This window comes from Ostrinia furnacalis, unplaced genomic scaffold (assembly GCF_004193835.3).
Source record: "Ostrinia furnacalis isolate ACB-3 unplaced genomic scaffold, ASM419383v2 OfSCF0197, whole genome shotgun sequence".
Classification (NCBI taxonomy): Eukaryota; Metazoa; Arthropoda; class Insecta; order Lepidoptera; family Crambidae; genus Ostrinia; species Ostrinia furnacalis.
In genome coordinates this window covers 9,796-153,974 of record NW_021130436.1, presented here as the reverse complement: position 1 = coordinate 153,974, position 144,179 = coordinate 9,796, and the positions used below count along the sequence as shown (strand labels likewise).

Here is a 144,179-nt window from a genome sequence, read left to right as displayed (position 1 = left end):
TAAAAACATCCGATAACGCGCGCAATATACATAACGCGTGTTGAAAGCCCGACTTATAGAGCTACAAACTATTAACGGTTCTTCTGTCACTCAGCTGACATTCAACCGGGTGTTTATTGCCTGTAAATATCTCCAATATCGCTTAAAACTTGAGCTGATGTAATCAATATTGTTTTAAATCGATACTCATCACACTCAAGATTTAGCTCCAGTGTGTAGTTCAAATATTGAAACTCGCTGAAATAGGTTTGTTTTTTTATACAAAGATAGTGTTAATAAAATGTACTTGGAATTGGAGCTAGTGGATATTCCAATTTCAGGGCGGTGATTTGACACTAAAGTGAGATTAGAATATATTAAAGTTTGTCTTAAAATAATAGGTACAATAGTTTGCCTTAGGTTAAATCCATGAGTTACAAGTTTAGTTATATTCGAACACGTTTATCGTTACGACTGTTGTAGCAAAGAGGAAGCGCTGCAAATTAAAAAGACTTAGTACGACAGCTGATTGTGATATCGAATGATTGATCTCGCAGAACTAATCAATGGACCGACAGTTGCTCTACAACAAAGAAAAAAGTCCATTCATTGTAATCAAGGATGAGTTTTTTATTAGCACTTCACGGGATTTTTGCAAAAAAATCTTATTTTGATCTTATTTATCTTATCGGGTTTTTTGTTGTTTTCATTTCGTTAATATTTTTTTTATCCACAACGAGGAAGCTCTTGGCCTGTGTCTCACCTTTTTAATAAAGTACTTAACCGCAGTTTAAAATATTTCGAGCCAGTGTAACGGTATATTTTACGCTGTGATGATGCTCTACCGACAACACACTTGAAACAAAAACAAAAAGCTCATTACCAACAAAACATATTTTAACATTTATATGAGTTCCAGCATTAACTCTTGCAATGAAGCCCAAGTGCCGATGACTCACCAACAAAAACATTGCCGATAGTACATAAACTATTATTAGTGCAAGTAAACCGCGGGCTATTTCGGCGACATTCTAACCGCTGCCAAAATAGACCGACACTGGCTAAGGGGGAAGGCACACTAGGCAGAAATGACACCAATTCATCTTATATTACCAGAAAAGGCCACTTGCGGTAAAGAAATCTTTACGAAAGATTTTATTCTGGTTACGCCAAAGTTTAACTGAGAAATACTTAATAGTTAATGCCTTGAATCAGCCTTATGTATATTAAAGTGACATTTTACACATACATAAATATAATTTGTTGTCTGTCTATGTACAAACAGATGGAAATGACTTCAACTGCCTGCCTCCAAATAGGAATCAGAATGTATGTGTGAGCTTTCTTATTGCTTCTGGTCTTACTGGAGGAGACTCTTATAGGTATACAAAAAGCTCGCTTAGAATTTAAAAAAATAAGCTCATTTCTTTGTTGGGAGCTGGACTCTCGAAACCTGAAGAGGTCTCCTTTTGATTCCCAGATAGGAAATCACTTTGAGTAGGTATTTTTATTTTATTTTATTCGGAAAACCAACAGCAATACAATACAAATAATGGGACCTTAAATTATGTATCTGCTTAGCCATTTATAGGTAATCGCAAATGGAATGGTATATGTTTAGATTGTAGAGTCTCTCTTTTATGCCCTGTCATAAACATTATAGTCCAGTCAATGAATGATTTAACGACGGTGTAGAGAGAAATCCCTGGAACACAATTTCTGACCTCGGGACTTTATTTAGACTAGTTAGGAGGTGAACACAGTAAAAGTCCCCGCCCTTAGCCCTTAAGCCGGCGGGGAGAGGGGGGTTTAAACGTACCACTTTTCGGTTTTTCGCTTAATCCTCGGAAACTATGCGTCCTAGTGACATGGCTACTATGAACAAAAAATAGCTTATTCAATTTGCTACAAGTGAGACAGTCAAGTTTTTCTATATCTTGTATAGTTTTCGCGGCATTTGCTCTAGAAGGTCTGTAATATTGGAAATTTTAATTTTGTCTTACATGTTCCCATCAGGAGAAAATCGACTAAATCAATATTAAGCAAATATTATAGACATGCGGAAGCATGTTAAGCCTAGTTCCAGGGAGGGGACTGCATCGTGCGTATATTTAGATGAACTAATTGGAGCCACTTTTGACTCCTCATCACTCAAAAACCACTGTGCATTAACACTTCAAATTAGGCTCATGTGTTGAGACTTCAAACGGTTATGTAGGCATTGACGTTCAAAAATCGACATTTAGGACACTAAAATCTATCTATCCCCTGTGAAATGTTAAAATTTACTGGATTTTTATTTGTTCCTTTGTATTTACACAACTAACTATCTGGATGCCAAATTTGAACCTTCAAGGTCATCTGGAAGTGGTTAGAATTTGGTCTTATAGGTCAGATATGTAGATTTTTGGACGTCAATACCTAAAGAACCGTTTGAGGTATGTTTATGAAATTTGAAGCTGATGTTTATCTTGCAAGTCTGAACACATGAGCCAAATTTGAAGTGTTAATGCACAGTAGTTTTTGAGTGATGAGGAGTCAAAAGTGGCTCCAATTGGTTCGTCTAAATATACGCACGGTGCAGTCCCCTCCCTGGAACTAGGCTTAACATGCTCCCGCATGTCTAGAATATTAGCTCAATGTTGATTTAGTCGATTTTCTCCTGATGGAAACATGTAAGCCAAAAATCAAATTTCCAATATTACAGACCTTCTAGAGCAGATGCCGCGAAAACTGTACAAGATATAGAAAAACTTGACTATCTCACCTGTAGCAAATTGAATAAGCTTTTTTTTCTTCATAGTAGTCATGTCACTAGGACGCATAGTTTCCGAGGATTAAGCGAAAAACCGAAAAGTGGTACCTTTAAACCCCCCTCTCCCCGGTGGCTCAAGGGCTAAGGGCGGGGACTTTTGCTATGTTCACCACCTAACTAGTCTAAATAAAGTCCCGAAGTCAAAAATTGTGTTCCACGGATTTCCATCTATAATGCTTTATTGACTGGACTATTAAGAAAACACAAGAAGAAAAAAGATTATTCATCTGTCATTTCCTTTGCATTGGAGGGAAGTCGATTCTAACGTCGAACAGCCATTCTGATGAATTTCGTTGCGGGTTCACAAACTTGGCCTTCATATCTTAGATGTTGATCCTGGATACTCAGGAGTTGCAGCAGTGGAAATTCACTGGTTTATTGTTTGTCCACAGTGCAGCAGCTGAACAGGCGAGTGCGATGGCGTGAGTGGGCGCGCTCACGCATGGCGCGCGCTCGCCGCGAGCCATGAGGCGATGCCTGCTTCAGCGGGCCCGCGGGCGCTGGTCTACTGCCTGCTGCTGCTCTGCGTCAGGTGAGCTGGCCCCAGTACAGGCAGCTGTGTCTGATGCCGCGAGCCATGAGGCGATGCCTCGCGCTGTCTGCCTCACGCGGCGCTGGTCTACGGCCTGCTGCTGCTCTGCGTCAGGTAAGCTGGCCCAAGACAGGCAGCAGCTGTGTCTGATGCCGCGAGACATAAGGCGATGCCTCGTGCCGCCTGCCTCGCGCAGCGCTGGTCTACTGCCTGCTGCTGCTTTGCGTCAGGTGAGCTGGCCCCAGGACAGGCAGCAGCTGTGCTCTGATGCCGCGAGCCATGAGGCGATGCCTGCTTCAGCGGGCCCGCGGGCGCTGGTCTACTGCCTGCTGCTGCTCTGCGTCAGGTAAGCTGGCCCCAGGTCAGGCAGCAGCTGTGGTCTGATGCTGCGAGCCATGAGGCGATGCCCTCACGCCACCGGCCTCGCGCGGCGCTGGTCTACTGCCTGCTGCTGCTCTGCGTCAGGTGAGCTGGCCCCAGGACAGGAAGCAGCTATGGTCTGATGCCGCGAACCATGAGGCGATGCCTCACGCCGCCTGACTCGCGCGGGCCGCGGGCGCTGGTCTACTGCCTTCTGCTGCTCTGCATCAGGTAAGCGTGCCCCAGGACAGGCAGCAGCTGTGGTCTGATGCTGCGAGCCATGAGGCGATGCCTCGCGTAGGCCCGCGGTACCATTTGCTGCTCTGCATCAGACTAGGCTGGCTCTTGTCCACCAGGCCGCAGCTGTGGATGCCATGGTGTGAGTGGGCGTCGTCTAAGATAACTTAGCGAATTCCAATTTTCTTTCGAACTCGCACTCTAAGATACAAAACCCATACACGAGTAATAAGGCTGCCTTTTTTGTTGGTGGATATTTAATGTCCTCATCGTTCTAAATAATCTACTATAAATAATTACCACTACTAGATGTTATCGAAAATATTATATTAATACATTTTTCACATTATTAAAACCCAAGCCTAAGTAAATATCTTTCTTAAAATACTTTCGATTAAAAGCTTTAAAAACTCAACACGTTATAATCGTAAGTTATTTGTCTTATCAAACCAAATACTTTCGTTACTGCCAACCACTTTCTTTTTAAGAAATGTTCGAGTCAAAGTAAAACAACGTTTTAATAATGTTTTCGTCGCTGGGAGCGCTCGCCGGAGCTTAATTGTAAAAGCTCCGCCCGCTGCGCCGCGCGGGACATTACTTACATCCAAGTAAACACGCTTGAAGCATGCTTCAAAATTAATACAATGTTTATTGGATTGGTAGCGAGCAATGCTCTATCTCGGAATTCGTTCTGTACCTTTTAGTGAAATGAGTCAGATTACATTTTGAATGCATAATCATTAGAATGGATTGGAGTTTGTACAGATATGTTTTGTACAAACAAATCTTAGTACACGCAAGATTTAAATTAATCGTAATAAGCTTGATAAATGTATAATAAACTTTATTAGATATGGTTGTTTTGGTTATGATGGAGTGGTGAATAATACTCAGTCTGACACACAGCCAGCTGAATTACAGTGCGACGTGAGAGCGTTACGTTTCGATTCCGTACAGCACACTCGCTTTCTTAAGGCCTTGTTAGACAGTCACAAGAAGTGTAGCTGGATTTGAAATTCAGATTCAATTTCGTTCATTTTCCATCCGATTCTCTACGCTCTCTGTTTGACGAGGTCTTTACAGATAATTTGTATGAAATTTTTCACACAGTGATTATGCGGCATGCATTGACATTCCCTGTTTGTCATTATTATCATTTCTGTAGAGCATACTTTGTAAGCGACAGACAAAATTGACAAGAAGTTTCGTCTTAATAAATTTTTTTACTTACTCTAAATTACTTTTCCAGTTGGTTCTACCCTGAATTCGTTATTTTAACTTAATTTTAAATTAATCATGTCACAAAAAACTGAAATTGCTTAATACAAAATAAGCATAGTGGGTGGCGAGCAATAACTCGCTGGACGGAATAGCTTAAAAAATTGAAGATCACCTTACGGACATGTAAATCTAAATTGGCATCCATAATATTATCATCGGCTACCAAAAATTGATCATCAAAAAGTGGTCAAGCCTGTACTTGGCTCGGAATTGGGTTCCTTTGGTAGTTAGGAGCACGTTAATGTGTTTTTTTGCATTCTTTTATTTTCTTTTGGAGAACATCTTGAAATTAGTTGTAACTGTTGTTTTGATAGAATAACACCTTAATAATAAGTCTATGCAAATACATTATTTTGTACGTTATAGTGACGTTTTTTATTAATTTTGATCTTAATTTAACCCAGCAAGGGATGTAGGTGTAAAATATTTTTACACACATAATGAAATGCTCTATAAGGCGTTGTTTAGCTACTGAACTAAGATTGTGACCGCGTTACATTTCCTACATTCTTACACAAGAATTTTCAAATACTAAGTACAACCACGCCATTCCATTTATGAATATAACTAAACTGCCACTCATGTTCTTCCAAAGGCTTGAACATCAACAAAATTAAAACATGCCTTCCGAAGATGCTCTGACAAAAAAACGGATCCCGAAACTGCCAAAAAACGGGCACAAATATGCCCAAATTGTTCTCCGTCCGTATTGATACCGCAAAAAACGCAAAAAGGGAGCGATTCACAAAGCACCCTATAATTACGCTCGATAACTCGCCGCGACTCGCGAACAATATTACAGCGAGCACACAACAAACACACGGGAACATTTCAACCTATTAAGTCGGGACATGCACCTAAATAGAGTTATGTAGGGTTGCCACTCAATTTATTATTTAAGGCGATTAGAGTCCTCAATGACCTTGGGCGTTTGACCTTAACGCCGCGCGAAACACCCGCGCACCCCGCACGAAAACTCCGATTTGACACCGATCAAAATTACACGGGCATAGGTAGATACAGAATAGAAGCTCTTTTTTCATGACATTACTGCCTTTTATTTTAAACTTGAATTGATGAACCTTGATGTCGGTGTCATTTAACTCAGGCGTAAAGGTATTTAATAATAAGTAAAATTTTACAAAAAAAATAAAACCGACTCCAAAAAACCTACACTAAAACGTAGAAAAATAATTACTAATTACCTACTTATTTATTAGGACGAATTATTAATATTTATGTAGGTATACCATGATTGATACTTCTGGAGTCGGTGCAGGCAAACTTTACATGTTTCATAATCTTGGCACCGACTCCAGAAGTATCAATCATGGTATACCTACATAAATATTAATGATTCGTCCTAATAAATAAGTAGGTAATTAGTAATTAGTAATTAATAAATAAGTAGGTAATTAGTAATTAGTAATTACCTACTTATTTATTAGGACGAATTTAGTAATTACCTACTTATTTATTAGGACGAATTTAGTAATTACCTACTTATTTATTAATTAAAAATTAAATTAAAAANTTAATGTGTTTTTTGCATCAATTCATATTCTTTTGGTGCACAGCTTGAAATTAGTTGTTACTGTTGTTTTGATAGAGTAACGCCTTAATATTAGGTTTAAAAAAATACATTATTTGTACATTATATTGAAGTTTTTTGTTCATCTTCGTCTAAATTAACTCAGCAGGGGATGCGCAGGTGTTAAATATTTTTACACTCATAATGATGCTCTTGGCGTTTCTTAGCTACTGAACTAAGTTTGTGACCGCCTCACATTTCGTAAATTTCTCACACAAGAATTTGCGAATACTATAACCACGCCATTCCTTTTATGAATAGCACTAAACTGCCACTCACGTTCTTCCAAAGGCTTGAACTTCAACAAAATTAAAATATGCCTTCCGAAGATGCTCTGACAAAAAAACGGATCCCAAAACTGCCAAAAAACGGGCACAAATATGCCCAAATTGTTCTGCGTCCGTATTGATACCGCAAAAAACGCAAAAAGGGAGCGATTCACAAAGCACCCTATAATTACGCTCGATAACTCGCCGCGACTCGCGAACAATATTACAGCGAGCACACAACAAACACACGGGAACATTTCAACCTATTAAGTCGGGACATGCACCTAAATAGCGATATATAGGGTTGACACTCAATTTATTATTAAACCATGATTTCGTGCTGCGGATAGCGCGTTAAGCCATGGGTCCGATTGAAGCTATGTCTAATACATAAAGTTTGACATTAGTGTTATGACAATAATTGATAGCAAAAAAATAAGTTTTCATAAATTGTAAGATTTGGAAAGGCATCTATGATAATAACAATACTATTAAATTCATACTTAAAGATTGCCTAAATACACACCTAGTTTATTTATTTATTTATTTAGGACAACCAACAAGACAGACACAAATACAAGCAGAGGGGTTTACATACATATTTTTCTTAGGACTAGGTGCTATCTTAATTACAGGCTGCCACGGCATGCAAAAGTGGACTTTTACTTAACTTTACGTAGTTTACTTTACTTTAAGTAGTAGACTTCCAAAAAACTTTTAAATATATAAAAGTTATTTCAGGCATGGCCCATAAAAGTATAACTTTTAATTTATACTCACGGCATGTTTTAATAATAAAATAAACAATGGAAATCCTGCTACTAACCCTAGATACAGGTATCGCGAACGATCTGCGAACGTGACGCGAGCATACATACAGTACGTAGCGTGTAGCGAGCGTCGTGATATCGTTTGCGAGCCCTCCAAACGACCAGTGGTGCGATTGTCTAAGGCAATCGTATTCATTTGACAGTTCATAACGTATGTTATGATGTGTCAAACGGCTAATTCTAATTGTGTAAGGAGTTCATAAAACGATAACGATATGATAACGATTTGATCGTAATTTTATACGATGAGTGATTAATAAAACGCAAATCCATGAAACGATTATATACGACCGGTCACTTTTCGGTCTTCATGGAATGGACAAAATTACACAATTCGAATTTAGATATACGATCGATGATCAATTGTATTCATTGTCCATCCATGAACAACTTTACACAATCGCACTTCAGATGTACAGTCAATGCTGTAACAAATTAATACATAGTCCACCAAAGGGCAGAACCAAATACATTAGTGACTCTTGGAAAAATAAACGAGTGTCCCAGCTTTTTAATGCCAAAAAAAATGCTTTTAGTATCGAATATTAGCGCGCTCGCTATCTGAATGTATCTTGTGTTATTTGACATTTCTTAGAATTATGACGAATTCTTGTCCATTGTAAAATAGTAGGGCTTCAAATTACCTACTTGAAATAACAGTTTGAACTGTGTGTGTGTATATCTATAACTTNGAAATTATTCAAACTTTTCTCGCTGTAAAAACCATCCTTGGACTTCAACAAACATTTTAAAAAAAGAATTGGTAAAATTGGTCCAGGCGTTGTTGAGTTATGCGCTTACCAACACATTTTGCGATTCATTTTTATATTATAGATTTCATTTTGAGACAAACAAAATCATCACTTTAACTAATTAATTATCATCACATTCTTTGAAGCAAACTAAAGTCTGCGCTAGTGGAAAAAAAGTACGTAACCTCGATAGAGCCGATCAAGCTTTAATGATAGAGAAGTGACTAACATCGAAAATATCAATTTATTGATTGACAGCCGCAACAACCTCACGAACGAGCATTGAACCTTTTTTGCGTTTACGTTACGTTTCCTTACAAAAATGTACAGAGGGATTGCGTAAACCTTCGTGTGAAATAGAATACACTTTGTGGTATTGCGTCTCGGTGGGCGGAGCCGTTAAGTTCTAAATTTGAAATGATCAGCTGTCATAAAGACGTTCTACAATACTGAATTTGAACTCAAAAGCTAATGTCTCTAGGAATATTTTCGAATGAAACAGGAAATCTTAAGGTGATTTCACACTGTCATTTATGGTCTGTAAGGATTGGCGTAATGATGGGTTGTCTTCGTTCGGAAATCAAGCAAAGTGATGTTTTGACCATAGACCACGTATGCCATAGGATAAAAGCCAGTTTATCACTCTTTAATTCGGTGTTTTTGTTTGTTGTGTGTGTGTTGTGAACAGCAAATTCTACAATCTTGTAGAGTGGCAGTTGTCCACTTTCAAATTTTTTCAGCATCAATTCTCAGTAGTTTATTTTATTTCATTTTATTTATTAGGACAACCAACAAGACAAACACGCATACATGGAATTACTATAACTAAAAGTGCTTATAAATGTAATACAATAATTTATGGTAGAAGATTTATAAAATAATTTAGTTTGAAACTAGACCTTATCTTCTGAAATTATCGAAAGACTGACAATTTTATGAAAGTCTAAAGTTATTGACAATTAAGGTCTTAACTTAGTAAAAGCTATTCATAAAACTACTTACTGTGAAACACGTCTTATAATTATTATGAATTGTCTTTGCCTTTCTTCAAAATGAGCTGGCTGTTCTGTTTAACCTGTGATGTCCAGACATAGGCGCGGTTTCTCGGTCGGCTATTGACAGGGGAAATTACCTAATGCGTGTGCAACGAACAGTACCGACACGCACTTTGTCTCGATCTCTGGCGATTGTTATTGCCATTTTAGTATTTACTAGCGGCCACCCGCGACTTCGTACGGTACCTGCATGCCAAATTTCAAGCGTGTAACTTAAGCGGTTTAGATTTTTCTTACAAAAGGATTTTCCCGCTAATTCCCGTTCCCGTGGAAATTTCGGGAATTCCTTTCTTAGTGCTACGGTACCTAAGCTACGTCCCTTGCAAATTTCAAGTGCCTACGTTTAGCCGTTTAGGCTGTGCGTTGATATGTCAGTCAGTCAGTCAGTTTCTCCTTTTATATATTATATTTAAATAAAGATAATTTCAGTTAGTAATAGACTCATTAATTGTAAAAAATATAAAATATACTTATTAAGCATTTTTAAAATATTGTATTTTCACATTCCTCTATTCTAGACTCAACCCCCTTGAAATATACGAGTAGCTCGTACTTTTGTTTAAACCCGGTATTAATATTGCTTGACTGTCTGCGTATTGAAAGAAAAAAAGAGAGAAAAATAATTATGTATTGCCTATATGTATTTAGTACAGGAAATGAAGGTAAAATCTGATTTTAAATTAGCCAGGGCACTTTGATGAAAAGCTTCCCAAATCAGTTTTACAATCCACAGTTTTGAATGCAACCGCAGCAGCTAAACGTAATTTTCGCAGGTAATCGTATCTCCGACTTTACTAGCTCTTCCCAACGAAACAATCCGTGGAATCTTTCCTAACTCAGTGTTAGCTTGTTGGACTAAATTGACAGCCGTCTGGGCTCCCGGGCCGGTTACAGCGAGGCGCGTTAACAGCCACTAATCACTGAGTTTATTTTACTTGTAAATTACGTGCGAGGCAGTTGGCGGTCGTTACAGCAAAGGTATGTGCAGTTGTTAAAAGTTTAGGTCCATTTTTAATTTACTCTTCGATTGTTAAATACATTAATAGGTGCCAAGACGGTTGGGTTCTAAAATAATAAGTAAACAGTTTCAAGATTAAACAAGAAAATAATTTAGAAAATAATAATAAGCTACTGAAATCATGGTAACTTCAATTAAGTACTATGTCATGTTTCACTGATACGTAACATGATTACGAATCACTGAATTATTCAATCAATGAATGAATATCCACTTCAGTTTTCACCCCCTTCACAGACTTGTCTGTTTGCAAAACACTAGTCCCGCCCGCGACCCGGCTTATTTACCCTCGTCCTAGTCTGGGTACTTTTCAAATGTTTGCGTTACAACTTCTTTGCTTACTAAAAGTTTATCAATTAAGAGGGACCAGGCTTAAACTGTAGATTTCGTTTACACATCTTCGGCGCACGCGCATGCGACGTTTACGACACGATACGATACGTGTGCGCTAAAACCCGCCATTGCTTTATAAGGCGCGGAAACGTTCAGATTCACTGTTTTTACAGCTCAGCTGGCATTTAACCTGTTCGAGCCGTGTACTCACTTGGAGGTCTACTTTGGGAAATGACTTGGATTAATGGACACTATAACGGCTCTTTCGGTCATGCCGATATCCGAGGGTTAAAAAGGAATGTACTGAAAGCTTTTCCTTACATATTTTGATAATCTAAACTTTAATTGATTGTTCTGTCATCTTGAATCTTGAATCCGCCTGTCAGAAAAAAGGTTTTAGACAAGTTTTGTTACCTCGACGTGACACGTATTTCTTGCCTCCTGTTGCCACTTCTATTATGTCACATGTTTGCGGTCTAAAAGAGAATGATTTCGAAATACACTACGTTCTCGTTTATTTCATAATAATTGAAAACCATTTGTTACATACAGTTGATACAGTTTCCATGTAAAAACGTTGCAGTACCTACGGGACTACACGTATTACCATCTCTCGTTCCCACTGCTGCAACTCCTATGTGTGTAGCCAGGATCTACAGCTTTACAGTTTTGCAGTATCTACCTTGGAAATTATGTTTCATTGATAAAAACTTCGAATTTCAAGATAAACTGTGATGTCTGGCATACAACACTGATGCCACACAACGAGGATAATGCCTCCAAGGCCTAAATGATTTCCAGATGTTTCAACTTGCAAAGTGAATGATTGGGTCCACCGTCCATGCCTTCTCGATGTACCACTTGCGATTAATTACACTTTAAATGTCTCTTGCTCAAAATAATGACATCAACGCCGCCAAGAACGCGGCACTTGCGACTACACGTTGCATCATTCACAAAGCGGTGTACCTTTGCATTGAAACATTGAACATGTTGCTTACTCCTGTGTGCCTACCATGAGTTTACGTTAGGTGTGCTCGCTAGCGACTGCGTAAAAAAATGACATTTAAATGTATGACATAATTGTGCAGCGCCCCTAGCGGCTACTTTCAAGAAATAAAATCTTCATAGAATTTTTTGACGTATTCGCTAGCGAGCTCACCTAACGTAAACTCATGGTAGGCACACTGACCTTTAGAAGTCGTGTTTCAGTTCATGAAAGTTATTGTTTTGAAGTGCACTTTCTAGAGGCTTCGAAAGTCGGTGAATGTTAAATATTATAGCGGTCATGCAAACAGAGATAGGTATGAGAGATATAAGTAACGTAAGGTGAATGATATTTATTATCATCTCTATCGTCCACCCACAAGGTGGACCGACAACATCATAAAGGTAGCAGGAAAGCGCTGGACGCAGGCCGCTCCCAACCGGGTAACATGGAAAGCATTAGGGGAGGCCTATGTTCAGCAGTGGACGTCCTATGGCTGATATGATGATGATGACGATGATCATCTCTATTATCTTGTATCGAACATAATATACTACTGCAGCGGAATCCGTCCAACAGCAGTAGTTTCTTTTTCTTTCCGTTAACATGAATTGCTAGCCGAGATCATTCAATTAACCACCACTTACTTAACCACACCCGTACCGTCGCTTCCTCATCATTTGCTTGCTAAATCGCTAGTAACAAAAAAAACTGACTTTTAAGTGACCCAAACCCCACTTAACCCTCACAATATAAAAACTCTTTAATTCTTCTGTGGAACACAGGTTTTGTTTTCCTTCTCATTAATCATCTCATAACCAAGCTAATCAACCACCGTGTTTAGCGCATCATAAAAACATAACCGCCGATACTTACTCAAGCAATCTCAAGCACCTCCGTAAGATTGCTCCGACTTAATAACATTCATCGAGCCCACATCCTACTCGGCGGAATATGAAGTTATTAACTGTAATACCATAAATTAGAGATGCCACAGATTACGACGCTACGCTATGGGCTATGGTTTGGGAGGCAATGACATGGACGATCGTAAAGAATGGGAAGCGATAAGTATATTCTAAGCTTATAGGTTCTTTCTTTGTCTTCAGTAGTTTAGTTAGTAGTATTTCCGTTAAAATTTTAACTGCTAACAAATTATCTGAATTTATTGTAAACATGCTTTCCGCCCGCGGCTTCTCCCGGGGGTTTTCCGGAAATTATTCGAATTTTTCTCGCCATAAAAACCCATCCTTGGACTTCAACACAAAAAAAAGAATTGGTGAAATTGGTCCGGGTGTTGTTGAGTTATCAACACATTTTGCAATTCATTTTTTAGGGTTCCGTAGCCAAAATGGCAAAAACGGAACCCTTATAGTTTCGTCATGTCCGTCTGTCCGTCTGTCCGTCTGTCCGTCTGTCCGTCTGTCCGTCTGTCCGTCTGTCCGTCTGTCCGTCTGTCACAGCCGATTTACTCGGAAACTATAAGTACTACAGTGATGAAATTTGATGGGAATATGTGTTGTATGAACCGCNTCACAGTGCGCGTGGACGCACAGGGTACTGGGTAACACACGAACCAATCACAGAGCTTTATTCAACGCTGTGGGTTCGATTTGCTGCTTCACTTAAGCAAGCATCGTTTGTGAATACGGGCGTAAGAGTAGGTACAGCTCCTTACTTGAAGATCATAACCCTAAAGATCTATCTGGATTAGAAACAATCTTATTAAAACTCGAAATACTCATACCTAGTTAGAGTTTCATTTCAAAATAAAACTGTGCCCTCATCTTAGCGGATAAAATCGAAGTAACCATCAGTTACCTATGTAGTTTGTCCAGGTCAGTGTAGCTTGAACATGCCCTTAGCGTGTGTAGCAACATGCGGTGCAATCGCGTCGTGTTAGGCTAATGCTCAGTTAGAATTATGGCCTTAGTGGAGTTTACATGAAACGACTTAAAATGTAGGAAATACCAAACAAAATGATTTTGTTACTAAGAAAAAGTTAGTTATTAAAATTAATATTTATAAAATATTCTTAAATCTATATAAATAAAAATGAATTGTTGTTCGTTAGTCTGATTAAAACTCGAGAACGGCTAGGCCGATTGAGCTGATTTTGGTTTTAAAGTGTTTGTCGTAGTCCAGAGTTTAGACCTAACGGTGAGCAAATACGCGCGCGATATTGTTTTTCTGTGACAGACAAAATTCCACGCGGGCGAAGCCGCGGGCGGAAAGCTAGTTAGTAATATTAATATTCGCTCAAAGAAAATCGGCAAGACTTGGCGAAGCTCAAGACCGAACGCGATGGAGGACTGTTGTGAACTCCCTCTGTCCCATCTAGGGGACATATAGTAAGTCAAAATAAATGAAACAAGCAAAAATAAATTAAATCATATATGATTTACTGTGCGTCAGTGTTTAAATGGCTCTTTCTCTTTATCTCCATATAATACATATACATGGGTATACATAGGGTTACATGGGTATGTAGATTGTGTAGGTATGGATAGTGTGTAGAAGGGGTGATGAACTAGTATTATCTAACTAGGTTAATCTTCATAACTTTGTCACTTCAGCTTTTCAGCTACAGTCTAGATGTATATTGCTATCAACCAATGCCAAATGCCAATGCCAAAGTGTATTTTAATAAGGTTTTAGATTAATGCGTTACTTGCTTTGTCCTAGCAAAAATATCTAGTTTTAACGGTACGTAACATAATCGGGTGCTGTAAACGTGCCTAGGCCGACGGCGATCGGTCTAGATTACCACGAGTTGATCGATGGAGCTCTGTTCCAGCGGAGTTGGACTACAAATGGCTGTAGGAAATTAATATTTTTGACTCGGGCACTCGGTGTTTTGACTCGAGCGAAATTTGATTGGAAACGATAATCGGAATTATTGATCTGTTGTAGTAAGATAGAACTTCCAAGAGACAAGGTCTAAGCTTATTCAGTAAGAGTTCAATAAATAATTATAATAAACTTAGTTCGATTTGTTTATGGCACATGTTGAACTCTGAAACAGCAATGTAAGATATCTGTGATGATAAATTGCATTTAATTATAATATTTTGTATATCAGAAAAACAAAACATGTCATATTTTTTATTTTAAAATATTTCGAATGAAGTTAAAGTTTTCGTTATTAGCGATATTAATTTTGCGACAGAAACAAATGAGCTACCATACTTCAACGGACACTATTTTGTAATTTGTAATTCTCACGTTAAGAAACGTCACAACTAACAATTTATTAATTTGGTTGCTCAATACACGAACTCTACTAAACGCCAGGAACAGCTTATCTTTACAAAATCAAATAATAATATATTGCCTTAAGCACTCACAAAGATTACAATTTGTTTGGACATTAGTTGGAGTCAAGTGGTCACTTAGGAGATTATTCCAAATGAACGCATTCAATCTTTCTTTGTACGGAACCTGTTCAGCGTCAAATTAAAGTGTTTAAGCCTGAGGAACGATAGTGCGGTAAGAAAAGATAATGTTTTGTTGAGCAGAAATGCGAAACGGTTAATGTCCAGTTACTGTTTCATATGTTGCAACAATAAACACACTAATATAGCAATAGTACCTATTTGTTTTTAAATGCTTTATCTAATCAAATCTAAAATATTTATGAAAGGTGGTAATATTTTTCCAGCTTTATTTGTATTTTTCCGGGATAAACCACAAGAAAAGGAAAGTCCTCGCTCCGTCGTAATACAATCGTCTTCTGCTTCTGTCTTCTTCCAAAATCACGTCTTTCTTACTCACTTACTCTTTCATTCCTTCTCACTCACTTCCGTTTCACACTCCCACATTAAAATTCAATTTTGACCAGTATTTTGGCGCTTATGAACGTCAAAAATAGTAAAAAGATAACCCATAAAGGGGCACTTAATGCAGCACTATCTACATGAAATAAAAGCTTCTACTTAATAAATATAATCATTTCAAAAAGTTATCTAAACCAGTATTCCCCTTAAGCTATCTTCAAATCAAAAATAAACGCCTATAAAATATTAATTAACTCTAATACAAAATGAATAATCATCGATATCTTTGCAAATTTATTTTTACACGCACCTTAATCCGTATTTCAAGAGAGATAGAGTTGTAAATGTTGTGTATTAAAGTAAATAGATTAAAACAAGTTTGTTGGTTATTGGATTTATCAATATTTAAACAGAGTGCACGTTTAGAATTATAATTATAATAATCAGTTATTAGTGAGTCGGATGTTGTTGAAAATTAATATGACTGACGGTGGTCTCTATATTTTACGCATGGATATTTAAAAACTTCCACTCAAAGTTTTGTTTGTATAATTTAAATAGTACCTACTCAAATTTTATGGCATTTGAAATATCTTTGTTTAATTTATTTACTTTAACTTAGTAACGAGGCGATTTCTTTATGAAGAAAACGATACGGTAAACGTAAAGTATACTCGTACCATGTTAGACCTACATTTTATTTATCATCATCTACAATATTGACATTTCATTAATGTAGTTAGTGTAGAAAATTACGAATAGAAGACAGTTACAGTTAAAGCGCTTGGAGTCAAAGACTTTACGTTAATCTCATTGAGATTTTGTCAATGGTCACTTGTAGCGGGAAAGCTATTATTATAGCAAAGATAATAAACGAAGCCGGTTCACGCTGAATGTAGAATTAGACGATACAAAATGTCACGCGCGTCGTAAAGGGCTGTCGCGGACTAACAAATAAGTAATTTCTATGATATAATTTCGCAATTTTTCGCTCCATCATAGAGCGCATCTGCTATATCCCTGAAAAACTTTACTTTTGAAATTAATGAAGTTTTTTTAACCGACCGTTTTTCAATGCGTACTCGCAAGCACAAGTTTTCGTCTAGCAAAAACACTAAATACAAATTTGATAATAAATAAGTATGGTTTAAATAGTTTTGTTGTTAGCTGATTGTTTAATGATGATTATGATTTATTTTCTCCCGATAAGGTCTGCATCCTGAAAAAAAAACTTAATAATTTCCTAAACCACAAGAATGCTTCGTGCCACCCCTTTGTTATTACATGATTTAATGCATGTTTGTTTCACCAGACGTAATATATTGGGTCTCGTGCATTCGTCCTCCAACTCTTACGCCTTATCACCCGTAAGTTTTACTCACTAAAGTTTAAAATCGCATAAAACACGCGTTCTCATTTGTAAGATTTTCAATCGTGGTCATTTTAGTCCAATGAAAGTTTTGTGGCAAAGTCATAAAGTGCACTATCGTATAATTCAATTTCATCTCTTCGTGCAGTCGTCGCAAAATCTATGATACTATTTTCACCTTAATATTAAGGGCATAAGGAACATTTAAACAGGTTAATATAGTTGCAATTGTATGTAGTGGTTAGTTAGACGCCAATTCTGGTTACCAGTGCGTTCAATCAAATGATAATCCACTGGAAGCACCTGCGCCGCCATGTTGGCATTTAGATGAAAAGTTGTGCTTCGGACGGGACAGATTCAGTTTGTAGTTATTCATTAAATACTTGTAAGTAAGTGCCTATATTTAGATTAGTAATTGAACCAATACTAATCGACGCTCTTAATTTTAAAATGATGGAGAAATAAAGTTATTTTGACCGGGATAGAGCAAAAGGATCTGGTAGAGAATATAGTCCAGAATTTACATTGAACAATGTTACTTTAATGCTTCCTCGTTGTGGATAAAAAAAAACGGTAAAAAATTCTAAAAACAATCGAATCACAAAGCATTTAGAAGCCAGAGTTGAACATAACAGTTTTAACTCAAAGATATAAATACAAAACCATCATCATTTAACTCATAAGATCGTCTCACCTTTAAGATCGAAAACAGTATCACTTGCATACATTAAGCACACATCACATCAGCACAAAACGACGACAAAAGAGCATAAAGGCAGATCATTACTGCGTGAGAACATCGCCGTAATGTGCGCGGGCGCCGCGACCGGCCTAAGTTGTTGTACTACCTACTTCATGATACTAGTGCATAATTGTATTTTACTGTTTTTTTCTTTAAAGTATACCTAAGTAATGGTGTGCAATAAAAATACCTTTCTGAGTATCTGATGCTTAAACAGCTGATAGAGCTTTAAGTATTATTCTGAAATATGTAGATTTGAACGTGCAATGCATATTGGTGCTTAATGAAGGTACTACTATTTTTTGTTGAAATAAGAGCTGGATCCACACAAATTATTTCTGGAAAACAATTCGCTGCAGTTTAATTTGTAAATTAGGTTCATTGAAAAAAATATTTTACGATCCTGTGTCAAAAATTAATACTGTGGCATTAAGTCCGCCACTGTCCATCAGTATTATGTGCAAATGTATAAATAAATAAATAATAATAATTTGAAATTCTCCATCACTTGTGAATAAAAATTATTTCAGTGAATTTACAATAACGTTAACAAATAAAATAAATACAATACTTCTTGGCCCGAGTGCTGGATAATAGCATTCTCATGTAAAATCGATTAAACGGCGTCGTCGCTCGCGCACCTCTCGCTCACATATCCACATAAAAACTCCCGATAACGCGCGCAATATACATAATGCGTGTTGAAAGCCCGACTTATAGAGCTACAAACTATTAACGGTTCTTCTGTCACTCAGCTGACATTCAACCGGGTGTTTATTGCCTGTAAATATCTCCAATATCGCTTAAAAGTTGAGCTGATGTAATCAATATTGTTTTAAAACGATACTCGATTACAAATCACACTCAAGATTTATCTCTAGTTTGTAATTCTGATATTGAAACTCGCTCGATATTGAATGTGCTTAAGGCTTGATTTTGATTATTTTTTTTTCACTAAAAGCACTAAAAATTACATTAAAATAGCTTATTTTATGTGTTACAAGTTGAGTGATGTTCGAACACGTTTATCGTTAAGACTGTTGTAGCAAAGAGGAAACGCTGCAAATTAAAAAGTCGTAGTACGAGGTACGACAGCTGATTGTGATATCGAATAATTGATCTCGCAGAACTAATCAATGTCTGACAACAAAGTAAAAAGTCCATTCATTATAATCAAGGATGAGTTTTTTATTGTTTTCATTTCGATATTTTGGGCCTCTATAACATTTTTTGTAATAAAGTACTTAAACGCCAGTTTCAAATATTTCAAGCCAGTGAAATTTCACGCATTACCGACAACACACAAACAAAAACAAAAAGCTCATTACAAACAAAACATATTTTAACATTTATATGAGTTCCAGCATTAACTCTTGCAATGAAGCCCAAGTGCCGATGACTCACCAACAAAAACATTGCCGATAGTACATAAACTATTATTAGTGCAAGTAAACCGCGGGCTATTTCGGTGACATTCTAACCGCTGCCAAAATAGACCTACACTGGCTAAGGGGGAGGGCACACTAGGCAGAACTGATACCATTTCATCTTCGTTCGTTCGTTTCAGCCGAAAGACGTCCACTGCTGGACAAAGGTCTCCCCCAAGGATTTCCACAAAGACCGGTCCTGCGCCACTCGCATCCAGGCACCTCCCGAGACCAGATCGTCGGTCCACCTAGTGGGAGGCCTGCCCACGCTACGTCTTCCGGCTCGTTGTCACCACTCAAGAACTTTCCTGCCCCAGCGGCCATCAGCTCTAAATTAATGCTATGTGCCCCGCCCACTGCCACTTGATTTTAGCGATTCTGCGGGCTATGTTAGTCACTCTGGTTTTCCTACGGATCTCCTTATTTCTCATTTCATCTTACGTTACTAGAAAATGTCACCTACGATAGCGAAATCTTTACGAAGATTTTTTTTTGCTTAGCAAAGGCTAACTTAGTAATGATGGTGAAATAGATAAATGCCTTGAATTGTAGTTCTAGGTACCTTATTATCGTGACATTATAGACTTATAAATATACCCATCATTGTTGTCTGACTCTGCACAAACAGTTATTCATTTCAACTGCTTGTCTCCAAATAGGAATCAAAATGTCTGTGTAAGCTTTCTTACTGCTTCTGGTCTCACTGCAGGAGAACCTTAATAAGGTTATTATAGGTTTGGTTAAGTATTAATTAATATCCTGTCCCAGAACTGTGTGGCCTCAGCCTAAACAATACTAATGGACACGGACAGTCCAGTGAATGGACAGGACACATGAGTTATGGTTCTGTGTTCTAAAGATAAGGTTAGATGTGACATAAGCCATTTAACTTACGACTGAATACAAAGCATCGTCTTTGAAATCTAACTGTGCGATTATTATTAGATTTTACTCTTTCAATTCCTTGGAAAATCCTAGCAACCTTCTGTTGAGCGTGTCAAGTGTTAAGCGAAAACTAGGTATACAAAAAGCTCGATTAAAATATCTAAATCCAAAAATGAAGATCATTTATAACAGTACTGTTTTTGCGCCAAACGGCGTAAACGCTCTTAATATTTGTTTTATGATTTTATTGTTTGTATTTATGTTAGGTATAATCTGTGTGTTTCTTTGTTTTTTTTTTATTTTTACGGCGACCCCAGTGCCCCAAAGGTCCTTGCTGAAAATCAGTGTCGTGGCATCTTTGTCACGACTAATGCTGAGTCAGGGACCTTTTTGGCACAGGGCACTTAAATCTATTTTATTTTTATTTTTTGTTTTTTCTATGTTTTAACCTTGTATTATGCCTATATCATGTATTGTGTATTATGCCAAATAAATAATATTCTATTCTATTCTATTCTATTCTATTCATTTCTTTATTGGGAACTGGACTCTCGCAACCTGAAGAGGTCTCCTTTTGATTCCCAGATAGGATATCACTTTGAATAGTTATTTGTTTGGATTATATGAGAATAGATAGAAGAGTCTCTCATTATACTATGTCACATTAAGAAAACACAAGAAAAAAAGTTTTAAATTCATTTGTCATTCACTCCCATTACTTCTGATGAATTTCGTTGCGGGTCCACAAACTTGGCCTTCATATCTTGAATTTTGATCGTGGATACTCAGAAGTTGCAGCAGTGGAAATTCACTGGTTTATTGTTTGTCCACAGTGCAGCAGCTGAACAGGCGAGTGCGATGGCGTGAGTGGGCGCGCTCACGCATGGCGCGCGCTCGCCGCGAGCCATGAGGCGATGCCTGCTTCAGCGGGCCCGCGGGCGCTGGTCTACTGCCTGCTGCTGCTCTGCGTCAGGTGAGCTGGCCCCAGGACAGGCAGCTGTGGTCTGATGCCGCGAGCTATGAGGCGATGCCCACGCGCCGCTTGCCTCGCGCGGGTCGCGGGAGCTGGTCTATTGCCTGCGTCAGGTGAGCTGGCCCAGGACAGGCAGCAGCTGTGTTTGATGCCGCGAGCCATGAGGCGATGCCTCGCGACGCCTGCTTCAGCGGGCCCGCGGTGCTATTTGCTGCTCTTCATCAGACTAGGCTGGCTCTTGTCCACCAGACCGCAGCTGTGGATGTTATGGTGTGAGTGGGCGTCGTTTGAGATAACTTAGGGAATTCCAATTTTCTCTCGAACTCGCACTCTAAGATACATATGTTATATTTGATGTCCTCATCAGTTGCTCTAAATTATCTACTGTCAATATTGCCACTGCTAGATGTTATCGAAAATATTAATAAATTTTTCACATTATTGAAATGCCCAAGTAAGTATCTTTCTTAAAATACTTTAGATTAAAAGCTTTAAAAACTCAACACGTTATAATCGTAAGTTATTTATCATATCAAACCAAATACTTTCGTTACTGCCAACCACTTTCTTTTTAAGAAATGTTCGAGTCAAAGTAAAACAACGTTTTAATAATGTTTTCGCCGCTGGGAGCGCTCGCCGAGCTTAATTGTAAAAGCTCCGCCCGCTGCGCCGCGCGGCACATTACTTACATCCAAGTAAACACGGTTGAAGCATGCTTCAAAATTAATACAATGTTTATTGGATTGGTAGCGAGCAATATGTAAGATGTTCTATCTCGGAATTCGTTGTACCTTTTAGTAAAATGAGTCAGATTACATTTTGAATGCATAATCATCAGAATGGATTGGAGTTTGTACAGATATCTTTTGTACAAACAAATGTTAATACACGCAAGATTTAAATTAAGCGTAATAAGCTTGATAAATGTATAATAAACTTTATTAGATATGGTTATTTTGGTTATGATGGAGTGGTGAATAATACTCAGTCTGACACACAGCCAGCTGAATTACAGTGCGACGTGAGAGCGTTACGTTTCGATTCCGTTCAGCACACTCGCTTTCTTAAGGCCTTGTTAGACAGTCACAAGAAGTGTAGCTGGATTTGAAATTCAGATTCAATTTCGTTAATTTTCCATCCGATTCTCTACGCTCTCTGTTTGACGAGGTCTTTACAGATAATTTGTATGAAGCGAGTGACACAACCTCCCCGTCTGAAGGCCAGCGGCCGACTGCCGCCCGCACCCCGCGAAGGCCCCCTCAACAGCAAAACGTTCGGAATTTATCAAAAGTAAAATTTATGAATGAAAGTAATGTTCGATTGAAAAACCCAACGTGTCATTTAAAGATTAAAGAATTCCTAATCTATTCGTGCAAAAATCTTTTAAATTAACATAGCCGTTTTGGAGGAGTAGGGAATTTAAGTAAAAAATCGATGTCCCGTATTTATTTTTTTAATCCAAAACAAAGAGACGTAGCGAAAATTCAAACGTCACAAATGTAGTCCTTGAACTATTGTATAACATATATTTTTTTCAACTATTTCTGTCCAGCAATAAAAGAGGAGTAGGCTTTACAAAATGCCCATTTGACGCGGATTGAGGACTCTAATCGCCTTAATAAACCACGATTTCGTGCTGCGGATAGCGCGTTAAGCCATGGGTCCGATGGAAGCTATGTCAGATACATAAAGTCTGACATTAGGGTTATGACCTTAAATTATAGCAAAAAATTAAGTTGTCATAAATTGTAAGATTTGGAAAAGCATCTGTGATAGTTAATTAAAATATAAATATTATTAAATTCATACTTAAAGATTGCCTAAATACACATCTAGTTACTTACATTAGACTTCCAAAAAACTTTTAAATGGATAAAAGTTATTTCAAGCATGGCCCATAAAAGTATAACTTTTAATTTATACTCACGACATGTTTTAATAATAAAATAAACAATGGAAATCCTGCTACCAACCCTAGATACAGGTATCGCGAACGATCTGCGAACGTGACGCGAGCATACATACAGTACGTAGCGCGTAGCGAGCGTCGTCGTGATATCGTTTGCGAGCCCTCCAAACGACCAGCTGTAGGCACAGTCTTTGCTGAAACAAGACTTACATAGTCCAGAAAAGGGTGGAGCCAAATGCATAACGGCTTTTAAAGCTCTACGTTACTAGCTTACTCTTGGAAAAGTTTAGGAGTTTCCCAACTTTTTAATGGCGAAAAAAAAATACTTTTAACACATTACGAGTATTAGCGCGTTTGTTATCTGAACGTATGTTGTGTTATTTGTATTTCTTTGAAGATGAATATAACGAATTCTCGCTTAAGGTCCTGGAAATCCTTGTCCACTGAAAAATAGTTAACTTCAAATTTCTTGAAATCATAGTTCAAGCTGTGTGTGCCAAAAATATCAAGGACAGAAAGTTGGGTCTCGAGCGCGTGTTTTGCCTTACACACGGTCATCAAAAATATGTCAACATTCATCATTTTTGTAGGCAATTTGTTGAATTTTGACATGATTTTGTTGATTAAGCTATAAATAGTTGTATGATGCAAACAGACCTTAGCTAAATCATTCGTATACCAAACATATAAGTATTTGCAAGAATTGACATTACCTACTAACACAGGCCTTGTCAGTCGCGAGTTTACAATGCATTCGAAATTAAAAGCTAATGTATGGAGTCCCTGCGCAGATCATTTCGGATTCTTATTGCCTGGTGACGTCGTTGAGCCTTCATTGTTGATTGTGCGCAACAAATTGATGGCTTTATTTAATGTTAGTAGAAACTGGAAGTCATAGGTCACTTGGTCTGATGGTTTGAGGACTAGCCAGATACATTGCGAATACGAATCCTGCCGAGGCCGGGGGCAAATGTTAGTGATGACGATAGGCATTCATACCTATTTTATCATTTACATTTTTCTAACTACGAAGATTCAAGTTCTTTTACAAGCACTGTTTAATGTAGAGTTTGACAGTTATACATGGCATTTGGTAGTCCTTTTACTTGGAAGATAAATCAAAATCCTCTGTTTAAATTATTTATTCTACCATCACATTATTTAAAGCAAACGCTTGTGGGAAAAAGTACGTACCTACTCGTACCTAGATAGAGGCCTTCTATTGCTTCGTAAATATAGAGAAGTGACTAACATCGAAAATATAAATTTATTGATTGACAGCCGCAACAACCTCACGAACGAGTATAGAACCTTTTTTGCGTTTACGTTACGTTTCCTCACAAAAATGTACTGAGGGATTGCGTAAACCCTCGTGTGAAATAGAATACACTTTGTGGTATTGCGTCTCGGTGGGCGGAGCAGTTAAGTTCTAAATTTGAAATGATCAGCTGTCATAAAGACGTTCTACAATACTGAATTTGAACTCAAAAGCTAATGTCTCTAGGTATATTTTCGAATGAAACAGGAAATCTAAGGTGATTTCACACTGTCATTTATGGTCTGTAAGGATTGGCGTAATGATGGGTTGTCTTCGTTCGGAAATCAAGTAAAGTGATGTTTTGACCATAGACCACGTAGGCCATCGGATAAAAGCCAGTTCATCACTCTTCAATTCGGTGTTTTTGTTTGTTGTGTGTGTGTTGTGTACCGCAAATTCTACAATCTTGCTGTGTGGCAGTTGTCCACTTTCACATTTTTTCAGAATAAATTCTCAGTAGTTAGTATATTATGGTAAAAGATTTATAAAATAATTTAGTTTTGAAACTAGACCTGATCTTCAGATATTGTCGAAGAAAAGTCTGTCAATTATTGAAAATCAAAAGTTATTGAGAACTTGAGACTTAGTAAAAGCTCTGTATAAAATTACCTACTGTGAAACATGTTTTATTTTCATGAATAACCTTTGCCTGTCTTCAAAATGAGCTGGCTGTTCTGTTCAACCTATGATGTCCAGAAATAGGCGCAGTTTCTCGGTCGGCTATTGACAGGGGAAATTACCTAATGCGTGTGCAACGTGCACAGTACCAGTACCGACACGCACTTTGTCTCAATCTCTGGCGTTTTAATACATATTTATTGGGATTTTCGCATTTTAAGGTAAACATTTCACAAGCTGGTTAAAAAATTGGAATTAAAAACATTTTTCGAGCCATATGTAGCACGGATCCGGACTTTCGCAGCGTGTTTGGAATCGTGCCATGTTTTTTATTATTATGGGACAGGATACAAACGAGCAGACCGATCACAATACATGATGGTAAAGTGATTACCGCCACCCAAAGACACCCCTAGTCCATGTTAATGGAATTTTGCATCATTGTCATTATAATTTATTATTTCACGGACTACATACCACTTTTATTCCAGGTAGTATAAATAGAGCGTATTTTATTTTCCAATAGCCCTAGGCCAAAACGCAATATAATACAAAACTGCCCTAAAGTATTTCTCAAACCTCAGTTACCAACGCAACCACCCATAGCAGCACTCACTGAACGTTATTTTCGCAGGTAATCGCATCTTCAACTTTACTGGCTCCTCCTAACGAAACAATCCTTGGAATCTTTCCTAACTCAGTGTTAGCTTGTTGAGCTAAATTGACAGCCGTCTGGGCTCCCGGGCCGGTTACAGCGAGGCGCGTTAACAACCACTAATCACTGAGTTTATTTTACTTGTAAATTACGTGCGAGGCAGTTGGCGGTCGTTACGCCAAAGGTATGTGCAGTTGTTAAAAGTTTAGGTCCATTTTTAATTTAGTCTTCAATTGTTAAATATGCATAAATAGGTACCAATGTAGACGTTTGGGTTCCGAAATAATAATAAAATAGTTTCAAATATGAAAATAAATAAATAATAAATAACATCTTTATTGAATAACTCATTTGGCAGTTTAAACTCTAGCTAGACTAATCATGTGCTAAAAAGGTAAAATTATACATGTGCCTGAACTAGGAAAAAATATTATTTAAATAAAAATAAACTACTGAAATCATGGTAACTTCATGTAGATTCTCCAATTAAGTATTTAGATAATAATTATGTGATATGATTACGAATTACTAAATTTTTCATACAATCGCATGAATGAATATCTACTTCAATTTTCACCCCTCCATGGGACTTCCCCTTCACAGACTTGTCTGTTTGCAAAACACTAGTCGCGCCCGCGACACGGCCTATTTGCCTTCGTCTTTGTCAGGGTACTTTGTAAATATTTGCGTCAATTTCTTACTAAAAGTTTATCAATCAAGAGTGAATAGCCTTAAACTGTAGTTTTCGTCTACACATCTTCGGCGCACGCGCATGCGGCGTTTACGACACGACACGATACGTCCGCGCTAAAACCAGCCATTGCTTTATAAGGCGCGGAAACGTTCAGATTCACTGTTTTTACAGCTCAGCTGGCATTTAACCTGTTCGAGCCGTGTACTCACTTGGAGGTCTACTTTGGGAAATGACTTGGATTAATGGATACTATAACGGCTCTTTCGGTTATGCCAGTATCCGAGGGTTAGAAAAGAATGTACTGAAAGCTTTTCCTTACATATTTTAATAATCTAAACTTTTGATTATTCTGTCCTTACATCCTGAATCCGCCTGTCAGAAAAAAGGTTATAGACAAGTTTTGTTACCTCGACGTCACACGTATTTCTTGCCTCCTGTTGCCACTTCTATTATGTCACATGTTTGCGGTCTAAAAGAGAATGATTTAGAAATATACTATGTACGTACACGTTTATTTCATAATAATAGAAAACCATTTGTTACATACAGTTTCCATGTAAAAACGTTGCAGTACCTACCTACGGGACTACACGTATTCCCACCTCTCGTTCCCACCGCTGCAACTCTTATGTGTGTAGCCAGGATCTACAGCTTTACAGTTTTGCAGTATCTACCTGGGAAATTATGTTTCATTGATAAAAACTTCGAATTTCAAGATAAACTGTGATGTCTGGAATACAACACTGATGCCACACAACGAGGATAATGCCTCCAAGGCCTAAATGATTTCCAGATGTTTCAACTTGCAAAGTGAATGATTGGGTCCACCGTCCATGCCTTCTCGATGTACCACTTGCGATTAATTACACTTTAAATGTCTCTTGCTCAAAATAATGACATCAACGCCGCCAAGAACGCGGCACTTGCGACTACACGTTGCATCATTCACAAAGCGGTGTACCTTTGCATTGAAACATTGAACATGTTGCTTACTCCTGACCTTTAGAAGTCGTGTTTCAGTTCATGAAAGTTATTGTTTTGAAGTGCACTTTCTAGTGCCTTCGAAAGTCGGTGAAATGCTAAAGATTATAGCGGTCATGCAAACAGAGATAGGTAGGACAGACATAAGTAGAGTAAAGTGAATAATATTTATTGTCATCACTATTATTCTGTGCTAACACATTACTGCAACATAATTATTGCTATTGAATCCAACAGCAGTGGTTTCTTTTTATTTCCGTTACATGGTTTGCCTCCCAAGAACATTTAATTAGTCACCACTCATTAACCATATTCGTCCCGTCTCCTTGTCATTATTTGCTTGCTAAATCGCCATCAATAAAAACATTCTGAATCTTAAAAAATATTAAGTTTAACCCAAACCCAATTATAACCCTTGCAATATAAAAAACCCTTTAATTCTTCTGTGGAACACAGGTTTTGTTTTCCTTCTCATTATCATCTCATAACCAAGCTAATCAACCACTGTGCTTAGCGCATCATAAAACATAACCGCCGATACTTACTCAAGCAATCTCAAGCACCTCCGTAAGATTGCTCCGACTTAATAACATTCATCGAGCCCACATCCTACTCGGCGGAATATGAAGTTATTAACTGTAATACCATAAATTAGAGATGCCACAGATTACGACGCTACGCTATGGGCTATGGTTTGGGAGGCAATGACATGGATGATCGTAAAGAATGGGAAACGATAAGTACCTATATTCTAAGCTTGAAGGTTCTTTCTTTGTCTTTTGTAGTTTTAGTTAGTAGTATTTCCGTTAAAAATCTAGCTACTAACAAATTATCAGAATTTATTGAAAACTAGCTTTCCGCCCGCGGCGTCTCCCGGGGTTTTTCCGGAAATTATTCGAATTTTTCTCGCCGTAAAAACCATCATTGGACTTTAACAAACATTTAAAAAAAAGAATTGGTAAAATAATAATTAGACCAGGCGTTGTTGAGTTATGCGCTTACCAATACATTTTGCGATTCATTTTTATATTATAGAATAAAACACCATAATATTATTTTACAATAGAAACGGGCGCTCACGTGAATATCTACTGCTTCGATAGGCAATGTTAAAGTGTTGATTTTGTCATTATCACAAAAATATGACCAACTAACTGACCTCATTTTGCCAAAATCAAACCCTGTTAATTAGTTTGAAGGACAAGGTTTCTATCAAGGTTCCCAAATACTTCTCGTTTGCTATACAATTACGGAACCCTAAAAGAGGTTAAGTCTATTTTACACCTTAATAAGCACGTACAAACCAATAATTTGGTGTGATTTGTTTTTAATAGTTCTCACTAGAAGCCATAACTATTGGTAACATCTTTCTTATTAAGCAATATTCGATGATCTGAAATGTTTATTATCCGATGTTGATTAACTATATAATGAAGCAATCACAGCACGTTAACTTAGATTAAGATAACTCCAAATTATGTAATAAGTAGGTACTCTTCTTTTAAACTTGTACCTAATTGAAAAAAAGTTTAATTTTTGTGAATTTGGGAAATGAAATTGAGTAATTGGACTGAAAATAAGACTGACTAACAAAACATTGTATCTGTAGTTTATTTTATTACCCATGCAAATCTCAATAAAATAATTATTACAATTTCTTAGCGATAGCGAGTCGCTTCTCAAACTAAATTATTCGAACTGCCATAGCTAATATTTTGTGGCAAATAATTCCCCATCCAACTCAATTTCATTTTGAAGTCCAATTCAATGAATGTACAAGATCACAGTCATACGCTGTCCTTGGTCCCCTTTCCTGGTCTCATAACGTTGCAAATTACTCAGCAACTCCTTCATCAGACTGACAGGAGAGGCACGGTCCGCCGCACAAATTGGCGCATTGTCTCTGGGACAGAACGGCCCTGATGTACGGTTGGAGATCAACAAAGCCTATTGACAATGTGTTTGTGATCATTTGAGTTATGTTAATGTGCACGATCTTTGCATGACCTTAAATTAGTTATGGTTTTCCGGATGATATAAAACAGATTGAAAGATTGAATTGAAAGATAAACCTGGTTTTAGGCCATACTTCAGCTTCATACTTTTAGCTTTGCGAGCTGGGGCTCGTACTATGACTTACTATGTCCAACATCTAAGATCCTAAAAATCTCCTTTAAATTCGACATCATAATTATTAAACTTCTCCACGTATAATACCTATTGTAAATACGGTAGGTACAGTGTTATAGGAATGCTAATTCGAGGCTTCCGGCGACTGGGACCGCAATTAACTGGGACCGCGGTCCCAGTCGCCGGATCCGTAAAAAATAAATAATTTTCTTCCGGCAACTGGGACCACTCATAGATAACTTAGAAAAATATTATTATTCAGGCCAAAATCGGTACAGTCATACGAAAAAAAATTCTAAATTATTTATATGATTATCATTGACTCGTTCTAGACACGATTTATACTATGCGCTTAGCAATAAGTAGTTTAAGCTAGGCCATTTTTACATACTTTAATACAAATACTAATATTGGACTGAATACTGTAAAGCATTTTCTACCAGTAAATTATTATTTACTGAATTTCATTAATGTAGTACCGTAGTACCTACAATACAACATATTTTAATGCTTATTATTTTCCCCTTAGAATCTACTATAAATCCACTATAAATCTACTATAAGTACTATAAATCAAACGAATGATTTTTTATTAAATCAGCTATGGCGTATATTTTTTTCCCCAGACACTTTTATTCATGAATATTTCAAATAACACAATGTATTTTATTTTTTCTTTCAACCGGTATGAGATGACAAAAGAAAAATAATAAAAGTACCTATTCATGTGGACAATTAATTCCGCGGCATAAGTTTTGAGCAGTATGAGTTTGAGCCGTTTTTAAATAAATATTTTATATTAATAAATGATGTTTTTAAATTAAAAAGGATTTTCTTCAATTATTACACCTAATAAAATTTCGTTTGACTGTACATTTTTTGATTTCAGTTATCATTTACGAGTGGTCCCAGTTGCCGGAAGAAAATTATTTTATTTTTACGGATCCGGCGACTGGGACCGCGGTCCCAGTTAATTGCGGTCCCAGTCGCCGGAAGCCTCGCCAAACAGCAAAAATCAATCTAAAGTGAATTTCCAGTTAGGACAATATTTGGAATCAAAAATGTCTTATTTCCTGTCTGACTTCAAATTAAATTTATTCTTATTACAGGGGTTGAAAATATACTTCACTATTTATCTTCAAAAGAAGGCTGACTGCTCAATCGAACTCCCACGCGTGATGTGTCGTCTCATAATATAGAAGTTGTTGAATATAATGTGCTGATGTTAATATGAAGATTAATACAAATTGGTTACTTATTATACACAATAATAATAAATAAAGTAGCTTGTCATCAGCCCGCAGCCAGCATTCAATTCTAAAGACTGTTGTTTTTGCTATCACTATAGACATAGACTCAGTAGGGTCACTTCACTATGGCAGCCTGACCTGACTATGAGCTCTAGCAGAAACATTACGTTTTCTATGATGCGTAGCATGCGCAGATATGTACCTAGTCCTACAAATATATTGTTTCCTTAAAAATTAGATATATCTATTTAAAGCCACTGTAACTTTTAATTTGTGTATCAAAAAAAAAAAAAAAAAAGTATATAAGTAGTATATCCGTTAAGCTAGCACCCATAACACAAGCATTAAGTTGCTTACTTTGGGGCTAGCTGGCGCTGTGTGAAATTGTCCAAAGATTTATTATTATTATTTTCGGTTTACACTTTTGTGTCTCAGCTCATGGCTGGTATCAGAGGAANCGATCTTTGCATGAACTGAAATTAGTTATGGTTTTCCGGACGATATAAAACAAATTTAAAGATTGAATTGAAAGATAAACCTGGTTTTAGGCCATACTTCAGATTCATACTTTTAGCTTTGCGAGCTAGGGCTCGTACTATGACTTACTATGTCCAACATCTAAGATCCTAAAAATCTCCTTTAAAGTAGACATCATAATTATTAAACTTCTCCACGTATTACGGGAATATTCCCACCTCTCGTTCCCACCACTGCAACTCCTGTGTAGCCAGGATCTACAGCTTGACCGCCACAAAAACCCAACCAATGAAAGTCAAGTTTGTCCCGGGGGAAAGTTAAACTGTCATTGGACCCGCAACGAAATTAATCAGAAGAACATAGGAGGAGTTCGAAATTAAGGTTCGACTTCCCTTCAACAAACAAAGGTTTAAAACCTTTAAGAAAAATCTTCTCCACAATAATACTTATTGTAAACACGGTAGGCACAGTGTTATAGGAATGCTAATTCACCCAAACAGCAAAAATCAATCTAAAGTGAACTTCCAGTTAGGACGATATTTAGAATCAAAAATGTCTTATTTCCTGTCTGACTTCAAATTAAATTTATTATTATTATAGGGGTTGAAAATATACTTAACTATTTATCTTCAAAAGAAGGCTGACTGCTCATTCAAACTCCCACGCGTGATGTGTCGTCTCATAATATAGAAGTTGTTGAATATAATGTGCTGATGTTAATATGAAGATTAATACAAATTGGTTACTTATTATCCATAATAATAATAAATAAAGTAGCTTGTCATCAGCCCGCAGCCAGCATTCAATTCTAAAGACTGTTGTTTTTGCTATTTCTATAGACATAGACTCAGTAGGGTCACTTCACTATGGCAGCCTGACTATGAGCTCTAGCATAAAAACTACGTTTTCTATGATGCGTAGCATGCGCAGATATGTAGGTACCTAGTCGTACAATATTGTTTCCTTAAAAAATAGATCTATCTATTTAAAGCTACTGTAACTTTTAAGTTGTGTATGGAGAATGGGACTAGTGAAGTGACAACATACGAATCCTGTAGTTTCATATTTGGGAATTGCATAACTCCAGATAAAAAATGTAACCTAAGGCACACCTAGAAACTGAGTTTATCAATCAGTTCTCTGAAAAAAGTTTGGGAAAATGTGCACATTTTCCTGTCTTTTTCATAACGCGCATAAGCACGAAGTGCATGGTGTCATGTTTTTTGCGAAGTAAACTCACTGTGTTCTCGCAGCCTGTGACTATGCACTCAAAATGGTAATATGCCGATTGGATCGGACATTCATTTAAATTAAATATTTATTGTGACTACTTTATTGCCGATCTGCCCACTCGAGTCAATTCGATTATATTTCACATTATTTAATTGACTGTCGACGCGCAATAATTGATAATGTGAACATAATTTACTATTGCGATATCGTCGAAGAGATCTTTTATCTGAAAGAAAATTATGGATATTTAATACGCGTGTTTGAAGTAAAGTGCAGACCACACTGACAAAAGTTAACTTTTCCTGGCAAGTTACTTTTTTTAAATAAAACTTACGACTCAAGATCCAGATTCGTCGCGTTGCTGTTCGTAAGTTTCGTAGCTACGAGTAGCTAGTCGATTTCGATTCCAAAACGATTCCAGTAAAGTCAGAAGCTAAAATCTCTGAAATATTGCCAAATATTTGACTTAGCTCATTATAAAAAAACATAATAATACTTTTCAGGTCGTTGTAAATGTAAAAAAACTGAAATATAATATTTTCAACATACTTGAATGTCAAAGATATTTTCTTACAATCGCGTAATCGGTAATAATAGACACACGCATTTAGGCAAAGTGCATGTAAGGCGATCTGACTCGATAACATTCAATAATGAATAAACATTTTACTTAGTCGATCGTTTATGCGATGCTTCTAATGATATTTATCTATCGTACGTAAAAGCACTCGCAAAGCTCGCGCAATCGTAGTCATTGGCGACGTCGCTAATCGCTCCAAAGCTCTTCAGCTATCGCTTTGGGCACGCAGCGTTCTTTACAAGGACAGACTTTGTCTACACGGAAATACATACATAAATCAAACGATTGCTTGTACATTATGCTCACATAGCCTGGATTAGTGTTTAAATGATTCTAGAGCAACATGAAAAAAAATTAAAAATAATGAGTTTTAGTTAGAATACATATATAATTTGACTTCTTCGTATCTTAGCAAATATAATTTCCAAGAAAGGAACAATTAATTTCAGTTATTAATTAAGATCATCTACATTGCCATGCACGATCTCTATTCGAGAATATTAATTTATTCCCTATCGCCCATCGGCAATTAGTGGTACGTGCCACTTCAGCTTTCTAATTTGTTAGAATTTATTCAAATACGAATATTTTAGGTAGGTATATCAGTAACCCTTTTATTTTATTTACTTATTTTCAAGGAAATACTTAATATAATACCTTTATGATTTTAGTAACATATTCAGCAAACATAAAATAAAGTAGCACATGAAGATAACTAACTCACCGAAGAAAAATTAACGTGACACGTCAAAGAAACATTAAAATATTTATTTCCTTTTTAAACTACCGCAGATTTCATAATTACACATTATATTATCTTGTCACGGAATACGATATATTATTATGTTGTTGCGGTATCCATCGTGTTGCGTTATCCATCGCACCGTGTAAACGCGCACTGAAGTGCATCTTCAATAAAACAACAAGTTTATTGCATTGGCATTGATTGAAACTCTACACGGGCGATTAGGCCAGCGCTGACAGTCCCGGCGGTTACGGGGTGTTTATATGCTAATAAAATGGATTGCACGACAAATACCATGTGATATATTATTATATTCATGATGTTATTACTATTATTGCAGTAATGGCAGCATCACGAACATTGTTTGCAGTGATGTATGAAATTGATTTGTTTATAAAATGACTCACCTTTGTGATTGCTGTTATTTCGCGCCATAAACAAAGGTAAAGTGTTAATGCCACACTTATATTTATTTATTGAACATGCATTATTCAGTTGTAATAAAATGATCATTTTACGAGACATAGCTCGTTCGTTTATGCGATAGTTTCGGAGCTTCAACTTAACTTAGAGCTTCCTCGCCAAAATCATAAAGTTCTCTTAACGTATGAGTTTTAAGATTTTTATGGTGGATTAGACCGATAGTTAAAAACAAACACGACAATCTCATCAAGCCCAGTCTAGAGAATATCTGTATTCTATACATAAACGTGCTTGAAAAACATTAACCGCTATTTTGAAGTCGGGTAAATAAACACACATAATTTAACTATGACAATGAAATCTGTAACTAATCCCCAAACTTCACCAAATGGGTTCTGCTCTGTCTACTCACAGGGTAGAAAGGGACAGTGGGCCCATTCCATTCTAGCTAGATAGTTAGAACACACTTCATTGTGCACCACACAAAACAAGAAAATAAAAAAGAAATACAAAGTATACGGGACTATTTATTTCAGGTCTCATTCACCAACAATTTAAGCTACATTTTTACATGCTTTCGCTCAAATTATTTGTATGAAACTACTTTACGGTGTATGTTGTTTGAATATACATTATTCTATACATTATTATTTTAAATCAATAACATTTAACCAAGCAGCTGTTTCCTAACTTACTGACTGGAGTCAGAACTAGTTAAAAAAGTTTAACAGCTTTCACACTCAGAAGCTACTAAATAAGATTTCAGTGTGGCGGCGCGGTGACGCACCTGCCCGTAATCCAATATGTGTTAATAGGGTATGATTACCGCACTGATGGGCTCTGCTAGGGCTGACACGACATATTTGGCACTTTAATCACAGAATAATAATAAGTACTACGTACAGAAGTTTAACTTCGCGAAGGTATTTAAAAAAATGTGTGCTCAATGTCATTAACAATATGGTGTAATTTAGCCTGTCTCAAGAGTCAAGCACCATTTTGTTGACAAACGTCAGTGATCGGCACTGGGCCGAAGCTATAGGGCTGACTTCGGTAAAATGATGTGACGTGAGGTGCCAAACTGCGGAAAATGGCGGAGGAAATACATGATTTAGCATGAATTATCATGAATAATCATCATCATCATTTCAGCCACAGGACTTTCATGAATAATATTAACTACTTATTTACCTCTCAGTGTCTTGAGGCAACTTAAAAAAGTACATTCTGTGTATTTATATAGGCAGTTATATACTGCACAGTATTCAGTACACCATTTTTTTTTATTTTCTTCCATCATACAGAAGAATACGCGTGTGTGAGTCAATGTTCGCTCGTATGTGAGGCCTTGTCGAATAGTATCCTGTAGGTGGGCCATCGTGCGTGTTTTGTTTTCAATGTAAACTCGCGGAGATGAACAGGCCTGCTTTAATTTAAAGCGCGGATATCGGATGAAGCGCAAGTCAGTTATCAATTTCAGCGCCTCGTACATTTTAGAAATTGTCTCTCACGTGAGAATATCTCAACTTTTTCTCTATGTACTGTACGCCAGTTAGAGACAATGGGAACAGATTGTATGAAATTTAGGTAATTCACTCTGAAAACAAGAATAAACACTTTCAGCGCTTTTTTAGCGAGAGTGAGATTTGCAATTTAGTTTTGGCAGACCTCTTACTTTGCGAACCGATGATCTGATGAAGGTTGCGGAAAGTAGGAACCTGGATGCGGGCTGTGCACGACTAGTTGTTATGTATGGGCATATTGGGCGAAGCCTTTTTTCTCCAGCTATGGACGTCATTGACGATTTTGACGGCTGAAACTAACGAACTCTTCGACACACTTGTTTCGCCTGAACTAAAGCAAGATGAATAAGTTTCCCGCGTGTCAGCCCTATGGCCGGATGGGCGCACAATGCGCCACGCTCGGCGGTCCCGCGATGCGATCTGTCCTCGTCTAGCACTGACGGACATTGTCACGGCTGGTGGCGGGCTGTCTGCCACGCGGCGCACTCGTGCCTGGCACATGGGGACAATCGGCGAGGTATTGGCATATCGAGTCATTTACGGAACTATTGATGGACATTTTTGTAAAGACAGACTAGGCATTGTAGAGACGACAGGCGCTTACATTAAGTTAGCACAAGGGCATCTCATACTATATGATGCAATTTTGCAAGACAAAAATAGGTCACTATGTAATTAAGGTACAGACGAGGAAAATATAGCCGAATACCTATCAGGAATGAGGCATTTGTTTAATTTAATCGACAACTATACATTATTCATACATGGTAATAATTGACAGTTAACTCTATCTTATGAAACAACTGACTTAAAGAAAAGTCATGATCAAGGAACCCTGAATGCCGGTCAAATATTGACCCTCTCGTGATTCGAGGGTTTGCTCGCGCACTGACTCGGCGAATTGGTGTTTGTTCAGGATGACCAGCGCACTCACAGAGACCTTGCGTATATGACTAAATCTTACATTTATATGTGTTTATAAAAAAGAAATGTATAGTCAATACTCAATTGCATAACCACATTAACACATTCACATTAGGTCTTACAAAGTAGTCAAAATGCTGACTACCCTGAGTTAAATAAATATAAATAATTGACACAATAGGTATACATAATAAAGAGGAAATGAGAATAACGCATCATATTAGATACCTTTAAGATACTGTATATTAGAAAGCTTGCCTAGTTCTATAAAATACGAGTAGCAAAGTTCACAAACTACTTATTTATAAATGGATCACTAAGCGAACAAGCTTAGCAGCTAGAGGGGTCATAACATTTTAATTTTAATGTATTTCACATTATAGACAGTTCCTACCATAAAAACTAAACTTTGAAATGAGAAGTAATAAATTATACTAATCCGTGCTTACATTGATGAGGTGAGAACGAAACCACAAAGACTTTAATGTAAATCGACAGGTAAAAGGCAATTCCTATTAATGAGGACAGTCCGGAATGAAGACGTGTAATGAGTCCCGGTCCCGTTGAGGGACCCCTAAATTATTACATTACGATAATATTAAAGGGACATAATTTGTATTCGATTTGTTAGCTGCGTTGCTGGTAGGGATGTGACGTGATCGATAACGATGTTACTTCACGTATATTTCTTAATTGACTCTTCTAGTTATTTGAATTATGTATGCGTAAGATAACTATAATAGAACGCCTGTAATAATAATCATCTAACATTCTTGTTATTACTCCTGTTAATGCGGTTTTTAAATTATCGAAAGATGAAATTTAGCTCGTAGAAAATCTTAATAAAGTTCAAAAATAAAAAAAATAGTATTAGTAGGTACACAGAAATATCCTCAGATATTTTAAGAGAATTCCAAGTTACTTTGGCGAATTCTATTAAGGCTGGGTTGCACCATCTTACTTTAACTTTGACAAACGTCAAAAATATGTCAAACTCCAGGTTATCGTTACAGTTACCGTCAAAGTTAGGTGGTGAAACTCAGCCTAAGACTATAATCTATCACCGACCCATCGAACTATCGAGACCCATCGATACCTATCGCTAGAGCCCATCCCTAGAGGTCCCTTAAATCACCGTTACGGTATGTTAACGAGGTCCGCCGCATTATTGTGGATAATATATCGGCGCAGGCGCATACTTACAATCCGTCGATTACGTAACTCTTTGTAGGAATTCGGTTTTGGGCAAGCTCTAGTCTAGGGCAGGGAAGGGAGAACAGCCAGATCAATCCATTCCATCAATAAAGAAAATAAAGATAAAAAAATATAAAAAAATCCTTTATTTGAATGTGCTTTAGTTTCCGACTTTCCATTTACTTAAGCATCAAAGAAATTGCGATCGTTGTAACATGAGAAAATTATTTTCAGCTGTTGCAAGATTTTGCTTAATAAAAAATAGAGTTTAAATTGTGAGTGTTTTTAATCCATGATTTAGAGACATTTACAGAATAACTTTGGTAGCTAACGTGACTACTGAAATATAGTTTTTACTGGTAAGGAGTCAGGACTTTAATATAAAATATTACATTAAGTAATACCTCAATAAAATTATCTCTATTTCACGACACTGCGATTAAAATAAATGTCTCTAAAATTGACTAGCTGTCTCGCATAGACTGTGGCCATAGTGGGACCACCTTTGAAAACATTAATCCTTTTTCCTGTTGCATTTTTGGAATAGATTCGCCGAATATGGCCGCTGGCGCAGGCGCGGGCGCTCATATTTCCTAATCGACCCACCAATTAATGCTACTTTAATTATAGATTAATGGATTTGTGGTATTCCGTAAGATAAGCGGAGATTAAGCGTGGCTACGTTTGGCTTTGTTCGAGTTTAAAGTGATTTTTAATTTCTTTTGACCGTTTAAAGATATTGGTGTAATGGAAAAGATCGTAAAAAACCTGACATGTTGCATTTGGGACTGGACTATGCCCTCTGTTCCGGCAGCGAGAATTACGGCTTGATGCAGAAACACAAGTTACAGGTAGATAGAGTCAACTTCAAAATCGGTAGGTAAACACTGTATTGGAGAAATTAGAAAGGAAAAATTCGCATTTTGGCCTTATCACATTGTCGTTGTATTTGTTAATCTTTGCGTATTGACAAAACTTAAATAGTAGGTATTCGTGTTTCTAATCAAATGTTTTTTCGTACCTCAGAATTGGCTGTAAATTCAGTTTAATACATAGGTATGTATTTGCTTTGATTTTTGAAATAAGAATACCTTCTGTAAGCAGTCACCGTAAACATGACGGCATGCTTTAGTTCAAAGGTTTTATTTCATTTTAATGGTCCACTGTTGGGACATACGGCTAAATATTTTAAAGAGCATTGTAAATTGACGCATTTTTTTTTTATATGTGACAGGAGGCAAACGAGCAGACGGATTACCGGAATTAAAAAGCTGGCACTTATTTACATGCTCTTCTTCATTTTTTTATTGGATAGATGGCAGATACTGCATGCTTTGCTGATTTAGTTTTGATAAGCCGTTGAAAAAAATGTTCTAAAATAATTATTTACCAAGTAAATCGAACCTGACATTTGAATCTTAAATAAAATCTTTTTAAAGTTTGTAAAAAGCTCTCGACTTTAACGGCCCGTATTTCCAAAGCTGTACATTACCGTATCGCGCACTAAACTCGAGTTTATCTTCGCTCATTGAGTTTATTGTAAACACGACGATACACATAATTTATAGCCCGATATTGTTATCCTTTTAACGTCAATAAAACTACTCAGAGTCCTTTAAATACGAATAAAATCCTTTAAATATGAACCGCGAAGATAAAAATAAATAAGCTAAACCGAATGTATGTTATGGGCTTGCTCTTAACACGTCCAGTTGATAAAGTTTATTTGTTTATTGAAGTCACCGGGTCACCCTGAAAACCTGGCAACTCTAAGAATAACGACGTCAAGTAGCGTCATCACAATTTCCAAGATGACAATCACGCATAGCTCATGCAGCATCCTTTAAAAAACATATGTTAGTTTAGTAAATAAATCATGTCCTTTCATGTAAAGAAGATCTTTATTTTCGGCTGAAAATCCCGTTTAAAGGGTATTGATAGCATTTGAGCATCAGTGAGTACCTATATCTGAATAAGAATAAGAATCACCATTTCGCAAACTCTATTAGTTATTACCAACAACCATTACTGTAACCTTCGAAGCCATACATTCCCCTTAACAATAACAAACTTCTAAGTACTTCAGAACACGTAACCCTATTTTTTTTAAAGATTATTAGTAATTTGTTATTACACAAATTACCAATAGTCCCGTTAGCCTTACATTAGTTTAGTAAGTACCCACCACAATAGCCGAGCGGCGGCGGGGACCGAACCCGCGTTCCCTGGATCACGAGTGGTCAGTCTGACCCCTTCACCGTTCGGTTATCGTGGCTTCAATTATAATACTACTAATATTTTATTTTTATTAATTAACTAGCGTGGATCCCGTTTTACCCCTTTAGGGGGGGGGAGTTTCGTAAAATTCTTTCTTAGAGGATGCCTACGTTATAACATCTACCTGCATGCCAAATTTCAGCCTGATCCGTCCAGTGGTTTGGGCTGTGCGTTGATAGATCACTATGTCAGTCAGTCAGTCAGTCACCTTTGAGTTATATATGTATTATATTTAGATTATTATATTCATTCTACCTACCCGCTAAGACACTGTGAGGATCGCAAGCAGCAAGTCGGCTGGCCAGGCGCACGCAGCCACATCCTTGGCCCGTGAAAGTTGACCCGAATGGGCCCAGCTGGACTGGACCCAACATTAATCACACACCACTATTACTCCTACCAATAAGCACATTTATCATCCTCTCATTAACTACCTATTAGCACAAAAGATGGACACGCAGTAGAACCTGCCCCCTAGACAAAGCGCACTTTTTGATCGAATCGAAAATCGAATCCGTCAAAACTCCATACAAAAAAGGGGCTTTTCGACCACTTCTCGACTGGTTTGCGATTATAATTTGAACTTTGTCTAGACCCACTGATACACCGATGGCTTAGCCATTTGACATTTAATATGGCCTACAATATGGTCAAACTTTTTTTTGGGCGCTGTTGTCAAAATTTAAGGGCCGCAAGACGTAGCGTGGGTAGGCCTCCTACTTGGTGGACTGACGATCTGGTGAAGATCGCGAGAAGAGCATGGATGAGGGCAGCGCAGGACCGGTTGTTATGGAAATCCTTGGGGGAGGCCTTTGTCCAGCAGTAGACTTCATTTGTCTGAAACGAAACGATGTTCGTACCAACAAGGAGTAAGCTTACTGCACATGACTCTATTTTGGTATTAGATATTAACTTGTACTTCATAAAACTAAAGCCAGAACACTTAATCGAAGTGATATCGTGTGCCTGTCGTGGAAACTTATGATGTTCCATTATAATAATCTATTTCTTAATGAAGTTGGTTTAATAATTATGTAACTGTATTTGGTTAATTGAATATGTTAATCGTTTGACACACTAATAGTTAACACTGATTTGAACTTTGACACTTTTTACTCTAGTCATCTTCTTTTTGAAGTATTCTTCTTGTTGTTGTTGTCTCTACATCTGTCAGGTCATTAATTTAAGCTGCAAGAACTAGAGCACCGTAAATAATTTTAATTTGACAAAGGTGACTGAGTTTCTTCCGCCACTTCTTCTCAGCACCAGCCCATATGGTGTCGAAGTGGTGGTAGAGCCAGCTATGTACATTTGGGACGTGTATAAGTGCCCTGGAAAGGGCCTATGTACTGAATAAAATATTTGAATTTGAATTATAAATAAATAAATAAATAATACATTTTTGGACAATTTCACACAGCGCCAGCTAGCCCCAAAGTAAGCAACTCAATGCTTGTGTTATGGGTGCTAGCTTAACGGATATACTACTTATATACTTTTTTTTTTTATTAAATACATACATATTATACATATTTACACCCAGACCCGTCACAGAAATTAAAATTCATCATTTCAATTTCTGCCCGGCCGGGAATCGAACCCGGGACCTCTCGGCATAGCAGAATTCTCTGAATTAAGAGCAGTACTAACGGTCTGCCTTAAATATTAACTAACTATGTCTAACTTTTAATCAATTAGTTCTCGAAGAGTTTGTGATAAGTTCTTCCGTAGCAGCTGCCAGAGGCTACAACATAGTTTATCAGCTACCTTTTTAATATTAAGGCTTTAGTCTTTATTTTTATCTGCAAACCGTTACAGTCTGACTCGTGATAGGTAATTTCCAGTCCCGCGGCTCCCGGCGATCTATGACGCCATCTAGCATCTAACTATTGAGTTCAACTATCTTACTGCGTCTCTTCATGCGATTATCACCCGGATTATCAGTTAGAAATAAAACGGCCAGTAATTTAAATGCCTAATACAGCATCATTACATTAATTAACATGCTCTAACAAGATCCAGTTCGTACCGATCCATCAATCCTGTCTCCTTAAGGAGTGCTTACCTATATGGGGAAGCTTTTAAAGCTGATATAGTATGATCCACTTGTGAATAATATTTGTACTGGATCTCAAAAAGGGTAGAGTTGAATCATTGAAAAACAGAGTGTATTAATTTTTAGTAGAATGATCAATTCATGATCGTGATGCTGCTTTGCATTTTGACATGGAAACTTCTCTAAGTTTCTTGTAAAATATCTTATTTACTCTTGTATTGCACCCTGGGTATTTTTGAGTTCAATTTTAAGCTAATACCTAATATCTAAGTAGTACTTAACTAGTATTTATTAAAGCTAAGAAGGAAGCCATAAAAGGACATTAATCGACAGTACATACCGACAGCTAGAATTATTATTTTTACGACTTCTTTACATAACTAAACAATACTCGTAATTCACCGCACAGATTCTAATAGATTAATAATTTAGTAATGGAGTAAAGCTCGTAATCCGTACTAAATATCGTAAAGCGATTGTTGGAAAGTGTTCGCCGCGGGGCGCGCTTTATCGCTTTTTAATTGTGATTTAGTGCCGGTAATTAATATAAACAAATATGTATTGTGCTTAATTGCGGCCCCCACGCGTTATGCAACGACTAGTTCCGACGGCCTGATATTTCCAATAGTGATTTATTGCGTTTCGAGATTTGTCGAAGCAGAATTATTATTGTAGGCACCGGTGAATACTTAAGCGTTTATATTGATACAAAAAAATAATATTTGTTATAATTGTTTTTCATTCTGCATAAAAACGCGAAAATCAAGATCAATCTTTTATGAGCAATTTTTGTAAGTTGACCTAGTAGTAGTAGTAGTGTAAGTAAAATGTCCAATTTGTTGTAATTGTTTAGAATAAGGCGGTTTCTTTTCACACTTAGGACAAAAATAATGACCTAAATTGGCTAATATAACCTTAATTTGTTGTTTAGGTAAGACATTGTATCAGCAGTCGCTCTCAGCCCGAGGTTTACACGATCCGAAGTAATTGGAAATGTATGAGCAACGGCTCTATTCAGGGATTAACTTCTTCACAAGTTCCAAGATTCAAGCTGCTTTCTTTAGCTCCATCAGTCGGCTCTAGCTCTACGGAATTGAAAGTTTCACCTGTCTTTGTTAGACGCCTGTCGCGATAACTGCCTGTACACTAATTTGATTCATTAACATACTGCAATTTCACCGAAGTGAAAATTAACTCATTTGTGCAAATATCATCAAAAAATCTTCAGTTTTAAATCTTAGTGCACTGGAATAAGCGCTATGTGAATATTTCCGATATTCTGTACAATATTCCCACGCTTCTGAATGTGTACAATTTAGAAGTCGTAACATTGTCGTCTTTATTGATATAACAATAGAGAGCGCCAAATTTTTATGGAAATTTGCAATGAGAACTCAACGGTAAACTTACATCGATTGTGCGAAATTTTTACCTAGGTGGCACTGGAAAAATATTTTAGTGCATCGACGAAAGTGTGAATTATCTATGATTTATTTAAATTAAGAGGTATACTGATAAATATATGTAGGTTGTATTGGGGGAGGCGTATGTCCAGCAGTGGACGTCCTGTGGCTGAATGATATGACATGATAAGTTGTATATTATGTCAACATGTAGCTTAATACCGAAAATATTTCGATAAAGGCCCTTTATAGGCATTTATCTAAACATGTTCCTTAATAGCTGACTCTACCACCCCGAGAAAACATTATCATTGTTGATATTAAGAAGAAATAGCTCAAGACACAAGAATCCTCTCCTCGAGAATACCTGCCTAGGTATTCTTGTCACTTTCTACACTCGCGAGCAAAACTATGGAATCACTTACATGAAGTTGTTTCCACGCGAACTTGTGTACTAACGAATTTGTTAGTAACAAAAAAAGTGGCACCATTTTAAAGATTAAACTTTTATCTTTAAATTGATACCAAATTTATTTAAAACACAAGAGTATTTAAAAAGATATCCCGGCTGATGTGAAGAAGTAACGAAAAAGACATGTATGAACTGTTTGATACGTCGCGAGTTGCGGCCTGTTTACCCCCTATAAAAGCACGCGTTTTCGGATTTTTGCNCTTATATTGATTTATTGAACATGCATTATTCAGTTGTAATAAAATGATCATTTTACGAGACATAGATCGTTCGTTTATGCGATAGTTTCGGAGCTTCAACTTAACTTAGAGCTTCCTCGCCAAAATCATAAAGTTCTCTTAACGTATCAGTTTTAAGATTTTTATGGTGGATTAGACCGATAATTAAAAACAAACACGACAATCTCATCAAGCCCAGTCTAGAGAACATCTGTATTCTATACATAAACGTGCTTGAAAAACATTAACCGCTATTTTGAAGTCGGGTAAACAAACACACATACATAATTTAACTATGACAATGAAATCTGTAACTAATCCCCAAACTTCACCAAATGGGTTCTGCTCTGTCTACTCTACTACAGGGTAGAAAGGGAGAGTGGGCCCATTCCATTCCAGTTATATAGAAATAGATAGAACACTTTATTAAACACCACATAAGACAAGAAAAGAAAAAGAAAGAAAAGTTAAAAAAAGATCCTGCACAATTTAGTTATATCTTTCACAAACAAATTACGCTGCATTTTTACAGGATTTCTATCACTATTTTAAGGTGTATGATGTTTAAATCATTTCATCGTAGAAAATGCCGGAGTGGGTCGCTAGTGTATAAAGAAATTGTTATTATTAACTTCAACTTATTATTTTAAATCAATCAAAGAAGCAGAGCTATTTCTTATTAACATAATATAGACTTCTAAGAAAGCTCTGGAGTCAGAACTATGTAGTTAAAAAAGTTTAAAAGCTTTCATACTCAGTCAGAAGCTACTAAATAAGCTTTCAGTGTGGCGGCGCGGTGACGCACCTGCCCGTAATCCGATATGTGTTAATAGGGTATGATCACCGCACTGATGGGCTCTGCTAGGGCTGACATGAAATACTTAGCACTTTCTAAAGCGAGCGTACTGCGGATAAGGCGCAAGTCAGTTATCAATTTCAGCGCCTCGTACATTTTAGAAATTGTCTCTCACGTGAGAATATCTCAACTTTTTCTCTATGTACAGGTACGCCAGTTAGGGGCAATGGGAATAAATAAGATGAAACCTACTCTAAAAAGGAGAATAAACATTTTCAGCGCGTTTTTCCATTCAGCGAGAGTGATTGCAATTATAAGTTTTGGCAGGCCTCTTACTTTGCGCACCGATGATCTGATGAAGGTTGCGGAAAGTAGGAACCTGGATGCGAGCAGTGCACGAACAGTCGTTATGGACATCCTTGGGGGAAGCCTGTTTTCTCCAGCTATGGACGTCATTGAGGATTCGGACGGCTGACACTAACGAACTCTTCGACACACTTGTTTCGTCTGAACTAAACCGAGATGAGTAAGTTTCCCGCGTGTCAGCCCTATGGCCGGATGGGCGCACAATACGCCACGCTCGGCGGTCCCGCGATGCGATCTGTCCTCGTCTAGCACTGACGGACATTGTCACGGCTGGTGGCGGGCTGTCTGCCACGCGGCGCACTCGTGCCTGGCACATGGGGACAATCGGCGAAGTATTGGCATATCGAGTCATTTAAGGAACTATTGATGGACATTTTTGTAAAGACAAGCTTGGCATTGTAGATATGACAGGCACCTACATTAAGTTAGCACAGTGGCATCTCATATTATCTGATGCAATTTTGCAAGAAATTTTTGCAATCGCCAAACTTTACAATACGTAATATAAGGTACAGCAGACAGAGGAAGGAGGAGGACAGAGGAAAAAATAGCCGTATACTTATCTGGAATGGGGCATTTATTTTGTTTAATTTAATCGAGAACTATATCATAAATGGTCATAAATGAGAGTTAACTCTATCTTATGTAACAACTGACTTAAAGGAAAAAGTCATGATCAAGGAACCCTGAATGCCGGTCAAATATTGACCATCTCGTAATTCGAGGGTTTGCTCGCGCGCTGACTCAGCGAATTGCTGTTTGTTCAGGATGACCAGCGCACTCACAGAGACCTTGCCTATATGATTGTAAATCTTACATTTATATTTATAAAAAAGAAATGTAGCGTCAAAATGCTGATTACCCTAGATAAATAAACTTAAATAAAATGATACAGTAGGTAGACAATAAATAAGTCATAGTAGGTACCTTTGAGATACTATAAAATATTATCTTTAGAAAGCTTGCTTAGTTCTATAATAATATAATACGAGTACATAGCAAAGTTCACAAACTACGTAGTGAGTTGGGTCGAAAAAGCGTAGCAGCTAAAGGCTCATAACATTTTAATTTTAATGCATTACATATTATAGACAGTTCGTACCATAAAAATTAAACTTTGAAATGAGAACCAATAAATTATACTAATCCGAGCTTACATTGATGAGGTGAGAATGAAACCAGAAAGACTGAAATGTAAATCGACAGGTAAAAGGCAATTCCTATTAATGAGGACAGTCCGGGAATGAAGACGTGTAATGAGTCCCGGTCCCGTTGAGGGACCCCTAAATTATTACATTACGATATTAAAGGGACATAATTTGTATTCGATTTGTTAACTGCGTTACTGGCAGGGATGTGACGTGATCGATAACTATATTAAAATTTATTACTTCACGTATGTTTCTTATACGTGAAGTAACATATAATAATTGACTCTTCCAGTTATTTGAATTTTGTATGTGTAAGATAACTATATCTTCGAAGCACTAGCGGCCGCCCGCGAATTCGTACGCGTGGATCCCCTTAGTGGTGGAGTTTCGTAAAATACGTTCTTTGAGAGCACCTACGTTCTTAAAGGAACCCCCATGCAAAATTTGAGATTCAGTTTCTGAGATTTCGTGATGAGTGAGTGAGTCAGTCAGTCAGTGACCTTTCGTTTTTGTAAATAAAGATTCTTATTACTATAACTCTTGTTAATGAGGTATCTAAATTATCGAAAGATGAACTTTAGCTCATAGAACATCTTATTATGTACATTTTGTTCAAAAAGAAGCCAGTTATAGTTCCTACCTTTTAATAAAATATAATATATTGTTTTGTTTAATAGTAGTGGGTCCATTCCCCCGCATTTTTTTTTTCGTCGGGAAATGCTTTGCGCATACCCACTGGTCTATGGGGACGGCCAATTGGTTATGTGGGACTCTCCCCGCCTACCCACTAAAGGCGGGGCCTACCCACTAAAACCCGACGGTTTCCACCAGAGCCCAAAGAAACGGAGCCGCGAGTTATTGTCCTGGTTGGACATTCGTCCGCAGCTCCGCCTCAGGCTAGAAGCTCGCTCACAAGCGAGCCTCTCTGGCTTCGAGGGAACCCCCAATCTCCTCCTCCAGTTGTTTTTTATAGAGGTTTTCTCCTCGCGGCCCTGGTAAAACAGGACCCCCGGCCCGCCGTAGCGGGTTACGGTCTGCTCTATGCCGCTGCTCGGTCAGCTCTGCTGATCAGAGAAGTACCGTGAGCGGCCCTCCAAAGAATGGGCCCCCGCAAATGCCCCGCCAGCCCCCACCTGTGGGAGTTTTTAAAGATGTCCCCTGCATCGTGGCCCGGGCAAATGCCTCGACGGCCCCTGGCCCCCAGTTGCCCGACAGGCCCACCGAGTTGACGAGACCTGCCGCGCAGGTGAGAAGTTAGCCACCCGCGTGAACAGACCACGCGGACGTTGCCCAGGGTGCACCACGAGGAGGTCCCTCACCATCGCACCCCTCAATTTCCCCGCCTTAGGCAGTTCAATTTTTTCAAGTTATTTATAATTTTCAAATTAATAAAATATGCTCAGATATTCTAAGAAAATCGATTCTTTGGCGTTTCTATTAAGATTATACCTATCACTAATTTACCAATCCATCGAATTATCGAGACCCATCGATACCTACCGCCGGGCCCATCCCTAGAGGTCCCTTAAATCACCGTTACGGTATGTTAACGAGGTCCGCCGCATTATTGTGGATAATATATCGGCGCACGCGCATGCTTACAATCCGTTGATTACGTAACTCTTTGTAGGAATTCGGTTTTGGGCAAGCTCTAGTCTAGGGCAGGGAAGGGAGAACAGCCAGATCAATCCATTCCTTAAGTTGAATGTGCTTTAGTTTCAGACTTTTCATTTACTTACATCAAAGAACTTGCGGACGTAACATCAGAATATTAGTTTCTACTTTCTGTATTTTCAGCAGTTGCGAGATTTTTTGTAATAAAAAATAGAGTTTAAATTGTAGGTAATTGTTTTTAGTTCATGATGTACACAACTTTGGTACAACAACTACATAACTTTGGTAGCTAACGTGGCTACTGAAATATAGTTTTACTGGTATAGGAGATACAGTATATTTACATAATAAAGATTTCTAACGTAAATCTATTTCCATTTTTAACGTGCCTTCGATTCCTTAGATATAAGTAATACTGCGATAAATACTCTAAAATTGACTAGCTGTCTCGCATAGGCTGCGGCCATAGTGGGACCACCTTTGAAAACATTAATCCTTTTTCCTGTTGCATTTTTGGAATAGATTCGCCGAATATGGCCGCTGGCGCAGGCGCGGGCGCTCATATTTCCTAATCGGCCCACCAATTAATGCTACTTTAATTATAGATTAATGGATTTGTGGTATTCCGTAAGATAAGCGGAGATTAAGTGTGGCTACGTTTGGCTTTGTTCGAGTTTAAAGTGATTTTTAATTTCTTTTGACCATTTAAAGATATTGGTGTAATGGAAAAGATCGTAAAAACTTGACATGTTGCATTTGTAACTGGACAGACCTATGCCCTCTGTTCCGGCAGCGAGAATTACGGCTTGATGCAGAAACACCAGTTACAGTTAGATAGAGCCAACTTCAAAGTCGTGAATAGGTAGGTAAACATACTGTATTGGGGAAAATAGAATTTTTCATTCGCATTTTGGCCTTATCACAACATTGTCGTTGTATTTGTAAAATCTTCGCGTACCTACTTATTGACAAAACTCAATAAATAGTAGGTACCTATTCGTATTTCTAATCAATATTCTTTTTTCGTACCTCAGAATTGGCAGTAAATTCTGTTTTATACACATTTGCTTTGATTTTTGGAATCGTACCTACTGTAAGCATTCACCGTAAACATGACGGCATGCTTTTGTTAACACCTTTGCTGCGGCAGTAACTTTCTAATACTTTCCATTCCTTCGGTACAAGGTCAATAAACCTGGTATTAAAACTTACATTGTGGCGGCACAAGGCTTAAAGACCTTGTAATATTTAAGATATATTAATTTTATTTTTGGCTTCATGTTAATAGATATTGTGTTTTTTTTCTTTGAATATTAATAATAATGAATTTATTGACATACACCTGAAGGCGTTCGTGAATAACTTGTTTAGTATAAAAATTATAGCTATATTCAAAATACAAGGCTTATGCACCCTGTGCCGCACTGAAGTAGGGAAGTCTGGTGTGTATTCTAGGGATGTGAAATACAAATATCGATAGTTTAAATTAAGTTTTAATAAAAAATTAAAAAAGTAACAAACAAAGATGTTTTAATAAATTAGTCTAAATATTTTACAAATAAGACATACGTGCATAAATACTTAAATAAGCTATATTTAAAGAAAACATATTATTTAATAACATTTAGTTACAACTTCAAAATTTGTCACGAAAAACATTATTTAAATTACCAATAAATCGTGTAGCAAATTAAATTATAATCAATTTGCAGTTTTATTTTGTTTGTTTTTCTTGACGCCATGTCGACATGTGCGTTTCTTACGAATGCGAGGCAACACTGGCTGCACGAAGCTAGCGTGGGGTGCGGTACCAGGTGCGCAGAGTACAAGGTGCTTCGACCTGGTTTCGCATTGTGAAGACATTTTATTACTTCCGTGCGGTACCAGGTCTAAAAACCTGGTATTAAGGTAGGTACATCATTGGATTTTATTTTAAGAATACATCATATATATATATTCATCATTTTCCTACACCGGACCCAATTGAAGTTATGCCTTTCGCACGACAAGGAAGACTATAATTTTCTTAGCCGCACGGTAAGCGAGACGTACACAAGGTCTATAGACCTGGTTTCGCACTCAACGTGTTAAAGGATTTTATTTCATTTTAATGATCCACTGTTGGAACATACTATTGGTGTTGGGCTCACTATTTTGTAGAGCATTGTAAATTGACGCTATTCATCTAGCAGTTATTTATTGTGTGATTTGTTGATTTAGTTTTGAGAAACCGCTGAAAAAAAATGTTCTGAAATAATTATTTACCAAGTATGGGCTCGATTAGCCTAACATATGAATTCAAAATAAAATCTTCTTTTTTTTTTTCAAATAAGTTTGTAAAAAGCTCTCGACCTTTATGGCCCGTATTTCCAAAGCTGTACATTACCGTATCGCGCACTAAACTCGAGTTTATCTTCGCTCATTGAGTTTATTGTAAACACGACGATACACATAATTTATAGCCCGATATTGTTATCCTTTTAACGTCAATAAAACTACTCAGAGTCCTTTAAATACGAATAAAATCCTTTAAATATGAACCGTCAAGATAAAAATAAATAAGTTAAACAGAATGTATGTTATGGGTTTGCTCTTAACACGTCCAGTTGATAAAGTTTATTTGTTTATTGAAGTCACCGGGTCACCCTAAAATCCTGGCAACTCTGAGAATAGCGACATCAAGTAGCGTCATCACAATTCCCAAGATGTGAATCTCGAATGACCATGCAACATCCTTTTAGTTTATCATCATCATCATCAAGAGCCCTTTACTGTCCACTGCTGGACTATGAGCCTCCTCCACTATAGTGGAGTCTTAGTCCTTTTAGTTTAGTAGTAAATAAATCATGTCCTTTCAGGTAAAGAAAATCTCTATTTTCGGCTGAAAATCCCGTTTAAAAGTAATTGATAGCATTTGGGCGTCAGTGAGTATATCGCGCTCACCATTTTGCAAACTCTACCTACTACCAACTGCCACACCACACCGTAACATTCGAAGCCATACATTCCCCTTAACAAACTGCTAAGCACTTCAGAACACGTCGTAAACTTATATTGTACCCTCTAAGACGCTGTGTGAGGATCGCAAGCAGCAAGTCGGCTGCCCAGACGCACGCAGCCACATCCTTGGCCCGTGAAAGTTGACCCGAATGGGCCCAGCTGGACTGGACCCAACATTAATCACACACCACCATTACTCCTACCAATAAGCACATTTATCATCCTCTCATTAACTACCTATTAGCACAAGAGATGGACAAGCAGTAGAACCTGATACACCGATGGCCTAGCCATTTTACATTTAATATGGCCTACAATATGGTCGAACCTTTTTTTTGGGCGCTGTTGTCAAAATTTAAAAGGGCCGGAAGACGTAGCGTGGGTGGGTAGGCCTCTTACTAGGTGGACCGACGATCTGGTGAAGGTCGCGAGAAGAGCCTGGATGAGGGCAGCGCATGACCGGTTGTTATGGAAATCCTTGGGGAGGCCTTTGTCCAGCAGTGGACTTCATTTGTCTGAAACGAAACCATGTTCGTACCAACAAGGAGTAAGCTTACTGTACATGACTGTATTTTGGTATTAGATATTAACTTGTACTTCATAAAACTAAAGCCAGAACACTTAATCGAAGTGATATCGTATGCCTGTCGTGGAAACGTATGATGTTCCATTATAATAATCTATTTCTTAATGAAGTTGGTTTAATAATTATGTAACTGTATTTGGTTAATTGAATATGTTAATCGTTTGACACACTAATAGTTAACACTGATTTGAACTTTGACACTTTTTACTCTAGTCATCTTCTTTTTGATTGAAGTATTCTTCTTGTTGTTGTTGTCTCTACATCTGTCAGGTCATTAATTTCAGCTGCAAGAACTAGAGCACCGTAAATAATTTTAATTTGACAAAGGTGACTGAGTTTCTTCCGCCACTTCTTCTCAGCACCAGGCCATAAGTTGTCCCGAAGTGGTGGTAGGGCAAGCTATGTCGTATATTTGGGACGTGTATAAGTGCCCTGGAAAGGACCTATGTACTGAATAAAATATTTGAATTTGTATTAAGAGCAGTACTAACGGTCTGCCTTAAATATTAACTATGTCTAACTTTTAATCAATTAGTTCTCGAGGGGTTTGTGATAAGTTCTTCCGTAGCAGCTGCCAGAGGCTACAATATAGTTTATCAGCTACCTTATTAATATTAAGGCTTTAGTCTCTATTTTTATCAGCAAACCGTTACAGTCAGACTCGTGATAGGTAATTTCCAGTCCCGCGGCTCCCGGCGATCTATGACGCCATCTAGCATCTTACTATTTAGTTCAACTATCTTATTGCGTCTCTTCATGCGATTATCACCCGGATTATCAGTTAGAAATAAAACGGCCAGTAATTTAAATGCCTAATACAGCATCATTACATTCATTAACATGCTACTAACAAGATCCAGTTTGTATCGATCCATCAATCCTGTCTATTTAAGCAGTGCTTGCCTATATGGGGAAGCTTTTAAAGCTGATACAGCAGCGGTTCCCGAATGGTGGTCCGCGGAACCCTGGGGTTCCGTGGAAAGGCCGCAAGGGTTCCGTAAAAAATATTATCCCACGTTTCGTGACCGACGTTGTTCGCTCGCACCGACTTGCTTACGCACAAGGGAGGGGCAGGGCGTGCGGGCGGAGTAGTACGGGGGTTCCGCTAGGAAAAGTATAATCAATTAGGGTTCCTTGGCAAAAATAAATTGGGAAACCCTGTGATATAGTATGATCCACTTGTGAATATTTGTAACTGGATCTCAAAAAGGGTAGAGTTTAATAATTTAAAAACAGAGTGTATAATTATAAAAGAATGATCATCATTATTGTTAACATAAACTTCTCTAAGTTTCCTTGTAAAATATCATAACTAAATATTATGTAACACATATTATTATCTTATTTACTCCTCTATTGCACCTTGGGTATATTTAAGTTTAAGCTACTTGCCTAATATATAATTTCTAAGTAGTACCTAACTATTTATTTAAGCTAAGAAGGAAGCCTTAAAAGGACATTAATCGACAGTACAATACCGACAGCTAGAATAATAATTTTTACGACTTCTTTACGTAACTCGACAATTCTCGTAATTCACCGCACAGATTCTAATAGATTTAGTAATGGAGTAAAGCTCGTAATCCGTACTAAATATCGTAAAGCGATTGTTGGAGAGTGTTCGCCGCGGGGCGCGCTTTATCGCTTTTTAATTGTGATTTAGTGCCGGTAATTAATATAAACAAATATTGTGCTTAATTGCGGCCCCCACGCGTTATGCAACGACTAGTTCCGACGGCCTGATATTTCCAATAGTGATTTATTGCGTTTCGAGATTTCTCGAAGCAGAATTATTATTGTAGTCACCTGTGTGCCTACCATGAGTTTACGTTAGGTGAGCTCGCTAGCGAATACGTCAAAAAATTCTATGAAGATTTTATTTCTTGAAAGTAGCCGCTAGGGGCGCTGCACAATATGTCATACATTTGTCATTTTTTTACGCAGTCGCTAGCGAGCACACCTAACGTAAACTCATGGTAGGCACACTGGTGACTGTTTAATTATTATCTAAACGTTCATATTGACGCATAAAATAATATTTATAATTATTGTTCGTTCTGCATAAAAACGCAAAAATCAAGATCAAACTCAGAGCACAATTTTTGTAAGTTGACCTAGTAAGTAAAATGACGAATTTGTTGTAATTGTTTAGAATAAGACGGTTTCTTTCCACCCTAAGGACAAAAATAATTACATAAATTGGCTAATACAACCTTATTTCGTTGTTTAGGTAAGACATTATTTCAGCAGTCGCTCTCAACCTGAGGTTTACACGATCCGAAGTAGTATATCAATAACAGTGGGCCCCAAACTAGGCATAGCCTGTATCTTGGTGGCCCAAACAGTGCAGTTTGCAAAATTAAAGTGACTGGCACAGCGCGGCAAGTAATTGGAAATGTATGAGCAACGGCTCTATTCAGGGATTAACTTCTTCACAAGTTCCAAGATTCAAGTTGCTTTCTTTAGCTCCATCAGTCGGCTCTAGCTCTACGGAATTTAAAGTTTCACCTGTCTTTGTTAGACGCCTGTCGCGATAACTGACTGTACACTAATTTGATTCATTAACATACCGCAATTTCACCGAAGTGAAAATTAACTCATTTGTGCAAATATTTATAAACAAAAAACTTCAGAATTGAATCTTAGTCCACTGGAATAAGCACTATGTGAATATTTCCGTACGTACAATATTCCCACGCTACTGAATGTGTACAATTTAGAAGTCGTAACATTGTCGTCTTTATTGGTATAACAATAGAGAGCGCCAAATTTTTATGGAAATTTGCAATGAGAACTCAACGGTAAACTTACAGCGATTGTGCGAAATTTTTACCTAGGTGGCACTGGAAAAATATCTTAGTGCATCAACGAAAATGTGAATTATCCATGATTTATTTAAATTAATAGTTAATTCGTATAATTACCGATAAATGTAGGTTGTATTGGGGGAGGCGTGATAAATATAGGTTGTATTGGGGGAGGCCTATGTTCAGCAGTGGACGTCCTGTGGCCGAATGATGATAATGATAAGTTGTATATTATGTCAACATTTATTTATTTATTTATTTATTTTCACCAACTTAAACTATCTTTACAGGTAACATGTAGCTTAACACCGAAAATATTACGATAAAGGCCCTTTATAGGCATTACAAGTATAATATTGTTACTAACACAACTCTGTATGGATCTTAATGGTCTGAAAATAAAAAAAAATAAAAAAATAAAAAAGTTATCTAAACATGTTCCTTAATAGAGAAAACATTGTCATTGTTGATATTATGAAGAAATAGCTCAAGACACTTACGCCCGTATTCACAAACGATACTTGTTTAAGTGAAGCAGCAAGTCGAACGCACAGCGTTGAATAGAGTTCTGTGATTGGTTCGTGTGTCACCCTGTGCGTCCACGCGCACTATGAGACGTCATAGTAATGTTTGTGAATACGGGCATTAATCACCTCTGCTTAACCTCGAGCAGGCACTCTTGTCACTTTCTAGAAGCTAGACAGTTGTTACAATTAGTGCCCGCAGCATGTCCAGCTAACCACGTTTTGTGCAAACGTTCATTAATGCCCTGCCGTTAATGAGGCGTGCCTGTTAGCGAGTCGGAGGCACTTCACACCGCCCACCCGCGCGGATGGCGATTCAGAATATCGGCGCATAAACTCTGACACCACATTCAGAATCGGAAAACGGGGTCGTGTCGTGTCGCCTAATCAGGAAACAAACCACTGGACGGATCAGGCTGAAATTTGGCATGCAGGTAGGTAGATGTTATAACGTAGGCATCCGCTAAGAAAGGATTTTACGAATCTCCACCCCTAAGGGGGTTAAACGGGATCCACGCGTAGTAGTAGTAACGCTAGTTTCAGATAAAATAAGTATTTTTTGTAAAAGAACTGTTTCGTTCGTTTCAGCTGAAAGACGTCCCCCAGGGTTTTCCACCGGTCCTGCGCCGCATCCAGGCCGTTTACTTCTATTTGACTAAATATTCACCTAAGTCCTTGACTTCTGGAAAGTATCTGGAATGGTTTACTGGTTGTAATTCAAATAAATAAATACAAACAGTCAAATTTTAATTATGAGTGGTAAAGGGTTTTTTTTTTAATTTTATTTAAGGCACAGCTACTATTTATTTATTCATGAATAGAACGGTAGTACCAATTACACTATTCAAACAAGACGTAACGTACTATGTTTTCTATTCACTGCTACAGGGACTACACATCAAACAGAGAACGGGCAGCTGCGCTCTCTGAAAAACATCAATCTTTTAAACTGCGATCTCCAACCCGCCTGCCAAGCGTGGGGATTATGGCAAAACCCTCCAATATAGTGGAGGAGGCTCATAGTCCAGCAGTGGACTGTAAAGGGCTGTTGATGATTCTACTCACTGATGACACCGCTCAGATCTAACTGAGCAAGCTCAAACTTAAACAGACGCTAAACAGGAATTGGTTACATGGGGTCAATCTATCAAATGAATGAATCCGATGTCAATGACGATGCAGATTTGATGCTACAATATTGATTGAACCAGCTAATGCAGCCGACCATCACGAGCACATTTAGCGTGTCCGAGCATCCGTTTCCAAACCACTGTGGCAAGGATGTTATGCACATCCGTAACCGTAACTCTCGGATATCCGAAATAAAAAAATATCCGTAACCGATTCAAAAGTTTCGGATAGTTTTGTATGTAGGCAGTTTAAATTGTTTTTTTATAGCATTAATGTAGAGGTATAACAGCCTGATTTACCTTGATAATGCCATCTAGTATCAATTTTTATTGTTTTATTAAGTACGAGTAGGTACTTTTTATTCGATGTAAAGTGTGCGGCCATGAATAAACCGTGTTGGACAACTATTGCAAATGCATTCTAAAGCACAGATATCCGTAACCGTAACCGTAACCGTAACTTTCGGATATCCGAAATAAAAAAATATTGGTAACCGACACCGGTATAATATTATTCCTAATCCGTAACCGTATCCATAACCGAAACTGCATAGGTATCTATAACATCCCTACCTGTGGTTTTGATTGAATGGCAATCACCAGACGACTCATGTCATTATTAGCGCGCGCGCTACGGTCGGTGCGCGCAAATTGCGCGGACGCATGTCGCTTCCGCCGCGCACAATGACGCCGCATGTCACTTCCGGTCTGGAGGTATGACGTATTTTGTAATGAGCGTGATGTGAAATATTTTTACTGTTGTGTTGTTATCATTTTAACGGTTAACACTTTCCTTTGTTGTACTTACATGAAACTGTGTGAAATTATGATAGTCCAGTCATTTAAGCTTAAATTAGGTAAAAATCTCGGAATTAGAGATACCCAGCTGTAAGTCTGTAAATACTTGTATATTGACACCCTAAAAGTTGTCTCAAAACCTACATATGGTAGGGTGTAAGCAACTATTAAATTTTAAGGTCAAAGGTCGCTTTTTTTTGGAAATATCTCATTTCCTATGGGTTTTTTGCTATTTGTATTTATTATCAATATTGTAGAATACTAAATTCTCTACAAAATTTGTTTTAAAAAATTTTTTATACGGTGAACCGTTTTCGAGATAGAGGGCGGAGAACGCGCGGTCACTGCATCACTTCAGGTCAACTTAAGCGGTTTAGGTTTTTCATACAAAAGGATTTTTCCGCTAATTCCCGTGGGNGTGAAAGCAAAAATCCGAAAACGCGTGCTTATATAGGGGGTAAATAGGCCGCAACTCGCGACGTATCAAACAGTTCATACATGTCTTTTTCGTTACTTCTTCACATCAGCCGGGATATCTTTTTAAATACTGGTGTGATTTTAATGAATTTGGTATCAATTTAAAGATAAAAGTTTAATCTTTAAAATGGTGCCACTTTTTTTGTTCCTAACAAATTCGTTAGTACACAAGTTCGCGTGGAAACAACTTCATGTAAGTGATTCCATACTTTTGCTCGCGAGTGTAGAAGCTAGACGGTTGTCACACTTAGTGCCCGCAGCATGTCCAGCTAACCACGTTTTGTGCAAGCGTTCATTAATGCCCTGCCGTTAATGAGGCGAGCCTGTTAGCGAGTCGGAGGCACTTCACACCGCCCACCCGCGTGGATGGCGATTCGGAATATCGGCGCATAAACTCTGACACCACAATTAGAATCGGAAAACGGGGTCGTGTCGTGTCGGCTAATCAGGAAACAAACGTCCAATACAATTTCAGATAAAATTAGTAATATTTGTAAAAGAACACATTACTTCTATTTGAGTAATATTTATTAAGTCCCTGACACCTGGAAACTATCTGGAATGGTTTACTAGTTGAAATTCAAATTAATAAATAAATACAAACCATCAAATTTTAATTATGAGCGGTAAAGGTATTTTTTTATGTTTTTCTATTCACTGCTACAAGGACTATACATCAAACAGAGAACTGGCAGCAGCGCTCTCTGAAAAACATTATTCTTTTAAACTGCGATCTCCAACCCGCCTGCCAAGAGTGGGGATTATAGCAAAACCCTCCACTATAGTGGAGGAGGCTCATAGTCCAGCAGTGGACTGTAAAGGGCTGTTGGTGTTGATGATTCACTGCTCAGATCTAACTAGGCTCTGTGCAACTTTAATAGACGTTAAAAAGGAATTGATTACATGAGGTCGATCTATCAAATGAATGAATTCCCGATGTCAATGACGATGCAGATTTGATGCTACAATATTGATTGAACCAGCTAATGCAGCCGACCATCACGAGCACATTTAGCGTGTCCGAGCATCCGTTTCCAAACCACTGTGGCAAGGATGTTATGGACATCCGTAACCGTAACCGAAACTCTCGGATATCCGAAATAAAAAATATCCGTAACCGTAACCGATTCAAAAGTTTCGGATAGTTTCGGATGTAGGCAGTTTAAATTGTTTTTTTTTTAGCATTAACCATCTAGTATCATTTTTTATTTTTATATTAAGTACTTTTTATTCGATGTAAAGTGTGCGGCCATGAATAAACCGTGTTGGACAACTATTGCAAATTGCATTCTAAAGCACAGTATCCGTTCCCGTAACCGAAACTTTCGGATATCCGAAATAAAAAAATATTTGTAACCGAAACCGGTATAATATTATTCCTATATCCGTAACCGTATCCATAACCGAAACTACATAGGTATCCATAACATCCCTACCTGTGGTTTTGATTGAATGGCAATCACCAGACGATCATGTCATTATTAGCGCGCGCGCTACGGTCGGCGCGCGCAAATTGCGCGGACGCATGTCGCTTCCGCCGCGCACAATGACGCCGCATGTCACTTCCGGTCTGGGGGTATGACGTATTTTGTAATGAGCGTGATGGGAAATATTTTTACTGTTGTGTTTTTATCATTTTAACGGTTAATGGTCAAATCCATTGACACACTTTCCTTTGTTGTACTTGCACTTACATGAAACTGTGTGAAATTATGAAGTGAGCCTAATACAATACGACAAAAATCAAACAGAAGAGGACTTCAGTCTTCAACTTTCAGTTAATAAAATACAAAATCTGATGGATTTTTCTTTCATATTGATCGAGCTCAAGTTTAAAATGCAAGACTACATAAAACATTGATAAGCGCCTGATACAGCTCATGTAAGAAACATCACAAGAGCAGAACTGGCCGAATGGAGACTTCCCAATCAGAAAAAATATGACCATTTCCGTAATCTCTGAATGAGCATTTCTCCAGTTCTCACAGCCCGACCACGGAAAGGAGGGCAATGTTTTTCCCGGTGTCCACTTGTTTATCGCCGCGCCAAAATCGCGTTTCATAAAGCGAACTCGGCAGGAAACATAATTCCCGCAATCGTCAGGCGGATCGGTCGATCGCAAACCGGTGGTACCCACACAATCATTGTATGATTTATTTGTGGGGTACAGTTAGCCAGGGAACGTGGCTTAAGTAATTAAATAAATAACGCTGTTGCTACTTCAACTTTTTTTTATGAAATACAAGACGACGACGTCGACGAAGCACATGATGTCGTGCCCTGCGTGCACGCAGGAAGATTTAATGAAGGCTACTGACAACGCCATTCTTGTGGCGGAGTTTTGGGCCGTCTATTTTATCCCATGCTACGTAACGTAGAAAGAAAGAAAACCACAAAGAGAATATCCTAGTACGAGGAAGATAATATATTTTTTGAAGCTGATTGTACAGAACTGGATTAACAGATCGGTGTTATTCGACAGGAGAAAACATTAATTCAAATTATATCATACCTCTCTGTCTTTAACGTGCTATTAGCCGATTGAATCGGGACTTGTAGATACAGCTCGACGCTAGAAATATGGAGTGTTCAGAAATAGGCACTGTGTTAACTTAGATTGCACATTGTTACTTTGTTGCTGTGCTTATAACGTTAAATAAAGTCTAAAGAGTCAGGGAAATTTCAATAATGGGTACATTCATTACAAAATAATTAGATTTTCCTTTTTTCCTTGGATTATTGCTCGAACTTAACATACCTACCTGTCTCAGAAGCTTGAGCCATATTATACTCGTAATAATGCTCAAAAATAAGTAGTAATACCTTGTACAGAGGTAATGGATATCATGTCACAGTTTACTACTAGACTAATATTTTCCCTCAATGATAAATCTCAATATAGATAAAAACTGAAATATCGTGGATTGTTAAGCTGAACATTACTAGCCGTAACTTAGCTGGAATCTCTGCGGCCTCACGATTAACCACTAACGTCTGAATAGCCCGTAATGTTTGTCTTCGATGCATTGGCACAACAACACTAGGTATACAATGGCGGCCCGTTACCTGCTCGCCACGCGGTGCAGATTAGTCACGACCTAACAACCACTTAATATTGATTAATTATTTGATAGATGATTGAAGGATATAAATCTATAGCTTTTGATAAACAACCTATGCCCTTTAGTTCAAAGTAAAGAAATCAACTTGTTTAAGTTTATCGCTATTCCTTTGATAGAAGAGGTCCTTCTCTATTTTTTTTTTATCCTCTACGAAGAAGCTCTTTGTATCTCACCTGATGGCAAGATACGATCAGACCGATTACCACCGACAAATGGAAGATTTGGCCGACACTCCCCTAGTCCCCACGCCGGGCCAGACATGTTGTCCCGTAATCGCTTCTTACGACCTCTACCGTAAAAGTGGGGGTCCTTATTCAACTCTGGTGGTACCACAACAACTGTTGGTTTATTTACTTGTGGATTCTCAGATGGTTTAAACTTGGAGTGCAAGTGTGGTTGTGTTCCCCAGTCGTTGAAGCACATGATGTCGTGCCCTGCGTGCCCAAATAACTGCATGCAGAAAGATTTATGCTGGATTTCTATATTCAATCCTAATCCAAGTTGGACGGATTTGGATTGTCAACTGTCAAATTTTAATACGTTTTTGGCCAAAAAATTTTCGGTTTTTGATGTTTTTACAATTTTATAATGTTTTTAAGACTATTTAAACAATATTAAAGTGTAAATGCATCGAACATTTCGGAAATATAATCTAAAACTGAATTCAATTTGACAGTTGTAATCCGGATTTGGACAAGGATTGAATATAGGAAACGGGCGTTAATGAATACTACTAACAATGCCATTCTTGTAGCAGAGTTTTGGGCTGACACTGTGTAGTTTTGTTGTCGACACGACAAAAATAAGATTTACTTGAATAAAATGTTGACTTATCCACCAGAAAGAAAAGCATTCCTGCAGGCAATCCTGAGATTGAATAATAGACTTTAAAACCTACATTATATGAGCTATATTTGTTTATGCAGGTGGTCCCGGTGCGGCGCGCTGCTGGGCGCCAACATTNCTACTAACAATATCTATAGGAGGAAGTTCCAAGATCAATTACAAAGAATTAGAGAATTGGTTGTCATAGCCAAATCTCTAGCTAGGAATCCCACGCCGCGCCCGCCACCGTCGCCGCGCTCGGCAACGGGCTCAGGTAAGATTTGCTGATTCGGAACTGTATGTCTAAAGTGATAAGCTTTAAGATCGATTAGAGAGATTGAGAGATTGGTTGGTTGTCGTAGCCAAATCTCTAGCTAGGAATCCCACGCCGCGCTTGGCAACAGGCTCAGGTAACACGCCACGGATTGTGGACTTTATATCTATAGGAGGAAGTTCCAAGATCAATAACAGAGAATTAGAGAATTATTGGTTGTTATAGCCAAATCTCTAGCTAGGAATCCCACGCCGCGCCCGGCAACGGGCTCGTGTAACACGCCATCAGGGATTCTGGACTATATCTATTGGAGGAAATTCCAAGATCAATTATACAGATTGAAAGAATTGGTTGATTGTCATAAGCTACAATCTACGCCGAGCCTAATTTGACTCTCCATAATTAGAAGTGCTAGCGAAACATGGCACTAGTCCTTTTTGTCATTATATGGAAGAAACGTGAGCCGAGAATCTTTGCAAAAGATGTACCTGAGTTAGCTACAAGTTGCTCCGCAACTTCTTTGCGCATTCTGGCACCGGTTAGCTATCTGCCTTCAGCCTCTGCTGAAAGCGGAGACGAGAGAAGATGTCACATTTTCTATAGAATTTGTGCCGCGAGTCCCGGAGTAGCGTATAAGAAGCAGCGAGTAATGCTTGGGGCTTATATTTATATATATACATATATTACCATTTTTGGTTCAAATTTAACTAGGTACCTACTTAGTAATTATATTGTTGTAAGTAGTCTAAGGATGTTTGGACTAAATAAAAATATTTTTCTTTCTTTCTTTCTATATCTGCAGGTGTCATGGAAACGATCCTTGCTTAAATGAAGCAGCAAATCGAACGCATAGCGTTGAGTAGAGCTCTGCGATTGGTTCGTGTGTCACCCTGTGCGTCCACGCGCACTGTGACACCTCATAGTAATGTTTGTGAATACGGGCGTTAGTGCTGTATATTTTTTTTTTATCCACAACGAGGAAGCTCTTGGCTTGTATCTCACCTGATGGTAAGTGACGATCAGGTGGAAGGTGGAAGCGGGCTTCACCCGGAATCCTCAACCACGGAGGAACTGGCTATCTAACCTCTTAACTGCCGGAACACAACAATGCTGTTAACATTGTTGTTATGGCGACAGACTTAGGTAAGATGGTGGTAGCTAGCCAGGCAGACTTAAAACAAGCCCTACCACCAACCAAACCCAACAGAAAAATCTGCCCCCACTGAGAAATCGAACCCGGGACCTCTGCGTCTGAAGCTGGTGGTCTTACCACTAGACCACAGAGGCGGTTGAAAATTGTGAATTTTTTGAAAAATGATTGATTTTGTATTTGCAGCATGGCGTACGCGGAGTGCCGCGCACAGCTGGCGGGCCGGCGCTGGAACTGCTCCGGCGTGGGCGACGACCCGCGCCTCGGGCACGTGCTGCCGCTGGGTGAGTCGGCATCATCACCATCATCATCATCATCATTCCATCAGTTATACAGGGTGTGGTTTTGTAAAACTACGACCATCTCAGGGGTGGTAGTATGCACGATACTGATGCCAAAAAAAAAACAATTTAAAAAAAGTACCTTAAATTTCTCGGGGCCTCTCTTGGGGCCTCTCTTGGGGCGCGGCTGCATGTGCTCGGTGGTGTAGCGGGGTACTCGGGGGGTTAGTGCGGTCTGTAACAAGCGCGTCTCTAAAGTTTTAGGATACGTATGAACAAGGTTTTTTATTAATAAAGTAATCAAGTGGCAATCGCTAAAATCAAGTGACAGTGGGCGTTGCACATAGCTCGAAGAGCTGATGGCCGCTGGGGCAGGAAAGTTCTTGAGTGGCGACCACGAGCTGGAAGACGTAGCGTGGGCAGGCCGCCCACTAGGTGGACCGACGATCTGGTGAAGGTCGCGGGAAGTACCTGGATGCAAGCGGCGCAGGACCGGTCTTTGTGGAAATTCTTGGGGGAGGCCTTTGTCCAGCAGTGGACGTCTTTCGGCTGAAACAACAAAAGTAATAGTTAAATATTTATTAATATTTTTCTTGTAACTACTTTCATGTGCCACTACCACCTCTGAGATGGGCGATGTTTTGCAAAACCACACCACCTCGCTAAAGTACCGAGGCGTAACAAGACCTCTCTGGTGTCAGTGACGGTCAGAGAAAAACGCGCTAGTTCCATACGGCCTGCTGCCCCCCTAGACAAAACGCACTTTTTGATCGAATCGAAAATCGAATCCGTCAAAACTCCATACAAAAAAGGGACTTTTCGACCACTTTTCGACTGGTTTGCGATTATAATTTGCACTTTGTCTAGACCCCCTGGACTATTGTGATGAACCCGCGCTGAAAACATGCACACCTTTAGCTTAGCCCTTTAAAAAATTTAGAGTTGCAGTCTCCGGTCATGATGTGCTAAGCATATCGTTTCTTCTTTCTTTCCGTGGTCTTCATTTACTTAGGCTCCCACTATTTATTTATTTATTTATACAACGTGTCCCAAAATTCAAGGATAAGCCGGCGCCGCAGGGTGAACATAGTCATGACTGCTTTAGGNTGTAGGTACGTAGTGCTGTGCGAGCTGAATTCCACTGTATCGCGTCGTAGCAAGACTCGCATTTATTTAAATCGTCTTGCGGAGTAATCCTTCTGTACCTGTACTATTACTTATTCTGTGACATTACTAGCTGTAACTTAGCTGGAATCTCTGCGGCCTCACGATTAACCACTAACGTCTGAATGGCCCGTAATGTTTATCTGCGATGCATTGGCACAACAACACTATACAATGGCGGCCCGTTACCTGCGCGCCAGTGCAGATTAGCCACGACCTAACTACCACTTAATATTGATTAATTATTTGATAGAAGATTGAAGGTAAGTCTGTAGCTTTTGATAAACAACCTATGCCCTTTAGTTCAAAGAAAAGAAATCAACTTGTTTAAGTTTTCTCACATAATATTTTTATTCAATCATCATCATCATCAGCTAATTTTTAGTTTCCAATACAAGAAGAGGACCTTCTCTAATTTACCAGTGACAAATGGAGTATTTGGCATACACTTCCCACGCTGCCGTGCTGATCAGTGTTGGGGAGGACTGATATTCGCTTCTCCTTAGTTGCCTCATACGACATTCACAGGAAAAGTGGGTCAACTCACATTATACTTTAATGAAAATATTTCCCTTGCAGTTTGAATATTAGAACTTTGAGTTATCTATCAAAGTGCCACTGAATTTCTTCCGCAACATCTCTACACCAGCCGATATGGTTCCGAAGTGGTGGTAGGGCAAGCTATATTATTTGGGACGTCTATAAGTGCTTTGAAAACTGCCTACCTAGTATTTTAAAATGTTCCCGCCTTTGTTAGTTATCCCAGTAGTTCGTTTCAGCCAAATGACGTCCACTGCTGGACAAAGGCCTCCTCCAAGGTTTTCCACAATGCACGGTCCTGCGCTGCCCGCTTCCAGGCTCTTCCCGCGACCTTTACCAGATCGTCGGTCCACCTAGTAGGAGGCCTGCCCACGCTACGTCTTCCAGCCCGTGGTCGCCACTCGAGAACTTTTCTGCCCCAACGGCCATCGTCTCTACGAGCTATGTGCCCCGCCCACTGCCACTTGGTTTTAGCAATTCTGCGAGCTATATCGGTCACTTTGGTTCTCCTGCGGATCTCCTCATTTCTGATTCGATCACGCAGGGAAACTCCAAGCATGGCCCGCTCCATCGCCCTTTGGGTGACCTTGAGCCTTCTTATGAGGCCCATAGTAAGCGACCACGTTTCGGATCCATAAATCAACACTGGCAGCACACACTGCTCGAAGACTTTTGTCTTGAGACACTGCGGTATTTCGGACGTGAGTATATTGCGTAGCTTCCCGAACGCTGCCCAGCCGAGTTGGATTCGACGATTGACCTCTTTCTCGAAGTTGGCCCTACCTAACTGGACTGTTTGTCCCAGGTATACATAATTGTCAACAACTTCGAGTGTAGAGTCTCCAACCTTCAAAGGAGTAGTACTTATTATTATTATGTGGTTATACTTGCTCAAATCCGTGGTGGTGGGGGCCCGGTGACCTGTAACACAGGTATTCATTTACCTAGCTCAGGCTCCGGTCTCACACACTCATTAATGTGTTTTCTTTAAATGTATTTAATCCTGCATTTTGTGTGAGAAATAAACCTACTAAACATTTTAATTTAAAAAAGATCTACTTCAAATCTTCTGTTTGAAGGTGCATTTTGGCCGTGTGGTGACGGCAGAGTAGAATACATTTTGTCACCAACCCCTACTCTTCCCGCGGGTGTCGTAAGAGGCGACTTAGGGACTACACATCAAACAGAGAACGGGCAGCAGCGCTCTCTGAAAAACATCAATCTTTTAAACTGCGATCTTCAACCCGCCTGCCAAGCGTGGGGATTATGGCAAAACCTTCCCCTACAGTGGAGGAGGCTCATAGTCCAGCAGTGGACTGTAAAGGGCTGTTGATGATGATGATGAATAGCCTTTATTGCCTATATTATATGAGCTATATTTGTTTATGCAGGTGGTCCCGGTGCGGCGCGCTGCTGGGCGCCAACATCGTGTGCGCGCGCGGGCTCACGGAGCGCCAGCGCGCGCTCTGCCACGCCGCGCCCGCCGCCGTCGCCGCGCTCGGCAACGGGCTCAGGTAAGGTTAACATATTAGCAACTTTATGTTTAAAGTAATAAGCTTCAAGATCAATAGGCTAGTTTCCTAAAAAAAATTGTTTAGTCCTTCATGTTTAATATCAAAAAATATTGGACACATGTATTTTTATTTGTCAATCTAACAAATAATTACATAGTTATGGTGCGTTGAAGTTCCGCACGACGTCACAACGTGCGGCACTTTTATGCAAGCATTGACGTCACGGGCCTCTTCTTATGAACTTTGGCGCGCTTTATCTCTTTAAATTTTCATTAGTTTGAAAAAGTGAAAAATACATGTAGAGTATTTTTTGATAAGTTAACTGACGGACTAATTAAAACTCTTGCTTTTTGACCCAGGAAACATCCCTATTAGAGAGATTGAGAGATTGGTTGATTGTCATAGCCAAATTTCTAGCTAGGAATCCCACGCCGCGCCCGCCGCCGTCGCCGCGCTCGGCAACGGGCTCAGGTAACACGCCATCAGGGATTCTGGACTTTATACCTATAAGAGGAAGTTCCAAGATCAATTACAGAGAATTAGAGAATTGGTTGTCATAGCCAAATCTCTAGCTAGGAAGACAATAAGCTTCAAGATCGATCAAAGATTGAGGTAATGGTTGAATTTCATAGCCAAATCTCTAGCTAGGAATCCCACGCCGCGCCCGCCGCCGTCGCCGCGCTCGGCAACGGGCTCAGGTAACACGCCACGGATTGTGGGCTTTATGGCTAGGACAATAAGCTTCAAGATCGATTAGAGAGATTGAGGTATTGGTTGAATTTCATAGCCAAATCTCTAGCTAGGAATCCCACGCCGCGCTCGGCAACAGGCTGAGGTAACACGCCATCAGGGATTCTGGACTTTATATCTATAGGAGGAAGTTCCGTGATCAATTACAGAGAATTAGAGAATTGGTTGTCGTAGCCAAATCTCTAGCTAGGAAGACAATAAGCTTCAAAATCGATTAGAGAGAATTGAGAGATTGGTTGGTTTCATAGCCAAATCTCTAGCTAGGAAGTAGGAATCCCACGCCGCGCCCGCCGCCGTCGCCGCGCTCGGCAATGGGCTTAGGGAAGCTTCACTGATTCGGAACTCTATGTCTAAAATGATAAGCTTGAAGATCGATTAGAGAGATTGAGGTATTGGTTGAATTTCATAGCCAAATCTCTAGCTAGGAATCCCACGCCGCGCCCGCCGCCGTCGCCGCGCTCGGCAATGGGCTCAGGTAACACGCCACGGATTGTGGACTTTATATCTATAGGAGGAAGTTCCGAGATCAATTACAGAGAATTAGAGAATTGGTTGTCATAGCCAAATATCTAGCTAGGAAGCCAATAAGCTTCAAGATCGATTAAAGATTGAGAGATTGGTTGTCATAGCCAAATCTCTGGCTAGGAATCCCACGCCGCGCCCGCCGCCGTCGCCGCGCTCGGCAACGGGCTCAGGTAACACACCATCAGGGATTCTGGACTTTATATCTATAGGAGGAAGTTCCGAGATCAATTACAGAGAATTAGAGAATTGGTTGTCATAGCCAAATCTCTAGCTAGGAAGACAATAAGCTTCAAGATCGATTAAAGATTGAGAGATTGGTTGAATTTCATAGCCAAATCTCTAGCTAAGAATCCCACGCCGCGCCCGCCGCCGTCGCCGCGCTCGGCAACGGGCTCAGGTAACACACCACGGATTGTGGACTTTATATCTATAGGAGGAAGTTCCAAGATCAATTACAGAGAACTAGAGAATTATTGGTTGTTATAGCCAAATCACTAGCTAGGAATCCCACGCCGCGCCCGGCAACGGGCTCAGGTAAAACGCCATCAGGGATTCTGGACTATATCTATAGGAGGAAATTCCAAGATCAATTATAGAGATTGAAAGAATTGGTTGATTGTCATAAGCTAGAGTCTACGCCGAGCCTGAATTTGACTCTCCATAATTATAAGTGCTAGCGAAACATGGCACTGGTCCTTTTTGTCATTATATGGAAGAAACGTGAGCCGAGAATCTTTGCATAAGATGTACCTGAGTTAGCTACAAGTTGCTCCGCAACTTCTTTACGCATTCTGGCACCGGTTAGCTATCTGCCCTCAGTTTCTGCTAAAAGCGGAGACGAGAGAAGATGTCTCATTTTTCTATAGAATTTGTGCTGCCAGTCCAGGAGTAGCGTATAAGAAGCAGCGAGTAATGCTTGGGGCTTATATCTGTCATGGAAAGGGCCTAACGCTCGTATTCACAAACGATCCTTGCTGAAGTGAAGCAGCAAATCGAACGCATAGCGTTGAGTAGAGCTCTGCGATTGGTTCGTGTGTCACCCTGTGCGTCCATGCGCACTGTGAGACCTCATAGTAATGTTTGTGAATACGGGCGTTAGTGCTGTATAATTATTATTTTTTATCCACAACGAGGAAGCTCTTGGCCTGTATCTCACCTGATGGTAAGTGACGATCAGGCCGAAGGTGGAAGCGAGCTTCACCCGGAATCCTCAACCANAACCCAAACTCGATAAGCTTCCGCCGTTTCGTTTAGGAGTTCCTATGGCCAGCTCCTGCCACCTCTTGACTTCATCATCAGGACCCTGAACATCGTCTAGCACTAAAGTGCTCGAAAAGACAAGTCCAACGAACCCAAACTAGATGTAATGCCGCCGTTTCGTTAAGAGTTCTTATGGCCACCTCCATACTCCATCCAGCTCCATGGTACCATAATATTGCATTGTCATCGTACTTACAAAAGTATACCAAATTTCAGCTCAATTGGTTAAGGAGAACTGGTTTTAAATTCAGTTGCAAGATTTATCCCATACTAACCAACAAGCGAAGTGCTTGTAAAAATGGTTCGCATATCTTTTTTGCGACTAGTTTTCTTAGTGTATTATACCATTTCGGAATCTTGGATAGTTGCGTCAACTTTATAAAAAACTTGCCGCAGTAGTGTTCATACTGTTTTTTTACAAAACGACGAGTCAAAGTGGAGTGTAAGTAAAAATCGTTCAAAATTTTAAGGAAATATCATATTTTGATTAACTTTTGTGTAAAAACTGCAAGGATTCTGAGGGTTTTAAGAATTGGGGTGGACAGTAGCACTACTTAAGTTGCCGTTACAAACTAAAAAACTGAAGTATTTGAAAAATTGTAGTCGTGGTAATGTAAAATATCATAAGGGGTGTCAATTTTCGACGAATTTCATAATTTATTGTGTAACTTAAATAATAATTGAGATAGATTTTTTTTCTTATTTTTCCTAAAGCAGTCATGACTAGGTCCACCCTGCGGCGCCGGCTTATCCTTGAATTTTGGGACACGTTGTATATTGAAAAAGATACACCAACGACATAATTATAACTACAACTATTCCTACAACCACTTATTTTATACGTATCTTCCGTCAAGACTGCAAATGTATGCTCCCTGCACTACTTACCTTTTGCTAAGTAATTTATGAACTTGTTTCTCTTTTCACTCACTTCAATAGTAGCTATAACTTACCTATTACTTTATTTTACTAGTAAATAGTACCTACTTATAACGGATCTTCCAATGCTAAAAACGAGTCCATGACCACAGCATGAGCCGTCAGACGATAAACGAAGCAAATAACTTACTCATTTCTCGCTAATGTATTTACATCTATTAAGCGCATTACAACATGATTACAGGCAACAAATAAATCACCTGGCGGATAATTATATTGTTAACACGCGTTATTTGCGAGGTTGAATCATGCCGATAAATTAGCTAATATCAATAAGCTGCTCAGCGCGCGTGAGTGGCGCCGCCCTAGCGGGGCTTCGTGAACCTAAGATAGTTTACGTCGAATGCTTCCCAAACTTTGGCTTTTATAAATGACACAGTTTTAGATTATTCAATATACTCGTACTTCTTGGCAGTCCCAACAGTAAGTTTAAAAACTTAATTGCACCTCTCCACTTCCTTCTTATTTAAACTCCTGCAAAGGAGCAAATGAATTCAAGTACAAGTTATATCTAAGGTAGTGACAAACAATTCTTTCTCGCTCTCACTCTTCCTCGTATAAGGTTTGTCTGAGTATCCACGAAAGACAAGCACGTAGCATTACTAAGATGCTACGAAATCATCCTGAATGAATCTTTTCAACTTTTGCCACTCTTGTAGCAGAGTTTTGGGCTGACACTGTGTAGGTTTGTTGTCGACACGACAAGAAGAAGAAGAAGGCCTTTCAGTGTTATTGTAGCAGTTACATTTGTTTTATGTGTACTCGTATGTCACATTGAATAAATATTTCACTACGCACTACTCGTTGCTCAAGTCTATAAGTGACCCCCTTCCTTGAAGTCGCTATCAAGCACTTAGTTGTCCTGAATTCCTGATTTGGATTTTTTCTGATATAAAATACTAACACTTTTATGGGCTATGCCTGAAATAAATACCTTTTATTTTATTTATTTATTTTTACTAAAATCAAAAAGTTTCATGTTTGTTCATTTCAGTTAATGTCAAAGCATATTTTATAAGTTCAGTAAAAAGTTTGAGAACTAAGCTGTAATAGATACACGAGCTTTTTTAAGCTTTTGCCTTAAGCGAACCGAACTCGTGTTCCGAGGAGGTCCTTACCCTCGATATTACAAAAGAGCTTGAAACTACTTGCTGAAAACTTTATCGACCTACTTGATACGACTTAAGATCCAAATTCCCCCAGCGTGAGACGTCCACCCACAAGGTGAACCGACGAAATCGTAAAGGTAGCAGGGAAGCGCTGGACGCAGACCGCTACCAATCGATCAACATGGAAAGCATTGGGGGAGGCCTATGTTCAGCAGTGGACGTCCTATGGCTGAAATGATGAGATTTTCCCTTTAGTTAGTATTTCAGCCCTAGTGGCGCTATTTACCAAGGTGTTAATTATCACTTCTTAAACAACCACAGCAGTTAAACTGCGGACTATCTTAATTTATTATATTTACACATAATATCAATAGAACTTAATGTTTATCTTCTACATACACAGCTCATACAGGTCGGTTTAAACTAACTATGCGTATAAATCTTGATGATAGCACAATTCCAATAATAAGATAATATAAAATGTGGGAATAACGAGAATTTCCAGAGGCCCATATCGTATCAGATATAGGCCTGCTCTGTCTATAAATAAGAAATGTTTGTCTGATAGTCACGACGATCATACCGCGCCAGTTCACGGCCGGCTCATACAGGGTGTTTCAAAATCCACATTTTGTGTCGTAGAGAGCCTACTGCAACTGATATTACTATTTTTGCTAGCTCTATGACAGAAATTCAGCTAGTTAAGGTCGGGTAGCAGAGAAAATGGCGAAAATGAGGTTTTCATTTTTCATTTTTGAGGTACTAAACAGTAAAATTAAAGGCTAAGATTTTTATTGGGCATAGTTGAGGATATTTTCTAGGGCTATTAACGGATGGAAACACGATTTAATGAAGTTGACTCGATAGAATAAATTCCCAAAGTTACCTCTATTCGTTTTCTATTTATGGTTTTATTTTTAAAATAAGCGATTTGAAATTCTAAATCTTTTACTAAACTAAAGTTCAGAAATAACTTGAGGGCTTTTAACGGATGAAATTTTTATATTGCGTCTTATTTAGTTACTATGTTAGAAAATGTGGAAAAAATCGTCCATGACGGCTTGGACAATCTCAATCAGTCGCGCGGTGGCGCTTACGGAGGACGGACGCTTGTCAGTTTTTTNAAGAAAACACCCAGACCAATACAAACAAATATGTATGCAATTTTAGTATGATATTTTTATTTATTAATAAACAAAAAGACAACAAAATTGATGCGTGTACTGATTAATGTAATTAACCACATGCAAAGCTTTGTGAATTGCAACAACTATAATTTATTATCCAAGCTCTAAATAATCGCTATTTAATCGATCATAAAATGTTTTTCCAATCGCTCAAGCTCCCGAGGATCTACCGATAGGTCGGGTGACGTAATCTTGAAATTCTTTTAGCCGGCGCGGAACTTCCGGAAGGTCGGGTGACGCCACGCCTCTTTGAACCGTGTTTACTTTGGCAGTTATATTCTATATTTATTCGATTCTAAAATATATTCCCAAAATTTTTGAAAGTTGTTTTAATTTGTATCACTTGGATATAATTTGTGTTAGAAAGTGCTGTGAGTATGACGCTTGAACGGAAGGAAGTCAACCTAACCTAACCAACTGCGTATTTCTATACTGTGTAGCCGCGAGAGCTCTTTGGCGCGCTGTCTTCGGCGAAGTATTGCGCGCGCAGATTTTGACAGCGCGAAATACCTACTTTAGCAGAAATACCAAGCCTTAATCGTAGTAGCATACAATTTGTATGTTTAAGCAACTGTCTAGAACTCTAGAGTGTCTAGCTAGACTATTTTATGGGCTTTTCGTAACGTGTTTTGTCGTTTTAAATTCAATTGATAAAATAAAAATAAAAAACAGTTAGCATCACATTAAAAGAGCTTTTTTAAAAGCCTATTTGCAAAAATAAATGAGTTTAATGAGTTTTTTATTATTTTAATGCCATAGTCAAAAAATTTTGTGACCCAGTTTACCAAATGGACCGCTTCCTTGCTTATTTTTGGTGAAATCATATAAATGGATCTTTTCAAAGTTATGATGTGGTTTGAACACACCCTGTATTTGCTAAAGCCACGAATCGGCACAAAAGTTAGCCGACAGACTGCGCGACCCCGACCTTTTCTATTTATTTAGCTTCAAGCGCACGATGAAAGAATCTTAAGGCTTGTTATCGATGCGCACACATCGGGGGCAAATAAAAGAGTTGATGTGTTGTTGCTCTTTTATTGTAGCTTTAGCCTTCGACTTAATCCGCGGTATTAAAGGTTCTTCTAGGTCTCTATAGCTTTTCCGCGATTTCACTTAAGTATACAATGTTAATTTTTAAAAGTCGACGAAGCATATGATGTCCTGCCCAAAAAACTGCACGCAGGAAGATTTAATGAATGCTTCTGACAACGCCACTCTTGTGGCGGAGTTTTGGGCTGACACTATGTAGCTTTGTTGTCGACACGACAAGAAGAAGAACATTAATTTTCATGTCACCTACATAAATCTTGTGTACAAATTTTTAACACTGAGCACAGAGTAATTAAATTGTGTCCATCATCATCAAACTCTATCATCGATCACTGGTTGTACTTCGGTTTGTCATCGTGGTGCAGTGATTCGTTTCACGGCTTCTGTCGCTACTCACGAGGAGGGCCCGAGCAAAGGAGTCGCTCTACGGGAAGGCTCACTGCATCCATCACTCCTGAACTATCCTCTGGTCTTATAATATCTTAGCCATTAGACTTTCAGAGGGACCGATTGCAAGTACTCTGTGTACAGCAAGGTAAAGTCAAAGTCAAAATTTCTTTATTTGTTCTAATAAATAGTTCTTACAAATCGTCATTTTGCTCTTAAGGAGCCTCTACATGTCTCATAATCTTTTTACCCTACCAGCGCTTCGAGACCAACATTTGGCAAGTGCTGAGAGGAAGCGCCGCAACAAACTCAGTCACCACTGTCTGCCGGTTAATATAAATAAATAGAAATAGTAGTAGTAGGTACATTCGATTCAGGAGCAGTTCACTGAATTTACCATGCATTCTTGTATGGTGTATCATAAGAATGGGTATACAAGATTGCGTGGTATATTAAACAAGGTAGTGACGTGCTAATATCTAGACTTACATATTAAGGTACTAGTAGAAATGACTCGCATACATAAATTGGAATAACTTGGATTGACCAGTCCCCGAAAGCAGCGCCTGTTCACAGACATGACGAGTGAACCAGCCATCGCTTCACTCGACCATATTAGAGGGTATGTACTGTATCAGACAGGCGTCCAATTTACAAGTTTAGATCCCTCTCATGGTAATTTGTAAGTTAACAAGTGACATCCCATCACTGCAGATTTTGCACCAAATGTTTCNAGCAGAATCAGCGCAATAAAAAAATAGCGCAATATTTTGTTGCAATTTCTTACAAAACTTGCGCGCAAAAAGCAAATCTAGTATGAAAATCATCAAACTTCTAATGCTCGTAACTCAGTTCAGACTGAGTTTAGAGGTATACATGTCATAGTAAGTTTGGTTTATTACACTATTTTGTAATCAAAAAACAAAGTTTGGTCGATGGCCGCGCGAAAAAAAAAAGACGCCAATTTCCGGCATTGTCTTTTAGTGACCCAGTTTACCAAATGAACCGCTTCCTTGCTTATTTTTGGTGAAATCATATAAATGGATCTTTTCAAAGTTATGATGTGGTTTGAACACACCCTGTATTTGCTAAAGCCACGAATCGGCACAAAAGTTAGCAGACAGACTGCGCGACCCCGACCTTTTCTATTTATTTAGCTTCAAGCGCACGATGAAAGAATCTTAAGGCTTGTTATCGATGCGCACACATCGGGGGCAAATAAAGAGTTGATGTGTTGTTGCTCTTTTATTGTAGCTTTAGCCTTCGACTTAATCCGCGGTATTAAAGGTTTTTCTAGGTCTCTATAGCTTTTCCGCGATTTCACTTAAGTATACAATCTACATTATAATAGCGAAAGGTCACTGATTGACAGACTGACTCACTCACTCATCACGAAATCTCAGAAACTACAAGTGCTAGGAGTGTCAAATTTTGCATGGGGGTTCCTTTTAGAACGTAGGTACACGGGGATGTAGACGGGATTTTGCACAATTCAACCTCTAAGGGGGTAAAACGGGGTCCACGCGCACGAAGTCGTTAATTTTATCATGTCACGAACTAAATAATAAAATTCAAAGATGAGAAAATCTATCTGCCTAAATCTTGTGTGCTAATTTTTAAAACTGAGTAATATTAAATTGTGTCCATCATCATCAAACCTATCATCGGCCACTCCTAAATAGTCCTCTGGCCTTTGTATATCTTAGCCATTAGACTTTCAGAGGGACTGATTACAAGTACATAGTGTGCTTACAGCAAGGTCCTGTATCAGACAGGCTGTCCAAATTTTATCTACAAGTTTATATCCCTGGGAAATCCCATCTCATTAGTAATTTGTAAGTTAACAAGTGACATCCCATCACAGCAGATTTTGCACCAATGTTTCGTTCAAAGGGCTGACCTTTAAACAATTTTTCGCGGTATCTGCAGAACTTACAGCGCACTGATAGCGATCGTACAGCGGTTTCACATTAGCTGTATCTTAACGCAACCATAACGCGGACGACGCTACTATTCTCTTTTATGTTAACCTGGCGCTTGCGACGTGGGAAGATAACATTTTCTATCTAAATATATAGCCGTGTTTATATGATAGTACTGAAAATTATGATAAACAAGTAAAATTATGGTAAAAATCCATAAAAATGTTCCAATTCGATTATTTGATATCCCAATACGTCAGCAGGATCTCAAATTGGAAAATTCGAAAATTAGTTTTACTGGGGATTGGGTTGGGTACACAAAAATACAAAAAATATTAAAATAATACTTGTATTTAAACTGATGAATTATGTCAATGATTTTTAATTTGTATTCTGTATTTTGTATCCTCAATAAAAAACAATAAATTTTAATGTGTAATAACAACAGCCAGTATTGAACATTCGTACGAACGAACGTTTCTAAAACGTTCAGTCCAGTTCAATCTGAATCAAGCCATAAAGTAGTTCACAGGTTGTATTGTCCCGTTCACACGATAATATTAGTTCGTGAACACGTTCGCGAGCTACGAGCTATTTAATTCCCTTAACCTCAATCGCGTCAATAGTTCAGGTGCATGGACTGAACTTCTGAAGCTGGTGCATGGTTCAGCCCTTTGAGAGAAAAATATTTTTCATTGGATTTGAACCATGTAATATGTCAATAAAGCTCAAAATACGGTGGCAACAATTCAGCCACTATCGGTGAAGTGGTGAAGTCGCGCCGTGTGAACCGCCCGCGCCGGCGCATCGCCGATGCCGCCACGTGGGCCGTGATTTATACCCGCGGGCTAATTGACCGAGGCGCCTTTACACCCTACGATAAACACGATCGGAAAATTGTACAATTTATCATTACAGAATCTTATAAATAAATTAATAAAAATTGATGTAAGTTTCATTAAGCCAAAAGATTAATTCTACTTATTAATAACAAGCTTTCCGCCCGCGGCTTCGCCCGCGTGGAATTTTGTCTGCCACAGAAATACTTTATCGCGCGCGTCCCTGTTTCAAAAACCGGGATAAAAACTATCCTATGTCCTTTCCCGGGACTCAAACTATCTCTAAGCCAAATTTCATCAAAATCGGTTCAGTGGTTTAGGCGTGAAAGCAGGCCTCCGTCACTCGCCTATGCCGGCCGAGATAATTACCTACAGCGCGCGACAACTTCAAGTTGCAAATCAGTCAGGACCGCCACGCGCCTGTGAGCACACGCGTATTTCTATACACGCTCGGTCGATCATCGTCACAATCAAGGTTTATTGTTCCAACAGCACTGTTATCCTTANGTGAACCAGCCATCGCTTCACTCGACCATATTAGAGGGTATGTACTGTATCAGACAGGCGTCCAATTTACAAGTTTAGATCCCTCTCATGGTAATTTGTAAGTTAACAAGTGACATCCCATCACTGCAGATTTTGCACCAAATGTTTCGTTCAAAGGGCTGACCTTTAAACTATTTTTGGCGGTATCTGCAGAACTTACAGCAGATAGCGATCGTACAGCGGTTTCACATTAGCTGTATCTTAACGCAACTATAACGCGGACGACGCTACTATTCTCTTTTATGTTAACCTGGCGCTTGCGACGTGGGGAGATAACATTTTCTATTTAAATATATAGCCATGTTTATATGATAGTACTGAAAATTATGATAAAAGTAAAATTATGGTAAAAATCCATAAAAATGTTCCAATTCGATTATTTGATATCCCAAAACGTCAAATAAGCGGCTCAGCAGGATCTCAAATTGGAAAATTCGAAAAGTAGTTTTACTGAGGTTTGGGTTGGGTACACAAAAATACAAAAAAACATATTAAAATATTACTTGTAGGTATTTAAACTTATAAATTATGTCAATGATAGTTATATTTAATTTGTATCCTGTATTTTGTATCCTCAATAAAAAACAATAAATGTGTAATAACAACAGCTAGTATTGAACATTCGTACGAACGAACGTTTCTAAAACGTTCAGTCCAGTTCAATCTGAATCAAGCCATAAAGTAGTTCACAGGTTGTATTGTCCCGCTCACACGATAATATTAGTTCGTGAACACGTTCGCGAGCTACGAGCTATTTAATTCCCTTAACCTCAATCGCGTCAATAGTTCAGGTGCACGGAGCGTGGACTGAACTTCTGAAGCTGGTGCATGGTTCAGCCCTTTAAGAGAAAAATATTTTTCATTGGATTTGAACCAAATGTTATTACGTCAATAAAGCTCAAAATACGGTGACAACAATTCAGCCACTATCGGTGAAGTGGTGAAGACGCGCCGTGTGAACCGCCCGCGCCGGCGCATCGCCGATGCCGCCACGTGGGCCGTGATTTATACCCGCGGGCTAATTGACCGAGGCGCCTTTACACCCTACGATAAACACGATCGGAAAATGGTACAATTTCTCATTACAGAATTTTATTAATGAAATAAAAATTGATGTAAGTTTCAGTGAGCCAAAAGATACATTAATCTACTTATTAATAATGGAAAATAGTAAAAATATAAGTTAGCTTCTAGCTATTTACTTTATCAACTAGGGTTGTTTTGGAAATAAATTATTTTAAAGGTTTGATTTTGATATTTTTATGTAATTATCGCATGTTGTATCATCTATTTTAATAATGTTTAACAATCCGATTCTTATGCATACGCTTACGCCTTAACGTTACTTTTTATTAAAAAGAAATTGCTTTTGAACTTTATCTTGCCATTAAACTGACAGTATTTACAACTAACGCGAGATACTACTTATCTCTGCGTCAATTTACACTTCACGACTGGGGCACGACCTATTAATTTTGTATTAAATTATAACGACAGGGATGCGCCGATATCCGCGTGGGCGTGTGATTTATTTAACCTCGTTAATTGATTTTGCGCTTGTTTACTTCGTACCACGCAAACGCAATTATCGAGAAGAATTTCAAATAAAATATTCCAAGTAGTACACACCTACTAGGCATGTGGTGTTTAAGTTCCAGAACTAAACGATCGTTGACTATATCGCACCTTCGGTAGAACAAGGGCACAATTGCACTTTTTGCAATTTTACAGGAGAGCTATTAATTATTAGCTACACATTTTTAAAGTATTTCTGCATACTTAACTCATTTTTGCAATTTTTGACAATTGTGCCCTTGTTCTACCGAAGGTGCGATATTGTAAAATTTCTGTGAAACAAAATCAAAGTCCGAGTAAATTTTTTACTATTAAATCAATATATCAACTCTATCTGATTTGTTTTTGGACTATTAAGTCCAAACTATGCCTCTTCCTTTTATTTCAATTATCCTTTTCTTCGTCAATGTTAACGAAGATTCTAATAAACCACCAAAATTAAAGCATTATCTCCACTGAAGTGAAAACAACACCGATAAGGACACCTACGGACAGGGCTCAATGATTGTAACTTTGTAGCCCACAGCCGGTCAGTCAATGCAGTATTAATGTACTGTCACGACGGAATGTTAACTGTTGTATAGCCAGGAAAGATAAAGCAGACCATTTCTTACCTTTTCATAGCAGCATTCTTGGAAGTGCCTAGAATGCCCTATTTTTAATGCTTTTAACCATTGTAGCAAGGCTGTAACATCCTTGGACAACGCGTGGGTTAAGCAAAAAAAAGTTACAACTACTAACAAAGCCACGGTTGTGTTTTCATTTCATTTCATTTCATTTCATTTCAAAGTATTTTCAAAAACAAACGTGTAGAGCCAGTATCAGCTAACCATAAATAAACGAAAAATTCTGGTGTTTCTGTTCAAGTTGTATTCTGGACTAAAGTCTGACAAACGACCTAATGACATGACAGCGAACTAGTTGCATAACAGTGCGGTTTACTTGCAAATAATTGAAAACGATCTTTGTTACATTATGGGAGCTTGTAGCGGTAATATTTTACAATGAGCTTAATACTTGTTGAAGGAAACAATAACTTGTTAATTGTCACTATTCGACCTTTACTTACAGTTTTAGTTAGGTTACCGTATTACCACAAATTTACTAGTATTACTGTCAGTGAATGGCTGCTGACACCGCTTAGCAAACCACTAAAAGGTGTCAATTTCTATTTGGTACAATGCTAAACTAGATATTTGTTTCCAATAAACCTAAATAAATCCCAAAGACAGCATATTAGGCAACAGACAACAGAACTAAATTTGCAATTCAAATATGACGACATAATTTAGTTGTTATCTTGCGATTAACAAATCGGTCGCGCGGTGTAAAGACTCCTCGCTCGCATACCGCGTGTTTGTTCACACGTCACGTCGATTGCATTTTTGTTTATTTTGTTATTAGAGTGTTAATTGAGGGCTGCGTAGGGCTAGCGACGTGTTTCTGACTTAATTTTATGCATTTAATAACTGTTCAATTTATAATTCCAGCTCCTTAAGCGTTTTCTTATGGGAAAACGATTTCTTTGCTACAAAGTGTTGACAATTAACTTCATACGAGTATACCTAGGTGTTATCTTCAAGTTACTTACGCGGATTCAATAGCATGTACCTACGTAGTTATGGTTCATTTATGATGACATGGTGCATTATGCATCTATAAATGACCAATGAATAAGGAGTTACGTAGGTATATAATAGCATAAAACAATATTGGTTAATTAATATTGCTACATTAACATTGATCACGAAATCATGCAAAACTATACAGAGGTGAGCACAGTTTGATCTTAATACGGGAACTCGATTGAAGCTGAAGTGGCAGCCCTCAGCAGGTGGCGTTGTCCGCGTGTTTGTTTGCGTTGCCAGCAGATAGCAATAAATTAATTCGACCGTTGTAAACGGACACAAACCTTGTTTTTGTTACTCGACTACTTGTTAACTGACCCTTTGTGTTGATCTGACATAGCACGTTTGTTTATTTTTATTGGGACACTAAACTTGACGCGTTTTAAGTGCTCATTTTAAATTTCAAAGTAAGCTACTAAAATACCATGAACATAATCTATAAAACTTCTTTAATTTAGTAAAAATATTTATTTGGACAAAACTTTCATGCATTTATTATCCATTTTCTACTCTGGCATCATCGCTTCTCGGCCTTTTGGCTAAGATCAAAGTGTACCTACTCTGGCATCAAAGTTGCTTCAGTCGAAGGTAGAGCAAGACCTTACTGCATCTTTCTTGCGTTTGATACACGTTATGACTACGATAAGAACTGTCAAAACAAAAAGCTACTTACACAAATATCAAAGACTGTCACAGCGAGTAACTAGAAGCTAAAATGGTAAGAATAATGTGAATGTTCGGTACGTGAGCAGATTATTTGCATTTATTGCGACATGAAGCTGCATTATTGCTTTAAACGAACGCGTGCGCCGTTATAACGCCCAGTTTTATTACGGGACGTTTTGTCTTGTAGTCTTTTCGTGTCAAAAGTCATCCCATGGAAGAAGTAGAACCACGTTACGGTATTAATTCTAATCATCATTATCATCATCATCATGCTGCTGAACATAGTCCTCCCCCAATGCTTTCCACGTTACCCGGTTGGTAACCTTTATGATGTCGTCGGTCCACCTTGTGGGTGGACGTCTCACGCTGCGTTTTCCGGTACGCACCTTCCACTCCAGAACCTTGCTGCCCCATCAGCTGTCAGTTCTGCGTACTATGTGCCTTGCCAATTGCCACTTCAGCTTGCTAATTCGTCGGGCTATGTCAGCGACTTAATTAGAATGATTTAAAAAAAATAACAAAATATGTACTATACCCACTATATTCGTAAATATTGTGACGACCGTAGTAGCGCAGTCAAACGCCTCGAACGCAGTTTGGATTTCAATCGCATATTTATACACCTCCGTAAGTACCCAAAGCAAGTTTCACACCGGTCTGTGTATTTTCAGCCTAAAACGGGCAGACAAGATGAATTCCTTGAGGCACAGACAGGTTGGAGTAAATCAGTGCGAACAGGACCAGCGCGGGCCTATAACTCAATTAGGGCGTTCGACAACCGAGGGCTTACTCTGGAAAACAAAGTCGATGTAAACCATGATATAGGTACTATTCTTTCAGTCTCTGTCACTCATGCTAGCAGCGTGGAGGAAATGTCTGGAAACAGAAAAAGTTGTGTAGAGTGAGCCCTATCTTCAGATACCAGTGATTCTTTATGTAAAAATAATGACGTAAGATAAAAATTCATAAAACGCATTTTATTTTTGCAAATAGGCTTTTAAAAAGCACTTTTACACGTCTCAGTATTAACCCTACCACTGCTTCGGGACAATAAATGGGCCAGTGCTAAGAAGAAGCAGCGCAAGAAACTCAGTCAGATCAGATCCACACTCCAAACTATCAATTTTCTAGTTAGAAAAAATACAGACAAGTTGATAATTTCTAAAAACTTACTGTGTAGTGAAACAGAATACAATAATTTACCTCATCGCCCAAGATAAAACCACAATTGATTATGTCCCAAACAAGACTTAGCGCGAGTCTATAACTCAATTAGCGAGCGAAGCATATCAGCGCGATAGTGACACCGCTGCTTTATTATTATGCTTCGGTGCGCGCGCGCATTTTATGTACAGAGCTGATGCTCAGTCACAGGAACGAGATCAGTCGGACGTATCGGAAGAATGCTGGCCGGGAATGTGGATTGTGCACATTTAGAAAGATAAAGTTTAGTGGGTTATCTATTCGCCAATAATTTGTTTACAATCTCTATCACCAGTAACGTACCGTTTTTCCCTCATGATTCACCTAATTATAATAACTACATAATATAGTAATTGATTAGAATTTCACAGTAGCTTTATTAATAGTAAAACAAATTAAACTAATCTCAACTTAATCAAACATCATAAATAATAATGGTACCTAAATACAGCTATGCCTAAGTTCAAGATTGATGCTGAATGATTGTCACTAGCCCAGATCTTAATTACTACGCCTGAAAAATCGACTGAATGTTTTGAAAAGTGAAATTTTTCGCTCCCTCATTTACCTGCTATGCAAGAAGATAATTAATTTTAATAGAGAATTTAAGAGCGCTTTTACATTAGGGCGTTAGTAGCGCAACTGCAGCGCGGCAGCGGCGTTTTTATAATGTGAAGGCGTGCATACGCTGTTACATAGTATGAAATTTTCGGCAGCGCGTCTGTCGCGCGTTTGTCGCGCTGCTAAATCGCCTGAATGTGAAAGCGCTCTAATGACACAGTAGATAATAGCTCATATATATACTGTGCTAATAAAGTGATTGTTGCAGCGACGCGCGAGGCGGCGTTCACATACGCGATCACCGCGGCGGGCGTGACGCACGCGCTCAGCGAGTCCTGCGCGCGCGGCGACCTGCCCGCCTGCGCCTGCGCCGCCAACAGGTGACGATATCAACCTTATCATGATACACATAAAGCTCTTCGGACATGTTTTGAAACACCAATGGTCAAGGCGCTTTTCTAGCCCTAATGCTTCAACCACACCAACGCGTGCAGATCGCCATCGCGGGCGCGATCACGGCGCGATCATGGGAAATGACAGGTCGCGTGAACTGTCATGGGTCGCGCGACCTGTCATTGGCGTTTGATCGCGCCTGCTATGGCGATCTGCACGCGTTGGTGTGGTTGAAGCTTAAGAGTTCTCAAGCGGTCAACATGACCATTGTGCCAAAAAGCTTGCACAAGACAGGTGTTGGCTAAGGACACGGGGACTGGACAACTTAAGCTGGAGCTAATATAGTTCCGTTGACGAGAAAGAAGATGTAGTGAGTGTATCGATCGACAGAACTAAAACAATAGTAGAAGATTGCATTCCATTACATTCTGCAGACTTCTTTCCCACTGACCAACTGGACGGCTTTGGGGAAACGTTGCAACTAGTTGTGCCGTCCAGTTGGTCCGTGAGCAAAAAGTTGTATGGTGGATTTGCGCTCACTTGCCAACCTGATGATCACAAATGTGATAGTCCTCCTACCGCATCAGCGTCCAACAGTTAGCGCCACTGTCTTGCCCACTAGCAAGTGACAGGAAAGGTCCTTGAGTAAGGACTGAAGTGGCATCAACTTGTGTTTCTAAACATGGTAGCCCTCATGAGGAAAAAGAAGTAGTCTACTAGTTAGTCACGATCCCTATTGAAAGATAAGTACTGTTAATTGATGTTTATTGTCCATGGTGCATATCTTTTCATAAAGGTTACTACACCTTTGTTTGTCACCTGTCATCCACTTTGCAATGGAGGGAAGTCGAACCTTAACTTCGGACCCCTCCTATGTTCTTCTGATTAATTTCGTTGCGGGTCCAATGACAGTTGTTTAACTTTTCCACGGGACAGACTTAACTTCACTGCTTGGGTTTTTATTGGCGGTCAAGCTGTAGATCCTGGCTACACATGAGTTGTAGCGGTGGGAGCGAGAGGTGGGAATAGTCCCGTAATGAAAGATACTAGTTTAACGAAGGTGTTCTCCACAGGAGACGGTTCTCGGGCGCAGCTGAACAGTTCGAGTACGGCGGCTGCGGCGAGGCGTCGTTCAGCGCGCGGTTCGCGCGGCGCTTCCTCGACGCGCGCGAGCTCGAGGCCGACGCGCGCGCCGCCATGAACCTGCACAACAACCGCGTCGGCAGGAAGGTAGGCGAGGGCAGCACCACCACGCTCCCANACAAAGTCTATATAAACCATGATATAGGTAGGATTCTTTCAGTCTCTGTCACTCATTCTAGCAGGGTAGAGGAAATATCTTCAGTTAGGAGTGATTCTTTACGTATTTAAAAATAATAACGTAATGTAGATAAAAATTCATAAAACTCATTTTATTTTCGCACGTCCCAGTATTAACTCTACCACTGCTTCGGTAGAATAAAATGGGCCAGTGCTAATAAGAAGCAGCGCAAGAAACTCAGTCAGATTTACATCCACACTCCAAACTATAAATTTTATAGTTAGTAAAAATACAGACAAATTGACAATTTCCAAAAACATTTCTGTGTAGTGAAACAGAATATAATAATTTACCCCATCGTCCAAGATAAAGCCACAATTGATTATGTCCAAAACAAGACTTAGCGCGAGTCTATAACTCAATTAGCGAGCGAAGCATATCAGCGCGATAGCGACAGCGCTGCTTTATTATTGTGTTTCGGTGCGCGCGCGCATTTTATGTCCAGAGCTGATGCTCAGTCACAGGAACTAGACCTTATACTTAGTCGGACGTATCGGAAGAATGCTGGCTGGGAATGTGGATAGTGCATTAGAAAGATAAAGTTTAGTAGGTTATCCATTCGCCAATAATTTGTTTACAATCTCTATCACCAGTAACTTACGGGTTTTCCTCATGATTCACCTAATTACCTACATAATATACTAATTGATTTGAATTTTACAGTAGAACTATTATTAGGAATACAAAGTGAACTTTAAAAGCTTTGAAAATCAGACATCATCAACAAAAACAAGGATATAAAGCTACGCCTAAGTTCGATATCGATGCTGAATAATCACTCGCCCAGATCGTAATTTGTACGCCTGAAAATCGACTGAATGTTTTAAAAAACAAAATTTTTCAAGATCCCTCATATACCTGCTAAGCAACAAGACAATTAACTTTAATAGGGAAATTAAGAGCGCTTTCACATTAGGGGGTTAGTAGCGCAACTGCAGCGCGGCAGCGGCGTTTTTATAATGTGAAGGCCTGCATCCGCTGTCACATAGTATGAAATTATCGGCAGCGCGTCTGTCGCGCGTTTGTCGCGCTACCAGGCCTGTTCATCTCCGCGAGTTTACATCGAAAACAAAACACGCACGATGGCCCGCCTACAGGATACTATTCGACAAGGCCTCACATACGAGCGAACATTGACTCACGCACGCGTATTCTTGTGTATGATGGAAGAAAATAAAGGATATGGTGTACTAAATACTGTGCAGTATTTAACTGCCTAAATAATAATAAAAACACAGAATGTACTTTTTTAAGTTGCCTCAAGACACTGAAAGGTAAATAAGTAGTTAATATTATTCATGATAATTCATGCACCTAAATCTAAAATGAAATCATGTATTTCCTCCGCCATTTTCCGCAGTTTGGCACCTCACGTCACATCATTTTACCGAAGTCAGCCCTATAGCTTCGGCGCAGTGCCGATCACTGACGTTTGTCAACAAAATGGTGCTTGACTCTTGAGACAGGCTAAATTACACCATATTGTTAAAGACATTGAGCATACATTTTTTTAAATACCTTCGCGAAGTAAAACTTCTGTACGTAGTACTTATTATTATTCTGTGGCGCTACTAAATCGCCTAAATGTGAAAGCGCTCTAATGTTGTGATTGTTGCAGCGACGCGCGAGGCGGCGTTCACATACGCGATCACCGCGGCTGGCGTGACGCACGCGCTCAGCGAGGCGTGCGCGCGCGGCGACCTGCCCGCCTGCGCATGCGCCGCCAACAGGTGACAATATCAACCTTACCATGATACTCATAATCATAAAGCTCTTTGGACTTGTTTTGAAACACCAATGGTCAAGGCGTTTTTCTAGCCCTAATGCTTCAACCATACCAACGCGTGCAGATCGCCATCGCGGGCGCGATCACGGCGCGATCATAGGGAAATGACAGGTCGCGTGAACTGTCATGGGTCGCGCGACCTGTCATTGGCCTTTGATCGCGCCGGCGATGGCGATCTGCACGCGTTGGTGTGGTTGAAGCTTAAGAGTTCTCAAGCGTTTGAAGCGGTCAACGTGACCTTTGTGCCAAAACGCTTGCGCAAGAGCAGTATTGGCAAGGGATGGTCACGGGGTATGCACGATTCTGGCTGGAGCTAATAGTGTCGTTGACGAGAAAGAAGATGTAGTGAGTGTATTGACAGAACTAAAACAATAATAGAAGATTGCCCCCTACATTCTGGAGACTTCTTTCCCACTGAAGTGATGTCGTCTGACTGCCGTCCATTTTGTCAGAAGTTAATAAATGAGGGCTACAGTTAGCGCCCACTGGCAAGTGACAGGACCTTTCTCCACAGTGGTGCCAACCTCAAGATTGCAAATACAATAGCCCTCCTACCGTTTCAACGTCCAAAAGTCGGCGCTACTGTCTAGGCCACTAGCAAGTGACAGGACTTTACAGTTTTGCCAATAAGTGGTTCCAAATATGGTAGTCCTCATGAGGAAGAAGAAATAGTTGACTGGTTGTGACTAGTTGGTCACGATTCCTAATGAAAGAATTGGACAATGTGATGGCACTAGTTATAATGAAGGTTTTTTCCACAGGAGACGGTTCTCGGGCGCAGCCGAGCAGTTTGAATACGGAGGCTGCGGCGAGGCGTCGTTCGGCGCGCGGTTCGCGCGGCGCTTCCTCGACGCGCGCGAGCTCGAGGCCGACGCGCGCGCCGCCATGAACCTGCACAACAACCGCGTCGGCAGGAAGGTAGGCGAGGTCAGCGCCGCATGCTGCATGCTCCCACCACCACGCTCCCACCACCACGCTCCTTGCACCTGCACAACAACCGCGTCGGCAGGAAGGTAGGCGAGGTCAGCGCCGCATGCTGCATGCTCCCACCACCACGCTCCCAACACCACGCTCCCACCACCACGCTCCCTGCACCTGCATAGCAACCGCGTCGGCAGAAAGGTAGGCGAGGACAGCCCACGCTCCCACCACCACGCTCCCACCACCACGCTCCCACCACCACGCTCCCACCACCACGCTCCCACCACCACGCTCCCACCACCACGCTCCCACCACCACGCTCCCACCACCACGCTCCCACCACCACGCTCGCACCACCACGCTCCCACCACCACGCTCGCACCACCACGCTCCCACCACCACGCTCCTTGCACCTGCATAACAACCGCGTCGGCAGGAAGGTAGGCGAGGTCAGAGCAGCATGCTGCATGCTCACACCACACTATAATACCCACACCACAGATCACAGAAACTGAAGGGAGATGTGAAAAGGGGGCAGGGCCGGTGTCGCAGCAATATGCCCAAAAACAGAACACACTGCTCGCGACAGCAATGATGACAGCAGTGACGTTATATGTGTAAACAGTTTACATATCTTGCGTAGTACTAAAGATTATTCGAACGTTGAGTATGTGTGTGTGAATTTCTAATGCGACACTGGGTTTCGAACTCAGCGCATTAGTTGGCATATCTCTAGATCTATGAGCCACACCAATAGAAACTAGCCGTCTTTCCAGCAAATCATTGTCACGATCATCATCCTCGTCAGTATCATTCTCATCATCATCCTTTTCATTATTATCATCGTCATCCTTACCGTCACCATCATCATCATCAGAACGTCGAACTCCTCCTATGTTCCTCTGATTAATTTCGTTGCGCGTCCAATAACAATTAACTTTCCCCCGGGACAAACTAGACCTTCACTGGTTGGGTTTTTAATGGCGGTCATGCTGTAGATCTTGGCTACACAGGAGTTGCAGCAGTGAGAACGAGAGGTGGGAATAATTATATTATTAAAGTTAGTTAAAATGATTTAAATATTAACTTGCACTCAAAATTAATTACGTAAAGTGAGTTTTTGAGATTCTCAGTAATAAAAGTGTAAACCGAATGATCCTTGACAAGGATCTTAGATATGTAGGTACGTAGCTAGTACATTATACTGACTGCCGAGAGATCGCAGACAACCTGCAAACATCGAGATACGAGATGATCTGAACGATCGCGTGCAGCGGCAGGGCTGGCACAAGAGCATGGTTACTAACATTAGTAAAAAATATTTTGGTAGCTTTGAAATAAATAGACAGATTGGCGAAAAAGTGACGTTATCGCTTCTTAATCCATACAATATCTACCTATATATTATATAAATAAATAAATAAAATAGGCAAAAGGCGTTTTGACAGTTCAACAGCAAAAGCTTGGCAATTGACTAGTCGTGTCAACGTGAGGCAATATCGGAGCGAGGATCAGTTTTTCCATGACTCTCGGGATGTGAACCAATATTTTCTCCACATTGACAGAATGATGTCATTTATTCCTTAAGTTTCAACACTTTCAACCCTAGCGCCTTATTATTGGCGCTCACGCCACCGGCGCCAATACCGACTCGTGCGCAAGTTGAAGCCGTGGGCGCTTCTTCAGTGTTGTTGAATTATAATAGGGACAATATTATTTGATCCTCTAAAAACTAATTGATCTTTTTTGTATGTGCACTTTTAAAAAGGGNCACCACGCTCCTTGCACCTGCATAACAACCGCGTCGGCAGGAAGGTAGGCGAGGTCAGCGCTGCATGCTGCATGCTCACACCACCACGCTATAATACCCACACCACAGATCACAGAAACTGAAGGGAGATGTGAAAAGGGGCCGGGGCCGGTGTCGCAGCAATATGCCCAAAAACAGAACACACTGCTCACCGACAGCAATGATGACAGCAGTGACGTCATATGTGTAAACAGTTCACATTGCTTGCGTAGTACCACAGAATAATAATATGGTAGTACTAAAGATTATTTGAACGTTGAGTATGTGTGTGTGAATTTCTAATGCGACACTGGGTTTCGAACTCAGCGAATTAGTTGGCATCTCTCTAGATCTAGATATTAGCCACACCAATAGAAACTAGCCGTCTTTCCAGCAAATCATTATCATGATCATCATCCTCGTCCCCATCATTCTCATCATCAATATTTTCTTTATCATCGTCATCCTTACCCTCACCATCATCATCAGAATTAATCAAAATTAATTACGTTAAGTAAGTTTCTTGAGATTCTCAGTAATAAAAATGTTACCGATGAACCATTACATTATACTGACTGCCTGCCGTGAGATCGCAGACAACCTGCAAACATCGAGATACAAGATGATCTGAACGATCGCGTGCAGCGGCAGGGCTGGCACAAGAGCATGTTACAATGGTAAAAAAGATTTTGGTAGCTTGAAATAAATAGAGATTGGCAAAATAGTGACATCATCACTTCTTAATCCATACCTATAGGCAAATGGCATTTTGACAGCTCAGCAGCAAAAGTATTCACTAGTGGTGTCTATGTGAGGTGAGATCGGAGCGAGGATCAATTTTTCTATGACTCTCGCGATATAAACACTCCAGGATTTTCTCTACAACGATAGGATATGATTTATCCCTTCAGCTTCAACCCTAGCGCCTTATTATTGTCGCTCACTCCACCGGCGCCGATGTCTAGAACATTTCAAGTCGTTTTGAAGAACTTCTCATAGCTCATTTTGCTGAACAAAATCTATGGGAGAGTGGTGATTTGACTGCTCAATTAACCAGTCACCAGTCAATTGAGAGAAATGATCAACTGAATAGGGTTATTGTGTCATATCCAGATTGAAAGTATGTAATTTGCAACGTGCATAGGCTATCTGATTAATTTTTATTTCCATTTTAGTTGTTGATTTACATATTAAAATCTAATAGTTGCCTCTTGAAACTTTCTTGAATATTTATCTTTCCCTTCCAAAGTGTAGATATCCCGATGGGACCATTACATACTTTAAAATGTTTTTATGGATGTTCACCAACGACCAGTAGCTCGCAGCCATGTCGTGCGATGTTGGTCCGATAACGTAAATAATTGGCGCATAATTGATATTCTAATTTTTCATGTTCGAACCACGTGCGATGCATACTTAATTCGTACGGATCAAAATAATAATTGTAGATACTAAATTGAAAAAATCGACGACACAAAGGTGTTTTTCATAATCTGAAGTATACAAAAATACAGCTCGCTAGACACTGTACTGTACACACTATACCTATATTTTATAGCAGTATAAAAAATATAATAGGTACGTAAAATATACCCCTAATCAAGTTTAGCAGCAGGCAGATGCACTCAGCCCAATAGGAACAAANGGAACTAATAAAAAGGTAGGCTAAGTAAGATGGCCAAGCAGGTCTCATATTATTTAATGTGTCCTGTTATTATAAATCTTGAATTAATTAGATAACCGTTTACTCGCGAGTTTAGCGAGCGTAAATAAAATCGTTTAATAGATAAGCTACGATTAGTTCGAATCCAAGCCTCAATTTGCATTTAAACTCATATCGTTAGTTAAACCGCAATTTACTGTCGTTAATGTAATTTACAAAGCAACAGCTCAATAAACAAGAAAATTGTTTTATATCGGATCGCCCGCGGCGGGGGCTTTTGCAGAAATAGACATCCTGCTGACTGCGCTCGTTCGGACGCGTCGAAACAGTGAGTCGTGCGATTAATGTCGGGTAATGACTGAGTCCCTGCGCATTACGAATCGCTGGCCCGCGCCCGCTCATTACGGCCCATCCCGCTCCGGCATAAGGCAGCAGCGCCCGCGCACTGCTCATTACCATCTTCTTTTACCATTTTTCCCGCCCGAAATAGCCTCCACGCTGCGTTTTGTTTTTTAAATTGCTCATTTGCGTGCATGTTACCTGCAGATAAAAAATAGAGACGTCGCGATTCAATATTTTTAGTTTATGCTGATTGTTTTTTCGATGTTTACGATTGTTTTCGTTAACTTCGCGATAAATGAGGTGTTCGTTGCGGTTGTTTATGTCTTTATTGTCGCGGGTCGTGGTTTTCACGCACTAACTTACACATATTATTACTACCGCAGGTTTCGAATTTTATTTCGTTTTTATTTTCTCGCAAGTGATTAGGGTCGCCACACACAGGTTTCACGCCACAGTCACAAAACGTCGCCACACGAAAATGTTTGCAAATATGCCGGTGGCGGCGATATGTGGCTGTGGCGTGAAGCCCGTGTGCGGTGACCCTTAGAAAGCAGTCGCACGAGTGATATCGTGATATGAAATCAAAGCAAATATTAAATGCGACCGACACATTCATCATTGGCTTATACGTTTCTGAGCTAATTATACGTTGGTGCAGACGTGGACACTTTCTTACCCATATCACGTCTCTGCAACAGCTTTCCTGGGTAAAAACATAGCAGTTGAACCACTAGTTAGTCGTAATGGTCTCGCGGAGAGGTCGCGGCGGGAACCGATGCTTCTAATTTACGACCAATTTTTCCTAAGTTGTCATTTAGAAGCGAAGGAAAACATCGTGTTACGCCTCTCAATTATTTTACCAAGAAAGTCGTTACGTTCCATTCCACGCAATCATCTCCGTCAATATTATGCGAAGAATACGAGCCGGTAATTTGCCTTCAGGCGAAGTGGAGATGATTTAGTAACAGCTTTTCTGATCCTTCATACTGAATAGCGCTGACACGTAAAGTTTACAGTTTATTTAACGGAGAGTTATTATTTTATCTCCTGTAAAATTGGTTAGCCTGGGATATGTAAAAGTACTTCTTGTAACCCTTAATGCCATGCACAATATGCACATGCCATGCCCATGCTGAGACGGGTATTTTTGCTGCCCAATATTTTTTCTTATACGTAGCATACATTATTATTTTGTATGATCATGACATGTTTAAATTCTTTTTCGTATTAATTAACACTTTTTAAAGTTGTCACTCCCAAGACTCCCAAAGGTTTTGTAGGGTAAAGAAGTTAAATGATGTCATCAATTGGCGAATTCAATTGACTAACTATCGAATTATACAGCACATATCTTCACCACCACTTACCCTAATTGACTCGCTCCATCCATGGGGAATTGTGAAAACTGCTTCCACAAGTTAACTTTGGAAATAAGTGTTAATATATAACATTGCTTTTAATTTTGAAGGTGAATCAAGTGCAATCACAAAAAGTGACAAAAATGACGAATCGTTTTTTTTCAAGTAAGTTTTGTACCTAAAATATATACTCGTATTTGTTAGCCTTAAAAGTTACACCACAAGACGGGTAATTTTATCCAGATTCCAAAAATGTGACTCGATAGTATGTAACGGTAATAATGATAAGCTATTTTAGGGAAAATGCGAATAGGTATTTTTTTTATTGCCGCGGGAAGGGGGGGGGGCACTTCACGCAGTAGCGCCTTCCCTCCGCAGATCGCGTGAGGGGATAAGAATAAGAAGTTGTGAGTTTGTTGCGGCGCATCTTCTCAGCACTTGCCAAAGTTTGTTTCGAAGCGCTGGTAGGGCAAAAAAAGAATGAGACATGTACATAGGCTCCTTAAGAGCATTTCACGATTTGCAAGTACTATTTTAATTAGTCTATACAAATAAAGATAATTTTGATTTTGATCTAAAGTGGAATAAAGTCCTGTATTGCTTATACAACTTACTTAGCTAAGTAGTTACAATAATGTTGTTGATTGATTGACATATTGATTTAAAGGCCTTTGAAAAAGAGACTGAGTGACTGAGTTTCTTGCGCTGCTTCAGCAGCACTGGCCCATTTATTGTCCTGAAGCAGTGGTAGTGTTCGGTGTAATATGACCGAACAAACTGAATCAGCGCACTCGTTCGCCATGCATCGATTTTACTTCAAATAACTAAGTAATTAGTGCAAATCACGGAACCATCGCGACCGGGTGCGCTCAGAACATTTTTAACATTTTAACATAACTTTTAAACAAACAAACATAACATTTTAACATAACATGCAAACCCTGAGCCGCAATATATAGGGTTAATACTGGGACGTGTAAAAGTGCTTTTTTTAAGCCTATTTACAGAAATAAATGAGTTTTATGAGTTTTTATACATAGTTTATGGAAGCAATTAATTAATAACAAGATTGATGTGTTTCTAAGGTGTGTCTCAGAATGATCGGTTAACGTTGTGAAGTGTAACCCCGTCAGGTGGTGAAGGAAATGGTGCGGCGCGAGTGCAAATGCCACGGCGTGTCGGGCTCATGCGCCGTCCGCACGTGCTGGCGCGCGTTGCCGCCCTTCGCCGCCGTGGGCGCCGCCCTGCGCGACAAGCTGCGGCGCGCCAAGCACGTGGTAGCTGAGGAGTATGACCTGCGGGGTCTGCACGCGAGAGCTGTGGCGCTGAGGCACCCGAGGCTGGTTGTACGAAGGTAAGGACAAGGCTCTACATTTATCATTATCAAAAAGTGGTGACTGAGTTTGTTCCGGCGTTTCTTCTCAGCACTTGCCAATGTTTGTCTCGAAGCGCTGGTAGGGCCCAAAAGATAAGGAGACATGTAAAGTGCCCCATAAGGGCTACCTTTTCTTTTTTTATTATTTTCTATTGACGTTCATAAGTGCCACTTGTGGTCTAAACTGAATAAATATTTCTGATTTTGATTTTGATTGATCACCATTTTAGCCACAAAATGTCTATTGCTCCTCCATACAACAGAAACTTTGCGGGCTTCCTCCAATGATTTCCAAATAGTCTCTTCAGTATTGCAAGATATAGCGTCTCAGTCTATCCTGATTGTAACCACGTAGAACACTCTTTATGACAGAAGAGAATGAATCACGTATGATGAAGTATTATTAACGAGCACTACTTACACCTACTAAATACCGCATCGTTGGGGTGCAGAAATAGTAGGCTCACGTAGGTCAGTATGTAGTATCTTCCCAACACCATGGTATGGTAGTGGAAAGAGACACATTAGACATTTAATAATGATAATACCAACCACAATAGGTATTCACCAATTAACCGCTCCATCCATCCAATTACATCCAACAATAACTAAAGTGCCTTGATCGAAAAAAATCTGATTTATAGAGAACATCGTGGCTTCTGAGAGAAGATTTTTTTATGCATAACAAGGCAGGTATTTGAACGTAATCGTACCTTATAAAATATGCTATACTAAGGCTGAGTTGCACCACCTAACTTTGACCGTAACTTTGACGATAACCGGTGGTTTTTGTATAGAGTTTGACAGATTTTTGACGTTTGTCAAAGTTAAAGTAAGATGGTGCAACCTAACCTTAGATTATAACTAAGAAATAAAATCGTTGTGTTGTGGTGGTAGGACCGGCAAGCCGCCGCGCAAGTCGGAGCTGGTGTTCCTGGCGAAGTCGCCGCAGTACTGCGAGCCCGACGCCGCCGCCGCCGCGCCCGGCACGCACGGCCGCCACTGCAACCGCACCTCCAAGGGTACACCACGTATTATGTACTTAACAGAACGAAATAACCCAGAATTAATCCAGCCAGGCAGCCCTTTTAATTACTAGTTAAAATTCCTTTGAATGTATTTTCACGTTGCATGCTTCCAATATGATAAGGATTTCATAATTTTTAACAGTCCAGTCAGTTACGAAACCAATCATATAACGTACACCATACTAAATTAGCTTAAATATCACAAAAGACAAACACATTTAGGTAATTTAACCGACTTTCTTCCTTTTTTTGGAATGCTAAGATTCCTTAGATTTTATTTATAACTAGCTGAACCACTAAGCTGTTTTTTACACTTAAGGGTATGAAAAATAGTTTAAGTGTAGGCACAGGTGTAGGTCCCATTCTCAGACCCACTGAAGATTCACACAAAATTTAATAATTGGAAGAGTTTTGTTACAAATACTGTGACACGAGGATTTTACAAACTAAACTTATTCAACAACTAGCTTTTGCCCGCGGCTTCACCCGCGTGAAATTTAGTTTGTCACAGATCTTCATAAATTATAGCCTATACTAATATGTTATTCTGGGTTATATAAACAATAATACTGTAAAGTTTCATCAAAATCCGTTCGGTAGTTTTTGCGTGAAAGAGCAACAAACATCCAGACATCCAAACTTTCGCATTTATAATATTAGTAGGAAGTAGGAAATACAAAATAGCAATGGTATAATGAGGTTTTGTGTTACGCAGGCGAGGACGGCTGCGACCTGCTGTGCTGCGGGCGCGGCTACAGCACGGTGACGCTGGTGCGCGAGGCCAAGTGCCGCTGCCAGTTCCACTGGTGCTGCTCCGTCTCCTGCGACTCCTGCGTCACGCGCACCGACACGCACGTCTGCAACTGACCACACACACCTTGATGACGATGATGAGTTATCCGACCTATTTAGGATTTCGGCCATGGCGACCGTTGCGACTCCTGTCTTACGGGACTATTCCCACCTCTCGTTCCCACCACTGCAACTCCTGTTTAGCCAGGATCTACAGCTTGACCGCCACAAAAACCCAACCAATGAAGGTCAAGTTTGTCCCGGGGGAAAGTCAAACTGTCATTGGACCCGCAACGAAATTAATCAGAAGAACATAGGAGGAGTTCGAAATTAAGCTTCGACTTCCATCCATTGCCAAGCAGATGACAGGTGACAAACAAAGGTTTAAAACCTTTAAGAAAAGACTCCTGTCTTGGCGGCTCTGTTGCGCCCGAAGATGGCTTACTTAGCCGATCTTCGAAGCAAAACCAATGAGGGCGTCTAAGCACGCCTCCAACATAATTATAGTGAATGGTGGCAGAATGGAAAAGCCTCTCTAAACAGTTGTGCGCTGCTCCTCGAACTCGTGGACTCGCCTCTTCACAATCTGCCGCCATTCTGGCCGCTGTGCTGCCAAACCTTCCCGTTGAGAGGACACTGGATCGATTCCACTTCAATGCTATGATTATAGAGAAGAATAACTGCTGAAAGTATTGGGAAAATGATTGGATATAACGTAAAGGGAGATAATAGGACATCATGACTCTAAACTAGCAGAGATGAAACTCCATAACATGGGTCTACTAATGAATTTAATCTGAAATTACGCAAATAAATAAATTTGATTTGATAACCTTACAGAATTTTCAGGAAGCAACTACCCAAATGACGTTACGTTGCATCTTCTATCGAGTTTAAAATTCGTCGTCTTAATTTTTTTCAGGGAACTCTATCGATAGTAATGTTGTGATTGCAAGAGATGAGGAAGAACTACCTATGTAAATTCAAAAACAAATGTGAAGTGAAGTGAATTGCGTAGTGTTTAAAACAATAATCAAGCACAAGTGACTGATAAACTAACATTTGACCGTCCACTTACTTTAAATATCTAAGTTTGTTAAAAAAACAATGTTACTTACCTACTGATTCATGTGTTATCAACTTTAGTACCTCTAATTAACTAATGAAAAGTGCTTTGTCTTTTAAAATCGAACATCAAACTTCTTGACTGAAAGAAAAAGCATTTTTCGTTTGTAAATATGAGGGTATTGTGAAATATTAACTGTGCTCTACATTTTTCATGATACAGCTAAATACAACCATTTATGTAATGGAATAATCCGTAACTTAATTGAAATCATTATTCTAATAAAAATTGTATCGCCAGTAGATTGAACATTCCCGCCAGTATTTTATGTACTTAATAATTACTTAAACGCATAATATTTTATTTATTCATAATAATTAGTGTTAAGTCGAACAAATTCTCGAATGACGCTTAATATTTTGATATTATGTTTAGTTACGATAATAATATTTCATATTATACTTACTCTTTCTTATTTTTGGTTTCACACGTATTTTTTCAGCATTGGAATTTTCTTGCTCACAAAAAGCACTTAATTAATACTTTTATTTAAAACCAATACGGCATGGCCGTAAATCTTTATTTGTTGTTTTTTTTTAATTTTTCACTAACGACGAGTGTTAAGTGTAATTTTTTAATATCATTATTTTTGCAAAACCGAACCGTTCAGAACTTACTTTGCCCTGTTTTAACTCCTGATAATGTATTACCTAATAGGGTTGTTGTCCCAACATAAATAAAGTCAGCTTGCCAGCACAAGTAACTTAGTATTATGATGACATGCATTTAACGTGCAACTTGACGGCTTTAATAATAATATGAGTATTGAGTATTTTACATAACTAATAATCTGTGTATAATTGTTTCTAAGTTCTACTTTATATAAAAGAAAACAGAAAATTGAAAATACAATGTAATTACGATGCTTACTTGATGCACTCTACTTTTACTTTAGATAAATATTATTTGCCAATAGAAACTGCAATCCTAAAAATGTATTTATTAATAAAAAATATGTCTGACGCAGGGCGGCGCGCACTTTACATTCCTTAAGATAATTAACTTATTCACTTCATTCGTGCGATTTTTTAATAAAACATTGTTTTGTATAATTGTCTTTTATTGGCCTATAGTTACCCCAATATTGCGATACTACTTATTATGGGTAATTATAGGCCAAAATTACTCGAAAAAAATCTGTACCTGTAAGCTTTTTCATTATTAATGAGATACATTTTCAGTTATCTTAGTAGTAACTGAAAATGTATCTCATTAATAATGAAAAAGCTTACAAACCCTTACAACAGAGCTACGTTACAAACATGTTTACGCAGAAACATGCAAGTTATTAAGTTGCGCATATTAGCGCGGAATTAAAAGTTAAATAACGGTTCGTTAAAAGTTCGGCGGAGCGAGCTCGTTAGGCGAAAGCTCTCCGAACTTTTAACTAGCTGGAGCTTGAGTTACTCGCGTGATATTCGCTCGGTTAATATTTGATAAGCTTTTTGAAATCGAGGCGCTAAGTCTCGACAACGAACGAAAACTTTCAGCTAGGTGGAGCTTACATTTGCACTTACTGAAACTTACCGCTTCAGTTTTTTCATAATCATATTATTTCCTTCATAGTTTGATATAATGGAATAATATATTGACTATAAAGTACACTTACGCCCTTATTCACAAACATTACTATGAGGTCTCACAGTGTCCACGCGCACAGGGTGACACACGAACCAATTACAGACTCTATTCAACGCTGAACGTTGGAAGCATCGTTTGTGAACACGTTTCACTGTACGTGGATTTTCAATTTCAGTAAATCTATCAAGTGTTTTTCCGCCTTTACGATTGCGATAGAAGAGCCATCTGTCGCTGGATGAGTCGCGCCGCCCACTAATGCCTCGCTGGTGTCGGTGGTGACGTTAATAAATCCTGGCATTTACAAGCGTAATTATATCAGCCTGTGGCTCTACCGGTTTATTATGGAAAATCCTGAATCGCGGAATAGGTAGGGGGGAAAAAAAAGTTAAGTTTCACTTCCGTGCTTTGTTGCAATAAAAACCTCAAACCATTTCTATTTATTTCAGTCTTATAAACACCCTAAAGTTATTCAAAAGTGGTAAACAAACCCTCACTAGTAAGATTTCCCCCCCTTACTACCAAACGCCGCAGTGTTATTACTTATAAACAATCAAATACTTACGAATAGCAAGTGCCTACCTAAGTATAATGTTAATAAACAGTGTATCCCGGTAGTAAGCTCATGTAATTCGCAGCCCGTAAATAGAGCGTCGTGTGTCAACTGCTGCCAAACAGCATAGCGTAATGAAAACACACAGATCAGAATAGTTACGAGTAGAATAGAAACAAACACATTTCGGTATGCAATAGAAGAGTCTTTTCATTTAAAGTTATATAAAAATAGGTAAAAGATATTAACTACATATTAAAACTTACTTTACATTTCTAGTATCTGTAAAAGAAACTTACGCCCGTATTCACAAACGATACTTGCGTGAAGCAGCAAATCGAACGCGTTGAATAGAGCTCTGTGATTGGCCGTCCACGCGCACTGTGAGACCTCATAGTAATGTTTTGTGAATACGGGAGTTACTTATTTAGGTAGATAAAGATTTGAATAAAAAATAAGTTTGCGCTACCTACTGTTCTTGTTAGGCTTTAACAATTTCCGTCGTAATTCACCAAAACGAGCGGTTTATGCAAATTCGACGATAAATACCGCGCTCGGCTATTATTTGTGACCCGAACTATTAATTAATTGCTATTATTAATTACGCCCGCCTTGCACAGATACTTACGAGGCGGGAACAAAGTAAATAAATGAAAACATAATAAATCGATTCCACCAAAAACATTTTCAAGATTTTAAAACTATCTAACTAAATGTAACTTATTGTCTTTTTGGGTATTATTTAAAAAAAAAGGAAAATGTAGGCAAGAAAAGATCAATATCAAAAAAGTTAGTTACCTATACCAGATTTCATGTAGGTAGAGCCACAGAATAATAATAAGTACTACGTAGTAGAGCTAACGAAATTAAGTGGCTACTGCAAATACTAAGTGTTCTTTAACAGAAAACTAGTAAACAATTTTTAATAATTTACGCTCGTGACGGTTGCGTTGTTAATTAATTTACTCTTTTGATTAGACTTAGAGTTAAGTCGTGGTTATGTAAAAATACATAAAGTTATTCAAAAACTTTTAACAGGTAGTGCCCTCTATCGATGAGAAGACACACTATTGTATTATCTACTCAACAATAGATGGCAGTAGTACATTTTAAACATTAATAAAAATATCTATTAATTTATTCAAACTATAATGATACACAGTTTGTGTATTAAAATAAAATGTGAACATAAATATCTATAATGTTCGAATATTGATCAAATAATATTTACTTGATTGAAGCAGTGGTTGAAAGAAGAAGGAACGAAACGGCATTGTTAATGTCAAAATTGTCAAATTGTCAGTTTGACAATTGACAATAGAAGCTGCGATTGTATACAAATGTGAGAAACTTTTTCAAAGTAGAAAAATACCCCAAAAATACTCTATCCAAGCTGAAATTACCAAAATATGCCTAAGCCGACGTGCGTTCAGTGCAGTACAAACGATTCTTTACTTTGGCGAAGCGCTGAAAATGGGCAAATATGCAACGAGTGTCACCTAGTGAACACTGCGAGCAAAGAGACCAAGCCGGAGGCGGCTGTGAAACTCGAGCACGATGTGAAGGAAGAAAAAGACGACGGTGACAGTAAGAGCGGGAAGAACGAGTCGGAGTCCACTCCAGCGAAGGCTACAGGGAAGGGAACTAGAAAGAGTACGCGATCGACGCGTTACAAGCCAAAGACGCCAGCGCCCGCGCCCGCCAAGCCGCCGGCGCCGCGCGGCCGCGGCCGCCGGAGCATCTTCAAGCGGCAGCCCGTCAAGGCTCCCACCGCCACCGCCACTGTTGTCACAAGCGATTCAGTATTTTATCAGGTTGTTGCACTTATATTTCCTTCATCTTGCATATTGTGACTTTCAATCCTTTATTAAATCTTCCTGCATGCAGTTGTTTGGCCACGCAGGGCACGACATCATGTACTTTGTTGACTACCTAAGTAAGACCTACCATTAACCTTGCTATCAATTTCGATATTTTGTAAGTTATTATTTGCCAATATGACAAACCCTTCTTATTGTATCTTCTGCTTTCAGGGCTCGTACATGCAAGTAGGAGACATAGTGTCAGTGACGGACCTGGAAGGGGACATATACTACGCACAGATCCGCGGCTTCATGACGGACCAGTACTGCGAGAAGAGCGCCGTGCTGACCTGGCTACTGCCCACCAAGGCCAGCCCACCACCTGAGAAGGGATTTGATCCTGCTACTTATATTATTGGTAATGTTTAATGCCTGTAAAAATTGTCTTGAGATACAAGCAAGATATTATCGTTAACTTAATTTAGTGTTTTTTTATAAAACACAAGCAAAATTGTATGTAGCAATACAATTCATTATTTTAATAATGCAAAAAAGGTTTGAATGAAAAAGACACAATCATTACATTTTTTTCTTTTAACATATTTATTTTTGTTTGTATTTTAGGACCTGAAGAAGAGCTTGCTCGGAAACTTGATTCAATGGAGTTTGTGATGCACGCACCCTCAGACTACTACAAGGCCAGTAATAGTCCGTACCCACTCATTGACAGTGAAGTCAACCACTACACTGGATACATCTGGACATCACTCGAGGCTAAGGAGAGAGGGTCTTAGCGATATCATCTGTTTAAGGTTATTTTTGTATTACTTAGTTATAATGTGTTAAAAATATGACGATAATAATTAAATAAGCTCAAACATAAATAAAAAAGTTTATTATTGATTTTGCATGATCTTGGACAAATTAATAAAATATGGTATTTCTGGGCGGTGTTTCTATTATTTATGGGCGAGGCACATAGCTCAGAGAGAAAGGTTCTCGAATAGTGACCACGGGTCNCACGGGCCACGGGCTGGAAGAAGTAGCGTGGGCAGGCCTCCTACTAGGAGTAAAGGTCGCGGGAAGAGCCTGGATGCGGACAGCGCAAAACTGTTAATTGTGGAAAACCTTGGGGGAGGCCTTTGTCCAGCAGTGGACAATGGGATAGGCTACGATTTGGAGATATAACGAAGAATATTGGCTGTATAATAAATATTCCTTCGCTTGGACTTGCAGTAAAATACAAATGTCAAAATTGAGTTTGACGTTTGGTAGCATCTGTCAAAATTTTCTAAACTCTGCCGGTTTTTGTGAAAATTTGTTTTGCAATTTCGCAATCTTAGTCAAGAAAATGAGCCGCAAAGAAGCATTGTCCTCATTCATCCAGCAAATCCACGGCCGGCCCGTTGTTGTGAAACTCAACAGTGGCGTAGATTATCGAGGTAAACAAAGTATTCATCTTCATTGTTATTCCACTTTATTTTGTTGTTATAGGTTGTAAGTTGTAATTATACAAAAATCTTTATTTCCAAACGTATACAGCGTGAATATACTAATTAAATACTTATAATTATCGTCACAAAAAGGTTTGAAGTGAAAATTTTAGGTTATGATACCATCCACAAAATAACACCTCTTAGAATGATAAATAGAATTCCAAATTTCAGACTGCACAAGATTGGTAATTCATTTATGGGGAAATGTATTAAACTTTTCTATAAATTACCACAAACTGTTGTAGAATTTATTGCCCATTCATAAATTTAAAGCACATATCAAAAGCACCTTAATGAAAAAGGGCTACTATAAAGTTGATGATTATATAAAAGATAAAAACGTTTGGAATGTTTAACTACCTAGCTCGCATCAATACCTATGACTATAATATTTTGTATATTTTAAAGACTGTAAACCCTTGAAAAGGAGGCTGACAATAGTGACTGAGTTTCTTGCGCTGCTTCTTCTCAGCACTGGCCCATTTATTGTCCCGAAGCAGTGGTAGGGTTAATATTGGGACGTGTAAAAGTGCTTTCTAAAAGCCTATTTGCAAAAATAAATGAATTTTATTGAATTTTAGAACTACTCTTTTAAATAGTTTTGGACATTCTACTACGTAAATATATTTCCTACGTACTTAAGTCCTAATAATAAGCTCTCATACTGTCTTTCAGGTGTTTTGGCATGCTTGGACGGCTACATGAACATAGCTTTAGAACAAACTGAAGAATATGTGAATGGTCAGCTCAAGAACAAATATGGAGACGCATTCATCCGCGGGAACAACGTCCTCTACATCAGCACTCAGAAGAGAAGGATATGAAACTGGTTGTACTGATACATACTTTTCTAAGTTAGTGTGTAAGGATAAATAAAATAAGTCTTACCATAATTACTGGTTTTTACTTTATTCTGAAGACCATAATCCAAATATTTAGTGTAAATGTAATTTTCATTTCTTCAAAATTAAAGTGGCAATTATAAAATCTCCCAATTACCACATTCATATGAGCTTTATCTAGTTATTTATGGGTACGTCTCAGAATAAAGTATTTTGAATTTTAGGGACATGTCAGGGAAATAACTGACCACATTAATTCCAATAATATTATTTATGTTCTCTCACAATCAAAAATACTATCTTTTCACTTACTACCTTGTCTGGGCTCCAGGGTATGTATAGTAAAACTTCACATCTTCAGTTCCCTGCAAAAAAACATAATTACCTATTCAAATTAATTTCTGGTAAGTGTAGAATATTTTTTTTAGGTAAGGCAAATAGAGTGCCAAATTGTGCCAAGTCTAGTTATTGACTTGTTGACCATGTTATTGTATGCCCTAATATTTTTCATATTATACAATTTTATTGCTACTAACCGACTCATCAGGGGTGTTTTTGGAAAGTTTAGAGATGTGGGTTCAAGTATTTCTAACATGGAATACTATTAACATAACTGAGGTTCCCCACTTAAAATTATTCCCAATATATTGAATAATAGATTTATTTATTTATCTTGTACATTAATATGTTTATACAGGGTGCAATGAATTTGTCAATCAATTTTTCATCTTACTAATATTATAAATGTGAAAGTAACTCTGTCTGTCTTGCTTTCACGCCTTAACTACTGAACCGATTTTGATGAAATTTGGCATAGAGATAGTTTGAGTCCCGGGAAAGGACATAGGATTGTAGTTTTTATCCCGGTTTTTTGAAACTGGGACGCGCGCGATTAAGTTTTTCTGTGACAGACAAAATTCCACGCGGGCAAAGCCGTGGGCGGAAAGCTAGTAGGAATATATTTTTTTAAATAATATGTTTAATTTTACCTTGTCAATCAGTGGAATATCTGCAGGGCCTTTACCATTGCCGAGGTCGGCGATCAGCCTCTCGCCCCTCGCTCCGTAATTGTTCACATAAGCCTCTCTATTGCCTTTTCCCGCGTCGGGGTCCATCGCAGCATCCACACGGTAATTCAGTATCCTCGGATTAAACAGTGGAGCCCAGAAACTTGAGTATAAAACACCATCACTGCTTGCTAATATCACCAATAAAAATCCTATTCTGATAAACATTTTTGGAAATGGCTCAATATAAACTTGTAATTATTTTCGGACGCGCAAATTATGCAACAGGTTTGACACGAATGATCACAATAAGGAAATATTTAGATGTACGAGGAACACTTGATGTGGTTACCTACTTAATACAACATACTATAGTTTGTATGTAAACAGTCGGCTTGAATGCTAACATCTGTTCAAGGTAAGGTGATGTTATGACTTAAGGTTCGGTCGACGCATCTCGAGCTTGCTTATTTTAATTGAGTAAACCAGAGTACCTTACTGGCCTGTATTATTTGTCCCATATAATATTGATTGATGAAATGGTAAAGGTCGCGGGAGGTGACTGGATGCGGGCGGCGTAGGACCGGTCTTTGTGGAAATCCATGTCCAGCAGTAGACGAAATATTTCGTCAGAATGTTTATTTTGTTCAATATGAAAGAGAAAACACTAAAGAGAGATACGGTTTTTTTACACTTCTTTAAAAAACCGTATCTCTCTGATACTTTTTGACTTGCGATACTATTGCCCTTAAGCCTTGACATCCACCCGTCTGGACATTGTACATAGGTTGATGCGAAATTATGTTAATGCATTTTGTTCATTACAATAAGGTACGCGGACGCGCGACGACCGTTTATTGCTACTCGCAAAACTTATACTTCGCAAAAACCATAGAAAAAAAACAAAAAGACAGAATCAGATGTTTGCAGTAAATTATGTAATAACCCTTCTTCTGGCATAGTCGGGTAATTAAAAAGTAGGTTTAAAATTAAAATAAAAAAGTCAACGTAATGTAAAATATTTATTGTAAAAAAACACCTTATCTCTCAATTATCTACAAAAATCACTAGAATATACAATATTGTTCAGTCACCCTGTATCTTTGGGCTATTTCACAGTACAACATAAAATATGAATGTCACTGTTCATTTCCTAAACCTCTTATTAAAAAATGAAAAATTGTATAAATTAAAATAATATGCAATTAATTAATTAGTTTTACCTGGTGTGATCAACTTTTTAAAACAAAGGCGCTCAAAATTAACGTTTTCATATTACACCCTTAGATTATTATACCAACGTAAACAAAGTTGGGGTTATAAGAAAACATAAATTAGGTACGCAATTGCATAATCTACCTACCCAAAATTAACAACTGTTACTTGCTAATTGTTTTAACAACCCCTAGTGGATTCCCTCAAGAGGCGAGTAGGACTTGTATTGGAAGAGCTCGGGTCCGCCGTATCCGTACAGCAACTTGCCTTTGCCGTTCTCGTCGTAGTACGGATAGCGGTAGTTTGGTCTGCAAAAAAAAATTTAGCTTTCATGTTGGTACGTAAATCATTCATCTCCAAGAAAAGTTAAATTACGCCATCATCAAGCAAGATCCTGTATTCCCGTTTTCCCCATTAACTGTATGTTAATGTTCCTTACAGGGGGCAATTTTACTGTGCTCGATTTTACAGCTTAGCTCGGATCACATCGCCAAAAAAACTATTCAAAGTTAAGTACTTAAAGAAATATGAACACCATAAACATTTTCTTCCACTTTTTAAAGACTGCTGACTCCTAATCGAAAAAACTTAGCAATGTTATAGCAGCGAAAAATTGCGACGTTCTTTTATATATCGTGATGCAGTCGTCGTTCGTATTTAACGGCTATGTCGAGTGCAGATGCAGTGGCGAGCAATCAAAGTACCTAATACGATACAGTATTATGGCTCGAAGAAAGTTATGCAGGGTAGATGACTTACCTTTCGAAGTACTGGAAGTTGGGCGCTCGAGGCTGCGGTAGCGCTCCTTCGCTGGCCACCAGAGTCGCTGCGGCAAACATCAGCTGCTGGCAATACATTTGTAATTAGCAACTGATCAACTGATGGAGCTGTGGTGGAAATTAGTAGGTACTAGGTAGCTTAGGTAAGTAATTTGTCATTATTGTTATTATGTTTGCTATTTCGCAACTGTTATTATGGGGAAACGCTTATTAATGAGGTATAGTAATTAACATACAATAGGTATGAAATATTATTATGTAGTTTGTTAAACTTTCCATAATTATTTAAAGCAAAATTATTAACTTTGTAACTATTTTGTACTAATTGCCTACATTAATTTCATTCTAGAAAACTGGACCCTCTGCAGTCTTGACGTTGCCGCGTTGGTGTAACGGTGATGACTACCACTAATATGAAATGTGGTAGCTAACACCTGCTGAGATCCTGCCTACTGTCTACACCACTGCTGCTAACGTCTTTCGGAAAGGTATTTTATCATACTACAGGTAGGTACTATTTACGTATCATGGCATAACGTGTATCGAGGTACGAAATTGATATAACTTGTTTTTACTACTTTAATATTTAATGTATTACATATTACATAATGTACAATGCATTATTATGCCAAACATTTTGTAGTACTAAAATAAGTAATATGTAAACACTTCATAATAAGACCTAGCGACTTACTTCCTGGCATTACTTTCACCTAGTTTACCTCCAGCGTTGGCTGGTTTTAGCTTGAAATATTTTGTCATTTGTGTTATCAAATTGTTACCTGGCCCCAACCACCATCCTTTGACCGAGACACACTTTCACAACCACATAGGTAACCACAGGTAACCATTACACAACATAACCCAATTACTAGGAGAAAGTCTCTACACTCACCATTATCAGTAGGTATTTGATGTAGCTTGCCATTGTATTGTTTCTCCTACTGTGCACTATTTGTTGCCAGTTAAGTTTTCGACACTAACTTGAACCGTTCGGTAGGAACGTGCGTGCGTCACGCTAAAAGCTGTTACGATTACTGGTTAGTGGTGGTGGGAGGGTACGCTTGGCCGCTCGCCGAGCTGTCTTGGTCCCCACCAAAACCTGTTACGAACTTTACAAACTTTTCCCGCGGCGTAGGATATCGGCAAATCTAATTTTGCGGAATGTTGTACGAAGAGATAGGAGCTGTTCCTCATTCAGAAATAGCTAATTATAGCACCTGTTTAGGAAAACAGGCTTAATTCATATTTTATGATTGACCTAGTTATACCTACCTGCCCAACATTATGCTAGCATCTTTGTGCTAGGTACGGTTCAAACAAGTTAGTAGGTAGGTATTACCTAGTTATCCTTTTTTATCTTGATGGCTCTGTAATCTGAGCTAAAACCCCTCTTAAAAAAATATAGCACAGGGTTTGAACTATTTAAAAATAATCTTAAATTCTGACGACTTCCACTCTGTCCCGTTACGCAATTCCTACAATTTTGTGTAGGAATATCAGATTCAGATTTTTTTTATAATACATTGAAATATTTTTTTTTTTTCAAAAACTGCAGGAGTTGGTAATGTAAGCATACTTTTATCAAAGTTACATTATTTTCGTCATTTATCGTTAATAACTGTTACTGAAAAGCTGGAGTCGTGTCTTGACATGCCGTACCTATCTACGTTTATAAGGTGACTCAGCATACTTCATGTCGTCAGTCATTCGCGGGAAAGCACTGCGTGCGGTGTTGTGCGATATTTTTAACTTGCATAGTGACAATAAAAACAAAGATAATCAGGCCCGCAAACAACAAACGTTTAGATTAAAAGGTGATTAGGTTAGTAACATTTTTGCAGTACTACTTACTTAATTTAACTACAGCTGTGTTACAGCGCTGTGGGTTTATCATGCTGTCAGACATGGATTGTTATTGTGGCTAACTTCAGAGCGCTCGCGAAAGTAGCAAAATATGAGGAAAACTTTGAATTAAATCTGTGAATTAATGTTTTCGTGATAAAAAATCTACAATTATCTTTACGATTGGATTAATAAAAGTAAATGAAGTATCAATTTAGTTTTCAATAAAGATAAATTACAAATAAATGATACCTATTGTTTTTTTTTCTCAGCAACATCGACTACCGGCCATGGACTCAGCTTTAAGAAAACAGCTGAAAGATATAGCGTGGTAAGTCCTACGTAAATCAGATAAAATTATTATTGATAGACACCCAGTAGGTACCTAGATGACGATTGTCTCCATAATCCTTATCTAAGGCGAACCCCCAGAGTTAACTGTTAAGGTGACCTATACTCTGTTAAAGACATATTTCTTATCAAGTAAAAGTACCTACTTATGCCTCCAAGTAAGAAATTGTTCTATTGACGTGATATTTGGGGAATCACGCCTACAACATTTGTGTTGAGTCCAACTTCCCCCACCATAGCTTTCAATTAGGCCTCACGCGCACTAGGCAGCCAATCCGCTATATGAACACTCTTGGCTGCCAAGTGTTCGGGCTCCCATACACCGTCATTGTGTTCGACTGGCTGCCTAGTGCGCTGGGTCGCTTATTGCTCAAAGCATTATTAAAATTTACTATAGATTGTTACATAGACTTTTTATTTCCAACTAGCTGACCCGGCGAACTTTGTTCCGCCTTAATGGCAATAAATAAGCAGCCTTTTTTTTATTTCGAACGGGATAAAAAGTATCCTTTGTCCTTCTCCTGGCTCTAAACTACCTCCCTGACAATTTTCAGCTAAATCGGTTCAGCCGTTCTTGAGTTATAAGTGGTGTAACTAACATGACTTTCTTTTATATTGTATAGATATACCACTTGTACCACTTTCTATGAAATAAATTGTTTGAATTTGCAACTTCCAGGTGTAAGGAAGTTTGGAAAGAGCCAGTCTGTAGCGGCGCCGCGCGCGACTTAGTGCGACAGTGCGCGTCGCTTCCCACGTCCGAACCTGAACCTGAAGCTGATCTGCTGCAAGTCATTGATAGCAGCCGCCGCTTCCCCGTGCCCTTCCCTATTGACACCGTCAGGTAATAAAAACTGGAGATTCATAGTAGGTCCCTTCCCTATTGACACCGTCAGGTAATTAGAACTCGAGATTTATTGTAGAATATCTGGAAAAGAATAGCATGTAGAAGGCAGTGCTCGTCGCAGCCCGAGCCTGAGGCTGAGGCTGATCTGCTGCAAGTCATTGATAGCAGCCGCCGCTTCCCCATACCCTTCCCTATTGACACCGTCAGGTAATAACAACAGCTGGAGATAATATTAATGGGATTTTTGGAAAAAATAGCGTATAGTAGGCAGTGCTCGTCACAGTCCGCGTCCGAGCCTGAGGCTGAGGCTGATCTGCTGCAAGTCATCGCCAGCAGCCGCCGCTTCCCCATACCATTCCCCATTGACACCGTCAGGTAATAACAACAGCAGGAGATAATATTAATGGGATTTTTGGAAAAGATAGGCATATGGAGTTATGTTGGAAGCTGGAAGAGAATTCATTCCATTTTAAAATCCAAAATTCATTCAATACTTAAGTAAGAAGACTCTTTCCAGGGCTCATACACGTCCCAAAAGTAGCTTCCTCTACCATCACTTTGGGACAACAAATGAACTGGTCCTGAAAAGATGTGGCAGAAGAAACTCAGTGACCTTTGTCATTTTATAGTGCCATTAAATTGGAAACTGGCAGAAAACGCCATTTATTTAAACGTCAGTTTTGAGTGTAAACCTGTGGGTCTAGACAAAGTGCAAATTATAATCGCAAACCAGTCGAAAAGTGGTCGAAAAGCCCCTTTTTTGTATGGAGTTTTGACGGATTCGATTTTCGATTCGATCAAAAAGTGCGTTTTGTCTAGGGGGGCTGCTTCTAAGCCGATGATATTTTATGTCATTAATTGATATTTTACACAAAGTTTTAATATAATGCTGGCGAAATCACATCCAACTGTTCTACCATGCCTCTTTGTATAATAACATCGGTCTCCCGATAAAAAAATACTCATGTACCGCTATTTTCTGTTTCAGGCTAGAGAAGCTAAAATTGAAACATCCTGCGGAGCGACTGATCCGCAATATTTCGTCTACATACCCCATTATACACGAACGAGTCGTCTTGCTAATAGCTAATTTTCTGATCTATAAAAGGTATTTTAATTAATTTATGTATTTGTTTTATTTTCTGAAGGCTCTTGTAGAAAATCTATATCTCTATAATTTCCTTTTTTTAGTTAGTTCTCTAGACCAGCGGTTCCCGAAAGGTGGTCCGCGGAACCCTGGGGTTCCGTGGAAAGGCCGCAAGGGTTCCGTAAAAAATATTATCCCACGTTTCGTGACCGACCTTGTTCGCTCGCACCGACTTGTTTACGCACAAGGGAGGGGCAGGGCGCGCGGGCGGAGTAATACGGGGGTTCCGCTAGGAAAAGTATATTCAATTAGGGTTCCTTGGCAAAAAAAAATTGGGAAACCCTGCTCTAGACAATATTAATAATGTTTTAATTTGTTAATTTCCAGAAAATATGGAAGCAAAATCGAGAAAGAATTGTACAAAAACATGACAATCGCAGATTTAATTGATAGGATACTGAAGAAACGAGCCGTCACGTTCATCAAGGCCCAAGACCAGTACAAACTGCTAAGCGGACACAAAGGGTAAATTAAATGAAATTATTACTAACCTGCTTTCATCATCATCATCATTTCAGCCACAGGACGTCCACTGCTGAACTTGGGCCTTTCTCAATGATTTCCATATCGCCCGGTTGGTAGCGGCCTGCATCCTGATTTTACCTACTTGCATTCTTTTTTTTTTATCCATAACGAGGAAGCTCTTAACGTATCTCACCTGATGGTAAGTGACGATCAGGCCGAAGGTGGAAGCGAGCTTCACCCGGAATCCTCAACCACGGAGGAACTGGCCATCTTACCTCTAACTGCCAGAACACAATAATGCCTATTATGAATTATCTGGCCGTCCACAAAACTGGGTGACAACTCTCATAAAAAAACTTATAAAACTCCTTTATTTTTGTAAGTAGACCACAAATGGGCCTGTGTTGAGAAGAAGCAGCGCAAAAAACAGTCGCTATTAACAAGTTTGAATCGATGTTCATTATACCAATATAGTAATCTTTCACTTGATATCCAACTAACTGCTTATCAGGGTCGACGGATGGGAATCAGTGGGGACTGACGAAGAGAAGCCTCCGTTACTCTTGAAAGACTGCCTGAGCTACGACGAGATGAAAATCGCAGCGCTGGTGTCTGTGAGCGGACGCACAGTGTGTATTAATGATGGCACCCGCAAGAATGCTGGGGTCGTCCGCGAAGATAATGTTGAGAGCGAGGCTATTATTATTGGTGAGATTTTTATTTATTGAATAATTTAAAAAATAAAAAATATTAGTAATTTGTGTTGCACAAATCTAACACCCGTATTCACACACGATACTTGCTTAAGTGAAGCAGAAAATCGAACGCACAGCGTTAAATAGAGCTCTGTGATTGGTTCGTGTGTGACCCTGTGCATCCACGCGCACTGTAAGACCTCATAGTAATGTTTGTGAATAATATTCACAGTAGTGACATGCGACTCATCTTACACTCTCAAACACAACACTAACACTCACACACACACACACACACACACACACACACACACACACACACACACATAATTTGTTCATATATCACAATATTTATTATTCATAATCTTTAAAAAACCACAATAATAGTCACCTGATAAGGAATCGGAGCTGTATATTTAATGTAAAAATGTAATCTGTAATGCTCACTCAACACAACTACTGCGACACAGGCCTGCGAGCCTAGTGCAGAAGCTGTGGTTTATTACATCACAGGAAATGATATTCGTGAATAAAGATTATTTATTATTAATTTTTTTTATTCATTTTTCTTTCTTATTTTTAATTTTTTCTTTTTACAANGCACTGAATCTATCAAGTGTTTTTCCGCCGTTAGGATCGCGATAGAAGCGCCATCTGTCGCGCTGGATGAGTCGCGCCGGCCCACTAATGCCTCGCTGGTGTCGGTGGTGACGTCAATAAATCCTGCCATTTACAAGCGTAAATATCAGCCTGTGGCTCTGCCGGTTATCATGAAAAATCTTGAATCGCGGAATAGGTAGAGAAATAAAAACGTTCAGTTAGTCTCGCTTACGTACTTTGTTGCATTAAAAACCTCAAACCGGGCAGAGTTTTATTTATTTTATTTTAAACACCCTAAAGTTATTCAAAAGTGGTAAACAAACCCTCACTAGTAAGATTTTCCCCTCTTATTACCAAACGCCGCAGTGTTATTACTTATTAAACAATCAAATACTTATGAATAGCAAGTGCCTACCTAAGTATAATGTTAATAAACAGTGTATCCCGGTAGTAAGCTCGTGTAATTCGCAGCCCGCAAATAGAGCGTGGTGAGTCAGCCAGCTGCCAAACACATAGCGAAATGAAAACACACAGATCTGCAATAAAATTTTAGTAGGTACCCAGTATAATATGAGTAGAATGGAAACAAACACATTTCGGTAATGCAATAGAGTCCTATCTTTTCACATAAAGTTAAGTACATAAATAGGTCAATGAAATAAGTCAGAAATTAATAATAAATAACATTACTAATTTCTAGAATCTGTAAAATAAACTTATGCCCGTTTTCACCACCAATCCCTAATTTTTAAGTGACCCCTATAATATGATAACACATAACAAGAATTTTGTTTTCATAGGGGTCACTTAAAAATTAGGGATTGATGGTGAAAACGAGCTAATTAGGTTACGTACCTACTTTGGTAGGTAGATAAAGATTTAAAATGAGTTTGCTCTTACTGTTCTTGTTAGGCTTTAACAATTTCCGTCGTAATTCACCAAAACGAGCGGTTTATGCAAATTCGACGATAAATACCGCGCTCGGCTATTATTTGTGACCCGAACTATTAATTAATTGCTATTATTAATTACGCCCGCCTTGCACAGATACTTACGAGGCCGGAACAAAGTAAATAAATCAAAACATAATAAATCATTTCCACCAAAAAGATTTTAAATTTTTAAAGCTATCTAAATGTAACTTATGCAATAATTGTCTTTTTGAGTATGATTTAAATTTAAAAAAAAGTAAAATGTAGCCAAGAAACGATCAAAAGCAAAAAAGTTATAGACCAGAATTCATGGTAGAGCTAACCAAATTAACTGGCTACGCCTACTGCACAGTTCCTAGTGCTATTAGTGTTCTTTAGCAGAAAACTAATAAAAAAAATATCTACGCTCATGTGACGGTTCCATTGTTAATTTATTCGTTAAAGTAAAAATACATAATATAGTTATTCAAAAACTTTTAACAGGTAGTGCCCTCTATCGATGAGAAGACACACTAGTGTATTATCTACTCAACAATAGATGGTAGTAGCTAAGTAAATTTTAAACACTAAATATAAAATTAAGCAATTCACTAAAACCATAATAATAGCTTGTATTAAAATAAAATATGAACATAAATATCAAAATGAATTGTTCTAATATTAATCAATTAATATTTAATTGATTGTAGCAGTGGTTGAAAGAGGAAGAAACGAAACGGCGTTGTTAATGTCAAATTGTCAGTTTGACAAATGACAATAGAAGCTGCGAATGTATACAAATGTGAGAAACTTTTTCAAAGTAGAAAAATACCCTAAAAATACTCTTCCCAAGCTGAAATTACCAAAATATGCCTAAGCCGACGTGCGTTCAGTGCAGTACAAACGATTCTTTACTTTGGCGAAGCGCTGAAAATGGGCAAATATGCAACGAGTGTCACCTAGTGAACACTGCGAGCAAAGAGACCAAGCCGGAGGCAGCTGTGAAACTGGAGCACGATGTGAAGGAAGAAAAAGACGACGGTGACAGTAAGAGCGGGAAGAACGAGTCGGAGTCCACTCCAGCGAAGGCTACAGGGAAGGGAACTAGGAAAAGTACGCGATCGACGCGTTATAAGCCAAAGACGCCAGCGCCCGCGCCCGCCAAGCCGCCGGCGCCGCGCGGCCGCGGCCGCCGGAGCATCTTCAAGCGGCAGCCCGTCAAGGCTCCCACCGCCACGGCAACTGTTGTTACAAGCGATTCAGTATTTTATCAGGTTGTTGCACTTATATTTCCTTCGTCTTGCATATATTGTGACTTTCAATACCCAATCTTCTTGTCGTGTCGACTACAAACCTACACAGTGTCAGCCTAAAACACCACCACAAAAGTGGCATTGTCAGAAGCCTTTATTAAATCTTCCTGCATGCAGTTGTTTGGGCACGCAGTCCACTACATCATGTGCTTTATCCGCTAACTAATTATAAGTTAGACCTACCATTAACCTTGCTATCAATTTCAATATTTTGTTAGTTATTATTTGCCAATATGACAAACCTTTCTTATTGTATCTACTGCTTCCAGGGCTCGTACATGCAAGTAGGAGACATAGTGTCAGTGACAGACCTGGAAGGGGACATATACTATGCACAGATCCGCGGCTTCATGACGGACCAGTACTGCGAGAAGAGCGCCGTGCTGACCTGGCTACTGCCCACCAAGGCCAGCCCGCCGCCTGAGAAGGGATTTGATCCTGCTACTTATATTATTGGTACTGTTAATTGCCTGTAATAAAGATTGACTTGAGATACAAGCAAGCAATTATTATCGTTAACTTAATTTAATGATTGATTTTTTTTATAAATTTACACAAGCAAAATTAAAAGCATATGTAGCAATACAATTCATTATTTTAATTATGCAAAAAAGGTTTGAAATTGAATGAAAAAGTCACAATCATTACATTTTTTTTTTCTTTTATCATATTTATTTTTGTTTGTATTTTAGGACCAGAAGAAGAGCTTGCTCGGAAACTTGATTCAATGGAGTTTGTGATGCACGCACCCTCCGACTACTACAAGGCCAGTAATAGTCCGTACCCACTAATTGACAGTGAAGTCAACCACTACACTGGATATATCTGGACGTCACTCGAGGCCAAAGAGAGAGGGTCGTAGCGATATCATCTGTTTAAGGTTATTTTTGTATTACTTAGTTTTAATGTGTTAAAAATATGACGATAATAATTAAATAAGCTTAAACATAAATAAAAAAGTTTATTATTGATTTTGCATGATCTTGGACAAATTAATAAAATATGGTATTTCTGGGCGGTGTTTCTATTATTTATGGGCGAGGCACATAGCTCGGAGAGAAAGGTTCTCGAGTAGCGACCACGGGCCACGGGCTGGAAGAAGTAGCGTGGGCAGGCCTCCTACTAGGAGTAAAGGTCGCGGGAAGAGCCTGGATGCGGACAGCGCAAAACTGTTAATTGTGGAAAACCTTGGGGGAGGCCTTTGTCCAGCAGTGGACAATGGGATAGGCTACGATTTGGAGATATAACGAAGAATATTGGCTGTATAATAAATATTCCTTCGCTTGGACTTGCAGTAAAAGACAAATGTCAAAATTGAGTTTGACGTTTGGTAGCATCAGTCAAAATTTTCTAAACTCTGCCGGTTTTTGTGAAAATTTGTTTTGCAATTTCGCAATCTTAGTCAAGAAAATGAGCCGCAAAGAAGCATTGTCCTCATTCATCCAGCAAATCCACGGCCGGCCCGTTGTTGTGAAACTCAACAGTGGCGTAGATTATCGAGGTAAACAAATTATTCATTTTCATTGTTATTCCACTTTATTTTGTTGCTAAAGGTTGTAATTAAACAAAAATCTTTGTTTCCAAACGTATACAGTGTGAGTATACTGATTAAATACTCATAATTATCGTCTCAAAAAGGCTTTGAAGTGAAAATTTTAGGTTATGATACCATCCATAAATTAACACTACTTACCTAGATAAAAAGAACTAACAAATAGTTTTGGACATTCTACTTCGTAAATATATTTCCTACGTACTTAAGTCCTAATAATAAGCTCTCATACTGTCTTTCAGGTGTTTTGGCATGCTTGGACGGCTACATGAACATAGCTTTAGAACAAACTGAAGAATATGTGAATGGTCAGCTCAAGAACAAATATGGAGACGCATTCATCCGCGGGAACAACGTGCTCTACATCAGCACTCAGAAGAGAAGGATATGAAACTGGTTGTACTGATACATACTTTTCTAAGTTAGCGTGTAAGGATAAATAAAATAAGTCTCACCCTAATCACTGGTTTTTACTTTATTCTGAAGACCAAAATCCAAATATTTAGTTTAAATGTAAGTTTTCCTTAAAACGAAAGTGGCAATTTAAAAATCTACCAATTACCACATTCGTAATGAGCTGACTGATGCTCTATCTAGTTATTTATGGGTACGTCTCAGAATAAAGTATTTTGAATTTTAGGGACATGTCAGGGAAGTAAACTGACCACAGAAATACCAATATTTAATGTATTATTTATGTTCTCTTACACGGGGTATCAAAAATACACTCTCATCACCTACTGTCTTGTCTGGCTCCAGGGTATGTATAGTAAAACTTCACATCTTCAGTCCTCTGCAAAAAAAAAGAACAATTAATCTGATTATTTTATGATAAACTAGCTGACCCGGCGAACTTTGTTCCGCCTTAATGGCAATAAATAAGCAGACTTTTTTTAAATTTCGAACGGGATAAAAAGTATCCTATGTCCTTCTCCTGGCTCTAAACTACCTCCCTGACAATTTTCAGCTAAATCGGTTCAGCCGTTCTTGAGTTATAAGCGAAGTAACTAACACGACTTTCTTTTATGTATGTAAACTTAAAATGAAAGTACTGGAACACTTATGGTCAGGGTAGAACCAAATTTTGTTGGGGTAAGGCAAATAGAGCACCAAATTGTGCCAAATCTAGTTATTTACTATCATGGCATGCTCCAATATTTTTCATTTATAACTGACTCATCAGGGGTGTTTTTTGTGGAGTTTAGAGAGATGAGGGTTCTTTAATTATAACATTGAATACTATTAACATGACTGAGGTTCCCCACTTATAAAAAAAATATTCCCAATATATTTACGTAATTTTTTAGAGGAATTTACATTTATTTTATGTTTAATTTTACCTTAGCAATCAGTGGAATATCTGCAGGGCCTTTACCATTGCCGAGGTCGGCGATCAGTCTCTCGCCCCGCGCGCCGTAGTTATTCACATAAGCTTCTCTGTTGCCTCTTCCCGCGTCGGGGTCCATCGCAGCATCCACACGGTAATTCAGTATCCTCGGATTAAACAGTGGAGCCCAGAAACTTGAGTATAAAACACCATCACTGCTTGCTAATATCACCAATAATAATCCTATTCTGATAAACATTTTTGGAAATGGCTCAATATACCTAAACTTGTAATTATTTTCGGACGCGCAAATTATGCAACAGGTTTGACATGAATGATCAAAATAAGGAAATATTCAGATGTACGAGGAACACTTGAGGTTACCTACTTAATACAACATACTATAGTTTGTATGTAAACAGTCAGCTTGAATGCTAACATCTGTTCAAGGTAAGGTGATGTTATGACTTAAGGTTCGGTCGACGCATCTCCGTGCTTGCTTATTTTAATTGAGTAAACCAGAGTACCTACCTTACTGGCCTGTATTATTTTTCCCATAAAATATTAATTTATGAACTGGTAAAGGTCGCGGGGGGTGACTGGATGCGGGCGGCGTAGGACCGGTCTTTGTGGAAATCCATGTCCAGCAGTAGACGAAATATTTCGTCAGAATGTTTATTTTGTTCAATATGAAAGAGAAAATACTAAAGAGAGATACGGTTTTTACACTTTAAAAAACCGTATCTCTCTGATACTTTTTGACTTGCGATACTATTGCCCTTAAGCCTTGACATCCACCCGTCTGGACATTGCACATAGGTTGATGCGAAATTATGTAAATGCATTTTGTTCATTACAATAAGGTACGCGGACGCGCGACGACCGTGTATTGCTAGTCGCAAAACTTATACTTCGCAAAAACCATAGAAAAAAACTAAAACCACAGAATAAATAATAGTAGTAGTTACAACACAGATGACTTTGCACTAAGTATTGTAATAACCCTCTTTCTGGCGTAGTCGCGTAATTAAGAAGTAGGTTTAAAATTAAAATAAAAAAATCAATGTAACGTAAAATATTTATTGTAAAAACACCTTATCTGTCAATATTATTACTACAAAAATCACTAGAATATACAATATTGTTCAGTCACCCTATATCTTTGGGTTATTTCACATAGTAGTTACAACATAAAATATTATTGTCACTGTTCATTTCCTAAACCTCTTATTAAAAAATGAAAAATTGTATAAATTAAAATAATATGCAATTAATTAATTAGTTTTACTTGGTGTGATCAACTTTTTAAAACAAAGGCGCTCAAAATTAACGTTTTCATATTACACCCTTAGATTATTACACCAACGTAAACAAAGTTGGGGTTATAAGAAAACATAAATTAGGTACGCAATTGCATAATCTACCTACCCAAAATTAACAACTGTTACTTGCTAATTGTTTTATCAACCCCTAGTGGATTCCCTCAAGAGGCGAGTAGGACTTGTATTGGAAGAGCTCGGGTCCGCCGTATCCGTACAGCAACTTGCCTTTGCCGTTCTCGTCGTAGTACGGATAGCGGTAGTTTGGTCTGCAAAAAACAATTTAGCTTTCATGTTGGTACGTAAATCATTCATCTCCAAGAAAAGTTATATTACGCCTTCATCAGGCAAGATCCTGTATTCCCGTTTTCCCTTAACTGTATGTTAATGTTCCTTACAGGGGGCAATTTTACTGTGCTCGAGTTTACAACTTAGCTCATATCACATCGCCAATGCTGACTCCTAATCGAAAAATCTTAGCAATGTAACAGCAGCGAAAAATTGCGACGTTCTTTAGTACCTAATACGATAAAGTATTATGGCTCGAAGAAAGTTATGCCGGGAAGATGGTTTACCTTTCGAAGTACTGGAAGTTGGGCGCCCGAGGCTGCGGCAGCGCTCCTTCGCTGACCACCAGGGTCGCTGCGGCAAACATCAGCTGCTGGCAATACATTTGTGATTAGCAACTGATCAACTGATGGAGCTGTGGTGGAATTTAGTAGGTAGCTTAGGTAAGTAATTTGTCATTATTGTTATTATGTTTGCTATTTCGCAACTGTTATTATGGGGAAACGCTTATTAATGAGGTACAGTAATTAACATACAATAGGTATGAAATATTATTATGTAGTTTGTTAAACTTTCCATAATTATTTAAAGCAAAATTATTAACTTTGTAACTATTTTGTACTAATTGCCTACATTTCATTCTAGAAAACTGGACCCTCTGCAGTCTTGACGTTGGTGTAACGGTGATGACTACCACTAATATGAAATGTGGTAGCTAACACCTGCTGAGATCCTGCCTACTGTCTACACCACTGCTGCTAACGTCTTTCGGAAAGGTAATAATTATCATAGTTACTACAGGTAGCTACGAGTAGGTACTACTTACGTATCATGGCATAACGTGTATCGAGGTACGAAATTGTAGTAATTTGTTCTTACTACTTTAATATTTGATGTATTACATAATGTACAATGCATTATTATGCCAAATATTTTGTAGTACTAAAATGAGTAATAAGTAAACACTTCATTCACAATAAGACCTACTTACTTCCTGCCTGGCATTACTTTCACCTGGTTTACCTCCAGTGTTGGCTGGTTTTAGCTTGAAATATTTTGTCATTTGTGTTATCAAATTGTTACCTGGCCCCAACCACCCATCCTTTGACCGAGACACACTTTCACAACCACATAGGTAACCACAGGTAACCATTACACAACATAACCCAATTACTAGGAGAAAGTCTCTACACTCACCATTATCAGTAGGTATTTGATGTAGCTTGCCATTGTATTGTTTGTCCTACTGTGCACTATTTGTTGCCAGTTAAGTTCTCGGCACTAACTTGAACCGTTCAGTAGGAACGTGCGTCACGCTTAGAACTGTTACGAGTACTGGTTGGTGGTGGTGGGAGGGTACGCTTGGCCGCTCGCCGAGCTGTCTTGGTCCCCACCAAAACCTGTTACGAACTTTACAAACTTTTCCCGCGGCGTAGGATATCGGCAAATCTAATTTTGCCGAATGTTGTGCGAAGAGATAGGAGCTGTTCCTCATTCAGAAATAGCTAATTATAGCACCTTTTTAGGAAAACAGGCTTAGTTAATTCATATTTTATGATTGACCTAGTTATACCTACCTGCCCAGCAACATTATGATAGCATCTTTGTGGTTGGTAGGTTTAGGTACCTATCTTTCCTTTTTTTATCTTGATGGCTCTGTGATCTGAACTAAAAGCCCCTCTTAAAAAATATAGCACTGGGTTTGAACTATATTTAAAAATAATCTTAAATTCTGACGACTCCCTCTCTGTCCCGTTACGCAATTCCTACAATTTTGTGTAGGAATTTTAGATTCAGATTCTGGTGAAATCTTAAATACTTAGGCGAGTTTTTTTTGGCAATAACTAGCCACATTGAAATATTTTTTCAAAAACTACAGGAGTTGGTAATTTTAGCATAATTTTATCAACATTAGATTATTTTCGTCATCGTCAATAACTGTTACTGAAAAGCTGGAGTCGTGTCTTGACATGCCGTACCTATCTACGTTTATAAGGTGACTCAGCATACTTCATGTCGTCAGTCATTCGCGGGAAAGCACTGCGTGCGGTGTTGTGTGATATTTTTAACTTGCATAGTGACAATAAAAATCAAAGATAATCAGGCCCGCAAACAACAAACGTTTAGATTAAAAGGTGATTAGATTAGTAACATTTTTGCAGTACTAAGTAATTTAACTTACAGCGCTGTGGGTCATACAGGAATTCTATGCTGTGGTTTATTATGCTGTCAGACATGGATTGTTATTGTGGCTAACTTCAGAGCGCTCGCGAAAGTAGCAAAATATGAGGAAAACTTTGAATTAAATCTGTGAATTAATGTTTTCGTGATAAAAAATCTACAATTATCTTTACGATTGGATTAATAAAAGTAAATGAAGTATCAATTTAGTTTTCAATAAAGATAAGTTACAAATAAATGATACCTATTGTTTTTTTTTCTCAGCAACATCGACTACCGGCCATGGACTCAGCTTTAAGAAAACAGCTGAAAGATATAGCGTGGTAAGTCCTACGTAAATCAGATAAAATTATTATTGATAGACACCCAGTAGGTACCTAGATGACGATTGTCTCCATAATCCTTATCTCTAAGGCGAACCCCCAGAGTTAACTGTTAAGGTGACCTATACTCTGTTAAAGACATATTTCTTATCAAGTAAAAGTACCTACTTATGCCTCCAAGTAAGAAATTGTTCTATTGACGTGATATTTGGGGAATCACGCCTACAACATTTGTGTCGAGTCCAACTTCCCCCACCATAGCTTTCAATTAGGCCTCACGCGCACTAGGCAGCCAATCAGGTATATGAACACTCTTGGCTGCCAAGTGTACGGACGGCTAGCGGCTCCCATACACCGTCATTATGTTCGACTGGCTGTCTAGCGCGCTGGGTCGCTTATTGCTCATAGCGTTATTAAAATTTTCTATAGATTGTTACATAGACTTTTTATTTCCAATTAACCACTTGTACCACTTTCTATGAAATCAATTGTTTGAATTTGCATCTTCCAGGTGTAAGGAAGTATGGAAAGAGCCAGTCTGTACCGGCGCCGCGCGCGACTTAGTGCGGGAGTGCGCGTCGCTTCCCACGTCCGAACCTGAACCTGAAGCTGATCTGCTGCAAGTCATTGATAGCAGCCGCCGCTTCCCCATACCCTTCCCTATTGACACCGTCAGGTAATAATAACTGGAGATTTATTGTAAAATATCTGGAAAAGAACAGCATGTAGAAGGCAGTGTGCGACACAGTCCGCGTCCGAACCTGAGGCTGTGGCTGATCTGCTGCAAGTCATCGCCAGCAGCCGCCGCTTCCCCGTGCCCTTCCCTATTGATACCGTCAGGTAACATTAGCTGGAGATAATTTTCATAGGATAGTTGGAAAAGATAGGCATATGCAGTTATGTTGGAAGCTGGAAGAAAATACCCTTTCAAAATAAAAATATATATTGAGGACTTAAAACACTTACACGTACCAAATATAGCTTAGCCTACCATCACTTTGGGACAACAAATGGACTGGTCCTGAAAAGATGTGGCAGAAGAAATTCAAATTCAAAACGTTTATTGCATGTCACATTACAATTTATATGTTGTTGCAAAATAGAAACTCAGTGACCCATGTCATTTTATAGTGCCATTAAGTTGGAAACTGGCAGAAAACGCCATTTATCGTCAGTTTTGAGTGTAAACCTGCTTCTAAGCCGATGATATTTTATGACATTAATTGATACTTTTTTACATAAAGTTTTAAATATAATGCTGGCGAAATGACATCCAACTGTTCTGCCACACCTTTTTGCACAATAATATCGCTCTCCCGATAAAAAAATACTCATGTACCGCTATTTTCTGTTTCAGGCTAGAGAAGCTAAAACGGAAACATCCTGCGGAGCGACTGATCCGCAATATTTCGTCTACATACCCCATTATACACGAACGGGTGGTGTTGCTAATAGCTAATTTTCTGGTTTATAAAAGGTATATTCCTGTTAATTATATCTATTTGTAGTTTAATAAAGGCTCTCTTAAAGGAAAGTAAAATTCCTTTTTTTAGTTAGTTCTCTAGCTAGACAATATTAATAATGTTTTAATTCGTCAATTTTCAGAAAATATGGAAGCAAAATCGAGAAAGAATTGTACAAAAACATGACAATCGCAGAGTTTATTGATAGGATACTAAAGAAACGAGCCGTCACGTTCATCAAGGCCCAAGACCAGTACAAACTGTTAAGCGGACACAAAGGGTAAATAAAATTAAAATTATTATTAACCTGCTTTTCATCATCATCATCATTTCAGCCACAGGACGTCCACTGCTAAACATAGGCCTCCCCCAATGATTTCCATATCGCCCGGTTGGTAGCGGCCTGCATCCGGCGCCTTTCTGCTACCTTTATGAGGTCGTCGATCCACCTTGTGGGTGAACGTCCCACGCTGCGTCTTCCGGTACGTAGCCTCCACTTGAGAACTTTGCTGCCCCATCGGCCGTCAGTTCTGCGTACTATGTGCCCTGCCCATTGCCACTTCAGCTTGCTAATCCGTCGGGCTATGTCAGAAACTTTACTTCTGTTTTTACCTACTTGCATTCTTATTATCTGGCCGTCCACAAAACTGGTTGACAACTATTAGTTATTAAATTTTTAGCGTTAAGAGTCGCATCTCAAACTAATTTGAAAATTATAAATAACTTGAAAAAATTTCCCGCCTTAGGCAAATCGATTTTTCAAGTTATTTATAATTTTCAAATTGGTTGACAACTCTTATAAAAAAAACTCATTTATTTGTGTAAGGGTGGAATCGACCAAACAAGGCTAAATATTAATCTCAGAATAAATCGTCAGTTTTGACATAATTTCCCATACTGAAACTGTAAATGTGGCAGTTATTCTCGGATAGGAGTTTGGTCGAATCAGGCATAAGTAGGCTTTTAAAAAGCACTTTTACACGTCCCAGTATTAACCGTACCACTGCTTCGGGACCATAAATGGGCTTCATTCATTATATCGATATTGTAATCCTTCACTTGATATCCAACATAATGTTTATCAGGGTTGACGGATGGGAATCAGTGGGGACTGACGAAGAGAAGCCTCCGTTACTCTTGAGAGACTGCCTGAGCTACGACGAGATGAAGATCGCAGCGCTGGTGTCTGTGAGCGGACGCACAGTGTGTATTAATGACGGCACCCGCAAGAATGCTGGGGTCGTTCGCGAAGATAATGTTGAGAGCGAGGCTATTATCATTGGTGAGATTTGTATATATTGAATAATTTAAAAAAAAAAAATATTTATTTATTTTATTTAAAACAAGTTAGTTACATAGCATTTATATTAATGATAACTATTGACGGTGTCACAAAAACCAGTTTTGGTTTTACTGTGCACCGCTGATTCGACATCAGACTCAATCATTCAGAGCATATTATAAAGTTAAATATTTGACTGCGCGCGAGTACCACTCCGGCCGATCATTATGATGACGCGGTGCTATCATGTAATAAAAAACATTAGTAATTTGTGTTGCACAAATCTAACACCCGTATTCACAAACCATACTTGCTTAAGTGAAGCAGAAAATCGAACGCACAGCGTTAAATAGAGCTCTGTGATTGGTTCGTGTGTGACCCTGTGCATCCACGCGCACTGTAAGACCTCCTAGTAATGTTTGTGAATAATATGGGCGTAAGTATATCTATAAAAGCGAAAGGTCACCGACTGACTGACTCACTCACTCATCCCGAAGTCTCAGAAACTACAAGTGCTAGAAGTCTCAAATTTTGCATGGGGGTTCCTTTTAAAACGTAAGGTGCTCACTAAGACGGGATTTTGCAAAATTCAACCCTGGGGGTAAAACGGGATTCACGCGTACGAAGTCGCGGGCGGCCGCTAGTTACTAATAATCCCGTTAGCCCTTTATATTACGCTAAATATTTTATTTTATGCTTGTGTCACAAGTGGGCTCACCACAATAGTTGAGTGGCAGCGGGATTCAAACTCGCGTTCCTCGGATTTCGAGTCGGCCAGTCCGACCCCTTCACTGTTCCGCTATCGTGGTTTTTAAAACTGATTTTGGCAGATTTGATAGGCCCAGTGTCCACCAAAGCCGAGCGAAGAAGTGTTTTGTAACCAATCAGATTTCCTGGTTTCCTAAATGGGAAGTAACTGAAATAAGGCTTATTGTGGTGTCTTATGGGTAGTAATCATTTTGTCTTGTAATTCCAGGGGTCATTGGTCCCCGATTTAAGCGAACGAACCGTATGGAGTACGAGGACATGCTTGTGACTGAAGACCAAAACATTCCTGAGAATGGCTACGGGACCGACGCTCCCGATGCTGCCAAAAGAGCTTGGAGGCAATTATGGGAAGACTTTTATCAGGTAGATAATTATTTGCTTAGTTTTTAATTATGCACATAACTAAAGCCAGTGAATGCATAAATACTATATCATTCTCTTTCTCATGACTTTCAATGAAGACTGGCATTTTACTGAGACCTCGTCGGATTTCTAGAGAAAAATGGCGTTTGCACTGTTTTGTTTCATTTGCCTATACTCATGCACGTTCAAGATCACCTATACCCTTCTTCTGTACGGTGAACTGCATATTCAATATTCTGTTCTTCTTCCTCTTATTCTTTTTCTTTATTTTAAATAAATAATGGCAACGAACAGAGAGCATACCGTGAGTTTACATACGCGAGCCCGTTAAAAAAATTTAGTTTCCGCTAGGGACGCTGTACAATCCGTCATACGTTTAATGTCACTTTTTTACGCAGTCGACATCGAATGTGTTTGACGTAAACTCGCACTACACACCCTTGTCTTTTCGCCACAATGTTACGTACGCAATTTAAAGCTGTAACAGAGTTTTAATTTTTTTCGGCTTAGGCATCAAAATGACAAACGGGATGCTAAATGTCCACTTCTCGAAATTACAACTTCTTAAAATGTCAACTTCGCTAAAAGACAACTTCTCATAATATTATTGTCTATTTCGGATATTTCGATTATTTGTGGACATTTTGCGTCCCGGTTGTCATTTTGAGAGGTCGTCATTTTGATGACTAAGCCTTTTTTTCATCCATTCTCACAGATTCCGAGCACGACCCACAGCGCATTAACCGCTCGCGTGAAGCTAGTGCCGTGTTCTGGTAAGCGAGTGTTCGGCGAGCGCTGGGCGCGCGTCAAAACGTTCGCGTTCGACAACCTCGCCTACCACCGCCGTACTCGCCTGCTCGCTGACCTGGTGTTGGCGGAAGCGAATGCTCGGGCTAAGGAAGAAGGGAAAAGCGCTTTCCTTAATGTCATTGGAGCAGGTACACCAATATCTACTTATCAGTCATGTTCATGATTGACTAAGTGCTATGCATTCTTGTTCCAGCCGCTAAAGTTACGCTAGTATTTGAATTGAGATGTGATTGTCAAATAAAGAAAAGCCAAGCACACAAGACTTTTACTTAATAAGAGAAACAAATCCGTAATACGCGAAATTGGTCCTTCGAGCCGGATTCAGGAGATTTTTAGATTTTCAAATTCTGTTTTATTCTTATTATTTTGCTCTTTAAATCCGTAATACAATGCTTACTCAACTCTAAACATTTAAATTTGTAAAAATACTTTTCTCATGTTGTTTGTGTGGTACAATCGCAAGGGGATGAATGTTTATAGAATTGAATACAATTTCTATTATGATAATCTACGTTTGACCTCAGTCAATGCGATATGAGATCTAAGATAAGGAAGACGCTTACCAGTAAATACCTTATTTATTTATTTATTTTATTGGGCTATCAACATGAGATACATATTGCAACATTATTGTACCTACTCAATAATTACTGGATAATGTTTGTACTCATAATGTCATCTAATAATGTGCCTAATAGTATAAGGCAGTGTACTGTATACTTTTTACTGAAATAAATATTCTTATTCTTATACAGTATGAAACACAATATCTTATCTATTGTTTTCAGGTCTTGGCCTGTGGAAGGTGTCGGGACACCAATTAGACGTGTACATCCTGACGTTCCTGGAGAGAATCGTGGCGCTCCTGGATGAAGGACAGCTGGATAACGTGGCCGACGTCAACTTTGCCTACATCAAGCCAGGAAAAGAAGTTGCGGGTAAATACTTATTAAAGTCTTGTTTTAGCGTCCTACAATTATAATTTACTAGCTTTTGCCCGCGGCTTCAGCCGCGTGAAATTTCGTTTATCACAGTTCGTCATAAATTATAGTCTTTATGTTATTCTGGGTTATAAACAATAATACTGTAAAGTTTTATCAAAATCCGTTCAGTAGTTTTTGCGTGAAAGAGTAATAAACATCTACACGAACTTTCGCGTTTATAATATTAGTAGAATATCTTTTATGCGATGTCTAAACGAATGTTTTACATTAAAATTACACAGTATGTAATTAATATATTAACTTAATGTGACTTATATTTTTCAGCATTCTTTAAAGAGTGTAAAGAGAATCCAGAGTGCAAGAAATTATTCATAAAAAACGAATCACACCCTAGAGGTAAGTGTTTTATATTTTAAGGTTTATTGTAAAAAAACGAATTACGCATACGCATATTGAGCATGTGACCATTTAATTCCTTAAACGAGCATGTGATTCCTCTATTAGTTGAGCATGAGATCATTGATTCCTCCAATAATTGAGCATAATATATGACTATTTGATTTCTCTATTAGTTGAGCATGTGATCTTAGCTTTCGATTCCTCCAATAATTGAGCATGTGACCATTTGATTCCTATAACGAGTGGCGCAGGACCGGTCTTTGTGGAAACCCTTGGGGGAGGCCTTTGTCCAGCAGTGGACGTCTTTCGGCTAAAACGAACGAATGAACGAGCATTTGATTCCTCTAACGTGGATTTTGATTCCTCTGTTAGTTGAGCATGAGAGTATTAGATTCCTCCAATTAAATATGAGAGCATTTAATTCCCCAGGTGGGCTAAACGTGCAGCTGGAGAATCGTGAGCCGTCTACACGTCTGAGCGGCGCGCACGAAGGCAAGCTACTTGTGCTTACTTATGCCTGGGACTCCAATGCACACCCCGGAAATGAATTCTGGTAGATAACAACTATATTTCACAGACTTGACTCTTAGGCTGGGTTGCACCATCTTACTTTAACTTTGACAAACGTCAAAAATCTGTCAAACTCCATACTAAAACCCCGGTTATCGTTATAGTTACGGTCAAAGTTAGGTGGTGCAACTCAGCCTTAAACCGGCAAAGTCATTGATTTTCAAAATTTCAATCTAGTCTTTACAGCATAAAGTTCAAATTGATGTAGGCTCTACCACCAAAGCCAAAGGTTAAAAGGTGGTTAAGGGTTAACGTGCATTTCTACATGATGAAAGGTGACATACCGTTGAACCTTCAGAAACTTATTTTACTTTTGCTGCGATTTTTAAGCATGATTTCTTTTTTTTTTAATGCAAGCCAATAACTGACGCCCAACGGGGTGTAAATTTTTGTAGTCAGCGTCAAATTGTTCGTGGCACCCAAAGTAGCTAGTTCACATCACGTGTTTCTGTTTATGTTGTCAACTTTTTGTCCACTTTGAGCGTCACAAACTATTTCATGCTGATTGGACAAAAAATTACAACCCGTTGGGCGTCAATTAATCCTTCAAGGTCCGCGAATCTAGACACAATAGATAATCAATTGTTATGATATTAATTAATGCCGTCTGGGACTCAATCGGTTAAGCAAAGTAAAAGTCAAAAGGAGTTGTCCCAAAATGTATGGAGCCTAGGCCCACAACCTGTACACCTACCAAAAAGAAGGGCTTTTAAATGTACAACAGTTTCTTATTATTCAATTTCTTTTCAATGGCTTAGTTTATTCGCTTAAAACAAAAAATTGTTAAGAAAATAGCAATACTCAACCACAAAAACCATCATGGTGGACGAATGTCATTTTGTTGACATCTGTCACTTTTGACATTAAGTCGTATCTTGGTGGAGAGTGACAGATGAAATCTGACATGNAATAAAGAAAAGCCAAGCACACAAGACTTTTAGTTAATAAGAGAAACAAATCCGTAATACGCGAAATTGGTCCTTCGAGCCGGATTAACGAGATTTTTAGATCTTCAGATTCTGTTTTATTCATGTTTTTCGCTCTTTAAGTCCGTAATACAATTGCTTACCTACTCAACTCTAAACATTTAGTTTTTATAAACATACTTTTTTTTCTCATGTTTTTTATGTGGTACAATCGCAAGGGGATGAATGTTTATAGACTTCAATACAATTTTTATTATGATAATCTGCGTTTGACCTCAGTCAATGCGATATGAGATCTAAGATAAGGAAGACGCTTACCAGTAAATACCTTATTTTATTTATTTTATTGGGCTATCAACATGAGATACATATTGCAACATTATTGTACCTACTCAATAATTACTGGATAATGTTTGTACTCATAATGTCAACTAATAATGCGCCTAATAGTATAAGGCAGTGTACTGTATACTTTTTACTGAAATAAATATTCTTATACAGTATGAAACACAATAAATTATCTATTGTTTTCAGGTCTTGGCCTGTGGAAGGTGTCGGGACACCAATTAGACGTGTACATCTTGACGTTCCTGGAGAGAATCGTGGCGCTCCTGGATGAAGGGCAGCTGGATAACGTGGCCGACGTCAACTTTGCCTACATCAAGCCAGGAAAAGAAGTTGCGGGTAAATATTTAAAGTCTTGTTTTAGCGTCCTACAATTATGACTTATATCTTTTATGCGATGTCTAAATGAATATTTTACATTAAAATTACACAGGAACTATACCAACTTAATGTGACTTTATATTTTTCAGCATTTTTTAAAGAGTGTAAAGAGAATCCAGATTGCAAGAAATTATTCATAAAAAACGAATCACATCCGAGAGGTAAGTACGTTATATTTTTAAGTTTTTTTTACTCAAAGGAAAAAACTAATTACGCATGCCCTGAAATATAAGACTATCGGCAGTAAGCATGAGAGCATTTGATTTTTCTAAAAATAATTAAGCATGAGAGCATAATGATTCCTCTGTTAGTTGAGCATGAGATCATTCGATTCCTCCAATAATTGAGCATCTGACTATTTGATTTCTCTATTAGTTGAGCATGAGATCTTTCGATTCCTCCAATAATTGAGCATGTGACCATTTGATTCCTCTATTAGTTGAGCATGAGATCATTGATTCCTCCAATAATTGAGCATCTGACTATTTGATTTCTCTATTAGTTGAGCATGAGATCTTTCGATTCCTCCAATAATTGAGCATGTGACCATTTGATTCCTCTATTAGTTGAGCATGAGATCATTGATTCCTCCAATAATTGAGCATCTGACTATTTGATTTCTCTATTAGTTGAGCATGAGATCATTGATTCCTCCAATAATTGAGCATCTGACTATTTGATTTCTCTATTAGTTGAGCATGAGATCTTTCGATTCCTCCAATAATTGAGCATGTGACCATTTGATTCCTTTATTATTTGAGCATGAGATCATTCGATTCCTTCGATAACTGAGCATGTGACCATTTGATTCCTCTAAAGAGCATTATTGCTTCCTCTATTACCTAGTTAATTAAAAACTCTCTTTAATTTTGGAAGTATGTTATAAAAATTAACCCTACCACTGCTTCAGAACAATAAATGGGCCAGTACTGAGAAGAAGCAGCGCATGAAACTCAATCACAATAATTATAGTTAGTATAATTTAGCATGAGAGTATTAGATTCATCCAATTAAGTATGAGAGCATTTAATTCCCCAGGTGGGCTAAACGTGCAACTAGAGAATCGTGAGCCATCCACACGGCTGAGCGGTGCGCACGAAGGCAAGCTACTCGTGCTTACCTACGCCTGGGACTCCAATGCACACCCCGGGAATGAATTCTGGTAATACGACTATATTTCACAGACTTGACTCTTAGGCTGGGTTGCACCATCTTACTTTAACTTTGACAAACGTCAAAAATCTGTCAAACTCCATACTAAAACCCCGGTTATCGTTATAGTTACGGTCAAAGTTAGGTGGTGCAACTCAGCCTTAAACAGGCAAAGTCATTGATTTTCAAAATTTCAATCTAGTCTTTACAGCATAAAGTTCAAATTGATGTAGGCTCTACCACCAAAGCCTGGTTAAGGGTTAACGTGCATTTCTATAGTCCGGTCGCCGAGCAGAATTTCGTCCAATGACCCCAAGCTACCCATCCTTATCGCTCGCGTGCTGAGATTATATTGCTGTCGCGCTCGCACAGTCGCGACAGCAATATAATTACGCGCGAGCGATAAAGATGGGTAGCTTGGAGTCATTGGAAGAAATTCTACGTGCTCGGCAACCGGACTTTACATGATGAAAGGTGACATGCCGATGAACCTTCAGAAACTTATTTTACTTTTGATGTGGTTTTTAAACATGATTTCTTTTTTTTTTTAATGCAGGCCAATAACTGGCGCCCAACGAGGTGTACATTTTTGTACGAGTACAGTCGGGAGGCGTCAATGGTTCGTGGCATCCAAAGTAGTTAGTTCACATCACGTGTTCCTGTTTATGGATGAACTTTTTTTAACTTTTTTATACGCAATATCTCCGCCGATTATAAATCAATTTGAACGATTATTTTTTGTTGTATAGGTATTATCAAAAGGGTGGTTTCATGCGAATTTGAAGAAAATATTTCACCCCCCAGGGTGGAAAATTGGGGATGAACTTTTTTATACGCAATATCTCCGCCGATTATGAACCAATTTGAACGATTATTTTTTTGTTGAATAGGTATTATCAAAAGGGTGGTATCATGCGAATTTTTTTAATTTTAGAGATTTAGAATTTTAGGTAGAACTTTTTTTTAATTTTTAGTTTTTTTTTGTGTTCACGCATTTGAAGTCGGTTTTATTTTTTTTTTAAAGTTAATTATTATTTTTTTCTTATTTTTTTTGCGAACAGGATAGGCAAGCTGTCGTCGTCGGGTGACTCGGCGGCGGCGTGCGCCACACAGATCACGGAGTTACATAACGCGCACATCAATCCAGCCGTGTGCGGCGAGCGCGCCCGTGTTGCCGCGGCTCGCGTGCAGACGCTGCAGCAGTATGCCGCTACGCTGCAGACCATCTAAAACAATAGACATATTGACACCACCAATCAATGAGGGCTATCGTTTTAGCGCTCACCAGTTAGCGCCACTGTAGAGTAAGGTCCTGTCAATCGCCAGGGGTGCCAACTGTTAAGTATAAAAACGATAGCCCTCATTGACGTACTTTTTAAAACTGTCAAAACGAAACTCCCATAGATTTTGTATGGCACTACAAGCAAGTGACGTCACTATTTTGTCAACTCAATAATATAGATGACCCACGCTGAACTGTCCCGCCAAACTCAATGACAGGGGGGCGCTACCATCGTTCAACTATATGGTTTCCAACATGGCAAAAATCGGAACCAGCGATCCGGTATTGACGGTGGCGCCCCACTGTCAATGTCATCGACAGGACAGTCCAGTATTTTGGAACTATACTACTTTTTTCGATTAAAATGCGACCAAAAATCGTAATTTACAGATAATTTAAAATTAATTAAGTTTTTAAGACCAGATTGTAGTGTCTTTTTAGAAAAGTTGTGATTTGGAATTATTGGAGAATGGTGTCAAATTGTCCATTGAATCACAAAAGAAGCTCGACAAAATACTTAAAACAAATATTTATGAGGCGTATCTCGGTACAACCTTAGCATTAACACTGGTCTTTATTTAAAGAAATGTATTATGTAGGTACTTAGTAAACTTTATTTATTTAATAAATTATACTTACAGTTATTTATAATAAATTTGTTTGTGCAAATTATAACAATATTTTAATTAAATCGTTGTTTTTTTTTTCAAAGTGGGATTATTTATATCAAAACCGGTGCGGTGTTTATACGTTTCCTCCATAGGTTTCCTTTTATTCGTTTTCCGCAAATGCACGATGTTGATGTGTTAAAATCTTCCAATTGAGTTGAGAATAGTTTAGGTTGATTATACTACTACACTATACGGGTATTATTCAGAATTGTTTTTTGTATGGACTCACCATTTTATTTTGAAATGTCTTAAATAAACAGTCAGAAAATTATACTAACTTACCCGTTCTTTAGTGGCTTATCGTTTCCAAAATATTAAGCCTAAAGACGTAAAATAGTAATATATTAATCTAAAATAATAATATGTAATAATACAAGCCGTACATGCACGGATGTGCATGCCCAGAAAAAAAAACTTGACATTTCGTATTTTCGTTACAGAATTGCCAACTTACCGATTTTAAATTTTCGGGGATTTCGAGAGGGTAGTTGATTAATGGAAAGCGCGATCGCCCGGTTCGGTCTGCTTTAATGTAAAACCATTATATATTTATTAGCAAATCTGGCGTTATTTTGTGTTTTAAAGTGCAGTCAATGAAGTGATGAATATATTTATTGAGCGCGCATCGAGCACTTATCCAAAGTTACCACCGAGCTTTGGACACGATGGCGTCTTGAAACCTGATTACAGGAATACTTATCTCCACGGAATCCACAAAAAGCAATAGAACTAACTAGCGGTCGCCCGCGACTTCGTACGCGTGAATCCCGTTTTTCCCGCTAATTCCCGTTCCCGTGGGAATTTCGGGAATTCCTTTCTTAGTGCACCTCTACGGTACCTAAGCTACGTCCCTTCCAAATTTCAAGTGCCTACGTTTAGCAGTTTAGGCTGTGCGTTGATCTGTCAGTCAGTCAGTCAGTTTCTCCTTTTATATATTTAGATAAGACCCATTTTCTATTGTACAAATATCAGGTTGGTTAACCATTTAAATAAAATATGATAAACAGTGCAAAGTAAAGAACTAGCTAATATTTATTAGTTTTTTTAACGGTCAACTGGTTTAAATGCGCTTGTGCCAACTAAACTACGAACAATAACAAACAAACTGTTTTTGAGAGTTATGTTCTGTTGTTGTTTACTGCTGTTACAGCTCTAGCACGTGGGTGCTGGGGCACAAACATGCAACAGAAATGAGCATGCGTGGTTTCTGTATGACGAATTGCTTTGATAATAACAAAAGAGCAAAACATGATAACGGTTTGGTTATTTTGCACGTAGCACATAGGTACACAGCTACCCGGTGACCTCGATGCTAATGTCCGCTCTACTTCTAAAAATAAAATACGTTCGATTAATTCTAGTATTTCTTATAATAACTTAAACTTACCTTCAATAAAAGAACTTTCTTTGAGAATAAGTAGTAAGTGTGGGTAACACAGATATCTGTGGTGGGTAATAAGGAAATATGAATTTATTCTTTTTTTCTTCTGAAAATAATAATAACTGGAAAAGAAATCATTTTTAGAAAAAAGTTCGGAAAAATGGTAAGTAGGTATCCTTCAAAATGTATAAAATCATAATACTAATGAATACATTGTAATTTAGATCTTATTGGGCGGTATGATGCGACGCGGAAGTCTTTCCTTGGATCGGTTACAAAACACGATCATACGATGTTTGTTTACGTTTCGCTGTGTTTTCATTGAGCCGCGGTGGAGGTGTGGCGCCGTATAGCCAACATCGTCATTTCATATCGTCGCGCGTTTGCGAGTCACACACCTAACGCGCAGTCAATCTCATTGCTCTCGCAAAACATGTTTTGACATTAGTATAAAATGTTACTGATTACTTTCAGCTGAACTAGTAATTGTTCAGAGCTTACAGAGGTAACTCCTAAGTTGAATTTACCGAAGTGTTTTTTTTATTGTTGACCCAAATCTTACACCGAAAACGAAAGTGAATGGTGATTTGTTATTGTGCGGTGGTTATGTTGGCAGCACTGATCGTCCGATTTTACGTCATTTGAACTGTCATCGATTTATTTATATTTTGCGATTTTTGCCAAGGTTTATTAACTCAGTTTTATGTGAAATTGTACAATAGTGACTGTGTTTTGTGGTGGTACTTGTGATATCGCAAGTATTCAGATTAATCTTTACCTGTTATAAGCGTGCAGTGTTGTACCCACGGTGTTCTGTGTTGTTTACTAACACAGGCAGTATTGAACTTATTTAAGTCCATCGTATGAGTGCTAGAGAGATCTAGAAGAGTCGTCAATAAACTAGCCGAAGATGTCTTCGCTCGGGAGCCAGTGGCGGGTCATACGGCACTACCTCTCCCTGACAAACTTGAATGCTGAAGTTGAAAAGTTGGTTCAGAAAATCAAGCCTGCTACACCCGAGCAATGGGATCGTAAGTGCGATGCATTCACTTTGATGTTAGTAATTGAATTAAAATCCACAACCAAGCATAAATCGAACAACCATTTACTGAACTAGAGGGATGATTTTTTATAATTCTAATTTTTCTGTGTATCATTGCTTAATTTTGTTTTGCAGAATTAATAAAGAAAATTGAAAATGTTGTGTCCGCTAAACTGAAAGAGACCGAACAGACCACGACAAAACATGTAGCAAATGCCACTACGGTTGAAGGTACGGAAACCAAACTTGCTAATAATGAGAAGAGTGAGAAGGCTGATCAGAAAGTGTCACAGGAGGCGCTGACGGTGGGCTCGGAGGCCAAGGAGATCACCTTCGAGGGGTTCCTGCAGGGGCTGAAGCTGAAAAAAGATCTGCATTTTGGAAAAATTTCAGATTCCAGTTGGAAAAACAACAAACCTATTGTCACCAAGGTATGCTTATTTCCAAATTAGGTATTGTTTTTTTTTTATTATTGTAGACTAAAACATTATTTTAAATAATAATGTAGTAACACTTAAAAAAGTGATTCATTCACTAACAATTAATTGATTAATTTTAATCTAGGAGGTTACAGTACTTTATTTACAATAAACAGATTTTTTTTAAAACTAAGGCGAACTTAACTCTAAACAAAATCAATTATTTTTAGTCTTTTTAAAGTTTCTATAAGACACAATTAATTTGAAGTATTTATGCATAATTAAAAATATTGGAATGGTCAAAAAAAGAAAGAATGCCTTCACCTGGACATAACTGAAAAAAATTGTTATTTGTTTTTAGGTCATATGGATTAGATAAACTTATTATAATATGCTGATAATGTCAATAATATGGAATGATATGCATATGTTTTGAAAGATTATGGCTTTCTTTATCATGCTATCTACGTAAATAAATGCTTGCATCTCCGAGCCACTCTTGTATCACGTCTCAGAGAAAGTGTTGGGTAAACGATCACTGACATTACATTACTTGGAACAAACAAAACAGCTGATGTGATAAACTATCAGTAAATCTTTATTGAAATGAATGTATTAATAAGTTATTCAATACTCAATAATTTTTAGTGTAACATACAGAGGTTGTATGATAATTTATTTTAGTTATTGCATTCATTCATTCAAGTTTACTATAATTAGTATGATGTAGTTTTAATAAGCAGTTTGTGATGTTCATAAGATTGAAAACCCAATGATGCAGAGCTGTGGAGTGATATTGTAATGGCACAGGGTCCTAGGCTCCCTTATTTTCTGGCCCTCACCAAAATCTATTATTTAAATATTCAAATAAAATATAGATTCCATAAAGAGATAAATATTAAATGATACAAAAAAATCAAAATTTATTGGCAATTACACTTAGCATTAAAATAGGTACAAAGTTACATCATATTTTAGTTAAATGAAAATAACTTGCTGAGAAATTCTAAAGTAGAAATTTTTATGTAATTTGTTTTTCTTATTTACTTCTGACTGTTTTCAGTTACACGTATGTGTTAGATATTTTAATACCTAAACCTAATATTGAATATTTACAAACATGATAACTCACTTGACCTCGAAACGCAGTTGATAATAAAATCCAGCGCAAAAAAACGCGGCGCTCACACACGCACTGGTTATTATTCTAACGCGCAACCTTGACTCCTCTACCATCCACAATCTGATTTAATTTAAGACTATTACATTAATTTAAAGCCTGACATCTTTATTTCTTACTGTAGTACACAAACAGATTCGTTAAACGAACCTAGTGTTATTAAAATGTTCGCATTACCAATAAAAATACGCTGAAAAGGCAGAGCGCATAACCAATTAAAAATGCGCTGAAAAGGTCTACCTTTCTCTAGAAAGTGTGATTAAAAAAAACAAGAATGCTTTCTTAGATTTCTTATGTCGAAATGAGCAAGTTTTTGTGCTAGTGGGCTACAGAGAGTCCAATTATTTTCAGAATTATCATTCAACTCTCACTGATTGCTAGGTGTTTCTCTGCATCGCCGGGCTAGTTTTATCTCACACGAGTGGTTCATTAAATTATGGGATCCACGATTTAGCGAGCTTTCCCAAGCTCGTAGAAAGGGCCTAAGCAAAGCCTCCCTCACACTAGCATCTTTCGAACGTCTTTGTCTCGCCAGCACCTGCGCAGCGTTGCGTTACTTGTTCCAAAAAAGCCGCTGGGCAAACGACAACGTTCGAAAGACGCTAGTAAGGGGTCCCACCCTTACAATTCCACCAGCCCCCTTCCATCATCGGGGAACCAGACGCAGGTTAGCGTACCATCCCTATATTGTTGACATTCCACCAGCTCGCACTAAGCGTTTCGATGACTCTTTTATAATGCGAACAGCTAGGGACTGGAATTCGTTGCCTGCTGCTGTCTTTCCCGAAAACTATAATCCGGGCCTCTTCAAGGCGAGAGTGAATAAGCATTTACAGGGCAGATATGTACCATCCTAGACTGCATCCCACTTAACATCAGGTGCGATTGTGGTCAAATACCTGCCTTGTTATGCATAAAAAAAAAAAGTTTGGAAGATTAAAGGGATATAACATCTTGAGTCGCAACTGTTGTTGCAGACGTCGATCCACTCTCGCACGGCGTACGTGATTTCGGCGTTGGTGACGGCGGAGACGGCCGAGTGCCGCCGCAAGCGCGCCGAGCACTTCATCGACCACCTGCACCAGTACCCCGAAGCCCGGGACTACGCGATCAAGGTATAAGGCCGGTCCGACCAAACTTTTATCCGAGAATAACTCCTGGTTCGTTCGTTCGTTCGTTTCAGCCAAATGACGTCCACTGCTGGACAAAAGCCTCCCCCAAGGTTTTCCATAATGAACGGTCCTGCGCTACCCGCATCCAGGCTCTTCCCACGACCTTTACCAGATCATCGGTCCACCTAGTAGGAGGTCTGCCCACGCTACGACTTCCAGCCCGTGGTCGCCAACTCCTGGTATAACTGGCACATTTCAGTGGCAGTTTCAGTATGGGAAATAATGTCAAAATGTCGGAACTGACGATTTATTCTGAGGTTAATATTTACTCTTGTTTGGTCGAATGCATCCTTACGCATGTAAATGCCGTCGTACCTCCCGAAAAAAACACATGATAACCTTATGATTGGTTTATGTTTGTTGACAGGAAGGCGCAGTAAGAGCACTTCTGCGAGTTCGGTCAAAGTTGAATGATGACACGCCCGCTACCAAAGAAATCGATGGAATGGTTAACGAGGTGAGTTACACGCTCAGATCATAGAAACTATGATCTGAGGTTACACGTTAAACATTCTCATATTGTGTGATTTATTTCAGATAGTAACTATAAATAAAAAGAAACCTCCTCGCGTGGGTTCGGCGTGATAGAGATTAGCGATCAAGTTTGTCACAGAAAATGTTCCTCTCGCATCATCTTATCCGTTTAGTATCTTATTTTTCGATAATCAATCAATTTTTTTTTACTTAACGTTTTCAATTTCTCAAATATTTCTTTTTGCGATAAAAGTAGTATTTTCCCTAGCGACAAGATTTTTCAAAATTGTTAGATGATAATCTCGTATCATTGGGTAGAAATGTTCTTTAAAGTGTCACACCTCGTGGTACAAATCTCCGTGTGACGTAACCATTTTTAGTCGTCTGTAGTATAGCGAGGAGTACAGCATTGTGTGTGGGTTGCATAAAGTTAAGATACCTAGCGGAATAGAGCAACAAAGAACTGAGCGAGCGAGATGTCACTAGCAGCCACACTGCGATAAAAAGAGATACGTGGTGCCGTCACGTCAAACAGAACCGTTTTTTGCAACTATTTGACAGTTCAGAGGCACCTAATGGCACGCTGAAAGTTAGAATTCTGATATATTTTCAGATTTTACGTTCAGGTCACCGCGTTTCTGAAGCACTATTTCTCATAAACATTCACGATTTATGAGAAATAGTGCTTCAGAAACGCGGTGACCGGTTCAGTGATTTATTTATTTTTATTTAATTAGAACAACCAACAAGACAGGCACAAATACAAGGGGTTTACATACCTATTTCGTCTTAGGACTAGGTTAGGCTGCCACGGCATTTATTGTACAAAACAGTGAAATAATCCTGATACTGACACACACGTAGCGTGGGCAGGCCTCCTACTAGGTGGACCGACGATCTGGCAAAGATCGCGGCAGCGCAGAACCGTTCATTATGGAAAACTGGGGAGGCATTTGTCCAGTTGTGGACGTCATTTGGCTGAAACGAACGAACTGACACACAACTCAACACCAAAATCGGTTTCGTCTAACACAGTGGTTCCTAACCTTTTTAAAGTCACTACCCCTGTGAACAAGTATGATAATTGAGTTTCGTTCGTTCGTTCGTNAGCCCTCGCCCGCTGTAACGAAGCTCGTTACGCAAGGGCGGAAGGGCTGCACATCCCGCAGCGCCGGAGACGAGGAGATACCAATGCATGCTGCATGCTCTGCATGTTTATCTACTCTATTAAATTATATATGATTTTTTTAAAGATACGAGTATGTCTGTTATAAAGTAAATTATTCTGAACAACAACATTATGAGTTGAAGTATGTTCTTAGTAACAACATTATTAATTAAAACAATATGATCAATGAATGTTATGAAGAAAAAAGATCTGAAAATAAAAATTATGTATTTTAAATGGTTCTTGGTAGTAACAGTATTGATAAAAAAAATTATGATTACTAACTGTTAGGAGCTCCGATGGTAGTAATAAAAATCTATGAATAAAAAAAGTATGAAAAATAAAATTATGAAGAGAGATTATTATGAACACAAATCGGTAGTAAGACAAAGAATAGGATTTAGAATTTTATGTAAGCCAATATAGAACCGTAAGCAACTTAATGCTTGTGTTATGGGTGCTAGCTAAACGGATATACTACTTATATACTTTTTTTTTTTAAATACATACATATTATACATAGTAACACCCAGACCCGTCACAGAAATTAAAATTCATCATTTCAATTTCTGCCCGGCCGGGAATCGAACCCGGGACCTCTCGGCATAGTAGTCCGCTCTGAACCACTACACCAAACGGCCGACCGTATAAGCCCGATTCGACCAAACTTTTATCCGAGAATAACTCCTGGTTCGTTCGTTCGTTCGTTTCAGCCAAATGACGTCCACTGCTGAACAAAGGCCTCCCAAGGTTTTCCATAATGAACGGTCCTGCGCTACCCGCATCCAGGCTCTTCCCACGACCTTTACCAGATCATCGGTCCACCTAGTAGGAGGTCTGCCGACGCTACGTCTTCCAGCCCGTGGTCACCAACTCCTGGTATGACTGGTATATTTCAGTGGCTGTTTCAGTATGGGAAATATGTCAAAATGTCGAATAACTGACTTATTCTGAGATTAATATTTACTCTTGTTTGGTCGAATCTACCCTTAATAGTATACGCATGTAAATTCCATCGTAGGTACCTTCCGAAAAAAAAATCTATACTGATAACCTTATGATTGTTTATTGTTTGTTGACAGGAAGGCGCAGTAAGAGCACTTCTGCGAGTTCGGTCAAAGCTGAACGATGACACGCCCGCTACCAAAGAAATCGATGGAATGGTTAACGAGGTGAGTTTACACGTTAAACATTCTCATATTGTGTGATTTATTCCAGATAGTATAAATAAAAACAAACCTCCCCGCGTGGGTTCGGCGTGATAGATATTAGCGATCAAGTTTGGTACAGAAAAATCTTCCTCTCGCATCATTATCACATATGTCACAGAAAGTCTTTTCTTGTATCTTATTTTTCGATATCAATCAATTTTTTACTTAACGTTTTCCATTTCTTTTCTTCACTTTCTTAGATATTTATTTTTGCAACAAAAGTACGTCATAGTCTTTTCTTTCTTTAGCGACAAGATTCTTCAAAATTGTTGGGATGATAATCATGATGGGTAACATTGGGTAGAAATGTTTGATAGTCTTGCATCTCGTGGTACAAATAACCGTGGAACGTAACCATTAGTTGTCAGCAAGGAGTACAGTATTGTGTGTGAGATGCATAATGTGGGATACCTAGCGAAATAAAGCAACAAAGAACTGAGCGAGCGAGATGTCACTAGCAGCCACACTCTGTGATAAAAAGAGATGTGTGGTGCCGTCGCCGTCACGTCAAACAGAACCGTTTTGACTGTTCAGAGGCACTTAGTGGCACGCTAAAATTTTCAGATTTAACGTTAGTGAAATCGTGAATGTTTATGAGAAATAGTGCTTCAGAAACGCGGTGACCGGTTCAGAGATTTATTATAGGTATTTATTTATTTAGGACAACCAACAAGACAGACACAAATACAAGGGGTATACATACATACATACATATTTTGTCCTAGGACTAGGTTAGGCTGCCACGGTTTATTAATGAGTTACATTATGTACTCACGCTTGACATTTCGGCTGCGAAGCTGCAGCCGTGGTCACAAGCAGACTGGCGGTTCGCGGCGTCGTCCGTTCGGGCTCATTAATATAATGTAACTCATTAATAAACGTCGCGTTAAGACCCGTGTCTTACTATTTTAGTTGAAATGGAACGCGAAAGTATAAAATCTTAAAATCGGTGTCGTTCGACAGCTCATGGTTGTTGGTCTATTAAGTTAACGGTGGGGTGTGGGCAGGCGCTGGCGCTGGTGGGGTACTCGGGCGCGCCGGGCGGGCGCGGGCCGCGCGTGCTGGCGCTGGACGGCGGCGGCATCCGCGGCATCATCGCCATCGAGCTGCTGCGCACGCTCGAGCGCCTCGCCGGCCGCAAGGTGCACCAGCTCTTCGACTACATCGTCGGCGTCAGCACCGGCGCCATCATCGCCGCCGTCATCGGTGAGTCGCGTCATCACGTGTCCGGCTCGAAGGACCAATGATTGAAACTTAAACGGTGTTCGGGGGTTAGATTGCAACTGGGAATGTTATAGCTCTTGTTTGACTTAACTTTGATTGCTAGTTTGACAAAATATTATGCGCAAGAACTGACAAAATATTATGCGCAAGAACATAATTCATATTTATTTATACTTTGGATATCTTTATATGGCGTTGTTTAGAGAAAGGTTGTAAAACAACAAAGATAAGCTCGTATCTTATTAGATATTATGTCGACTGTCCTGACGTCATACGGAAAGATAAAAGGTGCAAACAAATAGATTTCATTATAAAATCAAAATCAAAATTATCTTTATTTGTTTAGACTAATTAAATTAGTTCTTGCAAATCGTCAAATGCTCTTAAGGAGCCTATACATGTCTCATTCTTTTTTTGCCCTACCAGCGCTTCGAGACAAACATTTGGCAAGTGCTGAGAAGAAGCGCCGCAACAAACTCAGTCACCACTGTCTGCCGGTTTAAAAATAAAAAAGTAGGAAGTTACATACATTCAGAAGCAAGTTACTTACCACGCGCTCCCGTTGATAGAAGGTGGCCTTTAAGACGCCCATCTAGCACGAGACCGCGTGGCAGTTTTGAATAAATTTCTTTAGTGCCGTGCTAATCTGCACGCTCACGCAGTGCAACCGCCACAACTCGCCCAAGGTACCCGAGTGTGGACGCACTCGTACTACGACACCGCGGCCTGGGAGCGGCTGCTGCGCGACAACCTCGGCGACTGCACGCTCACGCAGTGCAACCGCCACAACTCGCCCAAGGTACCCGAGTGTGGACGCACTCGTACTACGACACCGCGGCCTGGGAGCGGCTGCTGCGCGACAACCTCGGCGACTGCACGCTCACGCAGTGCAACCGCCACAACTCGCCCAAGGTACCCGAGTGTGGACGCACTTCTGCTGAATGCGGATAAATAGGGTATTTATATCCAAATAAGTGTGATTATCCAAGTCCGATCTGGTACCAGACCAGTTTGCCTCCGACTTTTTTGTTCGAAAACTGTCAGTCATTTGTTTCAAACTGTTTTTCTTTGAGCTATTTATTACTTCACTAGTCTTTGCTGTAGGTATTTTCAAAAATATTGAAATGGGAAACATTTTTTAACTTTATTGAGTGTGTCAAAAAACCACTGTTTTCTTGGAAGAAATACGAAAGATAATTTAATTTTAAACGGTATCATTGGCAGTAACGTTGGCAAGTAACAAAATGCCATCTGGTATGTAGATGACGCAGACATGACAAGCAACTAATAGGCGTTGCATAACTTTATTGATCTCTAGCAGGAAAATAATCTAATTGCAAATTGTACAGAATAAATTGACAAGGGGAATTAATGTTATTACACCTGTCTACTTTGAAGAAAATATGTATTACACGCTTCCGTGACGATTGTGGTTCGATCGGAGTAATGTTCGAAAAATGCATTTATTTGGCACTAGGTAATAGCACGTCATAATTTGATGCACGTTTATTAATAGAAAACACCTGTCTGCTTTGTTTGGGTTATTGACGTTAGCCTCTGGCACACGGAATGACGTTTGCATATGATTTAACTATCTTTTACCCGCGTGAAATTTAGTTTGTCACAGATCGTCATAAATTAAGCTAAATATGCTTGTGTCACGAGTGAGCTCACCACAATTATAATCGAGTAGCGGCAGGGACCAAACTCGCGTTCCCTGGATCACGAGTCGGCCAGTCCGATCCCTTCACCGCTCGACTATCGTGGCTATTATGACGCTTACGACAGTGCTGAAACATCGCAGACATAAGATCGAAAAGTACATCATAGGAATCCCGTAGATTTAATTCTAAAGCGATTAAGGTTTAAATATGCGAATATGAGGCCAGATAGGCCGCAGGTTGGAGAGAGTGGGCCATACCATATCCTTCTAATGTACGGCCAACGAGAAGCGATACAAATGTAAACAAACCTAATGTCATGGGTGAACCCGTCTGACTTTGAAATATTTTGGCGGGAGAACGACACATTTATTTATTTATTTATTTTTGGGAAACATACAGTTACAATATAATTTAACTTAGGTGCATTAAGAAAACACAAACCAATTAAGTTTCCACAGTTGAATATACACATAAAGTTGGGCAAACCATTATGAATAAAATTTTGTTGTGAAAAATATAAACTTATATAAAAAAAAGTAAACAAAGTGACAAAAGAAAAATTATCAACTACCTAATTAATAAAGGAGCGAACTGCAAACATCACCCGACGCTCATTACGACAAATACACAAAATGGGAAGAGACAGAATATATTGTCAACTCGAAAGTCGTACCGACCTTTTGTATCGCTGCCAGTTGGCCGTACTTTAACTAATGTGTTCTTTCTTGGAGTGAAAGAGAGATTGAGTGTGCTGATGACAGTCGTTTGTTTGTAGATGGCGTTAGTATCATGCGTGGTGAACTCGGGCGCGCGGCTGTCTCCGTTCCTGTTCCGTTCCTACGAGTGCGGGTTCCGCGTGCGTTCCGTGTTCCCGGGCACGGCGCGCGCGCAGCTGTGGCACGCGGTCCGCGCCTCCGCCGCCGCGCCCACGTACTTCGACGAGTTCCGACTCGATGGACTGCTGCACCAGGTCAGAAAAGTTAACATTTCATTATCTGCA

The 144,179-nt window shown here is 38.9% G+C and overlaps 11 protein-coding genes across 20 annotated transcripts in view; 7 read left to right on the top strand and 4 right to left on the bottom strand.

Moving 5' to 3' along the window:
- The first annotated feature begins 63,099 nt into the window (after positions 1-63,099).
- Positions 63,100-95,483, top strand: Wnt2 (Wnt oncogene analog 2). The gene is made up of 8 exons (XM_028307947.1): positions 63,100-63,196; positions 82,827-82,938; positions 84,025-84,181; positions 85,866-86,002; positions 86,820-86,976; positions 93,265-93,485; positions 94,404-94,528; positions 95,250-95,483. Exons 1-8 carry the CDS (start codon positions 63,100-63,102, stop codon positions 95,399-95,401), a joined length of 1,158 nt encoding a protein of 385 aa, XP_028163748.1. The 3' UTR covers positions 95,402-95,483.
- Positions 95,484-99,899: 4,416 nt separating this feature from the next.
- Positions 99,900-101,245, top strand: LOC114355329 (GATA zinc finger domain-containing protein 1). The gene is made up of 3 exons (XM_028308131.1): positions 99,900-100,397; positions 100,617-100,803; positions 101,010-101,245. Exons 1-3 carry the CDS (start codon positions 99,993-99,995, stop codon positions 101,177-101,179), a joined length of 762 nt encoding a protein of 253 aa, XP_028163932.1. The 5' UTR covers positions 99,900-99,992; the 3' UTR covers positions 101,180-101,245.
- Positions 101,246-101,642: 397 nt separating this feature from the next.
- LOC114355358 (U6 snRNA-associated Sm-like protein LSm6) lies at positions 101,643-102,774 on the top strand. Its single transcript, XM_028308160.1, has 2 exons — positions 101,643-101,827; positions 102,557-102,774. Exons 1-2 carry the CDS (start codon positions 101,737-101,739, stop codon positions 102,703-102,705), a joined length of 240 nt encoding a protein of 79 aa, XP_028163961.1. The 5' UTR covers positions 101,643-101,736; the 3' UTR covers positions 102,706-102,774.
- Positions 102,775-102,784: 10 nt separating this feature from the next.
- On the bottom strand, positions 102,785-104,285 carry LOC114355375 (uncharacterized). Its single transcript, XM_028308186.1, has 2 exons — positions 103,713-104,285; positions 102,785-103,088 (listed from the first exon to the last, which is right to left on the bottom strand). Exons 1-2 carry the CDS (start codon positions 103,956-103,958, stop codon positions 103,035-103,037), a joined length of 300 nt encoding a protein of 99 aa, XP_028163987.1. The 5' UTR covers positions 103,959-104,285; the 3' UTR covers positions 102,785-103,034.
- Positions 104,286-104,791: 506 nt separating this feature from the next.
- LOC114355379 (uncharacterized) lies at positions 104,792-106,777 on the bottom strand. 2 transcript variants are annotated; one of them, XM_028308208.1, is made up of 3 exons: positions 106,620-106,777; positions 105,705-105,787; positions 104,792-105,253 (listed from the first exon to the last, which is right to left on the bottom strand). In XM_028308208.1, the coding sequence occupies exons 1-3, from the start codon at positions 106,650-106,652 to the stop codon at positions 105,136-105,138; spliced, it is 234 nt and encodes a 77-aa protein (XP_028164009.1). In that variant the 5' UTR covers positions 106,653-106,777; the 3' UTR covers positions 104,792-105,135. The 2 variants fall into 2 exon arrangements, with proteins under 2 accessions (XP_028164009.1, XP_028164000.1); XM_028308199.1 differs by having other exon boundaries at positions 105,705-105,790; positions 106,620-106,776.
- Positions 106,114-131,611, top strand: LOC114355289 (uncharacterized). Of its 8 annotated transcripts, none has more exons than XM_028308113.1 (12): positions 106,114-106,212; positions 107,842-107,900; positions 108,600-108,764; positions 109,756-109,875; positions 110,242-110,379; positions 110,891-111,087; positions 124,610-124,764; positions 125,480-125,702; positions 126,363-126,512; positions 126,843-126,914; positions 127,347-127,470; positions 131,353-131,611. In XM_028308113.1, the coding sequence occupies exons 2-12, from the start codon at positions 107,860-107,862 to the stop codon at positions 131,519-131,521; spliced, it is 1,554 nt and encodes a 517-aa protein (XP_028163914.1). In that variant the 5' UTR covers positions 106,114-106,212; positions 107,842-107,859; the 3' UTR covers positions 131,522-131,611. The 8 variants fall into 8 exon arrangements, with proteins under 8 accessions (XP_028163914.1, XP_028163898.1, XP_028163907.1 ...); XM_028308097.1 differs by lacking the exon at positions 106,114-106,212 and adding an exon at positions 107,430-107,541; XM_028308106.1 differs by lacking the exon at positions 106,114-106,212 and adding an exon at positions 107,430-107,549.
- Positions 113,363-114,826, top strand: LOC114355338 (GATA zinc finger domain-containing protein 1-like). Its single transcript, XM_028308140.1, has 3 exons — positions 113,363-113,859; positions 114,168-114,354; positions 114,591-114,826. The coding sequence occupies exons 1-3, from the start codon at positions 113,455-113,457 to the stop codon at positions 114,758-114,760; spliced, it is 762 nt and encodes a 253-aa protein (XP_028163941.1). The 5' UTR covers positions 113,363-113,454; the 3' UTR covers positions 114,761-114,826.
- Positions 115,222-115,908, top strand: LOC114355347 (U6 snRNA-associated Sm-like protein LSm6). Its single transcript, XM_028308150.1, has 2 exons — positions 115,222-115,399; positions 115,693-115,908. The coding sequence occupies exons 1-2, from the start codon at positions 115,309-115,311 to the stop codon at positions 115,839-115,841; spliced, it is 240 nt and encodes a 79-aa protein (XP_028163951.1). The 5' UTR covers positions 115,222-115,308; the 3' UTR covers positions 115,842-115,908.
- LOC114355369 (uncharacterized) lies at positions 116,123-117,122 on the bottom strand. Its single transcript, XM_028308173.1, has 2 exons — positions 116,791-117,122; positions 116,123-116,243 (listed from the first exon to the last, which is right to left on the bottom strand). Exons 1-2 carry the CDS (start codon positions 117,034-117,036, stop codon positions 116,184-116,186), a joined length of 306 nt encoding a protein of 101 aa, XP_028163974.1. The 5' UTR covers positions 117,037-117,122; the 3' UTR covers positions 116,123-116,183.
- On the bottom strand, positions 118,067-119,722 carry LOC114355392 (uncharacterized). Of its 2 annotated transcripts, none has more exons than XM_028308219.1 (3): positions 119,582-119,722; positions 118,672-118,757; positions 118,067-118,365 (listed from the first exon to the last, which is right to left on the bottom strand). In XM_028308219.1, exons 1-3 carry the CDS (start codon positions 119,612-119,614, stop codon positions 118,248-118,250), a joined length of 237 nt encoding a protein of 78 aa, XP_028164020.1. In that variant the 5' UTR covers positions 119,615-119,722; the 3' UTR covers positions 118,067-118,247. The 2 variants fall into 2 exon arrangements, with proteins under 2 accessions (XP_028164020.1, XP_028164029.1); XM_028308228.1 differs by having other exon boundaries at positions 118,672-118,754.
- A 2,241-nt stretch (positions 131,612-133,852) lies between the features above and the next one.
- LOC114355465 (calcium-independent phospholipase A2-gamma) overlaps positions 133,853-144,179 on the top strand; it is an 18,074-nt gene continuing 7,747 nt past the window's right edge. Inside the window, 9 exon segments of the mRNA XM_028308311.1 lie at positions 133,853-134,656; positions 134,803-135,098; positions 137,244-137,381; positions 140,163-140,252; positions 141,299-141,521; positions 141,762-141,775; positions 142,150-142,314; positions 142,317-142,427; positions 143,955-144,149. Coding sequence (XP_028164112.1) covers positions 134,536-134,656; positions 134,803-135,098; positions 137,244-137,381; positions 140,163-140,252; positions 141,299-141,521; positions 141,762-141,775; positions 142,150-142,314; positions 142,317-142,427; positions 143,955-144,149 — 1,353 coding nt within the window. The 5' untranslated portion in view covers positions 133,853-134,535.

What these genes read in the sequence shown, in the direction of transcription:
- LOC114355375 (XM_028308186.1), bottom strand. Translation starts at nt 103,958, where the DNA reads ATGTTTATCAGAATAGGATTTTTATTGGTGATATTAGCAAGCAGTGAT. An exon ending in ATATTCCACTGATTGACAAG is followed by an intron (nt 103,089 to 103,712) that starts GTAAAATTAAAC and finishes GTTTTTTTGCAG; the next exon opens with GGAACTGAAGATGTGAAGTT.
- LOC114355347 (XM_028308150.1), top strand. Translation starts at nt 115,309, where the DNA reads ATGAGCCGCAAAGAAGCATTGTCCTCATTCATCCAGCAAATCCACGGC. An exon ending in CAGTGGCGTAGATTATCGAG is followed by an intron (nt 115,400 to 115,692) that starts GTAAACAAATTA and finishes ACTGTCTTTCAG; the next exon opens with GTGTTTTGGCATGCTTGGAC.
- LOC114355329 (XM_028308131.1), top strand. Translation starts at nt 99,993, where the DNA reads ATGCCTAAGCCGACGTGCGTTCAGTGCAGTACAAACGATTCTTTACTT. An exon ending in GCGATTCAGTATTTTATCAG is followed by an intron (nt 100,398 to 100,616) that starts GTTGTTGCACTT and finishes TTCTGCTTTCAG; the next exon opens with GGCTCGTACATGCAAGTAGG. An exon ending in TCCTGCTACTTATATTATTG is followed by an intron (nt 100,804 to 101,009) that starts GTAATGTTTAAT and finishes TTTGTATTTTAG; the next exon opens with GACCTGAAGAAGAGCTTGCT.
- LOC114355338 (XM_028308140.1), top strand. Translation starts at nt 113,455, where the DNA reads ATGCCTAAGCCGACGTGCGTTCAGTGCAGTACAAACGATTCTTTACTT. An exon ending in GCGATTCAGTATTTTATCAG is followed by an intron (nt 113,860 to 114,167) that starts GTTGTTGCACTT and finishes TACTGCTTCCAG; the next exon opens with GGCTCGTACATGCAAGTAGG. An exon ending in TCCTGCTACTTATATTATTG is followed by an intron (nt 114,355 to 114,590) that starts GTACTGTTAATT and finishes TTTGTATTTTAG; the next exon opens with GACCAGAAGAAGAGCTTGCT.
- LOC114355358 (XM_028308160.1), top strand. Translation starts at nt 101,737, where the DNA reads ATGAGCCGCAAAGAAGCATTGTCCTCATTCATCCAGCAAATCCACGGC. An exon ending in CAGTGGCGTAGATTATCGAG is followed by an intron (nt 101,828 to 102,556) that starts GTAAACAAAGTA and finishes ACTGTCTTTCAG; the next exon opens with GTGTTTTGGCATGCTTGGAC.
- LOC114355379 (XM_028308199.1), bottom strand. Translation starts at nt 106,652, where the DNA reads ATGGCAAGCTACATCAAATACCTACTGATAATG. An exon ending in TCAAATACCTACTGATAATG is followed by an intron (nt 105,791 to 106,619) that starts GTGAGTGTAGAG and finishes ATGTATTGCCAG; the next exon opens with CAGCTGATGTTTGCCGCAGC. An exon ending in AACTTCCAGTACTTCGAAAG is followed by an intron (nt 105,254 to 105,704) that starts GTAAGTCATCTA and finishes TTTTTTTTGCAG; the next exon opens with ACCAAACTACCGCTATCCGT.
- LOC114355369 (XM_028308173.1), bottom strand. Translation starts at nt 117,036, where the DNA reads ATGTTTATCAGAATAGGATTATTATTGGTGATATTAGCAAGCAGTGAT. An exon ending in ATATTCCACTGATTGCTAAG is followed by an intron (nt 116,244 to 116,790) that starts GTAAAATTAAAC and finishes TTTTTTTTGCAG; the next exon opens with AGGACTGAAGATGTGAAGTT.
- LOC114355289 (XM_028308113.1), top strand. Translation starts at nt 107,860, where the DNA reads ATGGACTCAGCTTTAAGAAAACAGCTGAAAGATATAGCGTG. An exon ending in TATGGGAAGACTTTTATCAG is followed by an intron (nt 124,765 to 125,479) that starts GTAGATAATTAT and finishes CCATTCTCACAG; the next exon opens with ATTCCGAGCACGACCCACAG. An exon ending in AAACGAATCACACCCTAGAG is followed by an intron (nt 126,915 to 127,346) that starts GTAAGTGTTTTA and finishes TTAATTCCCCAG; the next exon opens with GTGGGCTAAACGTGCAGCTG.
- LOC114355392 (XM_028308219.1), bottom strand. Translation starts at nt 119,614, where the DNA reads ATGGCAAGCTACATCAAATACCTACTGATAATG. An exon ending in TCAAATACCTACTGATAATG is followed by an intron (nt 118,758 to 119,581) that starts GTGAGTGTAGAG and finishes ATGTATTGCCAG; the next exon opens with CAGCTGATGTTTGCCGCAGC. An exon ending in AACTTCCAGTACTTCGAAAG is followed by an intron (nt 118,366 to 118,671) that starts GTAAACCATCTT and finishes TGTTTTTTGCAG; the next exon opens with ACCAAACTACCGCTATCCGT.
- Wnt2 (XM_028307947.1), top strand. Translation starts at nt 63,100, where the DNA reads ATGGCGTACGCGGAGTGCCGCGCACAGCTGGCGGGCCGGCGCTGGAAC. An exon ending in CGGGCACGTGCTGCCGCTGG is followed by an intron (nt 63,197 to 82,826) that starts GTGAGTCGGCAT and finishes TGATTGTTGCAG; the next exon opens with CGACGCGCGAGGCGGCGTTC. An exon ending in CCGAGGCTGGTTGTACGAAG is followed by an intron (nt 93,486 to 94,403) that starts GTAAGGACAAGG and finishes TTGTGGTGGTAG; the next exon opens with GACCGGCAAGCCGCCGCGCA.